This window comes from Salminus brasiliensis, chromosome 5 (genome assembly GCF_030463535.1).
Source record: "Salminus brasiliensis chromosome 5, fSalBra1.hap2, whole genome shotgun sequence".
In the NCBI taxonomy this organism is placed as follows: domain Eukaryota; kingdom Metazoa; phylum Chordata; class Actinopteri; order Characiformes; family Bryconidae; genus Salminus; species Salminus brasiliensis.
The window spans coordinates 18,799,410-18,943,588 of NC_132882.1; the positions used below are offsets into that span (position 1 = coordinate 18,799,410).

At 39.8% G+C, this 144,179-nt stretch overlaps 5 protein-coding genes across 9 annotated transcripts; 1 reads left to right on the top strand and 4 right to left on the bottom strand.

Moving 5' to 3' along the window:
- Nucleotides 1-20,614: 20,614 nt before the first annotated feature.
- On the bottom strand, nucleotides 20,615-40,542 carry hace1 (HECT domain and ankyrin repeat containing E3 ubiquitin protein ligase 1). 2 transcript variants are annotated; one of them, XM_072679728.1, is made up of 24 exons: nucleotides 40,226-40,542; nucleotides 39,718-39,772; nucleotides 39,536-39,625; nucleotides 39,195-39,299; nucleotides 38,866-38,941; nucleotides 38,209-38,340; nucleotides 35,983-36,065; nucleotides 35,085-35,181; nucleotides 34,898-34,999; nucleotides 34,669-34,775; nucleotides 34,445-34,595; nucleotides 33,316-33,707; nucleotides 30,866-30,934; nucleotides 30,657-30,744; nucleotides 29,807-29,918; nucleotides 29,588-29,685; nucleotides 29,287-29,374; nucleotides 28,301-28,450; nucleotides 27,504-27,700; nucleotides 26,956-27,087; nucleotides 23,523-23,621; nucleotides 22,405-22,475; nucleotides 22,027-22,140; nucleotides 20,615-21,673 (listed from the first exon to the last, which is right to left on the bottom strand). In XM_072679728.1, exons 1-24 carry the CDS (start codon nucleotides 40,311-40,313, stop codon nucleotides 21,571-21,573), a joined length of 2,799 nt encoding a protein of 932 aa, XP_072535829.1. In that variant the 5' UTR covers nucleotides 40,314-40,542; the 3' UTR covers nucleotides 20,615-21,570. The 2 variants fall into 2 exon arrangements, with proteins under 2 accessions (XP_072535829.1, XP_072535830.1); XM_072679729.1 differs by having other exon boundaries at nucleotides 33,316-33,632; nucleotides 40,226-40,541.
- A 546-nt stretch (nucleotides 40,543-41,088) lies between these two features.
- LOC140556148 (protein lin-28 homolog B-like) lies at nucleotides 41,089-60,868 on the top strand. Of its 2 annotated transcripts, none has more exons than XM_072679731.1 (4): nucleotides 41,089-41,516; nucleotides 48,634-48,818; nucleotides 54,874-55,061; nucleotides 57,553-60,868. In XM_072679731.1, exons 2-4 carry the CDS (start codon nucleotides 48,702-48,704, stop codon nucleotides 57,872-57,874), a joined length of 627 nt encoding a protein of 208 aa, XP_072535832.1. In that variant the 5' UTR covers nucleotides 41,089-41,516; nucleotides 48,634-48,701; the 3' UTR covers nucleotides 57,875-60,868. The 2 variants fall into 2 exon arrangements, with proteins under 2 accessions (XP_072535832.1, XP_072535831.1); XM_072679730.1 differs by lacking the exon at nucleotides 41,089-41,516 and adding an exon at nucleotides 48,103-48,174.
- A 498-nt stretch (nucleotides 60,869-61,366) lies between these two features.
- LOC140556149 (popeye domain-containing protein 1-like) lies at nucleotides 61,367-78,332 on the bottom strand. Of its 3 annotated transcripts, XM_072679735.1 has the most exons (10): nucleotides 77,691-78,332; nucleotides 77,287-77,395; nucleotides 76,897-77,166; nucleotides 71,182-71,329; nucleotides 69,775-69,899; nucleotides 67,814-68,001; nucleotides 67,390-67,498; nucleotides 67,028-67,195; nucleotides 64,827-64,965; nucleotides 61,367-61,924 (listed from the first exon to the last, which is right to left on the bottom strand). In XM_072679735.1, exons 1-10 carry the CDS (start codon nucleotides 78,185-78,187, stop codon nucleotides 61,797-61,799), a joined length of 1,881 nt encoding a protein of 626 aa, XP_072535836.1. In that variant the 5' UTR covers nucleotides 78,188-78,332; the 3' UTR covers nucleotides 61,367-61,796. The 3 variants fall into 3 exon arrangements, with proteins under 3 accessions (XP_072535836.1, XP_072535833.1, XP_072535835.1); XM_072679732.1 differs by lacking the exons at nucleotides 76,897-77,166; nucleotides 77,287-77,395; nucleotides 77,691-78,332 and adding an exon at nucleotides 75,106-75,250 and having other exon boundaries at nucleotides 71,182-71,429; XM_072679734.1 differs by lacking the exons at nucleotides 61,367-61,924; nucleotides 76,897-77,166; nucleotides 77,287-77,395; nucleotides 77,691-78,332 and adding exons at nucleotides 64,475-64,504; nucleotides 75,106-75,250 and having other exon boundaries at nucleotides 71,182-71,429.
- An 11,752-nt stretch (nucleotides 78,333-90,084) lies between these two features.
- Nucleotides 90,085-96,854, bottom strand: stx12l (syntaxin 12, like). Its single transcript, XM_072679736.1, has 10 exons — nucleotides 96,773-96,854; nucleotides 96,076-96,192; nucleotides 94,887-94,956; nucleotides 94,398-94,497; nucleotides 94,179-94,316; nucleotides 93,777-93,820; nucleotides 93,473-93,578; nucleotides 93,176-93,248; nucleotides 92,860-92,942; nucleotides 90,085-92,753 (listed from the first exon to the last, which is right to left on the bottom strand). The coding sequence occupies exons 2-10, from the start codon at nucleotides 96,155-96,157 to the stop codon at nucleotides 92,661-92,663; spliced, it is 789 nt and encodes a 262-aa protein (XP_072535837.1). The 5' UTR covers nucleotides 96,158-96,192; nucleotides 96,773-96,854; the 3' UTR covers nucleotides 90,085-92,660.
- A 925-nt stretch (nucleotides 96,855-97,779) lies between these two features.
- On the bottom strand, nucleotides 97,780-102,115 carry LOC140555544 (tRNA selenocysteine 1-associated protein 1-like). The gene is made up of 7 exons (XM_072678808.1): nucleotides 102,035-102,115; nucleotides 101,360-101,457; nucleotides 101,093-101,192; nucleotides 100,868-100,920; nucleotides 99,775-99,922; nucleotides 99,614-99,653; nucleotides 97,780-99,500 (listed from the first exon to the last, which is right to left on the bottom strand). The coding sequence occupies exons 1-7, from the start codon at nucleotides 102,056-102,058 to the stop codon at nucleotides 99,376-99,378; spliced, it is 588 nt and encodes a 195-aa protein (XP_072534909.1). The 5' UTR covers nucleotides 102,059-102,115; the 3' UTR covers nucleotides 97,780-99,375.
- Between the last annotated feature and the right edge of the window lie 42,064 nt (nucleotides 102,116-144,179).

Sequence of the window (144,179 nt, forward strand, 5' to 3'; positions counted from 1 at the left end):
ACAATCCATCAGCTAGACAGTTGAAACTTGGACACAGTTATGTGTTCCAACAGGACAATGAACCCAAACACATATGAGAGGAGGTTGTGGAATGCAATTTTTTAAATCCTACCAGAATTCTGTGTTGGTTTCAGAAGACCCCAAAACCTGAGCACTACATTCTGTTCACAACTATATGTTGTACATTCATTCTGCCATAGCAAAAAGAACAGTTTAAGAAATCATTGCCCAGTATTGCCATGACATTAATGCCCATAATGAGTGTATGTAAACTTTTGACCACAAATGAAATTGACGTAACAATGAAATCTCCAAACAAACTTGATAGAAATAGTTTGCACATTCAAAGACAAAGTGGGTGACACTGTATTTGGAGTGGACCTTTGTATATGAAATAAACACACATCAGACTCTCAGTAATGTATCAACACTGTATCATTGATGTAGCAGCATCTGAACATTGTCTGAATTATCATGAGATTATCATGAGACTTTTACAGTTTGTCAATTTATTTGGAGAGTCCACGTTCAAGGTAAATGTTTACCTGACAGATCACTGACAGATCACTAATTATCTGACAGGTCTAATACAGACCATCTCAACATCCTCAACAAGCTGTTATAGACCTGCTGCTGACACCAGTCTGGAACTGGACTGTAACTGGATTAGGTTGAGATTAAGAGGACAGGGTGAAGGTTAGGATTAGGATTATGGGTTGAGGTTAAGGTTAGGATTAAGGCCAGGATTACGGTTAAGACTGGTTTTGGATTCAGGTTAGGATTAGGGTCAGAATTAGGGTTAGGATCAGGGTCAGGATTAGGGTTAGGACTGGTTTTGGATTGAGGTTAAGGTTAGGATTAGGGTCAGGATTAGGGTTAGGACTGGTTTTGGATTAAGGTTAAGGTTAGGATTATGGTCAAGATTAGGGTAAGGATTAGGGTCAGGATTAGGGTTAGGACTGGTTTTGGATTAAGGTTAAGGTTAGGATTAAGGCCAGGATTACGGTTAAGACTGGTTTTGGATTCAGGTTAGGATTAGGGTCAGAATTAGGGTTAGGATCAGGGTCAGGATTAGGGTTAGGACTGGTTTTGGATTGAGGTTAAGGTTAGGATTAGGGTCAGGATTAGGGTTAGGACTGGTTTTGGATTAAGGTTAAGGTTAGGATTATGGTCAAGATTAGGGTAAGGATTAGGGTCAGGATTAGGGTTAGGACTGGTTTTGGATTAAGGTTAAGGTTAGGATTAGGGTCAGGATTAGGGTTAGGACTGGTTTTGGATTGAGGTTAAGGTTCGGATTAGGGTCAGGATTAGGGTTAGGACTGGTTTTGGATTGAGGTTAAGGTTAGGATTAGGGTCAGGATTAGGGTTAGGACTAGGCACAAAATTCGAGTAAAGGATGTGTTTAGGTCAAGATTATGATTAGGACTAGGGTTAGGGTTATGTTTTGGGTAAAGGTTAGGAATATGGTCAAGGTTAAGTGCTATCAGTATGGCATGGAATTATGTGCTTTGGATCAAGAGCTGAATCCACTTTGGTGGGTAAAAAATTCAAGGAGTTTCAAAATCAATGTATTAAATTACATTTTTAGAACTCATGTGATGGCTGTAATTAATAGGCATCTATAGCAGGATGGAGATATATAGAAAATAAAGAAGTAAAGAAAAAGAAAAGAGTGCATACTTAATTCAGTCAGCCTTACTGGACAAACTAACTTAGACTTGTGAACTTGTGAACATCTTTTTCAATAACAGTAAAGACACCAAATATATAGAACAACACATATGGAATTTTGCATATTGTAGATATTAATATTATTATTATAACATTAAAAAATAAGATTTATTTTAATGAAAACAAGGACAAATAAATAACAAAATTATAAACAGAGGTACTCTAAAAAAGTGTCCCATATTAAAAATAAATCTTCAGACCACCAAAAGACACATGACTGAGCCTCTCAATATGCAATATATTTACATCTTCTGTGAGCCACATTTTAAATGTAAGCAGGGTTTCTGATTTCCATAACCATAAAATTATCTTCTTTTCATTTGTCATACCATATGTAACAGCAGGTCAAGCTGTTGAAATGACATTGATAATCTCAGCAAAGCTATTTCAGGGTCAGGAGATGATATTAGATTATATATCTAATATTAGATTGACGAAATATATCACTCCAGTAGTAATCAAGTTTAGGACACATTCAGAAAAGGTGAGTAAGGGAACCTTCTGCACTGAAGATACAAGTTTTTGACAAAACTGTCAATGATAACTGCTATTTGTGTGACTTTGCCCATCCAGGCTGCAAAATGGAAGCAACATGGAGGAGAACTCAGCATGTGAGCAACTCAAGCAGCTTATATAATTGTTCATTAATCGTAATCAAAGTAAAATGTTTAATTAACAGTGATATTAATTTGAGGTCATATCGCCCAGCACTTCAAACAGCATGATAAGGGACATGGCAGTGGTGGGGAACCGAGGACCTGAGTCCAGCACATTTTGTTGATTTTCCTTCTCCAGCACATCAACTAAACCTGACAATTAACAGGTGAGTTGAATCAGGTGTGTTTGGGCAGGAAAGCACAAAACTGTGCAGGAGTCTATCCCTCCAGGACTGGAGTTTCACAACCTTGGTGTAGGGTGAAGGGTTTTGGAAAGTCTTATGGTTGTAGCTTTAAAACTGTATGAAAAAGTTGCAAAGAAATGCAAAAGTGAGTTGGCTCTGTTAGCAAATAAACAGGACAATTCACACTTTGAAAGTGTTTATATTATTTCACACTAAATGGCTTCACACCTTCTATTGAATCACAAGTCTCATTCCAAAAATGTGAATGTCTTCTCTGTTTTTTTTATAATTACGTAATGATGGTATTGTGAGAGCTGAATCTCTTTGTATCTACATATCTGACTGCACATATTTCTTTGATCAAGTTTCATTTATTTAATATCAAAACCTTTCATTGTCAAAACAAATAGCCTAATTTGTTGGACATTTCAACCAATTTGACACTAAGACACTGAAAGGGACAGTCGCTAAAACTAATACATGAAATTGTGGTCAAAGAGAGGCGTTATGCAAATGAACTATTCTTCAGCTGTCTGATGTCCCACTATTTCCTGAGTTTAAATTAATTGCACCAGACATGCAAAACTAACAATCCCAATCCCATTTACTTAAAAGTACATGGTAGTAAAAGTACATTTACTTTAAATACATTCAGATTCATGTAGTAGAACTTTATCTGTAACGTTAATTCACTATTTGGGTGAACAAGCCATAGGTTCATGACTGTTTTGCAGATATAGTGAAGAGGGAGACATTTGAGATTCATATTTCGTAGCTGTCAGAAAAAAAATGTATCTCCAAAAAAAAACAAGTTACAGAAAGAAAAAACTTTACTTTGAATGCATGTTAATGTAAAGACTTTATTTCAAGTCATCTTTAAGCATTTCTATTGGTCCATTATTCATGAGATGTTGAAGAACATGAAATGTAAAACCGAACACCTGCCAGATTTACATTACGCCAAAAAAAAAAAAAAATGGAGATACCAGTTTTTTGTCCAAAAACAATGACTTTGGGTATAATTGCAATCAAATAAGTAGGCTAACTGCCCCTGTATCATGTCTTATTATGCAAAACACACACAGCCATCCCCAGTAAATGATTAAATGATAAATGATATTTTCAAAAGTATTACTGACCTGAGTGTCACTTGATGCATTGCCCATTTACAGAATACAGCTAGTTTAACACAGAAGAAAGGTAAGTGCATTCACCCCAGTAGCAAGGTTTCAGAGGTGATGGAATCACCTAGTTCATGTACCCTCCCTACTTCTACCTAACTTCTAAGGGAGATCCTGAATATTTGTGACAGAACTATAAAACATGGTTTTCCCATATCTACTTTTGTTAGGATTTTAGGGTTGTCTGACATTTTTATATGTAGTATTAAAAAACAAGTCTACTATTATGCTAAATTTCACTCTGAAATGGTAGAAGGCTGGTTTGCAAATCATAGACAAATGTAATTGAGACAAATATCATGGGGACATCACCATCCATGACCTGCCTGTTGTTTGTAAATTTGGCTTTTGTGAAGAAACTAAAAATCAACATGCACAAGAATTCAAGTAAGCTACAGATGTTGAAATTATTTTTTTTCCTAATCTCTCTCTCTCTTTCTCTTTCTCTCTCTCTCTTTCTCTCTCTCTCTCTCTCTCTCTATATATATATATATATATATATATATATATATATATATATCTCCTCTCTTCCTTTTGCCAGTCATCATAGTCTGAAACTAAAATCATGCCACCTTTATCTAGTGTGTGACGGAATGATGAAGGCATTGTAATTATCCAGCTGTGGCACACATCAATCATGCGTCTTGGAGACCTTGCAGAGCTGCTGAGATGCAGATGAGGGAAATCCGTTTGACCTGTCCGAGGCTGAATTAATTATCCAATTACTCCTCTCCAACTGACTGTGCTGCCCCGATAACTTCAGAGCTATTTACAACTGACTGCCTCCCCGAGATAACAAAAGGCCCATTTGCCGCATAATCACCTTGAAGAGTAAACGACTGGCGAAAACTCCACACACCAAGGCACTTTCATCAGCATTTTTTCCCGGCAGAAACACAAAGTAAATAAAGGACATAGAAAGTTTAAAGAGTGAGTTCATGCACCAACAACTTCTATCTTTTAAATGCCAGACTTTTATGTTAAATATTATTGAACATGTGCATGCGCACATTGATACGCTTATGCACGTCGCCTACAGCATGTATACAGGCAAAAAGATGAAGTCTGATCCGAGTGTTCACAATAATGCTTCGGGTTTGTGTCGCAGCCAGTTGTGCTGGCAGACAAGAACAAATTGAAGGTGTCTTACTTTAAACTTATGTTCTTGTTCACGTTTTCATGGGCTCCAGATTGTTCATTAACAAACAAACCTTCAACCCCCTTATTAAAGTATTTTCATTTAAACAACGTTTAGAAGAAAAATCTTCTAAAATCTACTTTGGTGACACTATGGCACCCCAAAACACAGTCACACTTCAGTCATTAAAAATATATTAACCATGCTTTTATGTGGGACATTAGAGATGGTGATGTGCTACAGTACAGAACTGGTTCACTGTCCATAAGTGTGTAGCCATAGCCTGTGCTCATCTTTAGGGTCATATGGACCACCACAGCACTCCAATGGTAGTGTCAAGTACACTGTGCTTTATTTATTTATCTATTTATTTATTTATTTATTACAATTTTGTTGTTTTTGTTGTTTATCAGTGGATAACATTGTATACAATTATGCGTTATACAAACAGAAAGACCACTGTTGGAGAGTGTTGCTAACATTCTATAATGCATCTTCTCAGAATGTTTTTATTGATTTTATTTATTTAACCTGCAATCTAAATAAAACACAAATGGCAGAAACATTCATGTTTTTATATGTATTTTTATTTATATGCAATACAGTTTTAGTTTTCTACTGAATGTCTGTATTTGTATTTTTAACCTATTGTCTTTACCTGAGTTTGAATCATTCTGCATCTGAATCTGGCATTCTTATTTGATGATGGGTGATGATAGTCTGCCTCGACTTCCTGTAATTGGTCCAATATTCCGAACCATCCATGTTTTAACACTGTAAGCTACAGATGTTGAAATATTCTTTTTTTCAAAAAGTGTTTTAACACTACAAATGAACCGGACCATTGTTAAGTTGATCTGGGCCGAGACCACCTTTTTTTGGTATAGTTCGGATTGTGGTTCATGGCACCTTTCACACATACTATTTGGTTCAGACAAAAAAATTCTGAAAGTCTGAACCATACAAAGTTGGTACCTTATATGAGTACCCTTAAAGAGAACATGTTCTCCACAGTTTGACAGTGAATAGTAGAGTTAGAACAGTCACATCCTCTCATATGATTTCCTTCCTTCACTATCTCTATCTCTCTCTCTCTCTCTCTCTCTCTCTCTCTCTCTGCTTAATCTTAATCAGCAGTCAGAGTTTTAACAGGAGCCAGACATACTAGCCATATTATAGCTGTTAAAAAGCCCTCATTGGCCCATTATATCTATACATTTCAGATTAGCACATATATTATGTTTAAATTGAGACTTATGACCATCTAGTGCAGACTTATAGAACAGATGGTTGAAGTGTCTATGTAAGTCTCCACAGGAGTAACACTGGCTGGCAGCTGCCCTACTTGTAAATAACCACCCTAGTTGCTGCCCAAGGTTTGACTCAGTCTTAGAATAAATAATAGTAAAACATCACATATTTTGGTCTGGTGTGTCTTCTAAAAGCAAAGCTATCTTGATTATACTGCTGTTCCTTTCAGACATTTGTGAGTTGATTTCTTTTAGAATTTTTTAAATCCTATTGTTTTTCATTTTCGCATAAAAGATTATAAGCTTTTCCTCAATATATAATATTTACTGTTTAATACAGACAGAAAACAGTATCATTAGTATGTTACAAACCCCATTCGTAATATCCATTTAGTCTGTCTGTTGCTTCTGTGTTCTAGTTTTGTGTGCGTCTATGTTGCAGAGTGCAGACCTGTAGTGGTCACCGGGTGATGCTATCACTATAAAAGAGCCTGAGAGCGCTTGACCCTACAATCTTAAAAATAAAGGTGCTTCAAATGGTTCTTTGAGCGATGCCATAGAAGAACTACTTTTGGTTCCATAAAGAACCATCTTTGTTATAGAGATGTGTGAGTGTAAAGAGAACCTTTAAAAGACCCCAAAAACTTTCTCTTGATGCAAAGATTCTTTTTCAATCTTAAGGTCACATCTTCATTACAGAAATTACTCTTTATGGATCCAAAAGTGGTTCTTCTATCACTCAAAGAACCTTTTGTAGCACGTTTATTTTTTAGAGTGTAGAATAAACGTTAAGGGCTGCTCCCCTTCGAAGACTTGGAAGAACATCCTGCTCAGACTGACCTGACACTTTCCACAGCTTTGTGACATGCTGACAAACTCATATCTTTGGGGAAAGTAGGGTTGGGTGCCTTTTTGTGCCTTTTCCCCCATGTTTTCTTTCTCTTCCCCATGCAGCCAGTTAAGGTAGTTTCGTGTCTTATGGTTTTGTGTCTTTTCTGTAGCTGGTTTGGTTTATTTTGGTGCACCCACACCCCTGTACATACTACATTACTGCCACTGAATAACAATAAACTCATGCTGGTTCATCTGGCATTTGGTCTAAGGAAAGAGCCCACTCTCATTTTCTGTTCCAGCCTCACCCTAGCCTAGCCTGGTAACATATTTAACATAGCTATTATTCCTCTTGGAGTGAACCACTGTATCAGCTAAACCTGGGTTCCAATACGTTGCATTAGTTACCTAACCAATTGTAGCCAATTCCTTCCTGACAGCAATGGTCAATACTGTTCAAGCTTCAAGTAACGCTCTGCTTGACTTGCTGTCCTTCAAACCGCATGAAAGAAAAGCATCTAGACTCATCTACTCTGTGTTCTGGCAGCATTGGTGGAAGGTCCAGGTGGTGGAATAAACTTCCCCTGGCTGTCTGAACATCAGATGTCCTTTGAGAAGTAGTTAAATGAACACCTTGCACCTGCACTTATTAGAATGTCTTGGGTTGCATTTAGGCCATGTCTTATTTCTGTGTTGTGTGCCTTTATATCGAACTGACTCTTGTCCTCAGTAGGATGTTAGCTCAAGGGTATTTTGGACTATTTATGCTAGCTAAGAATACATTCTCTGAGTGGACAACAAATCCAAGTAAGAATTCGTTTTTTTGAAACCTGGTCACACCACTGAGATGGGCACAAACATATACTTTCTTGCTAACCAGCGAAAGTTAGAAGTGGAAATTACCCTTTTGGAATATTGGTCAAGCATCATCAGTTACAAAACTTTAAAGGCAACTGAAGACACACCTTCACAAATTAGCTTTAGATAGACTGTTGTAAACTGTTGTCTTTTACAGTCATCTTATATAATATATATATATATATATATATATATATATATATATATAATATATCCTATATAAGATACCAGATACAAAAATGACCCCATTTGTAATATCACAATGGTTTGTTTTCCGGATGACAGTCAACAGAGTACAGTCTTGTGCAAATTATGCCATTAAAACATTGCTGGTAAAGGATCAGCATGACTACTTTATTTCTCCATCTCAAACAGCATAATCCAGTGCAGTTTGCAGAGTCAGTGAAATACCATGAAAAGTGCAACTGTTTTTTGCATATTATTAAAGAAATATATATTACTTATATACTATTATTATATCAACTGTTTAACCCTTTTTGCAGGTGCCTTTTCTGGCATTCTGTGACCATCTGCATAGGTGACTTCTTTTGACACAAGCAGAATAGGGGAGTTCTTGAAAGTGACCATTTCTTAGAAACTCAGCTGTATGTTGTCTGTAGAATAACATACAGTTGAGTGGGGAATCAACAAGCATTAACTGTTCAGACAAGATCAGATTATATATACTGTTTTGCCTGTTTTTATTAAGAAGTGACACTTCATGACTTAATAATAAGACTTAATTATAAGTATATTATTAAAAAAGTTTATAATGATCATGTTAAGGAATGCAAACATCACAGATTTTGCTGTGTTTGCCTTATCTCGCTGCATGAAGCTGATATTCCACTTTTAAACAGTGCCACAGATACATCCTGGCACCCATGGTTTCTGCACCATTTATACTGGAACACAAAATTCCAGTTAGAAGCTAGAGAATAACTCCAGCCTCATGTAAGCAGCTGTGTTTGTTTACAGTGTCAGAAATGTTCTACTGAGGTTATGTAAGGAGGCAAAGCGAAACCTTTCCATGCTGTTTCAAATAACTGGGGGGCAACACTCTGTGAGCGTACCTTGACCACGAAGATTAAACGAGCACACTGAATTTAACTAGCATTTCAGATCTTTGTTTTTATATGAGCACACAGAGCTTAAAACGAGAAAGTGTGTGACTGCTGTGACCAGCAAACTTACCTTGATCAGCTCAGGTGTTGCTGTGTTTCAGCAGTGTTGTAGAGACACGGTGCTGTGTGCTGGGGGAGGCAGGTTAGATGAACTAGTGGAACTGAAGCTGATTGTTACATCACAATCCAGCCTGAATGAACGTCCTTTGCCGAATGTTCCACTCTCACCAGTGGGGTCGTACCACACAGGGACCAGCCACAGCCACATACTTGCTAGAGGTTTAAATATACAGCATGTATATACATCATATACATCATATATCACCATTTTGCAGATTGAGATATGGGTTTTTTAATCATTTTTGCCCAGCCCTAGCTCCTTTCCTTCCACTGATTTGTGTAAAAAAAATCGTTGTGTTCCTTACGGCAATCCTGTAGGCCATAGCCATAGAGTATTGTTATATTTAGCTCTAAGTTCTAAAACATTATTACATTATATATCTCTCCCCCTCTCTCCCTGGATGTGAATAATCAAAGAGAGAAGGTTATACAAGAATTACAATGCACTATTACCAAAAAGAAACCAAAATTGGTGATAAAAAGAGGAGTTTGATATAATGTAAGACATTCTGACATTGAGTTGGTGGTATAGAGTGACCTGATCGATATGTCAGGCAGACTGCAAAGCCCTTTTAAGCAAAACTCCAAACACCAGTGAATAAAGAAGCTGTACTGCACGGCAGCAAGGGTGCCAAACACTCAGAACATCAGAGCCAATGTCAAACAGTGTTGCCAGGAATACAAACATACAAACACATTTAACGCTTTGACCCCCTGACCTATGGACTCTACAAAGCACTGATGTGTATTCATGAGTGATAGACACACTCAATCTCTCGCTCTCCTTCCCTCTACCCCTCTCTTGCTCTTTCTCACCTGATATCCCAATTCAGTTTTCTTTCAGTGCTATGAAAAATTCCTCCCCATATAAGATGGAATACACTTTAAATTAATAATAATTATACATTTCAATTCATTTATACAACACACTAACTCACACAAGCATGATTACATAAATATGTGCGGTACATATATTTAAGTATCTCTAGAATGTATTCATTCTTGATTTGTGCTGTATTGATTGTACCTAAACCTCTATGCACCTGCACAGCTACCCACTGACATCAGTCAGCATCTGCCAAGAAATTTATTTCTGGAGTCAGTTTGCATAAACAACCAGGATTAAGTTCCGTTTAGGAAAGAAAAGAAAACAATGTGTGGCATATCCAAAGACTCAACAGCAAAATCACATGTAAGATTCACTATGCTGTAGTATGGAATAACCTAGATGGCTGAGAAAACAGGTGCAGCTAAAATCAATCAATTATGCTAAAACCTTAACAGATATGCGTAAAACATCCAGGCCTATGTTTCGTGTACACTCAAAAATGTGCTACAGTAGTTCTTTAAGCCTTTAAAAGGTTCTTCATGATTAGAAGTGCTAATCCTAACGCAAAATTTAAAAGAAATACTCATAAATACAGACAATTCTAATGCAATAAGTATATGATCTATACACCAAACAGTATCATTTTTATAGACAAATGCATCAAATGTTAATGTTTTGGGTAAGGATAGGATTTGGTATTTAGAGAACACTGAGGACTATAATATAATAGCTATGACGCAAAGGCGTCCATCGTGGTTAGGGGTGGCTGGGAGACTTCAAGGTGGCCTAAGTTGTAGGACTGGGGCAGTGTGTACAGTGGGGAAAAAAAGTATTTAGTCAGTCACCAATTGTTCTCCCACTTAAAAAGATGAGACATTGACATCATAGGTAGACCTCAACTATGAGAAAAAAAAATCAGAAAATTACATTGTCTGATTTTTAAAGAATTTATTTGCAAATAATGGTGGAAAATAAGTATTTGGTCAATAACAAAAGTTCATCTCAATACTTTGTTATATATCCTTTGTTGGCAATGACAGAGGTCAAACATTTTCTGTAAGTCTTCACAAGGTTGGCACACACCGTTGCTGGTATTTTGGCCCATTCCTCCATGCAGATCTCCTCTAGAGCAGTGATGTTTTGGGGCTGTCGGCGGGCAACACGGACTTTCAACTCCCTCCAAAGGTTTTCTATGGGGTTGAGATCTGGAGACTGGCTAGGCCACTCCAGGACCTTGAAATGCTTCTTACGAAGACACTCCTTTGTTGCCCTGGCAGTGTGCTTGGGATCATTGTCATGCTAAAAGACCCAGCCACGTTTCATCTTCAATGCCCTTGCTGATGGAAGGAGGTTTGCACTCAAAATCTCACAATACATGGCCCCATTCATCCTTTTATGTACACGGACCAGTCGTCCTAGTCCCTTTGCAGAGAAACAGCCCCAAAGCATGATGTTGCCACCCCCATGCTTCACAGCTAGTATGGTGTTCTTTGGATGCAACTCAGCATTCAACGAGTTGTGTTTGTACCAAACAGTTCTACTTTGGTTTCATCTGACCATAAGACATTCTCCCAATACTCTTCTGGAACATCCAAATGCTCTCTAGCAAACTTCAGACACGCCCGGATATGTACTGGCTTAAGCAGAGGAACACGTCTGACACTGCAAGATCTGAGTCCCTGGCGGCGTAGTGTGTTACTGACGGTAGCCTTTGTAACGTTGGTCCCAGCTTTCTGCAGGTCATTCACCCCCGTGTGGTTCTGGGATTTTTGCTCACCGTTCTTGTGATCATTTTGACCCCACGGGCTGAGCTCTTGCGTGGAGCCCCTGATCGAGGGAGATTAGCAGTGGTCTTGGAGGTCTCCCTTTTTCTGATTATTGCTCCCACAGTAGATTTCTTCACACCAAGCTGCTTGCCTATTGCAGATTCAGTCTTCCCAGCCTGGTGCAGGTCTACAATTTTGTTTCTGGTGTCCTTCGACAGCTCTTTGGTCTTCACCATAGTGGAGTTTGGAGTGTGACTGTTTGAGGTTGTGGGCAGGTGTCTTTTATACTGTTAATGAGTTCAAACAGGTACCATTAATACAGGTAATGAGTGGAGGACAGAGAAGCCTCTTAAAGAAGAAGTTACAGGTCTGTGACAGCCAGAAATCTTGCTTATTTGTAGGTGACCAAATACTTATTTTCCACCATTATTTGCAAATAAATTCTTTAAAAATCTGACAATGTGATTTTCTGATTTTTTTTCTCATTTTGTCTCTCATAGTTGAGGTCTACCTATGATGTCAATTACAGACCTCTCTCATCTTTTTAAGTGGAAGAAATTGGGGCACCTGCACCTGCAACATTATTTAAAAAAAAAAAGAGTTTATCCTGCTTTTAGTATGAAGTATGTTGTGAGTGAGGTTAGGATATTAGAAGATCACCACCCCACCTCATTCCCAACTCCCAAACTCACCCCAAAAGTATTGGAGTGCCATCATTTCAGAGAATACACTTCCATACACAGCTTGTCTAGTCCCTGTATAGAAGTGTTACAAACAGAGTAGAACTATCTGGAGCAGATAAACATGAACCACATGAATGTGCAAGCTGAGGTTGTTTGAATGTGGAAACATGTCAGATATAGCAGCAAAACAAGCATGTCAGTCAAGGCAGGAGAAAATGTCTTGGTACCATTGGATGCAATGCAGACATTATCTATTATAAAAGAAGTAATGTGCAATGAGAGTGCTGAAGCTTAGCTTGCAGAGGACCAATGTAAAGAGACAGAGCCAGGAAGTGATGCATGGTATCAGACAATCAGGGTGAAAAGGTGGACGATTGAGATTGAAAGTGGGAGATGAAGACGAGTCCCAGAATAAGTTGTAAAGGGAAGTTGATGGATTGGTGTGCAGTTCATTTGGGTAGGTAGGAAGATCAAGTAACCAGAAGAGGCTGGCAGAAGAGATGTCCTTAATAGGTAGTATACGAAGATGACAAAAAAGAGGGGTCTGTCTCTCACCTGATTTGAAAGTAGTGACGTGCGTTGGGCTGGATGGGGTGAAAAAAGTGCTTAAGAGGCTGGAGGAAAAAGTGTAGATGAAAGGAGGAGCCGTAAGACTGGTAAGAACCTGTGGTTAGATGCTAATGTCAGCAGATTAAGAAGAAAAGCACTGTCTAGAAGGAAAAACAAATTAAAAGAGGGAATGGGATGGGACATGGGATGAAATGGGAAAGGGGTGGCATGAAAGTAGAGCAGGTGGAATGACGGAGGTAGAGATAGAAGGGAATGAGGAAAGATGAACTATCTAGAAGTTCTGTCTCATTTCCTTTAACCATCCGAAAGGGGGACGGAGAATTTTACTTATACATATATGGAATTAAAGTATTCACTATACACGTCTTAGGACATATCACACATAGCATATACATATTAAACATAGAGGGCTGTACATGCAGAACTGGGGGATGGTATCCCTTTGCATCAAATGAGTCCTGCTTGTAATACACTGAACCACATACTTTCATTCAGGGTCTTTTTAAAGAAATGCTAATATTTTAATAACACAATCCTTTAGCATAAAACCAAGTAAATTTAGAACAGTCGAGTAAGTGCTAAAATGCTAATTTCAGTACAATTCTAGCAGCACACAGCCGAGGCACAATCTCCGCCTGTAATGGTGAGCTCATGCTGTCTCAGTCAGCAAATCCTGCACTATCAAAGTGATGCAAAGCTGACAGAAGAAAAACTGTGTATGGTACAATGTGTGAACAGCACTGGTTATTGCTTTTTGTTCCCCTTTAAATGTGTTTTTTTTTATCAGGGAAGGAGAAGGAAAATGGGCATGTGTGGGTATGTGTGTGTGTGCGTGTGTATGTGAAGTTACCCTTGTTTAAATAACAGCATGACGCTGTGAATTCCTGGATGGCAGCAGAAGATGGTCTGGGCAAACATTCACAAAGCATGTCAAAAGCAATTCATACAAGAGGACGGACGGTGCATATTCAATGGCGCTGCAAACGATACAATCTGGCACCGTTCTTTCCCCTGTTTCCTCTGTCTGGCCCCCAGCACCCAGCCAGCCGGCAAGCAGGAGCGAGCGAGTGAATTAACGAGAGAAAGCAGCTCCTGTAACGAGGATGCCAGAGCACGTTAAGGCTGCTGTCCAATCATGGTAACCGTCTGTGAACGCCGCAGTCTGCCTCCACAAGGCATCGTAAGCAGGGAAGGTGAGAGGAGCCCCTGCATCTGCGGCCCCTCAGATCCTGCTCACCTGATAACGTTCATTAACGCATTCAAAACAATGTAAAGAGCAAGTGATTTATATTACTGGAAATCTGCTTTGGAGAGCTGAATTTAATCGCTTTATTACTGAATTGTCATTGCCTCGTGTTGCCAGAGAGGCTGCATTTCATCTGGATTGTTTTTGCACATGGCTAATTTTGTACTGTCCTCATGATTTGAATTGTGCCATCCTTGTAAGTCACCCCGCGTTAGGCCAGCTGCCAGATTACTACAAAGGGCAGTACACAATACAAATGGGATACACTGCCTCGTGTTGCCAACCACTGTAAGCGCTGCATCAGTCTAGCCAAAAGGCAATCTGGTACCTTATTTTCTGGCCTACTGATCCACGCATTTGTTTTTTTAGTCAATGGTGACGGTATTGTGAGAACTGACCCTGAAACAGAGATTAAGGACAATGAATGGCGAGGAGCTGAGTGGTCAAAGATATGACATTGAGCTACGTTCAGAGTGGAGACCCAGAATGCTAACCTTAAAGGAACATTTCATCCAGATTCTAACAGAGAAATCAAGTGGGAGATGAGAGCTAGCTAGAAACCTAGAAGTTATGCATAATTCCAGTTTAGGGAAACTAGCTTTCACTTCGTATTAGCCATGTTAGCATGCATGGTAAATTTGATTTTGGTCAAACTAGAAATGCTTAGTAAGCTCCAAAGTATCTCCATACGCCCTTCAGACTTTCACCCCTAATTTGATCAAATGGACTACAGGGACAAGGTGAAGCTTAATAGGAATTTATCCTCCCCAGTGAGAATTGTGCTGGCTGCAGCAATAATTAAGGGGGGCAGAGGAAGTATGATGGTGACAGCTCACCATGAAGTCAGTAAACAGCATTTCTGTACATATCTGTGACACTGCAGGTCATTATACAACTCTTAGTAGTGCTCAGATGCTTAGATTGTTTTGTTGTTGGAATGAAATATCTATAGGTGTGTGGCTGTAAATGAGAATGGTTAAGGATCACACTGTTTTAATACATGTGCTTGATTTGTTGTATTAAACTCTATACATTTTGAACCATGGAGTTTGTGTTTTGTCTTAAACACTTGTACTGTTGTTTGATTTTGATGGAAAACAATGTATGTAAGTATGTTAAATGGAGCTGGAGTTGTTTTTATGGAGAGAAAATGCGAATGGAAGAACCATCAATCTAACAGAATGTAAAAAACATTTTCCTCTATCTTTCCACCCTTCAGCTGCTTGTTATCCAAGCCTCAATATCCTATGCCTGTCTCTGGTAGGAAGAGAAAAATTCTGACATGGCCTCAAGTCATTTACCTGGACCCAGGCTTACACATTTCAGCATAGATAACACACAGCAAGAAGTGTATGCACAACACAATAACATGCAATACAGAATCAGCTGCACTTGTTTATGCAAGTGTTTTACACACTATGATATATAGTGACTATAAAACATTTTCACCCCCTTGGATGTTTAAAAAAAAATCTTTGTCAAAGTGAAAACGGATTTCTTTAATGTCATAAAGTAAACAATAAATAAATAAATAAATAAATAAAAATACAATGCAAAAAAAGTGATATTTGCATAAATATACATCTTTTAAAGTGACTGATTTAATTCAACAGGCAATTGGTGCTAGTAGTTTCAACATTAGTGAAATGAAGAATACAGTGAGTGTGTCTCAAGTGATTGCAGTGTAAAGACATCTGTCTGAAAGGTCCAGTCACTGGTTAATCAGTAGTCCTGGCTATAAACACACCATGAAGACACCATGAAGGAACACTCCTCAACTCTGAGAGACTTATTGAGTCTATAAGTCAAGAGATGGATACATCCCCTGGAGTTCAGTACAATCCATCAAAGGGAGGAATATGGCACATGTGTAAATCTGCCTAGAGCAGGCTATTCTCATAAACTGGGTGACTGTGCAAGAAGGAGACTAGTGAGGGAGCCCACCTATTTACACCTTTTTAACTACTCTTAAGGAGATAAAAGCTTCACCCAAAGGCAAGGTCAACTGGAAGAAGGTTCTTCGTTCTGATGAGACCAAGATTGAGCTATCACTGGATGCTGTGTTTGGCTGACGTCATACACTGCACATCTCCATAAACACACCACCCCCACCATAAAGCAGCATTAATTGAACTACTTCACAAAAAGACCCAAGACCAGTGTCTAATTTGGGGTCTTTTCTTAAGCTCTCACACTGTGCAAAGAAATTGCATGCTAATGAATGGCCAGTACTTCTGCTTCTTCTGCATGATGAGGTCAAATTGGGCCATATCACTGCCTGTTGAGAAGACAGTGGTGCTGGTTCTGGACTGATCAATCACTGCCAGGCTCAGTACAGTGCATGTAGGTTAGACTTTGTGTCTGGTTTCTGTCAGCAATGACATGCACTTACTGAGAATTTCATTAGCAACACGTACACCTGTACGCATTCATGCAGTTACTTTAAAGCCAACCATGTGACATCAGTGCAATCCATAAAATCAGGCAGATACAGGCCAGTAGCTTCAGTTCATCACATCAACCATTAAAAAGATGAGAATGTGATCTCAGAGATGGGCCAGTTGGAGTATTTCTATATCTCCTGGGATTTTCCTGCAGAACAGTGTGTTGAGATTATGCATAATAGTGCAATGAAGAAAAGCATGCAGTAAGCAGCAGTTCTGCAGATAGAAATCCCTTGTTGAAGAGAGATGTCAACAGAGAATGGCTAGACTCGTTTGAGCTGACAAAAACGCTACAGTAACTCAGATAACCTCTTTGTAGAATTGTAAATGGGAAAGAGTCTCAAATGAGGCGAAAGAGATACAACAGCAGAGGACCATGTCCGGTTCCATTTCTGTCTGCCAAGAACAGAAAGCTGAGGCTGCAGTGGGCACAGGCTCATCAAAACTGGACAGTTGATAACTGGGAAAATGTAGCAGTGCAGTTTCTTTCCACCCACCTGCACAAGCCGAGAGACAGTTTGGTGATGACTCCACATTATCCATGGTGAGAAAACACAGGTGTATACTGAATGCTACTGCTAAGCACATTCAGAGCAGAACTGGTTCCCCTTTTAAATCTTGAGCAGCGTTCGAAATCCAATACCTATAATACATTGCAAAATGTACCGTACATGATGTAAAGGTGCAAGTATCTGTCATTGTACTATGTACAGAGAAATGCGTCATCCGCATTTGACCCATCTGTAGTAGTGAACACACACACGCTAGTAAACTAGGGGGAGTGAGCACCCACACACCCAGAGTAGTGGGAAGCCAACTTTAGCGCCCGTGGTGCAGAGAAGGTGAAGGGCCTTGCTCAAGGGCCCAACAGTGGCAGCTTGCCGAGCCCGGATATTGAATCTACGACCCTGTCATCAATAGCTTGGAGCTCTAACTGCTGAGCCACCACTGTCCCATTGCATACTGTTGTATGCTAGAATGTTCAATGTACACAATAATGCAATGTGGTACTATGTTAAATAGCAAATGCTATATAGTGAATGGGTTAACAAATGAACCATTCTGAATGAAGCATTGGTTCCTTTCAAGGTTTCTTCCTTTTGATCCGAACGACTTTTGTCTGGCCATTGTTATCATTGTCTTGCTCAAAAAAGGCTGGGACCCAGATCTCTTCGAAGCTGCTGTGTAAAAAAGTGGCATCTTATTTAAATTCATTGATACTAGCCAGAATACAATGACTGGACAATCACAAACAAACCTGAACACTGTAATGTTTGTCATTATCCCTGGATCTATGTCTAGAAAAAGAAATGACAGATCAAATGAACCAAAGCCTTCCAACAATCACATACAGATATGGGGCACCAACCAAACGTTTGTGTATGTCCTATAAGTGTACTCTAGGCCTTAACAGGATGCTTAAGATGAGGTTTAGGCTTCCACTGGGGCGTCACTGCATGGTTTAAAACTTCATAGGATGTGCTTGCGGAGATGATTACTTTTGGGAACTTTTTGAGCAAGACGTTTTGAGAAACACACGTCTAAATGCTAATTTATTGTGAGCTGTGGTTCAAATAAAGGATTTTAGTGGTCTAACTGCAAGCAGTTGACAAGACAACCATATTTACCATTCACCATATTGTCACTGTCCTTGTTACTTTTTTGGCCATTTTTTTTTTTTGACATAATGTGAATCTGGAAATTGCTCTTTACATTGTCTCAAAATGATGAATGGACCAGTAGAAATGCTCCAAAATAACTCAAAATGAAATCTGTTTACACTGACTTCTATTGAAAGTTACAACATTTTTTCCTTCTCCTGTAAAGTTGCCGTTTAGTGATAGTATATGCAATAGTAAACAGAAAAGGACAACAGAGGTCTTGACTCTTACAGAAAAGTCTTCAACCATTCAATCCATTAAAACTATGTGAATTTTGTAGAGCGAGGGACTGAGTGAGTGAACGAAAAAGAGGATGACTAATAGTATTTGACTCGCTGTCATTCAACTATTCTATCTATGTAGGTTGTGATTATCTGACTCTCTATCAATCTCTATCTCTCTCTCTCTCTCTCTCTCACACACACACACACACAAACACACACACACACAGGAAGCAATCAGTGCATCCTGATAGAGAGATAATAACTGCATGAGGTAGAGTAGAAAGGTGTATTCATGTCTGTCAGGTTGGCAGTCATGGCAGTCATTCGCAATCACATAGTTCTTAGCCAGCTGATGGCGAATTAAGAGTCAAAGCTCATTCATGGCAATCTCCAGCATGGGGTGGATAGGGCAGTGGCCAATATAAATTCTTCAGATGTTACGGATATTAGCTTGGTGAAAACAAAGGAACCGTGTGTGTGTGCTTGTGCAATGTTCTGACCTCTAGTGACCATAAGAAACGAGACATGCTTGATTATTACACAAACCTAAACAGAGAGAGCAACAAGATATCTCAATCCTTGGCGAGTCAGAAAGGGGAGAGTGGATGAATGATTGTGCTCGGGGTCCGGGAGATACCCCCAATCTTTCCGATTTCATGGGCTGGGACTTCAGTTGAACTGGAACAGATAGAAATGGAATTGGATGCAAGAGTTAAATCCGCCTGTGTGGATGGGGTGGGGACAGAGCGGAAAGCCCCAACAAGCCACAATGACACACACACACATACACCCCTACAACCAGCTCTGATCTGCTCCCAGTATCCATCCCAACGCACACGTCTGCCCCCAAACACACACATACCCACACACACACACACACACACACACACTCTCTCTCTCTCTCTCTCTCTCTCTCTCTCTCTCTCTCTCTCTCTCTCGTGCTTAGTGCTCTCTTTCCATCTCTCTCCCTCCTTGTCTTGCCCATTGTCCCTTTCCTTTCTGTTTCTTGGCTGTCATCATGACATATGTTGAGCTCACACGGCTCCCCCAGCCCAGGGCCAGCTCCATGCTGAATGGGTTTTGGATGCCGTGTTGCCATGGAGAGCCAGCTGTAATTTCAATAGCGTTGCCATAGTGAGCAGGTAATATCAAGAAAAGTGCTTTCTCAATACTGAGAGCCAGAACACAATATTGCAGTCGTGTACAAAACCTAATAAAGTATACGGATTTGCATGGCACTTGAAACTTACTTTTTTGTTTTTCACCCATCTTTCACCACTTTTGGTTCTTTAAAAAAAAAAACTTATGAGAAATTCTCTGGATTTCTTTTGACCCCAGTACAAGTGATGTATATATTAAAAATATCTTTTAAATTTAGCTGAACTTTCTTACTATAACCTGAACACTATTAATTCCCAACTGAGTTTCACCAAATAGCTGAACTCAGGAGAGGCCTAAAAGAAAGCATGACTGGGAATTCTTCATTTAAAATAAAATGTTTCTCTTTTTTTTTTCTTTTTAAAAAGTAAAACTAAACAGACTTGAAGAAAGAATGCTCACATATATTATATATAAAAATATATAAAGAAAGAATATTTGCTCCTTTTTATAAATTAATTCCATTTGTATGTTTTTTGTTTTTTACTGTCAGCCTTGGGAGACAACACCTGCCTATAGAATAAACACTCATTTTTAAAACCTTTATTTTAATTTCAGTTTCAATCTTCAGTTAATCCTAAACTCTTAATTTATTAACTGAATTCTATTGTTCCACTTTCGGCAATAACAACAGCCAGCTTTGGGAAATTTTATCTGCCCATCTGAAAGAATGTTCATTTTTTCCATCAGTAGTTTCAGACCAGATTTCTAGATATCAATCAGCTTGAATCTTTCTTAAACTCTTAATTTATTCATTCTATTTTTGTGTTGAACGAAGTAGACCATCTACCAGCGCTGCCTTGCTGTGCATGAAGGGCTTGGCTATCGGCAGCTCAAGTGCAGTTTTGTGCATGCTGCCTTATAAACAGCCCCAAATGTATGTGTGTGTGTGTGTGTGCGTGCCATACTGCACGTTTTAGTCAAAAGTGCTCATACAGTCAATGAACTGAAACTCAGTATATAGTAAAATACATCCTTCAATATTTGAAATCAGGTAATTAAAGATTATGTATACAACAAGCAAGTCTGTTTACAAATGAGAAAAAAATACAACCAAATTAAAGTGATCAGTTTTAAGAAATATATAACCTGTGTCCACATTTACGTATGACCGGACTCAGTTAACCTGTGTCCTACACAGGATTCCTACATTCATAAAATGATATGACGTTGTCCCTTTTTCCAAAACAAACAATTGGTAGGCTTGCATTCGCTAGGAATTTTTGGCACCATAGATCCAATCTGCTTTCTTATGATAATTAAGAGGGAGACAATACTACACATTACAGGATTTTAAACAAAGACTATGAACAACAAAAAATAATAATAAAAAATGACAGTACAAAGACCACAGCACAGCAGACATGACACAAGTAGGGAGGTTCTAGATTACTTTTCAAGCATGACTCGCTACCAGCGCACTGAAAGAGAAGGTACATGTGCATACGGGACACCAGCACTGTCATGCTACCTGACAAACCCTTTGTTCTACATTATTTCCAGCCATGTTTTAGATTTTCCTATTTCCGTAATGCAAACTTTTCACACTGTAACACACCTTGCAGGTGTAACACAGCAGGGCACAGTAAACAGCATGTATAAATAAAACATATCCCTTAATACACAATTTAAAGTCATTTTGGACACATAACACTGGCAGTAGAGATTGGAGTCACTGGCACGGAAGTGTTTAAATATTAAGTACTGATTCATCATTTCATCTTTGCCCTGGTCTGTTGGATTCCCATATCTAAAATAATGCCATATAGTCAAACAAAGGCTTTTCAGGAAGTTTTCAGAGGACTGTGAGGATATCCCTGAAGATAGTATACAAACACACACACACTCATGCATGCATGTGCATGTGTGTGTCTATGGCGCAGGCATTGCAGCAAAAAACACAGATGGGCCAGCATCATGCCATGGTGTAGCCATAACTCCCACAATGCAGTGCAACTAGCAGTCGGTCGCGCAGGACGTCCTTGCTGGGGTATTCGGGGAGTTTCAGCATGTTGATACTGCAAAAGCCGGAGAGACAGAGATGGACAGACGGGTCAGAGGGACTGAGCTGTGGATTGAGCAAGCAAGTCAGTGCTGCATATGCTTGACTCCCACCCAGACATAAAAACTGCCCTTGTAAGCATGGGGTGTCATGCCTCTTTTTCTTCTCTGCCTGTTTCTTTTGCCAGTCTATGTGATCATGTCTCTAATATTCTTTATCATGCTATGGAGTCCCTGTTGTTCAGTTACATGGCCTGAGTAGTAAGTTCTCAAAGAGCCACACTGCCCTCTGCTGCTCCTTGATGCTAAAACACCAATGCCAACACATAAATGAATTGTGTGTGTGTGTGTGTGTGTTTGTCCCGCTTACCAGGTACTAGAGGTAGGCAATAAGTTGGAAGTGTAGGGCACAGCAGCGATGGTAAATTTCTGCAAGCCGCTGCCCCCCATAATAAAGGCAAATCCACCATGTGGAACACGGGAGCTGGGAAGGGAAAAAGAGTACAAAGAGATACAAAGTGAGCGACAGAAAACTTAGTGATTTATTCGCCCCTCCTTTAACTTCCACATTATTTTCAATGATTGTCAAATAATTTATAGCAGGTATTGAATAATAAGCATTAAGATGTTTTGTTACCAGTTATTTATGACCTTTTTGTTACCAGATTATTTATCACATATAAACAAGACAACAAAAGACATGGAAAAAAGGTATGTGTAATGTGATGTAATGTAATGTAATTCTCACCTTCCAGTGACAAACTGTAAGAGAAGAACCCTCTCTTCTTGAGTGAGGCTCTCTACAACGTCCCAAAACCACTGCAAAACAAGCATAAATTTATGAGTATGCGTCAGCCAATCAGACAGTCAATGCCCCACATTCCAGAGGTGATGAGATTCAAATTAATGGACACTAGAAAAGTGTCCAGACTTTCAGACAAATAATTTTCTGTATCAAGAATCCAACTCGCACTCACACATATAAAGTGGGTTTATTAGAAGGGTTTTTTGGCAGAGTCAGTAGTTCTATATAAAACCAGGACAACTCAAAAACTATTACTTAAAGCGTACCCTCATTACCTGAGGTCTCCCGTCCTCTCAGCACATCTGAAAACAACACGTTAGGGGGTTGATAACAAGAGTGCGGAGGCAGGGTATATTAAGGAATGGGCAGGGTAGAAAGCGGAACTGTGCTTTCCACCTCTAGGGGGCGCACAAGCCAGGTTTAGAACAGCAAAAGTGGAATTTATCAGCACTAAATGGTTATTATTGGACAAATCAATTGCTTTACCAAACTTCTACAAGATGTATGTATGTGAAAATGTTTGTAGGGAAAAAAGCTGTGAAAAAGTCGCTGTGGCAACCAGTGGACGTGTCAATATTCAAAAGGCTGTTGCCCACCACTTCGTACTAGAGGGGAAAATCTTCACTATTTCACTATAAATCGAGGCGGAGTTACAGCCACCGCAGAACTGAATTTTTAACTCCGTGGGGGTGCACTAGCCAGGTTTGGAACAGCAAAAGGGTCATTTATCAGCACAACATGGTTACTGTTGGACCAAACCAAACAAGTTTGTAGAAGTAGAGAGGTATGTTTGTGAAAATGCTATTGGAGTTTACACTCAATTTAAAATGGTTTCAATCCTGGTTTAAGGCTTCTTCAGATTAGTGGAAAACTTTTCAATGTGGTTGTTTATAGAACAGTCATGTGTATTGCACAATTAGCTTCATGCACAGGTACATGCAGGTCTGTACCTTTTTTTATAGCACACGTACACACTCTCTCTCTTTGTCTTAAATGATTAGAAACGGCTCAATAATTTAGGTCAGTGAAAGTGATGTTCATGAGGCAGAGTAGCTGTTAACCTGGATGACGGGCTCCTCTGTATCATAGCCACTGGTGTACTCTGTGTTTCTCTTCCAGTCCATAACATCAATCTCCGGCATGCCAGACAGCAGCAGCTCCTGCACACACATATGTTGAACACACACACACACACACAAACACGCTTAAAACCAGGAGAACAGCACAGAGCTACGCAGCTCATAACAGCAGATCTAATCAATAACTCATCCAGCTCAGGCTGACTCATAACACGGCCACGGTTTTGCTCCCAAAGTGTTCGACATTTCCCATGAACTCCTTCATAAAGGACATGAGCGCAAAGTACAGCACAGAGTAGGCCTATGAGAATCACCCTTAATCACTGAACACGCACTCGGCGTAAAGGGTTTCGCCGGTTTGCTCGCTGTCCCGATTAGACAAGTGAGGGACAGATAATAAAGACACAGAGAGCATGGGACTAAAAGCACTTTAAAACACAGACCCTCATTATTTGGCTCTTCTGGGGCCTGTCAGTGGGCTCACTGAAGCTGTGTGACCGCAGGAATGGCCCCACACATATATGTGCACAGGAGGCCCGCCGTGCGGTAATGGCCCTGGGAGAGCATCGATCTGGGCCAGAGCAGGGGGTGAAAGAAAGAGAATGAGAGAGAGAATGAGAGAGAGAATGAGAGAGAGAATGAGAGAGAGAATGAGAGAGAGAATGAGAGAGAGAGAGAGAGAGAGAGAGAGAGAGAGAGGGAGAGAGAGAGAGAGAGAGGGAGAGGGAGAGGGAGAGGGAGAGGGAGAGGGAGAGGGAGAGAGGGAGGGAGGGAGAAAGAGAGAAAATAAAGGGTCTGAGAGAATGAGAAAGAGGGAGCGCACCTGCGTTCTGGAACATACACAGAAATAGAGGCGTGAAATGGAATGAGCGGAAGAGCCCTCAAGGTGAAGTCTGACGCCTGAGCGAGCCCCAGTTTGTGTGTGTGTGTTTGAGAGAGAGAGAGAGAGAGAGAGAGAGAGACGGTCTGATATCCGTCAGACAGAAAAAAGAATGTCTGATACTTCTGTCTTTATTAACTCTGGAAAGTCATTTGTTGTCAGGTAGATGTTCCACTGTATCCAAATGTACTAAAAGTTCCTCCAGAAAACAGCATTCCTAAAGAAGCTCTATAAAGTTTGGACACATTAATTCCACTTCATTACCTTCCATTGGCTACCTAATCATTCTTATCACACTCATCATAATCCTGCACTCAGGATTCAATCAAAAGGTGCAGGCTTTGGCAATTAGCATAGAGATAAAAAGGGCAGGTGGAAGGGCTTTTTTCTCTCCACTCTGGAACAGCTTTCCTGCTTACTCATATCTAGACGCAAATAGACTCTCCAATGTGTATCTTCTTGCATATTATATATATATATATATATATATATATATATATATATATATATATATATATATATATATATATATATGCATACATACACATATATACACACACATACATACATACATACATACACACACGCTACAACATATGTAGGACTACAAGATTGGCAGGTTTTCTCAACATGGACTAGACAAGCTGTGTGTGTGCGCATTTGAACACACACACACACACACACACACACACACACACACACACACACACACATTTCTTTTATTCTACTATAAAGTTGGCCTTTTGGAGATAAAAGGTTTGGATCTGAAAGTGACAAGAAACTCTTATAAAACAAGGCTAACAATATGGTCAGATACGTTTAATTTAAGTTTTTCTGGGCTTTGATCAGTTGAAACAGAGAGCACAGGCATGCCGTGAGACTTGAGAAAACAACCAAACCAAAAAACAAAAACGCTTCTCTCACAAAAACACTAGCCAGTGACTCATGGCAGGAATTCATGTACAGTAAATGTGTCTGAAGAATAGTCCAAACAGAGCAAGTAAGACCTGATTTCACCCAGTATTTCACAGGGCAACATCTGAGTCTTTCTACAGTCTAGAAAAAGGCCCTGGCAGACACAACGCACCGGAAGAGCAATGTCGTATTTAAAAGAAAGCTATGGATACAAAGCTTTGCATATCCAAATTTTCACTGCACGTCATGACGTCTAATTAAACAGGTCCAATTAAGCCCTCACAGACTCCAAGCATAATGAGGATTCAAACTACCGATCTCCCGTCAACAAGGCAAAACCTCTTGTAGACAGCTACAGCTCTTGTGTGCCCTTTTTAAATGTCTTTTTAATGAAGCATGAGGTTTTGCGTTCATAAAAAAAATGCCAATATCCACAGTATGCTCAGAATAGCTTATTACAGCATAATTTAGCATGACGACAGTATTGTATTGTCATATCACCCACCCCTAATTAAAGCCGTGAGGTGGACTGCTTAGGTTGCACAGTTACCCTCACATGCCATTTATACGCACCGACTCAAACAGTTTGACGTTAGAGATGCTGATGTCTCGCAAAGCCTGCAGACCTGAGTTGGCCTTCAGATCTTCTTTTTAATTAGGCCATCATCATTATGCTTATTCCTTTTAATTATTCTATCAGCCTTCTGGAATGGCTTAACATAAAGGTATGCTTGTTGGCCTATGTGCTCCCAACAGATGTAACGTGCTATTTTTTCCCCTCTTTCTTGTCTCTTCTCCCTCTGTCACCAATAGACGTATGTCATGAAGCAGCCAACAATACCTCAGTATTATCCACAGCCATCCGGCTTGTGTAATCATCTGCCCATACATTCCTAGTCCTGACCCACTGCACATGCCCCAGCATGCATCAAACCATAGATGTTCTTACCACACTCAACCATCTGTCACGGTTTTTCCCTATATCATTTCCTGCCTTAGCAGATTCATGACTAATGCATCTCATTTCTAATTCCTTTGCCATGCCCCAGGGTCATGAACATGAGGTTTAGATATACAACAGGGACAAAGGCTATTGAGATATCTTCATTTCATATCTATACTTACCCTGCTCAAATATGGCACAATATGACCAATAAGCCCCAGTACACATCTCCTAATATTTAAACTGCATCCTAAGTTCTGCTTCTCAATTTTGACTGACTGAATGTAATAAATCCAGCTGCTTCCAGCGTGAATCTCTGAATTGCACAATATTGGGATTCTCTCTGTAGTCATAGCCAGAGGAGAATGGATTCCTACTTCTGACTGCTGGTTCTAGTCAAAATTTCTTTCAAGCTCTGGGAGAAAAGATACTCTGTCATTTCTGTCCTTGGCATGCTTATAAAAGATTTCATGCCCTGTAAAAGAGTTGTTGTGATATTAAACAAAATGAAATCAAACTCATTAGTGTGAAAAAGAGACCGACAGAGAGAAAGCGAGAGCATGCATAACAATGAGACAGAAATGGGATACACAGTGTGGAAATGAGCTAGATGAAGAGCAAACAGGAATTGCACAAGGAAATCGGGGCACCATCAGAAGAACAAGGAAGCTACTGACCAGCTCATACTCATCAAAGAGCTGGATGAGCGAGGGAGGAATGAAGGTGTGGAAGCCCTGCAGGAAGGCATTGATCTGAGGTTGAATGGCTCGAGTCATCCTCAGCTCTGTAACCAGCTGCACGTACTCTGCCTGTGTGAGTAAGAGTAAGAGAGGGGGAAACAGGGACTGAGACAAAGCCTGACAGAGTCGTCACTTTTCCTGGAGAACAGCAAGTACTGCAACATCATCTGGTTAATACTGCCCTCTATTGATCTCTATAGTCAATTACAGCTTTATACAACAACCACACGTGCTGACATTTTGCCTCAGAGGGAATACTGAGTCAACCTTCACATCGAAATGTTTCTGCGAACTCAGCTACTGTGCATGCTCTAATTTCATACATAAATGCTGTGCATGCAAATACATTTACATTAAAGAACTGCAGCCAATTCAAAGATATGGCCTAACAGTGGGATGTCAATACATTAACTGCCTACGTTTTTAGTTTTTATTGCTTACCAGAGTTGGCGAAGTAGCTGAAGCACCTCTGTTTAAAGCCTCACCTTGTTTTCTTGGGTGACCTGAATGCTGGTTCCTCCTGGCTTTAGAGCAACTTCTTCCATGGCTCCAAACACATCTGTCTCCACAGAGAAGGTGAGCTCCAGGCCCAGGTCACTGATATCATTGTCCAGTATCCACTGCAGGTTCTTGGCGTACTCTGGATCTATGGAGGACACATCCTGGTAGTTTACCGGGATGCCTGCAACAGATATAAACATACAAGAATAATGTCATTGTCAAAAAACCAAACATTTTACAGGACGAAGAAAAAAAAAAACGTAACTTTCAAAAAACGTCAATGTGAAAAGATTCTTTCCTCACTTATACCTTTAACAGTGGTTGGTGTGGCGCAACAGATAACACCACCACCTACCATTGCGTTACAGCAACACCATGTGGGAGACCAGGGTTCAATTCCCGGTCTGGGTGACTATGCTGCGCTACACCAGTCTGGGCAAGACTCTTAACACTACATTGGCCCACCTCTGTAATACGAGTAACCTTGTAAGTCGTTGTAAGAGCGTCTGCTAAATGCCATAAATGTAAACGTAAATGTAACTTTTCTTTTTCTTACTAGGACTCCTCTCTATCACTTGCAATGTGTCTGAAATGTCTAAAAGGCCAACCTTGGTACACCTCGTCCCATTTTATACATTTTGTACAGGTTTTTATGCATCAGTAAATGAAGCAGCAGATACTGCATGTACATCATCTATAGGTATTGGCCCACAACTTTCAGAAATCGGTGCATCCCTAATATGAACATGTGTCATTGTGTATCTGTGTGTGCACACATTACCCAATATGTGCTTATAGAAAGAGCGAGTGAAGTAGATGTTGACTAGCTGACGATGGTACAGAGCCAGGCCAAGGATTTGACCAGCAAATCGGAAATAGTTCAGATGGTCTGGGTTGACAGAGGAGTTACTGTTGGGTTGAAATGTAGTGCCTGTAAAAGACACACACACAGCCAAATACATACACGTACACACACACACACACACACACACACACACACACACACACACACACACACACACACACACTAAATGAATAAGAACAAAGGACTGTAATCATACAGTGGTGTATTTCTCAACAACCACAGGAAAAGGCTTTGATCTGTAGCACTCATTCCCATTATATGTCATTATCTATTACTTCTACAGAGAGACAAAGACACAGAGGCTCAAAGTCACTGACACATAACCATCAGTGACCCTATAAACAAATGGCAAAGTCATAGCAGCAAGACTGACAAAGTTCACAACAGAGTTTATATTAAAGGAACAAGAAACAATTTCATAATATTAAAGCAGAATTTCTCAACATACAATATTACAATGTTCTTTATACATGTATAGTTTTTATGAGGTTTGTAGTTAAACAGAATTCCCCAGCAAAACCACAGCACAATTGTTTAAAAAGATACTCAGATAATCAATATACTGAGTGTAGAAAAAAGAAATGTAATATACTATATAATATAGTGTACTATACCACATATACTATGCTATATGGACAAAAGTATTGGGACACCTGTGCATTAACTGTTTCTTCTGAAATCAATAATAAAAAAAGTTTATCCTTGTTGGAGTAACTGTTAGAGTATACTGTTCAGGAAAGGCCTTCTACTAGATTTTGGAGCACTGCTGTGAGGATTTAATGGCATTCCGCAACACACATAAGAAATAATTAGAGAGACTGAATTAGAGTGAACATGGAGCTAAACAGAGGTCCATATAAGCAGTCAGCGTATTATACAGTTATGGTTAGAGCGTTGCTTACCATCTGCTGATTGTGTGAACAGAGCGTAGTCTGGATTGATGATCTCATTAGAGAGAATGTCAAACCACTCCCTAACCACCCCCTGACCCTGAGACAGAGAGGACAGTATGAGCACCATCTGCCAATGTCACCAGCAGAAGATCTGTTTCTGAAAGCTGCATCACAGCATGAACAGCAGGCTCTGATTATTCTGATTGTGCAAGCATTTTGATGCACACTGAAGTAGAAAATAGCTGAGGAACATAGTAAAGGTGTGTCTACTGATGACAAGGACACGATTATAGGCATATTTCAAACTGACCATTCCCTCTTCACCATGGAAGCGCACAGCGATGCTCTGCTTGAGCTTCTCGTTGGTGGACTTGGACACGACCTCGCAACTGCTGCGAAATATGGAGTCTGAGAGAGAGGACGACAAAGAGGGATGGATTAACGCCCTTGAGCTTTAGAGAGTGAGTATGTAAATGAGGTCTGCGAAAAGGCAGAAGCCTTCAAACTCAAAGGGAATAAATTCTGCTACCTCTATGAATCAGTAGGATGTCGTTCTCATTGACTGGCCGATGGACCATATCCGAGTCAGGCTGTCCTGCCAGGAGATGCTCGTAGAACCACTCACACCTGTCCTTAAAGGGCTGTGGAGGAGTTAAGAGGGAAAAAGGTAATTAAAACTTCTTCATATTGATTTGACTCTGAAGCCCTATACCTGGGCCTTTGCCTGGTCTATTAATCACCCACTCGTTACACTATAAACCACAGAAGCTGCCTCAGTAAAGGCAAGATGATGGGGGAAAAGAAATGCTTCAGCTACACGGTTTGGGGGTGGGGGTGGGGGGTGGGGGGGGGGGGTGGTGTGGTACTGCAATCCATTTGCATAATATTTGAATGGCTTTGTTCTTGATGCAAAGTGGGAGAAGTCTGCAAGTGGTAGAAATTAATCCAACTGAACGGAACTGTTTCCCCCAGGGGCACCAGGAGCACACGAAGAGGAAAATCAGGAGATGAAATCGTATTCGCCAGGTTCAAATCTGTAATTAAAACGACACCGTATTCCCTAGCGGACTATAATCTGGAGGTAACGAGGCTCAGAGTGCTAGCGCTCAAATATGAATACTGAAACCTCAGCGAACACTACACGGTGAAGCGACACTTAAAACTTACAAAGCTATATAACGGGACTTAAGACAAGTGTTATCTGCGGCATAATAACACAGTTAAATGATCCTGGCAGAGAGAGACAGGTGTTTGAAAGTCACTCCAGCACAAGCCCCAAGAGTGCTGCTGCACAGAAAGTCACTTCAGTGAAATGAGATGAAGAGTTACATAAGAAGCCAATCAGAGTGCTGGTTTAACCTGTCCATCATCCAGCATACCTGGCCTTTGATGATGTGCATGAAGCGAGACATGAGCTCAGGACACTCCAGCAGGAAATGGAAGTGGTTAAAGATGATCTTGGGGTTCCTGTAGAAAGTGAATGAGACAACAGGAGATGCAAAGATGAAACCAAAACAATTTAATTAGGTTAGGGCTGATGATTCAGATGTGGAGACTTCAGAGTTATCGAAAATCACTCCTCGCTTACCTGGTAACAAAACACTTCAGCACTTCATCATGTTTACAAACGAACTCGATGAACCGAGGGGACGTCATGCTAGGCAAGGAAAGATACACAAACCAAAAATAGATTTTCTCATAGTGACAAGGCAGCAGAGACGTAGGGTGCTAAAAAAACTCTTATCTGAGGCCTCTATCAACAAAATGGACCTCTAATTACACAGATACTTGGCGCAGTCTCATTGTGGCTATTGATTCTTCAACAAACACAATAAGCTGAATTATTTAAATATTGTTTTCTTAAGGGTGAACAATCATGAGTCCAGCCTCTAATGAAAAGTCCATTCTCCCACAAAATAACCCAACAGCCCTGCCTAAAGAGGGGAGACATCTCACTAGAAGTTGCCAATACAAACAATCAACAATTCAGTGCTAATGAAACATCTATTCAATGTTGTAATTGCATGCAGTTAAAGCTTTAGGGGCAACTTGTGGAGGCAGAAGTGAGGAGATACATCACTATTATTACATCACTATTATTACATCAGATTATTCACTCATTTATTTTAAAGATATTTTCACCAAAGGGGAGCTCTGATAAAAAGATTCATGTTGTTTACAAGGACATACATAACAGTTGAGGGAATCTGATTCATAGTTGTGTCCTTTTACTTTAAACCACAACAGCTTTACAATATAAAGTCGTACACAGTCGTACTCCTCTATTTTTGGGCTGGGCTATTAATTGGAACTGATATTTTCCATTTTACTGACCCAATTTTATCGGCAAAAAATAAATAAATAAATAAAAAAAAAAGGTTAAAAGGCTGTCTATGTGGAATACGCACATCTTTAAATGGGGGCATATAAAGACTCACTTTGTGGAATAAGACAACCCAGTCAGGCTTTTAGAAATAGAAAACATGAGATTCAACACACTGTTCAGATCTAACTCAGATTCTTACATCAAAAGCCGTCTCACTAGAATTAAACCCCACAGACTATCCGGGTATGTCTACTAATTGATTGAGACCAAGTACCTTAGCAAAGGTGCACCACTGTATTTCTCACAAAAGCTGGACCCAATAGCATTATGTGAAAGCTAAGAGCTAAGCACTGAAACTGCTCTGCTGTTGGCTGAACAGACTAGCACAAATTTCTACATGCCTCCCCCCAGCCTCAGAGAACAGCTGACTGGTTTAATTTTACTCTGCAGTGACAGCTACAGTCAGCAAAAACATGCATGTGTGTGCTAATATATTTTGTGTCGGACTGTGTTTCCAACCTGGGTCAGTAGAAGGCAGGATATAATAATAATAACAATAATAATAATAATAATAATAATAATAGGTAATAATAGGTAATAATAATAATAATTTAATAATATAATAACTAATATTTTTTGGGTCGTTTAAAAGCTGAGGTAATATTAGATGTAATTTAAGACAAGTTGCCGTTACTTGCTGAGGAATCCAAAACAACATTAACTGTATTTGCTAGTTGCTGGTAAGATTGATCTCATCAACACACATATAACATGAGAGTAAAAGGAGACAAAGGGTGTAGATCTCTCTGGAGTGGTTCCTGCTGAGTTTACAGAGATTCACAAGAAGTTAGGGGTAGTATTGTTAGCATATTAAGCTAGAAGAAAATCCATTGTCTGTGGCTGACTTATTTCCGTGGTTGGGCTGGGAGATTTTAAAGATATTTTCATATTATACAACATTTATCATGACACGCAGACAAAACACACTAGTAGTGGCACATTTTTAAAAAAGCTATCCATATATGATCCCAAACTTAACGCAATCTTTTTCATTTGATGCATTGCATCCTATTAAACAGGTACAGTACATTACACTTTTTGTTCCAATTAAATGCTGTATGTCAGGGTTTTTTGACGATTTTCATGACGCACGAAAAAGCATGTGTTGTGTATCACAATAAAAAACAATTACTCAATCATGATAAAACATTGTCATACTGCCCACGTCTAACTAACAGCACTGTTCTGGGGCCTTATCTAACACCCTGCGCAATGTGTGTAGTGAAACCAACCAATCTTGTTGAGATTATTATGATTATAGACAGGACACTCAGGAGAAAGTCTGTAATTCTTTGGTGTTTTTATCTACAACTACTACAAATTTCCGATCTACAACAGAACATTTCTCTAAATCTGTTGAGATAAGTGCATGAAATAACAGCCTCCTTTAATGGATCGAAGTGTGCATCAAATATTGCCTAATATAATCAGTATACTATATCATACTTTTGATGGACATTTCTATGTCATTTTAGAACATGAATGTGGACAACTATACAATTGTACACTGTGGACCATTACAATAATGATATGAAATCTAGTGCCACTTTTTAAATCCTGGACAATCCAAGCACTGCTGTTTGGTGTATATGGCTCTAAGGAATTATCTCTATAAAGGCTGAGGGTCAATGTGAGTAGTGAGTCTCTCTTACCCCTGAGGCATCTGACACGAGCAGCACATGTAGAAGGCCTGGATTACGGCACTCAAGCGATTGGCTGTCATGGAGATAACATCCTGGCCATCCACGTAAACCTCTGGGGTCTTCATGACGACCTCAGGGTCCAGCGAGGGGGGCAGCAGGGCAGGGGTTTCCGTGGAAACAGAGGGGTCAGCCTCCCGTTGCTTCAGAAGGAGCGAGGCAATGTCACTTCCCGGAGAAGACGAGGTCGTATCTCCACACTTCTTATCCAGCTCTGTGGAGATGAGCACCAGCCACTCATCCAGAGAGTGCCACAGCAGCTCCAGAGGCTGAACAACAGCACTGGCATATGAGAAGCAGGGCAGATCCATATCTCTCACATCTAAATTTAATCCCTTACCAAACTGGCAGAAAGGAAGAATAGGTCATTTAGTGTCGACAAGCAAATCTAAACATAGTTTTGAAGCTTTTTATGCTTTAACTTGATCAATGTGTGTAGAGCTATAGTTCAAGAATGGTGCCTCATCTGCCAAGAAAAATGTTTTACAATTCTGTGCTGTAACAGACAGCAATTAAAGCATTGGAAATTCAGCCCAGCTAAAAAAAACTATTCATCAAATGTACTTCCTCAGAGGAACCTAACAGTCAGCTTGGCAGAAGCTTTGTGTCTGAGCTATCTATTTCCTAGTTTTATTTCAGGCCATTGTATGTTTGATCATCACAAGTTTCACTTGTTTAAATTAATCTGCACCATCTGAAAATATTATATAACATATCAAAACATGGGTCAGTAAGAATACTGACGTTCATAAGAAGTGCTCAAAAACTTTTCCCCTCAGCACTGAGATGAGGGGGGGAAGCTGAAGAACAACATACAACCGTGCAGAACTTATCCCCAAATAGGATGTTTCATTTACTAAAGTTAAGCAGTTGGTATTAATTCGACCTAAGAATGTTTTACCTGGCTAGGGGGATTTAAGTGTGCTGGCAAACTGAGTGTGAATAAGGTCTACACTGGAGAATTCATGCAGCTAGCACCCTCTTCAGGGAAAATCACCCCACTACACCTCTGCCAGTCAAGAGGAGAATTAATGGTAATAGCTTCTGCTATAGTAAAGATAACAATGCGGCACATGCTGACCTTGAAGACCTGACTGCGTGGGGTTTTGTTCCCGTTGTAGCCCATGTCATTCCCATTGTTAGGAGATGATGGGCCAAGGCGGAACACGTGGCAGAAGATCCGCACGATTCGCAGCAGGCTCTTCATCTGGGCCTCATAATTACTAGACAAACTAAAAGAGAGAAAGGCATTACGCGTTTTATTTATGGTTAGGGGGAGATTCTGAGGATAAAGTTGATGCCTACCTGAGCAGTTTGTGTCCATTAGTAGTTGCCACCTCAGCCAGGCTGGTGAGGATTCTCTGATAATTAGAGTCAGTCTGCTGAGATACATGCTCAAGAACCTGCCTGAGCTGAACCATGTTCATGTACACACACACACACACACACACAAACACACACACACATTTGTATGCTGCTATGAGTTAAAAATATCCATATTATATAAAACAAAGGCAATGGAAAAATCACTCACCATGTTCTCCTTAATGTCATCGTTTTGTGTCATCTGAATGAGGGTCTGGAATAGCCTTCCATGATGCTGGATCAGAATCTCACATGTTTCCCCATAACCGCCCTTAATGGGGGAAGACAAATATGAGAATGTTTGCACACATATTGTACCTGTATCTGTGGAGAATGTATCTATTTAATTTACTCACCTGCACACAAAGGTCAAGGGGTGTGACCCCATTCTTGTCCGGCAAGTATTTGGCACCCCTGAGCAGCAGGATTTGTGCTGTGTCCCTCTGGCCATGGCTATGAGACACAGTGGCAGGTTTTTTTGTTAGCGTATAAAAATTTGATGCATAGTGAATCCCAGACACTGTCATAAGTGTTAATAGAGGCCTACTACTGTGTGGACACCAAATCAAATCAATATTAATTCTGCAAATGACTGTTTACTGTTGGGCTCTCCATCGCAGGTGCCACATGAAACATGGATTAGTTCCAGTGATTTCCAATTGGGGATCAAAATGAACTGTAGACAGTTGCCACCACCCAGAGCTGATAAAACAAATCATGAATGATGGTACCAAATATGAAAGAGAATGCAGGCGCTAAGCCTTTCAGAACCCCATTAACGAACATCGCCTTAATTACGTGTTTGAATTATCCATTAGAAAGGCTGCCTTCCTTGAACGTGTATAAGCACCTATATGCAGACAGATATCTACAGCTATTTGTAACTGAAACTAGAGAATGGAGGAGCGCTGTTGCTCGGCAACGCAGCTCATCCAAGTGTGTCAGGCAAGATACACAAGGAAAAACAAAAGCAGATTGGACATCTCGTCAGTTGCTGCATTCTCATCAAACGGCAGCCTCATTAGTCTACCCCTGTGGCAGAGATTGATAGGTTTCCTCCTGTTATTCTTAACTCACTACTTTAAACACACAGTCGGAACAGGCAGCAAAAGGGATTACAGCTGGATAGTAAGCATGAGGTCTTCAGGGTTGGAATCGAATTTGCCAACTTGAGGCATATCATTTCAAAGCGCACACTGCAGCAAAGCCTTCGCCGTTATTAATAATAAGGATAATGGGGATTATCCTACTGACCTGCAGGCAAAGTACAGAGGAGTTGCTCCAGAGACATTGGGCCTGTTAATGTCAGCTCCACTGTCCAGGAGGCACAGCACCGTCTGCAGAAACCACAAAAACACACAGCATAAATGTCTACAGTCAAGAGAGGACAAGTCAGCCACGGGTAATCTTCTCATTTGCAAAGCTTACACTAGGCTACTACATATACATAATAAAATGTAAGAATTCGGATTCCCCTAACCTGCTTTAATAACTAATCAGTCACTGATTACATTAATGAAAAATTAAATGAAGAAATGAAGCCCACCATTGCATGTCCAAATCTTTGTGGACACCCCTTCTGATGAATGCATTCAGCTACTTTTAAGTTGCACCCATTGCCACGGATGTGCAAATGCACACACATTGCTTGTCTAGTCCCTGCAGAATTTATTGCCAATAAAATGGGACTCTTAATAGCAGATATACATGAACCTATTGGTACACTGCTGCCTAATGCCAGGCTTAGACTATAGGTGTATAAAGCCTCCCAGCTTTGAAACTGTGTTCTCTGAAATAATGACTGTGCTCTATCCCATACGTATAGGAATGAGCTGGGGATAAGGTTGGATGGTGATCATCCAAAATTGTGACCTCCCCAACACGCTTGTCGCTGCATGCAATCAAATCGTCATAGCAGTGATCCAATATCTAGTATAAAGCCTTCCCTGAACAGTAGAGACAGTTACTCCATCAAAATAGAAACAAAAAATGGGCAGGTGCCCTGATACTTCTGTCCAAATAGTGTATGTTCACATCACAAGTTTCACCCATTTCAATAAAACTGCTCCATGTGAAAATAAACATATCAAAACAGGGGTCAGTATAAATACTGGCAGCTTCTCAAATCCTTCCACAGGAAGTTCACACAAAGTGCTCAAACCCTGCCCCTCCTGCATTCAGATGTTTGAGAGGGAAGCTGAAAGGCTTCACAGAGACATATAACAATAGTTCAGCGATAGATCAAATTTCATTTATAATGTGATTAACTAAAGCTCGTCCTCAATGCAGCCAACCAACACAGAACACGTGTAAATGTCACACACACAGCAGCACCTTCCTTGTTAGCCCACTGATTTGACTTCTCCCATGTGAGACTAAATACACTGCAGTATTCACTGTTGTAGTATTTAACACAGTGTTTTCCAGCCCAGGCCCCCCACACTATTATAGGGTTTTCCATCCACCTCTTTCATGTGAATATTGAAAAAATGCATAAAAACCCTAGATGGAAAAGTCAGAGGTATAAAAACATTTTTACACTTGGACAAGGTGGAAAAGTCAGTTTGTCGATAAAACAGAAACGTAGAAAACGTTGTAGTGTAGTAAGTGAGAACATAGCAGAATCAAAAGTCACATGTTCAACACTACTTGTTGTCAGACCTGTTTTTTTTGCACTGGCGTTTACAGGGGTTTGGTGGACAACAACGAATCATCTGCATTCCAAACCACACACTCTTCTACTTTATACTACTCTGGTGAATGTGCTCCTAATGGTGGTTCACTACATGTGAAATAATATTGTATTAATACAGTATAGGATTTGGGACATTACTTAGCCCTTATTCATGGCCTGTGCTGCCTGCGGTCTCTAAACTAGATGTACAGCTGAGAGAGGGCTGTCAAAAAAGTCCAGCTAAAAAAAATAAATAAATAAAAAAAAAAAGACAGCTTGGCAGAAGCTTTGTGTCTGAGCTATCTATTTCCTAGTCGTATTTCAGGCCATTGTACGTTAGATCATCACAAGTTTCACTTGTTTAAATTAATGTAATGTACAGTTTGAGTGTTCGGGCATCTTAAGGAATTTTACCAATGTTTTAGAAAATTTGTTTAAAAACTGCAAATTGTTTGAATGGAAAACCTGCCATTGTGTTTTATCCCCTCTAGTACACAGGATTTTACTGATGAGCAAGCCTCTCACATGCTGGGTCAAGTGTTCTGGAGTAGATGAAACAAAAAGGTGCAGTACGTCAGGTGCCCAGGCGGACTTCGGGTACCACTGGTTTAAAGAAATATCTTCAGGAGTCCTCTACAATCAGACTTCCTGATTAACTACTGTAGAACAAACTAACATATGTATCATCAACAACTCGCACTCCGCACAGTATGACAAAGCTCAACCTCTCACAGTCTAAAAGGTGAAAAAAATGGGTACTTGTGTTTCTCACAATTGGCTGATTTAGAAATCTGATATTTTCTTACAGTCTTATGTCCATTCTGACAGGCCACATGTAAGGCTGTCTGGCCCATGGCATCTTCCACATCTACATTGGACACATGTTGCACCAAGTCGTGAAGCAGCTCTGTCCTCCCATTCACTGCCAACCAGTGAATCTACAGGAAAACAGCAAAGACAAAGAGATAAAGAGATAACAGTAAGAAATGCAACAACAATCGACAGCTGCCTCTTTTGACTGGGGCTGGGCAATATATTGTAAATATTGATATATTCAAAATTAGTGATGACCATATTACTAATCCTGCACCTGCTTGGTTTCTAGAAGGATGACCCTCAACAGAGTAGTTATGCCGTATAAACATGGCAATTAAAGGAGCAGCGTGATGACTTTATTTCACCATCTCAAACAACATAATTCAGTGCAGTCTGCTTTATGGCATGCAACACCATAAAGAGTGCACTTGTATTTTGTTTATAATTATTTATTTATTTATTTTATTTCTTTTAACCATATCGACAGATGAGGTTTTTCAGTCATATCACTCAGCCCTAATAGTTTTATATTTCTGCCACAGTGCAGATAATGTCCTCTGACCCATGTTCGGACAGTCCAGTACCTAGTCTTGCTTACTATCAAGTTAATTCCTGACTATTATAAATATCACCATCAGCATACTTACAGCAGTTAAGCCTTCATTGTTGCAGATATTGACATCAGCATTGTACTCCAATAGTCTACCCATACACTTCTTCTGTCTGCCAAAGAATTGGTATGCATGTTAGTTCGGTTATTTCCAGAGGTAACATCATAAGAACTAAAGCAAAATCAAGTCAAGGGAACACTGTTAGCACTATTATTATTATGAACATTATAATCTGTTATTATTATTAGTATTATTATTATCTGTTGTCATAACTACTAGTAGTTATCAAAACACACAAGTATTGGTAACACCTATTGTTGTGACCACTAGATGGCACTGGTGTATCACTTTCAGAAGCACTCTACCCGTTTCTTGCTGCCAGGTGAAGTGGGGTGCAGCCAGAAATGTCCTGGTAGTTCGGGTTTGCTCCTCGCTTCAGTAAAAGAACCAGACACTCTACTGAACCACAACTGCAAGAAAAAAACACAACAGAAGAGAAACATATTGAACAGAGAGGCAGAACAGAGATGTAGTGAAGTCAGGCACAATCTGTCTATGCACATAACCTTATTCTCAACTGTTATTGCCTTTTCATCTCCTCTCTGTCTCTGTCAAATGATCTCATACGTGTCTGGTGTGATGCCTTATATTCTGTGTTGAAAAGCAAAACCACCACAAGTAACAAGACAGTCCCATAGCTCCTTACTTGGCAGCGATGTGAAGAAGACTTCTTTTTACACGTCCAAAAGCATAGTTGACGTCAAACTTGGAGTTTAGCAGCAATTCGGAGACTGATCTAGGAGTGTAAACACGCACGGTTTAGTGAAATAAAACATTTAAGTAGTTACCAGATTCATCAACCCAAGATCTGTTCCCATAGATCCCTACCTGTGTTGGTCAGCCATCACCATGGGCATGAGTGTGTAGACAGCTGTCTCATTGTCTAGAAGAAGTGTGAGAACAATGATTTCAGATCAAGTCTTGCAAGGTCAAATACGACCAAAACCAGGTCAGGTATTGCATTTCCCTTTAAAAATCACTACTAAATATAGTATTCAGGTGCGTATTTAGGTCTATAAAGAGTGTTGTTTATGAAATTGTATTATTTAGTGTGAGGTAAAGGGACGTGAACCTTTGGTTTATCATATGGCCACTGTAGTAGATCTGGCTGTTGTTGCTGATCTTCCATGTCGTCGTAAAGGGTTCATAATTACAAAGCCATAGAAGGAGCCTAGCCAGCTTGATTGTGGTCAGCACAGTATGCGTTACGCTGTGAAGGTGTGCGAGTCTGACTGGTAGTATAACCCACACGTCATGCCACACATTTCTATGGGATTTTTAATAATCAGATAAATCACATAACGAGCCTTGTGTGGAGGGGGGGGGCTGATCTTACCTTCGGGGAGCTCCACTGTCCTGGCGCGGCGCAGAGAGCGCGTCAGCCGGTTCAGCTGCACGTTGAGCTGCTCCATCGCCCTTTCCATCCTACGACAAGGAAATTCCTTGATGAAACGGATATAATCGAGCTTCTGGGGCGGGTATGCTGTCTACATTGGACTAACGAAACCCGTCATGTTATCCATTTGGTCAGACGGTCCGCTATCGCACCGTGGAACCGAAGAACCGCAGACATGTCGCTCCTCTCTGACTCATTTGACAATTATTTCCCTGTGAACGCTTTCTTCCTGTTTTCATTACTCCCGCTCGCGGTGCACGCCGGGAAGTGTAGTTCACCATTTCATAGCCCTTTATTCTTCTTTTAAAATATTCGCGTAAATTATTTGTCATTTGTAAGTTATGGTAATTTACCGTTTTATTGGTTTTAAACGACATCGTTCAATTTGAAGATTTGGGTATGCTTAAAATAATATTAATCTATCTAGCTATCCATCTATCTGTCAACAAACATTATTTTAATGTTGGGGGAAAAAGCCTTAAACAAAACAGTACATACAGAACCGTTACAACTTCTAACTAATTGATATTTAAACTACTACTATATTCCTCCAATTTTGACAAGCAGTGGATACAACATACGAGGTTTTGATTTCGTTATAAATTAGTTTCACATTAAACTCAGGAGTTTATCACAGCTCTCGAAGCTATCGTTTCTGACAAACTCCAGGATTTTCACATCAGCAGCTGCACCAAAGGAAGAGATGACCAGGGGCGCAGGTCCAACAGAGAGAAACAGCTCCTCGATAGAAATCACTGCTGTCTGCTCAGACATCAGCGCACTGTTATTAAGGGAACTAGCTATCTCTCTGGCACTGTGTTTTCCTGGACTTGTTTATTCTCCTCTCTTATGTCCACCCACCACTGTATGGGTTGTATTGGCAGAGGTATATGTTGTTTTGACTTGGTTATGCTCTGTGCACATCGAAGGGCCCATATTTTGATAAAAAAAAAGCCTCTGGATGCCAATTCTAATTTATCTACCGCTACTGGAAAAAGCCTGCAATTCTTCCTTCCTTCCTCGTTATCGTGTTGACCAGGTGATTTTACACTGAGGACTGAGCAGTGAGTGAGGACTATGAGTTATCGCAGCACACAGACTAACGCAGAGGCGAGCATCAGCCAAGAAACCGCACTCTACTACACTGAGGTCGCCTCCTCCTCCTCCTTCATGCCATCGTGAACGTCCACTGCTCACAGCCCTGTTTATTTACAACGACGATGGCGAACTGGTAAGAGCAGCTATTACAGCCTTGCCTTATTTCAGATACTACCAATCCCTATAAACAGATCCGCATGTGGAAGAAAAAATACGAAAATGATCGCTCTGAACCATCCCGAGTTCAGGGTTTACACAGGATAAACTTTAGCAAACAAAATTACAACGTTTATGATATTTCCAGTGAAGCTGTGTGGGCGCCTCTGCCTTCCGGGTTGCTACGTAACAGAGCGTGCGCGCTCATTGGCTAATGTCCAGCCGCCCCCCCCCCCCCAATAAATTAAATAAATAAATAAATAAATAAATATAAATATGTATGTAGAAATGAACTTAGCAAACTATCATGTAAATTTGACACTTTCCAGTAATATAAATTTCAACTCTTTCCAGCCCCAAGTCATTCAGCAGGAACGACTTTGCAGTCTGAGTGGAAGTTACTAAAGCTGGACACTAGGGGGCGTAAATCATGCTGAAATAATGTGAGGCAATAAATGAACAAATATTATTTGTAGTTAGCGTCTACAAAAAAGAAATAAATACAAAATGACATGATAGGCTACAGTTTCCACTGCAAAACACGTCTCCTGAGAAAAACACTTAATAAAAAATAAAATAAGTCTGTGCTCTTAAATATTTGTATAGATTTGCCTCTGTAAATCAGTACTGGTTGGTCTTTATCTGTCTTATTAAAAAAACTGTTACTTTTATCTAATGAGTTTTTGGGTGCAGACTTTTTAAGTTAAATAGTTTTTTTGTAAATTTTACTACTTGAATTAATCACATCTCATTTAACATTTTACTGCTTTATTTTTGTGTGTGCATATGCGTGTTCCAATACCTAAATATTGAATAATCTTTCTATAGTAGTACACAATGCAGCCTACTTTTAGTTTGCTGTCTGTACTGCCATCAAAATCAATGCATAAAGAAGGGAGAGGCACAAAAAGGGGATTGTGTTAGAACCAAATGCAGTACAGTACAAACATTTAGGCAGTCACAGATAATTTAATATGTTTTATGCAATCTGTGATTGTGTGTTTATTATGCATTAGAATAAATACAAATAAACATCAATTTGGTAAAAAGAAGAGTGTGTTATTGTGGTGTTGATTAGAAAAAAACAGAAGTTCACCTGATTTTCTGTAATGAAGTGCTGATTAGATGAACTAAGTCTTGGATGGTAATTGTAAATGAAATACATACTGGAGTGGTCTGAAAGTGGTTAAGCTAACATACAAACATCAATTCACAATATATTGTTTATTCCTATTTATTCTAATGCCAGTGTTTGTAACAAATAAATTCCTACTACTCAGATAAGTAACTCAACATCTAATTTACATGGTCTATACATACCTACATTTGTTTAGCCTAGCACTGTACTAATTAAATTCAATTTCCCAAAATAACAGTGTTGAGATAATAGATGATATTTAAGCATTACTAAAGTTAATGAACTTATTATTTCTGAATACTAATATTTAATGTTAGATGAATTAGCTTGATTTGATTGGACTGTTTTGTTCTGTTCTACTTTTATTCTAATTACACCAAATTAAACTTAGTATTGGACATGTTAACCAGACAGGAACCAGAGTACTAAGATTATGTGTTTCAACGTGTTGTTATACATACAGTTGTGTATACAAATTTTATATTCACTATTATGTTTGTAAGTACGCAGTCTTGGAGGTTCCTTGTGTTTAAAAAACAAAAACAAAAAAGTTAAAAGTACACCTATTGGTTATAAGCAGGATGCTATTTAGTGCAAATCTGGATTGCTGACCATGACGAAGATTCAGTGAATTCTGGGATGGTCTTTGGACTAGGGAAAAAGAAGGCATCCGCCACAAACCCGATGAAGAATGTGTTCCATATATAGACATACTGTATATGTTGATGTTACATAACCTGCTCTGGTTCGTTTGATGCCATTTTTACTTCAAACTTATATTCAAAATAAGAATGCTTTTCCCTCCTCCTGTTAAGTTATTTGTGTATTGTGTGCGTATATATATATATATATATATATATCATCTCTTGATCAAAAACCTTGTATCTCCAAAATGACAACTTAATGTAAATAAAAAAACTACTTAACTTATAATGGAAGAAATGTCAAAAAATAATTTATTCACTTGAGGCATTTCTATTGGTCCATTCATCATGGATATGTGACAGAATGTAAAGAACTGCCAGCTTCAAATTATGTGAAAAAAGGGAAAGATTCTCTGGAGCAGACAAACATAATGTCTGTGTTGGGTTAGAGGGGTATAAAGTCCCTCAGCATTGAGCTGTGGAGCAGTGGAACTGGCATGATGGACCTATTCTGGAATGATGGTGCTAATGATCCCTTATTTTTTAAGTTTGTTGGGATCAGGTGGAGGTGTGGTCATCCAACATCCTAATCCCACTAAGGCTTTTGTCCCTGGATGCAAGCAAATTCTCACAGCAATTCTCCAAAATTTAGTAGAAAGAAAACCGGACAAAAGCAGGATAAACTCTTTTTTTAATACCATTGATTTGGAAAAAAGCAATGAGTGGAGAAATATACATTACAACTTTACTTTCAAACATTTACTTACATTAAAACATTTACTTTAAAACATATTTAGGCCCTGTGGCTAAAATCCGTTTGAATAAGACAAAAGACACAATCTTTCTAACAGAACTCCAAATGTCCTGTGCAGAGATACGAGAACCTGTTGGATGCACAACCATCTTTGCAGCACTCCATAAAGCAGAGTGGCAAGACAAAATCTAGTGTTGAAAAAGAGGCACATGACAGCCCTCTTGGAGTTTGCAACATGTGGAAAAAAGATTCTCTACTGTAATGAGGCAAACGTTTAACTCTTTGGGCAGACCAGGGCGAACTTGTCTAGCACTATCCCTATAAGAAAACACTGTGGTGATGGATGCTATGGGGGTTACATTTGACAGATGAAAAAATAAAGACAAATACAAGAACACCTTTAAATAACATTTTAAACTTAGACTGGGGTGTCCGGAGTTCCCCATTCAACACAATGATCCTGAAGCATACAGCCAACCATGTTGGAGTGGCTTCGGGGCAAATCTCTGAATGTCCATTAGTGGACCACCCAAAGCTCTGCCTTAAACTACATAAGACCTGACGATGTCAGTTTATAGATGCTTGCTATCAAATCTGACCGAACAATAGGATAAACTGCCCAAATCCAGGTGTGTAGTGCTTAAGAAGATATATCCAAGAGCACCTGCAGCTTTACTTGCTGCCAAATAAATGAATACTTGTACTTGTAATAATAATACAGAATACTTTTGTGAATAGGAGATTTCACTTTTTGATTTTGAATATTTTTATTTAACTATCTAAAAACATTTACTTCTGTATAATGGCTAATTAAGTGTAAATTGATGGGTAAAATGTCAAATACATTCAATACAATCCACAACACATTAAAGTGTCCACTGTACACTCTTAAAAATGTGTTTGGTAATTTAAGTCTTAGAAAGAACCATTACATTACATTAAGAACCATGTTTGTAAAAGTGTGTAAGTTTGTAAATGTGTAAGTTTGAAGAATCTTTTATAAGAGATCTAATAGATCTCTTTTACAAACATGAATCTTGATGGCATTTTTCAAAGAACCTTTAAAGCGCCTTTATTTCTCAGAGTTTATGGACACTTTTCAGGCAAGGAAATCTATACTGTTATTAATATAGTAAAGAAATCTCTTTTTTTTCTTGTAGTTTTTTGAGAAGACTATGAGCTCTCCAGAATCTGCCTCCGTGGCTTCAGGTGGGTGGTGTTCAGCTCTGTTCCACATCCTACAGATCTGAGTTGCTTGAAAATAAAGATTAAATCTGATGTCTCACTTGGAATGGGTCAGTTTTGTTGAACCCATTCATGTTCAGCATCTAAACCAGTTCTGATTGACCTAAAGAGATGAGAAAGTTATGTAAGTTGGACCTCATGACTCTGTCTGTCTGTGTCTGTGAGTGAAAAAGTATAACAAGTTATTTTTTATGTTTTTTAAAAATACAGTAAACCTATAAATTCTAGATTTAATATGATTAAATAAGTGATTCATCGTTGTAAACTTGATCAGATTTGTGGTCGAGTAAGCTCTGAGAATATACAGTATGAACTAAAGGAAATGTAGTTTGTTTTTGTTTGTTTTGTTTTTTTAGAATGGACATTTATGGGTTAAATGATGTGTGTAAAAATATTGCCACATATTTTATAAAGAAAGGGGGAAACAATGGAAGATCTGTTTGTGGTGTTCTTGCTCTCTGCTGTGTACATTGAAGCTATAGAGGATTTCATTTTTGACGGTGTGTTTCACATGTTGATCTCCCCTAACCCCCCTACCCCCCTACCCCCCATTCACACATTGTCCCACACGGTCCCTGCGACCTATCGACGCCTGAAGCACTTTAGCATAGTCGCCTGTGAGCCCTTCATTTTTACACAGTGCTGTGAATTAGAACTGAACCTATTAGTGTATCACTGCAGCGTCTTTATGATTAAATGAAAAGCATTTGAATTGCGGATGCTGGGACTTTGCACGGTTGCTCATACGCCGTGTTTCTTCCCTATGCTCGCGTATGCAAAACCCCCCACGGCTCTATTTCACCTTTAAAAAGCCTAGAGCTTTTGGGGGAGGCTGAGTAACAGAATCAGTGGAAAGACGAATCTACATAAGTGAAGTGAAGCAGTCTCAAGACAAAAAGCTCATGTCTCATTACTTAGTTTTTTCAGGATTTATATATATGTGTGTGTGAGAGAGAGAGAGAGAGAGAGAGAGAGAGAGAGAGAGAGAGAGAGAGGGAGAGGGAGAGAGAGGAGACAGGAGACAGGGAGAGAGAGAGAGGTTCCTCTGAGACTCATACCCACACTTTAACAACCCCCCACATGCAGCTGACAGTCAGTGCGTGACACGTTTCCTTCACACACCCAGTCTGCAGATAACCAACAAAACCCAGCCAGTGCGAAATAGTCCATGTCAGAAAAGTGGAGTCAGGGAAACGGGTTATTAATGTTCATTTGTTTTTAACTAGCATATAAAAGTAGATCGGTTTCATCAGAGATGAAGTGGGCTGTAAAACCTTCTCTGATTGTCTATAATTAATTACAGCTCCTAATTAGACTACACAGGAGAAATGTTGAGGTTATTTCTGGGATATCAGATAACTCGAGGTTAACTGTCCTCTACACCAATGTCTGTGTGATGTGTGCTCACACAGTTTAAGTGTGTTTTAATGTGAAATGTTTTAATAACCTGTAGGCTACGGGCTAATGCACAGAGCACAGAGACATTTTAAATATGCTTTACTGCACGCGGGGAAAATGATGAAAATGAAAAATGATTAATTCTTCGAAATTAATTTAAGCTGTAACCCAGTCTAATTATGGTGCTAAATTATTTTAGATCATGCCCGAATCCGTTTTTACTAATAAACAATCGGTCTTTCCTCGGCAAAAGGAGAAACGTGTCTGTGGTGTTTTGCATGTTTTTGGTCTTGGTTTGGTTCACTGCAACTCCTGTCTTTTAGTGAGTCAGCAGGTATGATGAGCAAAACCGTTTCCAGAAGGTTTTCTCTGCAACAAGCTGGGTTTTCTAACAAAGACTGGGTGATTAGTTCGCGTTTTGGAGCTGTTAAAATTATCTACCGAATATTTACGGCGGGAAAAGAAAAAATAGTGTAGCCCTTCCACTATTTTTACACTGTCTGTGGTGGACTTTTAACATGTGTGCAAGTCGCTTCCTTACTGCTTAGACTGGGTGGTTTTAATGCATTTTTTTTTTTTTCGTCGAAATGTATGTTTTCACTGAAGCATTGAAGCAAGCTTTTTGTTTTACCTTGACTGTAACTTACTTTACCATGTGTCTGAGGCGAGCTACAGAAAACTGGACACAATGCCATGTAAAATGGGCTGTGGCATGTTTTGAAGCATATAGCAGATCACATACTGCAATAAATGTGATGCAGGACCTGTGCAGAACTGGACGATGAAGTGTACATTTTAAACAGTCTTTCAATCCAGGAGTTGGCGTTTTGGCTCTACTTACCAAAGCGTTACGACCAACAGATAAAGACTCGTACCTTTAAACTGCTTATTTACTCGACTTTTACATGCGGCTAATTATCATCCGAGTTTCCTTTTGTTTACGAGCTGGCCATAAATGTACAGGCTAAATACACCATTAATTGATTGCACCGTCTCTCTCTCTGTCGGACTATCCGCTGGTAAACAAAAAGACATGTACGCTTATTCTGTGTGTATCAGGAGAAGTTAACGTGTTCAGGCTCCGTGAATGTTTCTCAACGACGATTGGCTGCCCCGAGGCCAAGGCTGGCCAGGCCCCTCCTCCAAAACACTCACTCGTAGAGAAATGAGATGCAAGTCATTGGCATAGGCACATGGGAAAGTGGACGGTGGGCGGAGAGAGCGAGAAGGAGTGAAAGGAGGGAGTGCACTAGAGTAAAAAAAAAAAAAAAAAAAAAAAAAAAAAAAAAAAAAAAAAAGACCGTCTGTTGTACTGCGCACGCTAGATCATGCCCGCTACATTATGGTTTGTTTAAAGCATTGTATTCAATTTCTGAAGAGGATCAAACGCTTTCAAAGAAGGATTTACACTGTGAGAAGTTTGGAAGAAGGGAGCCAAGGGAAAACATGGCCGAAGGTATCCTATATGGTTGTAGCGACCGTCCCCTCCACTGCTCTAGTGCTCCGCTCTCGCTGGTGTTGTAGCTAAGTCCTCTGGTGTGGCGCCTTGGGTTTGAAATGCACGGCTTTGCCTCTGTTCCTCTCTAAGGAGATAGATAACCAGGCAGGCTACGTTTGCTCGCCTGCTACCTCGGGCTGCCGTTTTAAGACGCAAGGCAACACCTGTTTTGTTCCGCTGGACTGCACTAAGCTCGTAGTTTTGTGCCTAATTTCGGTTTAGGCTACACATTCATTTCAGGCTTACTGATAAGTAGCCTAGCCTGTAACAAAATACACTGAACTGAAGTTCGGAAGCTCGTCAAATACGCCGAACAGAAATGAGCAGTGGAAACCTCTTCCTTCAGTGTTGGCAAAGACTGCTTTATTAATAATGTAGCCCTGATGTGCTAAGCGTGTCTCTTCTTTCTGCCCTCAGGAGGTGCGGGGAAAGGTCGAGGGAGCCGGACGTCTGCCGAGTCTGAGGAGGGAACTGACCCCTTGCCCATGTACGGCTCAGGCCACTGTAAGTGGTTTAATGTACGAATGGGCTTTGGATTCATATCGATGACTAGTCGCGGAGGAAATCCTATTGATCCTCCATTGGATGTGTTTGTTCACCAAGTAAGTTTACCCTCAAGTTTACCGCCGAAAAGTAAAATAAAAAAAAAAACCTCAGGGCAGCAGATAACGTTGGCTCTTCTACTCCCAGGCCTCTTCTTGTTTAACTCCCCTAGGCCTGAGCTGACTGAGCACCTCAGAAGCCACACTTACGCACACGCTATCCCTCTGTATACCACTTTCTATCCATCTTGTTGCATCTTGTTAGCGTAGTTTTGCTCACAAGCTAATGTATCAAAACTAACCTTGTTGACGTAATATGGCGAAGATCTTCGCCGTCGACACCACAGCCATGTCTTTCGTCATACTAGCAAATGTACAACGCCAGAGTTTAGTGTTGACATGAGGGTGTTTTTGCACGTTGGACACGTTGTGGACGTCGCCATTTGCACCGATCAGAGCTGACCATTTGCTCAACAGGACTGGCCACGGCAGCCAACCGTGTTTTCCCTGTCTTCAGTGGATAGGTACAACATTTAGACTCTCAGACACTTTTAAAACCTTTGTTTGTCTCTTTTAAAGTGCTGCTACAGCCCCCTCCTGTGTTTCTCCATCTTTCCTATTCCTTGTTGTATCACTTGCTATATCACTCAGAAGAATGTATGATTTCTAACTGCACAGAAAATCAGATTAAGAAGTGGTTGAGCTGGTGGAGATTACCTAATTATTGTTCTGGCCAAGTGGCAATACTCTCCGCTTGGCTTTGTCCTGTGCTGTTTTGTACAAGAGTGACCTTACTTGTATACTAACCATATCTAGCTTCATCCTGGTGGACACACTCATGCACACATTGTCTGCTTATGCTATGTTCTGCATCTTGCTATGTGTCCTGTTTTAGTGGGTTACACCGTAATGCAACACACAATAAGTCTGTTGACATATTGTGCTATTTTTTTCACCCCCCCCCCTCCTTCCCCTATATGTTCAACTACAAATCTTCTTGTCATCTTGTCAAATATATGCTGGCGAACTTGGCATGAACATGCAGACATAATGTGAGCAGCATTTGGAACAAAAGAGGCCTGACCATGCAGTCATTGAGATGTAGGCTGAGGCATAAAATAGGATCAGTGATCTAGGTCTGTTTATTCATTAATTGAATACTTATCACTTTGAGCATGTTTTATGATGTAGTACTGGGGATGATTGATCATGTGGGTTCTCCAGTAGCATAACAGTAATGCTCTTGTGATGAATGTGTATGGCCTAATTAACTGCAGTGATTCATGTGTTTGCTATCCAAATGCTGGGCGACCAGCTTCTTTAGGACTGTTTGGTTTAGCAACTGCGAACTGAATGTGATGTATTTTTTTGTATTGTCTGCTTTCTTGCTTGGACGCTGTTCTGACATTGTCTGAGGCCACAGTGTCTACAGATATTTGTCCCACTATGTATCACATCATTGAATTAGGTTCCCTTCTTTGAAAAATGCTTGTTTGTGATGCAAGATGGAAACAGATACACACTGAGTACTTAAACATGTAGAAACATCTCATCAAAAAGTCAGCTCTGATGCTTGTTTGCATGTTGCACACATGCATTTGAGTGGAGACTGCTTCTGTGACCAGCATTCCTGTATCAAAATTAAATGTACTTTTTTATTTTTATTTTTTCCATTGAAGGCAGCAATTCTAAACAGAACAATGGCAGCGTAACAAATCATTTGAATGCAAAAATATGGCTTTGTATGGTTAAATGGTTCTTCATATGCAAGGACAATGTACATGATGCTTTATATAACCTTTTAAAACATGTCTCGGTATAGCACCGCAAAGGATTTCACTATTGTTCCAAGTTAAAGAACCATTTTTCAGTACCATGTAGAACTCTTTTCGCAATGACATTGTGTGTTACATTGCAATCACTGTGTTGATTCATTTACTTATTTTTGTGAATAGTTGATGCATTTCATAGAATAAAATTATTATTATTATTATTCTAGTCATATGTCACATGAAAGTAATATACAGCATACAAACATTGTTGATTTTTTTTTTTTTACTTTTTTTTCTTTTTCTTTTAAACTGAACAAACTATATTTGGAATATGATGCTCTCCCACATATACCTATTGTCATGAGAAGATCATGCTTGTCAGGATAATATCTGAAATATATGACTGGTTTGATAAGAGAAAGAAACCGTTCTAAACGGAAAACTATTTCTAGGGGCCCTCTGGAACATGTCTGGTTCTTGTGCTCACTTCTGGTATATGAACGTGGGGGAAGGGTTCCTTTTGATCCATTTTCTCTGAGGTGAAACTATGAAAGAAAGAAAAAACAAGAATGAAACTTATGATTTTCAGCTCCCCACAAATTCTTATTTTGCAGATATTGCCTCGAAGTACACCGGAAAATTGACTACACAGCCGATTAGACTACTTTCTCTTAGGTTTGTGTCGTCCGTTCAGAAGGTTAGATTTTGTTAGTGCACTGGGAGGACCACGTGGGCCCCTGGTAAGATTAACTAGCAGCCCATTTCACCGTTTGGCATGCAGGCCCCACCCTTCTCAGCTAATACCAGGCTTTGTTTCTCTTGCTCATGGGCTTTTTTCTCTCTTTTTCTTCAAAAAAGAAGAAAGGATGAAAAAAGCCACCTTCTGTTCACGTGACTTCCTCTTGTGAGTCATCCATAGATGCTTGATCTCTATTGGGAGGAGCAGAAATGCCTCTGAGTGAGTGGCCTCTCATGGTTGCAAGAAACAGTTTGTAATTGCTTGTTGTCATTATTCTGTTCTGTACTGAAAATACTGACGCAGTCTGACCTTTATGGTTAGTTTTCAAACATTGCCATCAGGATCTGTTAGTGAATTTGTTTACTGTATTTGTATCATTTGAATTTCTAATTCTAATCTGTGTATTTGTCTTTGTGCCTGAGAGATTTATTGTCTCCTCATGGCACATTTGGATAAATGTTTCTGTAATGGAATAATTTATGTAGCATTGTGCACAAGTCTGAGGCAGCTATGAACATTATTTAAAGTAATTTATCTTAGCAGAAAGTGTTTTTGCCAGTAGACAGTAGAAATAAAGGTTCGTTTGAACAGTTCCATAGAAGATACATTTTTAGTTTCATAAAATTAGATTTTTTGAAAGAGCTGTAAAGAATCTTTAAATTGTTAAATAACCTTTACATCATCTTAAGCATTTTAAATGTTTTTTTTGTTCTTTTTTTTATTGCATTGCACCTTTTTATAGCATCTTAATTATTAAAAGTGTAAATGTATGATAGAATATATAGAATGAATACAAAACAAACATCTTTTGTAAAAATAGGAAGAGAGAGAGAGAGACTGACTGATTAGATAAACCATGTATTGAATGGTAAAAAGAAAACAGTCAAATACTGGAACTTCATGAGAAAAGCTTTGAAAATGGTTTATTTAACAGTCCCACACTTTAAATCACAATGTATTATTTATTGGTTTTAATTCTAATGCAACTGTTTTAAAACAAATCAAATCTTAATGCCTGCATCACCAACTGTGGTGCACTCCAGATAAAAAGCTTTACATATATTGTACACATAATAGTTTTGTACATTTAGTGTGTGTGTGTGTGTGTGTGTGTGTGTGTGTGTGTGTGTGTGTGTGTGTGTGTGTGTGTGTGTATTATTTATATATATATATATATGTATGTGTGTGTAAGGACACTTTTTTTGTTTTCTCTCTAAGAAATGCAGGAACAAGATCAGGGCTCTGACAACACAGTTGCATTGATATTTGCTTTTTTAATAAGTGTTTTTAATTCATATGGTTTAGTCCTCATCTTCTGTTGCTGTATCAGTGTTTTCATAATAACTAAGAATGGCTGCTGCCTCTTTCAAGCCCACCCTCCTTTCTTACTAATCTTCTTCTCATCCATTCCTTAAACCAAAACAGCCAAGATGGCAGTACACAGCTAAGAACATTTCATAAGAGACAGACCAGGACTAAAAGGTTCCTACTAAATAGCACAAGTTCTCTATAAGTGCATATTTTTGTTATCATTATTCATGAGTTAAAAATAACAGACTGCAGGTTGTAAATGCTTTGTGTAATGGAAATTGTTGGTTCTCGTTGTTGAATGTGAAATGTAATAATGTGTGTTTTTTTTGTTTGTTTTTACAGATACAGTATATAGTTCTGAATTATCAAATTTATTTGTATAGAGCTTTTTACAGCTAGCGTGGTCACAAAGCAGCTTTACAGAATCAATGAGAGAACAAGAGATCAACAATATAAAAAAGACCTCAATGAGCAAGCCCAAAGCATTATTATTATCATTCTAATTATTATTTTTTCTATACACTTCTGCATAGTATTTTCTTTCCGTATGACTTGAAATTAATAAAATGGAAGGAAAACAATTAGTTTTTTGTCCATGTTAAGTGATATGTGCTTGATTCAGCTATGAATTATAATAATTGAAAATCTATTAAAAATAGATTCAGGTTATCAATTCAATTCAGTTGTTCAATACTCTGAATAATGTCATTTTATAATGACATATTTGTGACATGCCCATGTTTATTATTTAGATATTATTGACATTGTAATATTTATTTTAAATAATGTTTCTTCGGATCTGGTCAAATTAGCTTGATGTATGTAACAAAAATAAACCAGTAAAATCAGTAAAAGGAATTTCTAATATGTAATGTTGTTTTGCATAACATTTTCTGTACAATAAGATGTCAATGCCTGAATTGTGAACATGAAAATGGTTGTTTTTAAAAATTAAAGTAACTATACAATTTTATAATGTAGTTTTATAGTACAATATTTTATTTAGAAAATTATAATGCATGATTTATGCAATATTAATATACAAAAGTATTTTAGAAATATATATTATTAAAAATATATAGTATTATTAAATAAATGTTTCACAAAATGCAATTTCTTTTGTTTGTACATGTTTTTTTTTTCCCTGACGAACCATGTTTTTTAAGTTGGTGTCTTATTGTAATGTGATTGGAAACATTTTTATAAATAAATTATTAATGGCGATTGGTGTTTATTGATTGGTCTTTGAAGGCTGTTGTTATACTTGTTTTAAAATGGTATTTTTTGACTGTTTAAGTCTCCTTAGTGTTTTTTTGGTTTGTTTGTTTGTTTGCTTTTTTAAATGATTGATAATGCATTGCAATTTGTGGTATAGTTTAGTGTGATGTTTGTCCTTCGGTGGCAGTGGGTTTTTTGTTGTCTACCCCCCTCCCCCTTTTTGCATAAATACTTTTGTGCATAATTGTGAGAAAAATCAAAGTGAATGTTGATTCATGTCTTTTCATATGCTAACCAGTTTAGCCTTTTCCGTTCAAAGTTCAAACATACCATTTCTACTTTCTTAACCACATGATGAGTCAAATTAGAAGGCTTTGTGTGATGAGAAATTGTCATCTCATTCAACAAGCAAAAAGGATGTTGCAAAAATAAAGACACTGTTGGATATTATGAACAATAGAAAAAGAAATCTAGGTTTGGTCTACCATAACTAATGTCTGTTGCATCCAACATTGTCCATATCCACATAACTAACCATATCTTTCTTTGTCGTTGAATATTTAGTTAGGGATTTACTTATTTATTTCATTATTTACATGTGTATTTATTTGTGCTCTAAAATTGTATGGGAAGAGTGTAACAATAGACAACTTTGATGTACATTATGATGTAAATTGTGATTTTGCACCATCATACATTACCATTTTCAATACAGAAGCTTTTTAGTACTTTGGATCACGGTTCAATTACTCAGACAAGGATATGACATCTGATGAAAGAATGGTTAATGCAAACAGATTTTTATTAGAAAATAAAGTTAAATACACAACTGAATAAATAGAATGTTGGAAACCATTGCTGTTCCTCTCTGTGTGTCAATATTTATAGCGTAACCGCATTAGATTGTACGTTGTCTTTTAGTCACCTTTTCAGGAAAAATCAAATAATGAATCATTCAACATTCCAATATTTATATAAATCATAAGTAAATGTTTTATTAGATTGTTTGCTTGGCTTCTAACCTTGTAGTTGTTTGATCTTATGGCTTCTGATTCTCCATTCTGGTTTGTTTCAGAGTAAGCTGCACATGGAGGGTTTTAGGAGTCTGAGGGAAGGGGAGGCTGTGGAGTTCACCTTCAAGAAGTCTTGCAAGGGCCTGGAGTGTGTGCGAGTAACCGGTCCTGGAGGAGCCCACTGTGTGGGCAGTGAAAGGAGGCCCAAAGGGAAGAGTATGCAGCAGAAACGAAAGCCAAAGGGAGACCGGTGAGTAGGCAACAGTGCCTTCTAGCTCTTTATGCAGGTGGCCTAGTCAAGGTTTTTTTATCGAGGCCCATGTGATCAGGATTCTTCAGTAGGTTAGGACTGGTTGGTGTTGAGTGAGTTGTTGCAGGTTTTTTTTTTTATTTATTTTTTTTTTTTTAAATAAGCCAAGATTCTTGGAAGCAGTAGTGGTTTAGGAATTGATAAGTCACTATGCTGTATGTGAGATGTGGTAAGTAGCCAGTAGTATGTCTACTGTATGGTTCATGTTATTTTGAGCAGTGATTGGTGGTCCTTTAGAATCCTTTTTGAGAGAGGCTGCCCTGCCTCTCAGGCTGTTGCTCTGTGGGTCTGTGCCTGTTGCCATGGTTTTATCGCAATAGTGTGTGAGAGCTTTTTTCCCAGCTAAATTGCTGCTATTTTTGCTGAGGTTTGGGTGAAGGCACGAGTTGTTACAGCATCGTGATTTTTAGGTTGATAAATGTGCAGTGCAGCAAAGCCAACATTTGCTTAAGATTTTACCTAGCTAGAATAAGATTATACCAAGGCCTAACAGCCATGAATTACTATTAGATCACACCAGGGTTAAAATGGCTTAGTCTGTAGTTAACCTCCAAGCAGTTCTTTCAGGGTTTGACTCTGCTGGAGCAAATGAAATATAGTATTTCACACTCTACAAAGAATTTATTACATAATTCTGTAATAATAATGTAATGGAAGCCCTTATTTTTCCTGATCATAATTTGACATTTGACACCACATGACCGGCAACTTGGTGATTGTGAGCTGGATTCATTTTTAAGTTAAAGACATTGGATAGGAATACACTGGGCAATATGTCAACATGCCATTGTAATGCTTGATGGTGCCACCTCCAACCAGTATTACTAGTTACTGTACATAACCTTTAAATTAGCAAAGAAACCTTTCATTATGTGAAGGAGCTTTGAACTTGGAAAAAGACTCTTTACACTCACATATGTGTTAAGAACATGGTTCTTCATAGCTCATAGTCAGTTTCTTATATGGCATTCCTCAAAGTACCCTTTGAAGCACCTTTATTTTTAAGAGCAAAGAACAAGTTCTGCCTCAGGTTCTGGGACATATGCATCACATTTGTCCAGCAGAATCTCATATTTTCAAAAGTAAAAGCCTGGGTGTTAGGAAATTCAAACACATGAACATTTGTGGGATGCAGGCTTAGAAAGGATCAAGGGATGATATGTAGGCTACAGGGCAAGGATGAATCCCAAATTCCACTGCCCTTCCCCCTTCCTGTTCACACTCTATTTGAAGATGCCACCATGCAGGACCCCCCAACCCCCCCAAGCCTCATGCTTAACCAAGTTTTCTTTAAATCAGCTGGTAAATGCAGTAAGTATTCCAGCTTTCTTATTAAGTTAAACAAAATGTGATGTTCATACTTTTGTTATGTTCGTATGCAGTTACATAGAGTAAAATGTTGCAAAATGATCCAGACTTGAGGCTCAGGAACTTGAAGCTGATGTGTTTGTCGTGTTGAAAGACAAATGGGAGAGAAAAATGTGGAAACTGTGGGAAGAGCAATCCCCTAGTTGCCTTTTAGTGCCATTCTCCTGCATGCTTGTTGCTGCTTAAGAGTGCAGGTTATTTGATTGAGTGTATGGAGGCCAAACAAAAACCATAGGCTTGTAGTTAGATCTGGTTCCTTATGACTTTTTGTATGAATTTGAAATATTTGAAAATGTTTAAGTTCTTCCTAAATTACTAATGTCAGCAAATAAGTCATCTGTTTAAATAACTGCACATTAACTATTTGTATTTTGTAAATGTAAATATGTTTTTAAGTAAATATAACCATTTAGGAGCAATTTGTAGTTCTATAATTAGACTGTAGTCCATCTGTTCCTCATCGCCTCCTCTCACCCTGTTCTTCAATGGTCAGGACCATAAATGACCACCACAGAGCAGGTATTATTTGGGTGGTGGGTCATTCTCAGCACTGCAGTGACACTGACATGGTGGTGGTGTGTGAGCCTGTGTTGTGCTGGTACAAGTGGATCAGACACAGCACCATATCTGTGTCACTGCAGTGCTGAGAATGACCCACAACCCAAATAATACCTGTCTCTGTGGTGGTCATATAGGGTCCTGACCATTGAAGAACAGGGTGAGAGAAGGCTATGAGGAACAGATGGACTACAGTCTGTAATTACAGAAATACAAAGTGCTCCTATATATGTGTGTGTGTGTAGAAATAAGGAGGTTGTGTTAAAGTGGTTGGTAAGTGAATACTGTACTGTGCAAAAGTGTTGATTTTTAAGGCTAAGTCACACTTGTATTGTGATCTTGTTTGATTTCAGAAATGAAATCTGGTGAGCTGCCAACCCTGTATTTTTGCAACATAGCAACAACTTTACTGAAAACAACACAGTACTTTTTACCATTTTTGTGACGACAGAAGATTTTCCTTGGTTCGTGCCAGACTTCTGATCTAGACTTTCTCTTCTGTCAGGTGTTATAACTGTGGTGGTCTGGACCATCATGCCAAAGAGTGTGGCCTCCCTCCTCAACCCAAGAAGTGCCACTACTGCCAGAGTGCCACCCACATGGTGGCGCACTGTCCACACAAAATGTCCTCAGCCGCTCAGGGAAGGTATGGCTCAGAACCCCTTGCCTCCAGCTCAGGCCAAACCCCAAGTCCTCACAGTTCAGACACGGGCCAAAGAGCCTCCTACTCATCTCAGGATTGTTCCACCTTCAGCAAACCCTCCAGCTCCCCTGAAGACCCCACACCAAAAGCTGCCTCATCACAGAGAAAAAAGAGGAAAAAATGAGAGGGAATGGGAGAGAGCCTCTCGCGGTACAAGTTTTAAATTTCTCAGGCCACCTCGTCTTAACCAGGTCACCATCATAAGCATCCTGCTGCATCCACCCTACCTCAGTCTGATAAGTAAGGCCCAGACTGACCTCTCTGGACCTCTTCAGCCTCATGCAAAGGAGGAAACACTTGCTGCTGTTTTTATTGATAATCAACTAAACTGTGAACAGGATTCGGAAAGCCAATAGTGGTTTTTCAAGGCTTTTATAAAAACTGATACCTCATGCACAGTATACATCTATTGAGTTGCTCAGTTTGCTCATTTTCCATAGCCTTTTATTCATGTATCCTAATGTGAAAGTGGTCTGAAAGGTTTTAAGAAGCTATAGTGGTCTTAGCCTCTGATTTTTGTATATATATATTTCTTTCCCCTGATTTTAGAAATCAGAGATGGTGCCTGACTAACTTAGTGTGAAATGTCAGATAGAAACTATGGAACTGCACTTCAGGCTTAAACAGAGTATTTTTGTTTACATCCTTACCATCATGTTCTACATTTGACCCATCATAGTATTTTCCTGTATAAATTGTTCAGGTTTTGAAGTTTTGGATCAGGCGTGTAGTTATAATGTACTGTTGCCTCCTGAGACTGCTACCAATGATTCTACATCTATGATTTAAATATTGTTGACCTTTCACAGGTTCATTTAGGCTAATGTGTTCTTTTGCACCAATTTTAAGGTGTGGTAGCATGTTAGACTATATGATAATATCCACAAATAACAAAATGCAATTTAAGTCAATGGTTTACCAGTTATGCTAAACCAAGCACATCAGTCAGACACCTGAGCACTCATGGAAGTCGAAAGGAAGAAGTAAAGTCATTTTTATTAGTGACCCAATGTCACATTAAAGCTGTGATCAGTTCTTATGCTTAAATATGGGAAATGTTATGTGGGTGTGAACATCAACAAATATACTCACAAATAACAAAGTGGCATTGACACACTTTTTTCCCCCTCATTTATTTCCCAGCTACCTAATGGGAGCTATTTGTAAGATTAAATAATATGATAGTATCATTTATTATTATTATTATTATTATTATTATTGTTTTGTAGTTATTATTTGTATTTGGTTCGCATGAGCAAACATTTAAGATCTTTAACATTTAATATCATGAGCAGATATTTAAGCATATGTAACTGGTCTTTTTTTCTTACAGTGTTTAAAAACATATTTATCTCATACTGAAGATGTTTTATTAGTCCGAAAGGTGATTTATAACAACTAGACAAACCATTTAAATCGTCAGTTTATGGCACTTATTTAAACACGTGATTACAAAATCTGGGATCATAGCCCCTTTAAAAAAGTTATTAATCATGTTTTTTGGTTGCTTTTTTAGTTTTTTTGTGCTAAACTTTTCTTTTTGTTTTTTTCTTAGCCACACCTATTGAATACTAATGTGTGCATATGTTCGCATTCATGCTTCTGCATGTGTGTGAATTCATATTCAAGAATAAGCCGAGCTGAATCCCTGACTGTTATTAAGCTGTATACACATGACTGAACAAAAGCTTCTTAGTGGGAAGATTTTCTCTCAGGGACATGTTTACCAAAAAATAAAATGTTAGCCTTTAATTTGCTGTTAGACAAACTTTTATTTCTGTGCAGCTTTCTTGTAACTGTTAAAGAACATATCTGTGTAGATGTAGACTTTCTAGCAATGTTTTTTAAATCTGCAACAAAAAACAGAACCTAATAGTAGCAGTGGACCTGCAATTTGGAAAGTTTAGTGCCTCTTAGTGGTCATGAGGGGCGTTCTGATGTACTCTTTTTCAGTTTACAGTAAATCCTACCTCACTTGTTTTTCTTGGTCATAAAGAAATCTGATTACTGCTCAATTAAGCAGTAGGTTTATGAGAATACTGATTTGTTGACTTACTCTGACGTTTTAACTGTAAATGAATCTGCAATAGGATGTAATGACAGTAAGCCATGCACATATTGTGATATGTGATTGCAGATTGAATGTCCAGTTTTTATATTGTTTTTATTTTAAAGTTCCAGTCTGGCTCTAGCGCTGCAAAAATTGTAGTACATCTTTAGTGAGTGTATTCATATTTGTATTGACCTCTATCTGTTCATACTAAAGACTGACCAAGTTGATTCCTTACTGGAACTTGACTTATTGAATGCTACACAATACTGATGTAAAGAGACAAACTCTTTGCTCCATTTTTACTTGTTTTCCCACTCAGATTTATGTTGACTCTTGCCTGTCTTCCTCTGTGGGACAGCTGTTGGACCTGAAATCCACTTTTCGCATCCTGACATTTTATGATAACCAGGCCAAAATGGTCATCTCTAAAGACTGTCTTAGACAAGGGAGGTTTTCTTCTACCAGCAATTATATAAATAATCTGAACTACTGATGTGATTTATTTTTCAGTATCCATGTTCTCATCAGTAAATTAACCCTTGTTAAACGACTCAAGAAATCAGAGGCCGAACCCTGAAAGAAAGTAAAAATAGTACTTGTATAATATATAGTTTTTTTATGTACCAAAGAATTCAACAGCTATTTTAGTTGTGGCATTTCTGTGTGTTTAGTTAAATGTTAATGAAGCACTGGTTTTACTTTGGTCATTTGTTGTCAGCAATTCATATGTTTGTTCATTTATAGTTTCTTATGAGGACCAAGATTTTCAAAAGCTTTGATGGACTGTGTCAGTAATGTTCTGCATTTACTGTTTTGAGTGTAATTATGTTGTGTTTTTTTTTTTTTTTTTTTTTTTTTTACCTCTGTACCATTACGTTTCTCTGTGGATGAATGTGTTTGATGGTTATGAGATTCATTGGAAGCACTGAAAGACCTCAGGAGCTGTTTGATAATGCAAAGTCTTTTCTTCGACTAGGAATATGCATTTGATGAAATTAAGCCCGCCTTAAAGAGCGTTCTGCAACTTGCATTTTGCAAAATAAATCTGATTTGGATTTTTTTCCAGCCATGTTGCCACAGTGCCTGACTTTTTAAATCTAAAAAATGTGTTTTATGTGCAGCCATCACAAAACTTATCATGCAATCTCAGTGTGAGATATATATATATATATATATATATATATAGATATAGATATTATAATAATAATAAATAATATAATTATTTTATAATACAAAAATAAGTAAATACAAATAAATACAATTTTACTAATTTACATTTTTGCAGAATAGTCTATGACTCTGAAACCATTTTCTTTAAAACACTTTTTATTGTTTTATTTTTCAGTTATATCCTAAACATATTTTAACTCACCCAAAATTGTGTATTGTACTAGTTCAATACATATACAACTTTATTTTCTCCTCAAATGTTTACCCCCTCTTAACACAGAGCTTTAAAAGCTGAAGTCCTTATTGAGCATAATGAAACTATACATGACCACTATATTTAGTCAATCTGGTAGTCTATTTACCATCTAACTCTCAAAATGACAGACATGCATATGCAAATAATCTTTTAATGAAAACAAGTGTGCCACCTACAGGTAACATAACAAAACAAACCATTAACACGTTTAAAAGCTTTTACCTTCAAATATGCAAGCAGAGGAGATACTGGGCATATATCTACACAAGTGCAATTAACCAAAGTACTAATTTCAAATATGTTTGACCAAGCAATATATTAATATTTTTAGAAAATCATCTTAAAAAGCAAAAACAAGGCCCACAATCCATCGGTTGAACTTGAGTGAAAACAGGCCATGAAGAAATGCAGTCATAATGTTGTGACCTACATCTCTGCTGGGATCTGATGAATACTGTTCATATTCCATTTCCAGAGCAGACAGTGTGGTGTTTTAGAGAAAAACTAGCAGTCTATATCATCTTCACATACTAGTCCACCAGATGTTGCTCAAGGCAAGGTGTGATTCTACACCTCCTCTCGGGGTGTGGGGCTCAGCTGGGAGGCAGTAGGTAAATCGCTTTCAAAAACATCATCTTCCATTGCTTCTTCAATCGGCTTCATGGTTGTGGAGGTTTTGCCGATTGGATTTTTTTCTGAAAAATAGTGGTTTGCAGTGAAAAAGAGCGATGCATTCATAATGTGTATGCTTTTCAGAAATATCAAAGATGTGTGTTATGTCAAACGCATGCTGTCACATGAATCAATCAAATTTACAGTTGTTCTACTGAGTACCACAAGAAGTGCCTTGTCTGAGAAACACTAGCAGTGAGATACTTTGGGGTGGTTGTCTTCATGAATAACAGAATTGCTACATGCTACAGAATTAAGGTATAAAGTTTGTTTTAATGTAATTTTATTTGTTTATTTTTATAAAGGGTCCGCATTATGGAAGCCTTAATTCTCCCCACTTTTGTAAAATAAAAACAGTTTGATGTCGTATGTCATTTCAAAATATAATTTACTGCCCAGTACATAAATGGAAGGATTCAAAAACAAATTTTGTGTCCTTCCAGTTTTGAATGAACTGATGGCACAGAATGCAGGCTATTATTCTAAATAGTAGTGCTTAAAATAGCTCTCTTGGAATTGAATAAGAGACTTTAGCTCCAAACCTAATCAACCCCAACTTCTCTAATTACTGCCCTCAGAGGTCTTTGGCTGCGTCCAGAAAGTTTGGCTGCTGCTCCTGCACCCCACCTCCCCCCTTTTCTACAGCTCCCCTTCTACCCCAGAAGAATAGGGGAAGATGAGGAGAGGAGAGAGGCAGGAGGAACGGAGAAAACAAGCAGCAATTTGGGAAATGTGGCAATTGATCCACTTCAGTGGCATCAGATTGACGTTAATTACTGTTGAACTCAGCCAATCACAACGTTCACTTAAAAGAACGCCCCTACACTGCTGGTAGCCAATTATAATGGCTGGTCCAGGTCCAGCCTATTTATATCTCTGTGGACTTTTCTTTGGTTTTTTTATTTTATTTTACAAGATTGGATCCGAGAAAGGCTGTCTATCTCCTTGCTGTCCATCCTCTTAAAAAAAACTCCAAAAAGTCTTCCTGGGTTGGGTGAACTAATGCACCCTGTGCTGTTTGAAGGCACTTCTCTCGCCTCCTCTGAACAGCCAAAAAGATGCCAACACAAAATCATCAGTAGTTTAGATCAAGTCTCCGACTGATAGAGGAAAGAGGATTATTGGTAAGAAATAGCAGTAACTTCTAGAGTTTCTGGATGCGGACCTTGATTAGTTGAATAAGGTGTGTTAGACTTGATGTGGTAGGGAGATCTGCAGGAGGATGGTTAGTGACCACAAATTTATCTCAGTAAATGGTAGGGTGTTATTATTACTAATCATTACCATAGTATTGACCTCATAGATGAAGCTTGTGTTTTGTGAACATTTTTACCAATCAAGAAATTGGATGGTTATTGGAATTCAATACTTTTACAGTACCAACCAAATTACGTCAATACTAGCAGGCTTCCTTCAAGTAGACAGTCTTATCAGGCTCATCATTTGCTTGTTACAAAATAGTATAATTGTATAATGTATAATAGTTTATACTGCCGCTGTACCAAAAAACATGTATGTTCAAAATAGCGGCTTTACAGTAGAAGGAATAAACCTTTTTAACGTTTAATGAAAGTAAATGTAAAAATAATTTATTCTTAGTCATTTTGAAGCATTTCTATTGGTCCACTCACAATAAAATTATGACACAAGTATACAACAACTGCCAGATAAAAATTATGTCAAAAAGTGAAATAATTGCAAAAATAGGGATACAAAGTTTTTTGCAAAGTAATATGTGTTGCATTTAAGAGAAGGTATCAAAAAATATATATTCAGGAATTGACATTGGGTCCGACATGGGTTCTGATAACTAAATACTTAAAATTAACTATCTGGACAAAGGTATTTGGACACCTGCTAATTCATTGTTTCTTTTGAAATCTAGGGTATTCAAAGAGTTTATCCTTTTTCTTGGAGCTTTCTATTAGATTCTGGAGCATTGCTGTGAGGATCCGATTGCATTCAGCGACAAGAGCATTAGTGAGGTCAGGATGTTGGATGATCATCACCCCACCTTATCCCCAACTCATCCCAAAGGTATTGGATGGAACATCCTCATCATTCCAGAGAACACAGTTCAACTTCTCTATAGTTTAAAATGCTAGGGGGCTTAATACCCCTCTAGCCCAAGCCTGGCATTAGGCATGATGCCAAAAGTTTCTTGTTTACCTGCTCCAGAGAGTCCTATTCTATTGGCAGTACCTCTCTACAGGGATTATACTGAATGCACTTATTAGAAGAGGTCTCCACAAACATTTGGACATATATAATGTATATGTATGTATAAAAAGCCGTCTTGAACTGTTTATTTAAACATTCATGGAAACATGTTCATGACATGTTGTGTTATGGGTTTCTGGCTTGTGATGCAGAATGCCTGGCAAACCGTGCCATTTTGATGTTAATGGTGATCTCCATAACAGGTCAGGTTATGAGTGGAGTCTTGCTTTCAGAACACAGAAAGAGAGTTAGGAATTAATAGGAGACGTCATTCTGTGATTTGGTTATATTTGAGCTGATAATTGGGAGGTTGGGGAATAAGGAGGATGGTGAGAGAAAATAAGACATCTTACACCCCCATCAGGCACGATCTGAGGTCACAGCTAGAGTTGGGACAGGAGGAAATAATATCAGAGACACACTGACACAATAACATGAGCTCATATGGAAGGAGGACAGCAGCAGACATTTAGTTTATGATAATAGATCCAACTGGAAGAGATGATCGGTAGGGTGGAAATGAGGAGGCTATATGAAATGGACTGTAGAGGTAAAAGTAGATAATATGACACCAGGCTTTGAACTGGGCTTAATGTAATGCCAGAGAACACACTCAGGCACCGTAAGTAAGTTGTAGTTATTGTTAGTGGTAGTGCTAAGCGCTCATTAGCATCAGCATTAAAAGGGGACGTCAGTGAGACTTACGCAGTGATGAGCCTCCTGATCCTCTCAGAATCTGATTGAGTACGTCATCAGTGTCACTGGTGCTAGCCATGCTGTTCCTCATCTGCATCATGGACAGCTGGGAGCATAAGCTGGGCTGCCTCTCCATCTTCTTTACTGCCTGAGATTCAATCATCATCATTGTAGTTAGAACCACAGCCACCATTTACATTCATGTCATGCACATGAACAACATCATAATTATCATAGTCAGTTTCATGAACTTCAGTTCCATTCAAAATGAAGGAATATATTACAAACAGTGGGGTGCAGAATGGTGTGCATTGGTGGATATCTTTAGCTACCCCATGTATCTTAGAGATCATAGACAAAATGTGTGTTACGACATTACAATTTGGTTGATTTCATCATTCATCAATCACAGATTCTTTTTCAGTGGAAAGCAGACACTGATGAGAGTAAGCCAGTACCAAAAACATTTGTATTGAGTAGAGTTAATGTATGATTGAAAAATAGATGTACATTTTGAGGGAATCCATATTTATTAGCTACAAAATCATTCATTACCATAGCATTGCTTTAGGTTTACAGTTATGTAATTTATAGGAGGTGACAGAGATAAATTAAGTAATTTATTAAAGTCTAAGGAGAGGTGGCACCTTAGTTTGCATGTGGGTGTTATAGTGTTGCTTAGGTTTACTGCAGTTCTACTAAAGCCCAGTCCTTAATGGCACACTCCGGTAGTCCTCATGTGCATGTGTCTGCAAGGACCATAAGGCTGTAGAGTGTCCCATTTGTCATTCTGTCGACCTAAAGGGTGTTCAGAAGCACCCTCTATGTACCTTTATTAACAAGGACTGCTATAAAGCGGACTCAGCAGCACCTTATTACCCACAATTCCTTTTTAACAGCAGCTGTGACTGATCGAAGCATGTAGGTTCTTTCTGAGCTGTGTGAGAATCATGGTAGAGAACAAAATATTCACTGTGTGTTTTAAACAATATTTTGGATATAACTTACTAAAAATCATAAAAAATGACACTGCTAGTTCCACTCCAACAAACATTTTATAGGGACTAGGGGTAATGATCTCTATGATGAAAAAACCTACTGTACAGTACATGGTTCTTTAACAACCTTCTCGAAGTGATTTTACATAACATCAAGAATTGTTCCACTAGTTAAAGACCCCTGTTCAGTACTCTACATAGCTCTCTTTTGCATGTGTAATTTCAAATGAACGTGTGTTAGTTTGTTGTTGGCTACATTGCAAACACCATGTATACACTATTTCCATATTGATGAACCATTTACATATTACTCTACCTTGTATGGGTATGGCTTAATTTATACTATATTGTAAAATTTTACCTAGTATTTCAATATTTGAGTAATTCTTAATAATATTAATAGTTGAACAGCATTCCAACCCACAAGTGGTAACAAACATTTAATAGAGATATTGCATGTGAAAACACACTTACATTATGTTAGACTTACTTTACAATATAATTAGCTGCCATCTGTAATTTATTACCATTTTCTGTTATATTCTGTTTGTCATGTTGCAGTCAAAAACAAAATCTCCAGTGTATTTCTGTTGTGTCGGTGTTGTTTTGCACACACATTTGACTATCTGACTACTTAAATAGCAGTAGAGTGATTTATTGCTCCAAAACAACCAAACAAAAAGACCAGTAGCAGGTTTATGAGATTACGTAAAGTTGGGAAGCAAACTGAAGTCGACAAGTGGTCTAAACTGTTTCGGTACAGCAGCAGACTGAACCGCATTTATTAACTCAAATACCGCACCTGTCTGACTGAATTATCACATTCCTTATGTGTAGGTGTTTGACGTGATGGAAACGCTCCCAACATACAGAATGTCATTCACTAAATGCTATTAATCCAAACCAAAAAAATAAATAATAAAAATAACACAAAAACATTTAAACCCAAAACTACAATCCATCCATTACCTAAAATGATAAATATGAAAAAAAAATCTATTTTTCATTTAAACAGCTATAACATTCCCATTTCCCTACATCATTTCATCAGAGCAGCTGATCTTTACAATATTTTCTGTTCATATGGTCTAAACTTTCTACATTTACATTACTTACATTAAAAGTCATACAAATATTTTGGAAGTTAATAAATGCATAAATGTGTTTGTTTTGGGTTTTGTTTTTTATTTTTACTTCAACAACATGGGTTACCTTGTCACTGAGAGTGGGGTCATTCAGAGAGTAAAGCTTGTTGGTGATGTCTTTGCCAATGAGGTATCTGAACACCTCGTTCAGAAACGAGTCAGACTCCAGGAAGTAAGTCAGTCTCTCTCTAGACCAGCACAGGAACTTGCAATTTTCCTCAGCAGTGATTGTCACCTGTAGATAAAGTGTTCCACATCACCAACACACTTCCACATCTTCTAATGCAGCACCCCTGCCGATATGACGAACAGCTGCACTGTATGTTCTCATACAAGTTATAATGCTCTTAATGGTACAGCATATAGACACCACCAGTGTCTACATCAGCACAATAACAGTGATTACATCTTCCATTTTGATGAATTTACCTGGAATTTCTCTCCTCTATTCATCTGTGTTGATCTGAACTCCGGAGAATCAATGAAGGCATTGGTGTAAATGTTGTGAAGAAAATGGCCGCGATATGACACCTTCATCCTACAACAAACCCACAGACTTGGTCAAGAGGTGTAAAGATGCTGCAGAAAAGTCTCTAGTGTGCAGGTGTAAGAACATCATCAGTGCAAAAATGAAACCTCAGAACCTGCAGTCATCTTAAATGCAGGAAATCTGGCCTATTTCTATGTTTTACCTTTTTTTTTAATTTTATTATTATTATTATTATTATGTTATTTTAAGAAAATGACAGTTAAATGTCATTTTTGAAATGTAACAAACTCATGTTTATGTCTGTAAGAAGGGGAAGATAACTGTACATGCAATGTGCTTGGTCTGAAAAGGCAACCCACATACTTTCCCTTCAGGAGAATGCTGAGGCGCTCGTCCACTGAGGTCTTATCCTCGGCAGCATACACTTGGCCTTTCTTAAGGGTCTGGATGGTGCAAAACTGCCCAGTCAGCCTCTGAAACAGAGCTTCCCGCACATGCAGCGGCTCAAACATCCGCTTGTACACTGACCTCAACTCCCGGTCAATCTTAATCTGATGTTAAACAAAAAAGACTGTATCAACATTGATTTCAGTACAAAGTGATGAATAAAAGACATCATTTATATTATATTATTTATAAATATCTGTATCCAGAGAGCTGCAAAGTATGAAAGGCACAAAATGCCAAGCCTGAAATGTCCCAGTGGCCTGTCCTGTCCTGTTCTGTCCTGGTTTTACAAAACCAAAGTGCTAGAGTGCAGGATTGGCCTTAGGTTTCAGGTGACTGTTTAACATCTTTCTTTCTTTGTTAAGCCATCAAATCTGCAAATCCATTTTGTGTTGTAGCATATCACATCTTCACAGACCTCTGTCACTGTTGAATCTAGAACTTGGCTATCAAGTTTTGTATCAATAATCCAGTGCTGTTTCAATACTAACACCACGGAAAACAATTCCATACTCTCCCAATGTTTTTTTTTTTGTTGTTTATATATATATATATATATATATATATATATATATATATATATATATATATAGGCTAACATAAAAGTTTGGAGATTTGCAACAATGATCTACAACATTCTGGTTCAACAGTTAAGTGTGCAGACACAAGCTTCCTCCTAGTTCCTAGTTTCTTCCAACATTTCCCCATGTTTTGCTGCAGCCTTTTCCCTTTCGAGAAGGCTTTTCACTAACAGCTTGAACATGCTGTGACAATTTGACTGTTTTCAGCCACAAGAGCATTTTTTAGGTCAGGTAATGATTTTGGATCAAAAATGTTAATTAGCTGATTCCCAACTAATCCCAAACATATTGGGATGGATCTCTATGACACAACTTCAGAGAACACAGTTTCACTGCTTCACAGTCCAATGCTCAAAGCTCTATACCACTCTAGCCTACACTTGGTATTCAACATAGTGACCTTAGGCTCATGTATGGCTTCTCCTGAGCCACTCATTATATTAACAAAGCTTTTCTGTGGAAGTATGCGTGGCTGTGTGCAATCGGACACCTTAAAGTAGCTGAATTTATCAATTAAAAGGGCTGTCTGAATATGTTTATACATTAATATGTATCAATAGGTTAGGTTCAGGTCAATAAACACTGGGTATTGAGGTTCTCTGCTTTTTATATTGTTTTGTTCTGTGAGCACTGTGATACTACACCTAATGTTCACAGAAAATTCTGTTATTGTTTTTCCAATACTGTGTTTATGGACACTAGCAACCAGATTTATCTCTGCACACTTACGTGCTAAAATTTTCACTAGTTGAAAACATCCATCCCTACAGAGCTCAAGACTGCTAGAATTAGCAGAGCGTCAGGCTGCATGGTGGCCCAAAGGCTTCAGATTTGAGGCTCTATGGAGCTAATAGAGATGCGGTGGTCTCATTCTGTCAGCTGGTGAAGCTAAAGCTTGGCCTAAGCTATAACCTTGGGCTCCCTGAAGAATGACAAAATGGCTCTTCTGTGCATCTGCTTTGAAAATGTTTCCTTCCACCAACACAATCTTACGAATTTGTTCTCGTCAGTTTTAAGCCCTGTGCTATTTTTATGAGGTAGCTCTTTTTAGAGTCTCACAAATCCCAAAAAAACCTTTCTTACTCCATAATGAATGATAAGTGTGAAGAACGTCACTCCATCTGTAAGTCATGTGTTTAGCCACTACCAACACTTGTAGCTCCAGCTCAGTCTGTTAATATGAGGGTAAAATGTACTTCCAACCACTTCTTACAGTAAAATAGCAAGGAAAGGTCACATGTGCTCTTGCTGTTTTAAAATCACAGCACAGAGAGTACCTGGACTGTCAGTACTTACAGGTCTACGCTTGTACAGCAAGAAGAAGAAATGCATGAAGTTGACTAGAAGGAAGACCGCGTTCCATACCAACACATCCAAGGCACACCTGTACAGAGTAGCCCAGGTTATAAACAGACAGCAACCTGTAGAAACAAGAAGTCATGATATCTTGTTGAAAAACGTCAAGCTCAGCTCGTTTTTCAGTCTTAAAGGAAAGGTTCACCAAAAACAGTTATTTTCTTACTCCAAATGTAGTCGATCACCCGAAGTATGTTCAGTGTCCAGAGCTTTCTTTTTTAACTTGTACTGTCGCTATCATTTTGTTATATTGTACAAGTTTGAGTTATCCAAAAAGAATGTGGACGTTAGCCACATTAGCATTACACTGCTAAAATAAAGATGCTTTAAAAGGTTATTTGAGCAGTGCCATAGAAGAACCATTTATTGTGCCGTGTGTATAAAGAACCTCTAAATTGGTGAAGAACCTTTACATTGATTTCTGTAAACCTTCCAAAGGTTCACACATGCAGCTGTTTCATGAAAAAGGTTCTTTATGGAACCAAAAATGGTTATTTTATGGCATCACTTAAAGAACCCTTCGTAGAACCTTTATTTTTAAGAGTGTACAACACCAGTGCAAACCTAAAGAGGTATCCACACCAAACATGTCCTGGTTGATTGACAATGTTTGGAGTAAGAGGTGAAACTGTGTAAATTAGATTTTTCTGTGAACCATTTCAAAGTTGCAGGTCAATAAACACTAAAACAATACGTTTTAGTTTTGTATTGGTACTGATATTGAGCACTGTGATACTACATCTAGTGTCAACAGAAAATTCTGTTATTGTGAGAATCCCCCTAATTTCCTTATGTTAATCATTTGCAAGTTATACAGAATGCTAATGCTAATGAGCAATATGTTCTAGTTCAGAGCTTATCATATTGGTCAGAACGCAGTCAGATTTTCATCGTTTTTTAACAGCTGTATGAATTTAGGCCTTAAGCAGGGCTTTTTGCATGTATACACTATATATTAACCATACAACCACAAGTGAGTTGTTTACAAACATAAGAAATATGTTTCAATTTCAAATCAAGGTTAGTGATCAACTGTAAAGTCAGTCAGTAAACATTCCTGTATTTGATATAATTATCTATTGCCAATTCTCTAAGTCAGTCTTGGGAATCCTGATACTTTGCACATTTTAGTTTTTCCTACTTGTTTAAACCTGACCGAGTCGAATTAAGTGTTGTAGATGAGGAAAAGCACAAGCATATGCATGATCTGAGGTCCCTAGGATTGGGATAGGAAACCCCTGCATTCCACTGACTAAATCTGAGAGATTGGTCCAATCTCATTTTAACAAATCATCACTCAGCTATAGTGTTTGTGTGTTGTGGCCAGCAGAGGGCGTTCTGTCCAACCTGTCATCAGCAGAAGTCTGAGAAGGATCATGTGAAGGCCTACTGTGGTAGGAATGAGCAGCCCCACAAGTAAACTCAGATTGCCGAGATGGAAGAGCAGATGATGGGCTTTCTCCCATTCCTGGCAGGTTGTAATATTTGATGCCATCTCAGAATGATCAGGTGGCACACTTGAGTCCAGTGGGGCCATGGTTGTGTAGAAAATGGTGTTTAGATCTGGCATGGCAGACATTTCCAGAGGCAGCTAGCTGGAAAGGAACCAATGACGAGAAAAAACATGAGCGAACAGCCTGTTGCTATCAAGTACAATCATATGGATTAGTGTAGGCATCCCTGTTCAAATGACATGTTTTCTGAATTTTTGTAGTAATAAGGTCAAAATACTTTACAGAGATCAAACTTTTGCACACTGTAGTGCACAATTATTGTTTATTGGCTTAACCTCTTGAACCTCTCGAAGCATTATTTTCAGTCCTAATTTTAAAACATACTATTTAGTAACTACTAATTATTCCATAACTACTGTCAATTATCCAGTAACTTCTATGAACCCAATAGGTAACTTAAATGTAACTACCTAAATACACTATATGAATAAAAGTATTGGGACACCTGCTCATTCATTTCTTTCCAAAATCCAGGGTATTAATAAAGAGTTTATGCTTAATTGTTAGAGTAACTGTTTCTACTGTCCAGGGAAAGCTTTCCAGGATTCTGTAACATTGCTGTGAAAATTTGATTGCATTCAGCGACAAGACAAGTTAGTGAGGTCAGTATGTTGGATGATCACCACCCCACTTTCTCCCCAACTCATCCCAAAAATATTGAATGGAGCGCCATCATTCCAGAGAACACAGTTCCACTGCTCCACAGCTCAGTACTGGGGGCTTTATACCCCTCTACCCAACACCTCACATTAGGCATACCCCTCTAGGTTTATCAGCTCCAAAGAATCTTATTCTATTGACAATACTTCTCTACAGAGACTAGACAAGCTGTGTGCGCGTTTGTCTGTGCATTTGCACATCTGTGTCAACAATGATCGCAACTTGAAGTAGCTGAATGCATTCATTGAATGGGGTGTCCATAAACATTTGGACATACGGTGTACATCACTGTTAAGAAACAGGTATGGGCTCACATAAAGATCTGCTTAGTCCAATATGAGATCATTTGGGGAAGCACATTTAGCATATACAATATAGCACAAGCCTACATTGAATTGTTTTCTTTATTTTTGATTTATTTGTGTATTTATTTTAAAATATGTTGAATTCAATATAAAATAAATAATACTTGTGCTCTAAAATGTGCAGAAAAATACCACTTTTATTCTTATACTGCACACACTATTACACTGCACACACTATTACACTGAACACACTCTTACACTGCACACACTATTACACTGAACACACTCTTACACTGAACACACTCTTACACTGCACACACTATTACACTGAACACACTATTACACTGCACACACTATTACACTGAACACACTCTTACACTGCACATACTCTTACACTGCACACACTATTACACTGCACATACTCTTACACTGCACACTCTATTACACTGCACACACTATTACACTGAACACACTCTTACACTGCACACACTGTTACACTGCACACTCTATTACATTGCACACACTATTACACTGAACACACTCTTACACTGCACACACTATTACACTGCACACACTATTACACTGAACACACTCTTACACTGCACACACTATTACACTGAACACACTCTTACACTGCACATACTCTTACACTGCACACTCTATTACACTGCACACACTCTTACACTGCACACACTCTTACACTGCACACACTATTACACTGAACACACTCTTACACTGCACACACTCTTACACTGCACACACTCTTACACTGCACACACTATTACACTGAACACACTCTTACACTGCACATACTCTTACACTGCACACACTATTACACTGCACACACTCTTACACTGCACATACTCTTACACTGCACACTCTATTACACTGCACACACTCTTACACTGCACACACTCTTACACTGCACACACTATTACACTGAACACACTCTTACACTGAACACACTCTTACACTGCACACACTATTACACTGAACACACTCTTACACTGCACATACTCTTACACTGCACACACTATTACACTGCACACACTCTTACACTGCACATACTCTTACACTGCACACTCTATTACACTGCACACACTATTAGACTGAACACACTCTTACACTGCACACACTCTTACACTGCACACACTATTACACTGAACAAACTCTTACACTGCACATACTCTTACACTGCACACACTATTACACTGAACACACTCTTACACTGCACACACTATTACACTGAACACACTCTTACACTGCACATACTCTTACACTGCACACACTATTACACTGCACACACTCTTACACTGCACATACTCTTACACTGCACACTCTATTACACTGCACACACTCTTACACTGCACACACTCTTACACTGCACACACTATTACACTGAACACACTCTTACACTGAACACACTCTTACACTGCACACACTATTACACTGAACACACTCTTACACTGCACACACTATTACACTGAACACACTCTTACACTGCACATACTCTTACACTGCACACACTATTACACTGCACACACTATTACACTGCACATACTCTTACACTGCACACTCTATTACACTGCACACACTATTACACTGAACACACTCTTACACTGTACACACTCTTACACTGCACACACTATTACACTGAACACACTCTTACACTGAACACACTCTTACACTGCACACACTATTACACTGAACACACTCTTACACTGCACATACTCTTACACTGCACACACTATTACACTGCACACACTCTTACACTGCACATACTCTTACACTGCACACTCTATTACACTGCACACACTATTAGACTGAACACACTCTTACACTGCACACACTCTTACACTGCACACACTATTACACTGAACAAACTCTTACACTGCACATACTCTTACACTGCACACACTATTACACTGCACACACTCTTACACTGCACATACTCTTACACTGCACACTCTATTACACTGCACACACTATTACACTGCACACACTATTACACTGCACACACTCTTACACTGCACACACTCTTACACTGAACACACTCTTACACTGAACACACTCTTACACTGCACATACTCTTACACTGCACACTCTATTACACTGCACACACTCTTACACTGAACACACTCTTACACTGCACACACTCTTACACTGAACACACTCTTACACTGCACACTCTATTACACTGCACACACTCTATTACACTGCACACACTCTTACACTGCACACACTCTTACACTGCACACACTATTACACTGCACATGCTGTTGGTGGCACTCATACACAACCCAAATCCTTGTGCCTTGTAAATGTGCACATAAGTGGTACAAATCTAGCCAGTTCTTCCTACATCATTTAGATCGCATCTTCCTCTATATCTAGAACACCTTAAAAAGAACCCCAGATCAACAGAAAGCCCCCACCCCCCCACCCCCCAGCAGCAAGACCGTCCACGCTGTCTAAAACAACAGACTCTAATGTGGCAGAACAGACAAATGAATACATTTTCAATGGAGCAAATTTCATCTATTATAAATATTTATATTTTATATTTTACACTGACATTTCCTACATCTACAAACAAAGCAACCCATCCAGCAGCTTGTAGTTATTGTATCGCATTTTTGCTCGAGGCTAAAATAAAAGTCGTGCAGGAAACCAACCCCCCCCCCCCTTGGGAACAGCGGTGAACTTTCCCTCATTTCAACTTTGCGCCTCGTCTTCGACATTAGAAGGCTAAAAAAACACAAACGCGACCAAAACAAACAAGACACACTTACCAGACTTTCTACTCCGCTGAAATACAGTGTGCGCAGGCCGCCGACTGGAGCAGGAGAGAGAAAAGAGTAAGAGACGTGACGTGAGGCTGTATGAGTGGGATCTATCTAGTGGGGGGCTGCACAGTGTGAGTAGCGCATTCCTGCGAGCTGACAGGCATCGACTAAAATGGGCAAGAAGCACAGCGACACTCATCAACAATCTCATGCAGTAACTCCACTCACCAGCAGGGGGCGGGAAACAATCGCTGTAGAGTAGCGGTTCCTAACCGTGGTCACCCTGGAGTACACACTGCACTCTGCAGCATATATTAGTGTTTTCCCTGCCCCCAATACACCTGATATAACTAAACAGCGAATTATCAAAGTCTTCCTGAGGTTAAATGGTTGTGAAAGAATGTGAATATGCAAAATGTGCAGGGCAGGGGGTCCTGCAGTGAAGAGCTGAAACGCTGTAGGGTCCCCAGGCCTGGCCGTGGACACCACTGCTGTAGATGGTCCTTGCAGAAGAGCTTAATATTCTTGAATGAACTGTCTCTCCGGGATCTCTTATTCAAATGTGAAAAAATAATAGTCAAAATTTAATTTTATAGCTAATATGGGTAATTTAACAACAGAGAAAAACGTCACATGGGTTGATGTGTTAGCTGATGTTTGAAATATTGTTTTACGACAGTTCTGAGATAATGTTTTGACCTCAGACATAATTCATTTCAAGAAGGGTTTATAAGCATATGAGTTGTAAAGCAAAACAGTATTCATATATTGGAATTATTCTCATTTTCCCATTATCAACCCCGGGCATACACTGATGAACCATAATATGAAAACCACCTGCCTAATATTGAGTAGGTCCTATTCTTGCCTCCAAAACAACTCTGACCTCCACATTGAGACCTCTGTGGTATCTGTTACCAGGGCTTTAGGAGCAGTAGACCCTTTAGGTCATGTAAGTCGCGAGGTAGAGCCTGCATGGGTCACGTCGATGAGCTTTGGGTGCTATCACAATCTGGCTCTTATCAAAATGCTTCAGATTCTTACGCTTGCCCTTTTACCTGCTTCCAACACATTAGCTTCAAGAACTGATTGTTCTCTTGCTGCCTAATACATCCCACCTCTTAACTGTGGGATCCAAGTCAAAGGAATTCCCCTTACGTTGTTGCTGAGTGGTGTTAGGGAATGTTCAAACACCACTAACAGTTGACAGCTGGGAGGGTATAGGTGTCACTTATTTTGGGTGGGAAGTGCATAAATGCAGAATCAGCACCACGGCCAGCGACATAACAATGCCAAAAGAACATGAAATGTGCGTGATCTCTGTAAAGAAGGGCATTACAGAGCTGCTGTAGAGGACATGACTATCACCAGAGGACTACAAAAGCATGTTTATTTGGTTTGTAACAGGTCTAGACATGCAGGTGAAAAATATCAACATTTTAACCAGACAATACGAATGTGAATGGTAACTTCAGACATTTTCATTGAACTCTGTAAACTCAGTATTTTGTGCACATGGAAAAGATACACGCAACGATAAAGAACACGTGAATGATCATTTAACACTTAACACTTTAAAATGACATGAACGTATGCAAGAAATATTAACGTAGTATAAAGTCAATGAGGACCAGTTCAAGTGCCATGAACACAAAAACAAAAAGAAAAGAAAATTAAAAGAAAATTAAAAGAAAAGAAAAGAAAATTAAAAGAAAAGAAAAGAAAAGAAAAGAAAAGGACGAACAAAATCAAAAATCTAACCCTGGTCTTTTAAGACTTGCTCTCCACGAGTTTGACGGCCTTTCTGTTCCTGCTCGGCCGTGGAGGGGGAACAACACCTGTCCTTTCTGCTTGTGGCCCGTGGCAGAAGCTGGGTAAGCGGAGATCGTATCTGAAGCCTCGCCCGTCCAGCGCCGCAGTGTTCAACGAGAAAAGCTTGTCCGCGATGTCGTTGCGCACCAGCAGCGCAAAAATCCGCGCGATGTAGCGATGCTGAGCGAAGAGCAGATACAGCTTCTTACGCCTCCACGTCACATATCTACAACGACTATCCGCTCTCAGCGTCACCTGTAGAAGAGACATTAGAGGACACATGACCATCCAGCATGGACAAACAAACGGACAGGACACACGGAATGAGAAAGGATTTAAAAGGGAGAATACTGGTAATACTGGTTGGCAGCAGACCTGAAACACTCCCTCTTCTGATGGTCTGAGGGAATCCCACTCTGGAGAGTCCAGGAACTGGAAGGGATGGATGTAGTGCAGAAACTCTCCATTTACTGAGACCCTCACTCTGCAGAAATTAAAACCACCTGGGCGTAAGTGCACACACACTGTCCTGGTTCCTGATTTCCCCATTAAAAGGACAATATATATATATATATATACACACACACATAGAGAGAGAGAGAGAGAGACTTAGGATATCCCCTTGCACCTCCCAACACCCCCCTTTAAAATCGATCCCTAGTCCTGGACTAGCTTGTCTTCATTCAACCTCCTGTGTAGTCCAGGACTAATCCCCCCCAAATCCCCCCCCCCCCCACCCCCCCGGCTTCATTAGTAGAATAGCAGTGGTCTGAGCTCACCTGCCTGAAAGCAGCACAGACAGCTTGTCGATGGGAGTTTTGCCCTCGATGGCGAAGAAGTGCTCTTTCTCCATGGTGTGGATCTGACCCTCGCAACACGCCACGATCTCTCCGTAGTGCGTGAGGGAGACCCCCAGCCTCCTAAAAAGGCGCGTGTACAGCTCCTGCAGCTCTCCGCCGAAAGCTACGCTGCGCGCGCGGTGAGCCACGTGCAGCGCCTGCGCCACGCACAGCACGGACAGCGCGCAGGGCCACGCGGACGCGTCCGGAGCGCACGGCTCCGTCCAGGCGTGCAGGCAGCAGCACAGAAAGCCCAGCGCCAGGAAAATGAACATGTAGAGCAGACCATAAAAGCCACTACCGCCCATGAAGCCCAGCACCAGCAGGATGTGCGCCAGGTGGAACACAGCGCCTTCGGGGGCTTCCTGCCACTCTGAGCACCCAGGGTGGTCGCTCAAAGACAAGTTGCTGCTTTCCGCGAAAGTCGGAGGATCCATAGTCAGAAAAAGTCTTTCTTTCACAAGTCAGATCCGAACTAGAGCAGAGGGTCAGAGCTGGAACCACATTCTGTTCATGGAGTCCGTTAAGTCCGAAGAAATCCGAAGGGCAGTGCTTGGGCAACTGCTCGTCTTGTGTCCGAAAATGTCACAGTCTGTTTCTGATCTGCAGCCTAAAATATGATCCGCGTGGTGGCAGCGACGTCTGCGAGGTCCTGCTGTCCGACAAGTAAGCAGTGAAGCTTTCTATGCTCCTTTATGGAGAACATTACACCACTGAAGCTTCTCAGTCCTCGTTTTGGATTTGAGATCACACTGTAAGGCAGCAGGGGGGCTTCATAAGAGTGCAACATTACACAGTACACATACAGTGCAAGCTCTTGAGTGGTTTCAAGCAACCATCCATTGAAAAATGTGGGCAGCACACCCACATAAGCCTTTCATGACAACTAATATAAAACCTACATAAACATTTGCAAAGGCTTGAAACAGCGCCAGCTCCTATAAATGCTGTCAATTCTGGTGTCATTTCACCTCTGGAAGTGTACAGCCACCTATGCTAGTTGGAATAAGCCAGTGAGAATGTCTACATAGGTTTGTGCCAGTTGTTCTAAACAGCTTAAATAGATGTGTGATGGACCGCTGCCCTGTCCAGGGGGTTTTCCTGCCCTGAGCCTGGTGATACCTGGCAGGCTCTGGAGCCACCATGACCCTGAATTCTCTTTATGAAACCAGAAGTTGTTCTTCTATAGTATCTTTTAAAATAACACCATTAGCTCTTTTAGCCTATTGTCAGTATGGGGAGCTCCGATCAGCAGTAAAATCATTATTTTATTTAATTCAACATATATTTGCAATTTTGCTGGCCAGAATAAACAAGAGCCTCTTTAAATCATTAAGTTGTCCCCTGTTACCTGAATCTTCTTTCCTCCAAAGATGGCGGTTCCAGGCGGGTATAGAAACTCTGTTGAATGAGGTACCGTATGCTGTGTGTCTGTGTGTGTGTGTGTATGCGCAGTAACACTGGTTCAGTCCTCTCTGGGAGATAAATCAGTGTCCTTGCCCTCTAGTAGACAGCAGTGCGCTTTCTGGTCTAAAATAGCTGCTGAGGTTCCTCCTGGGCTACCTGGCAGTAGAAGGTGACTTTGCGGTGCTCTGGGTTGGAAAGGAAAGCTCACCTGAGTGAGAGATTGAGGACATGCGTTTGCTTCAGGCCCAGCAGTGTGAAAATATGACCTACATTTCACAGAAAATACATCTTACCTCCCACAGCCTGCATCCTCAGCGGAGTAATGCCTGTTTTTCAATAGACACCAAAAGTCTGCCACAGTCCCTAAACTTTAGTTTGACATTGGAAACTGATAGGGGCTTCCTCCTCCTCCGTTCATGTATATATACCTGAAAGACTGAAAGGCTTTTTAGAGAACCAAACATGCTTCTTCTGTGCATTCACACAGCGTGTGTTTGGATGTAAAAACTTCTCTAGGTACAATTCTCCGCAGTGCAGACACTCTGCAGTTCTATTTACTGTTGAAAGGCTGTACTGACCAAAACACACATGAGCTGAGCTTAGAGAGCTAGCTGTACCCAGCCTCTTAATGGTGGATATCAGACACCCAACACATCTATATATAGAACCAGAATGCAGCTGTCTATTTGTATGTGTGTGTGTGTGTGTTCCAGAGAGAGAGGAAAGGAGGGAACAGTTGCCAAGTATACTATATTTGTTGAAGTATTTGTTGTATAAAATATGACATTGCAAAATGTGGCCTGTGTTGTCTGTTAACCCTTTAAAAAGCCTATGGACTGCCAGCAGGCCTGAGTGTAATTACAAATTTCTATCTCTATAGAGAAGCCAATTATAAGAGAGTTTCAAGTCAACAGGTTTTCTATTCTTTTTGCTAATTACAGAGAAAACTGTTGTAATTGTTGCTGTAATTACAGATGCTCCAAATGCTGGAGCATTTCTTGAAAAACTAGCAATTAAATCTTTTAGCATTTTTCTATGTATCTATGTTCTAAACTTCTATTACCAAAGAATAACCCACCTGTTTCTACAGAAGTCCATGTAGTTACTGAGTCATATACCTTAGTGTGTAATAAGCCTTGGAGTGTTAAGGGGTTAACACCTTAAACCTTGTGGGCTGGTTTCGTAGACAGAGAAAAAGCCCAATTGTAGACTATATTTAACATTTAGTATTCTCCACTCAAAATGATTGGCTTTTATCCATGTCCACAAAACCAGTCCTTAAGTTTCATATATGGGCCCACATATCAATTCTAATCCACATAACCTTAAGATTTTTTAAATGTAAGTTAATGCAAAGAGACTGTATTGTGAATCATTTGGACTATTTGCATGACTGTTCACACTGTGGAAAGGGTGACTGAAGCTTTTAAGGGATATCAAATGAAAAATGAGGTCCAAGGTTTTATTGGTTTATTCATATGATGTGGTGCAACAGATAACACCAATTTTTCACCATGGTCCAGTGATCACCATGGTCTGGATGACTATGATGTGCTACGCTAAAAAGAGTCATCGGGCAAGACTCCCAATACTAGACTGGCCCACCCCACCTAATACAATAACCTTGTAAATTGTTCTGTATAATAGCGTTGGTTAAATGCCATAAATAATGTATTGCAACATTACAGTAGTTACTTCTTAGAATACAATTTATTAAGCCTGAGTTTCAAGGGGTTTAATGAGAGTGTGATTCTTTTTAACTTATTATAATAGCTATTAGACACTGTTCAGCATCATGATTTCAACATGAGGACTAGAGCTCTGCTACTGAAAATGAATAAAACCATTATATTGCTGAGAAACAATAATAAACTAATAAGAAACATCAGCCAGGCCTTAGACAATTGTTGGAGTACAGATGTAAAACTGCAGAGTAGCTAAGCACTGTATACAGTATAGACACAGCAAAAGCTTTTTATGACGTAAATGATACCAGGCTGACATAGAGAGTAGTTTAAAGGGCTCTTATGCCAAAACAATGACATTTACCTCATCAAACATGCAAATACTGAGCTATTCATAAATAATCAAGCATTGCTTTTAAAGGACGTTATTCAATATGGATGCATGTGTCATGGAGTCCCTGTAGGTAGCCATCAATTAGTTTTTAGTTTTTCCTCTTTAACAACTATAAGTGAGCTGCACAACATCAGCTTCAGTAAAGCTTTGCTGAAGGCACCATGTTAAGATAGATACATGAGTTCATAGTCTCCATCTCCTACCTACATCTCCCTCATTCTGAACCACAATCATAAAGCAATGATTTGGAGGTGGTTAGGAAATCAAGCCAACCTTGCAGACCTTGGCTCTGTGGTCCACCAGAGTCACAAGGCTGACATTGCTAATAGGATGTGAAAGTCAAAAGCCCTTAAATAACATGATGCAATTAGCACGTCCAAAGCATCATTCAAGGACTTCAAATCTCATCTCATCATCCAGCAAATGAATCTAACCAAGACTGTCCTTGTTATACTATGCAGATGTGCACTGGAGAGCTTTACATAACTGAGCAGTATTTCATTGCATTTCCTTTATCCATTTTCAGCATCTTTAAGGAACACAGTTTTTAATATGCAAAATTGTCTCACTATATAATTAAGAGTTAATGAATGAAATCAGGTTCATGTACAAGAGATTTTTGAGATTGACAAGAGGAAGACTACAGACACTGAAATGCTGTTTTCTTTGCTCACTGGTCAAAACAACCTAAATGACTTAAGGGTAATTTCATACTTTGCAGATTCAGCAGACAATCGACTTCAATGCCTTGCTTAGTCAGACTTTTTCTGTTTAGCACAAAGCTTTCACCACATCAGCAGCTCATCTACAGACACTTTCAAAAATAAAGATGCAAAAACTCACAGTTATAGAGAAGCCAATTATAAGAGCGTTTCAAGTCAACAGGTTTTCTATTCTTTTTGCTAATTACAGAGAAAACTGTTGTAATTGTTGCTGTAATTACAAATGCTCCAAATGCTGGAGCATTTCTAGAAAAACTAGCAATTAAATCTTTTAACATTTTTCTATGTATTGCTCCAAAGAACCCAACTTCTTGTGGACTATAGCAATAGGATGTAATCTACCTGACTACATTTGGAATGTCTTCTGTCTGACCTCTCTTTAATAGATGGATACTTTTCACTTCCACTTTGACACTATGCCCACTATGGTTTCTAAGTTCTGGTCCTCAGGAACCTGCTTCACTGCACACTGTATTGTTTTCTCTGTTCAAACACATAGAAAACACACCTCAATTAGCCAGCGAACAAGCACTGAAGCATGAGCATGTTAGTAGTGCAGAGAGAACACTAAAAACATGCAAAGCAGGACTTTCTCAGCTACATGACTAAAAACATGTCCGAAAAATATGTCAGAATATGTGTGCGAGTTTCGTGTCCATAGCTTGACCATGAACAGCAATCTACTCAATATCTACTCTATTAGCTATTCTGCTAAAGTACATTTATGTGATTTAAGTAAGCCACAAGGGCAACCACAAGAATATGCTGTATTGATTGTTCTGTAGTTCTTGCTCTTTCTTATTCAATCATACTGCATTGTCAGGTAGGCAGAATAACTAGAATATCTAAAATCATCCAACATATGCTCCCATTTGATACATTTTTGGTCCTAATGGGAAAGATAAAGCCAAATTCCTCTTGTGCCGCCGGTAAGTTCACACTGGGTTGATGGTTGCTTGCATGCTGATTAGCTGAAGCTGTACCCAGTTGGAGTCCTTCTTTTATCAGCTCGAGATATGACAAGCCTGCCTGCCGAACCTTGTTAGTGGAGCAGGCGAAACACACACTCCAAGAGTGGTAGGTGAGGATAAGGAAACATTATGAATAGTGGTGGGTGGAGGGACCTGTTTAGTGTGACACATGTTCTGAGCTCTTGCAGAACTCAGAGAATAGGTACAGTTATGGTTGGACGTTACATGAACTCATCATGGACAGGAATGTCATGGCAGTATTAGGACTTCAGTGATTTTAATAATCTTTGTACAGAATGAGTGTACAACATACACCGATTAGCCATGACATTAGTACCATTGACAGGCGAGGTGGAAAAAAAAGTGATTATCTTCATCTACAGTGGCATCAGCCAAGGCATGGGATATGTTCTGAGCCCTACTGACAAGGGCCAAATTCTGATGGCAAGACAACTGGGTCAGAGCACCTTCAAAATCTCAGGCAGGCCTTGTGGGGTTTTTTTATATGTGGTGGAAATTGGTGCAAATGGTCAAGAACCACCCAAGGTGAGATTTGACATCACCATGGACTGAGAGGCTGCTGTCCATGAAAGAAGCCCCACCATCAAGCTTAATTTTTAAATTAAAGATAAAAAGCACAGACAAACAGCTACCAAAAGCGTCTGATCAAGGTACAGCTTCCTAAAGGAAATGATGTATAATTCTCATATATATATATATATATATATATATACAGTGCCCTCCATAATTATTGGCACCCCTGGTTAAGATGTGTTCTTTAGCTTCTAATAAATTACGTTTTTTTCTAAATAATATAGGACCACGATGGAAAAAAGAGTAAAATCCAACCTTTAACTCAAGTAAATTTATTTTGTAGGAAAAAAATCCCACATTAAGAAATAATTGTTTAACATCCAATCATGTGTGCCACAATTATTGGCACCCCTGATGTTAATACTTTGTACAACCCCCTTTTGCCAACAAAACAGCACCTAATCTTCTCTTATAATATTTCACAAGATGGGAGAATACAGATAGAGGGATCTTTGACCATTCCTCTTTGCACAATCTCTCTAAATCATCCAGCGACCTGGGTCCTCTCCTCTGCACTCTCCTCTTCAGCTCACCCCACAGGTTTTCAATGGGGTTGAGGTCTGGGGACTGAGATGGCCATGGGAGGAGCTTGATTCTGTGTGTGGTGAACCATTTCTGTGTAGATTTGGCCATATGTTTTGGGTCATTATCTTGCTGAAAGACCCAGTGACGACCCATCTTCAGCTTTTGGGCAGAAGCCACCAGATTTTGTTTTAAAATGTCCTGGTATTTCAAAGCATTCATGATGCCATGCACCCTAACAAGGTTCCCAGGGCCTTTGGAAGAGAAACAGGCCCACAGCATCACTGATCCTCCCCCATATTTCACAGTGGGCATGAGGTGCTTTTCTGCATACTGAGCTCTTGTGTTACTCCAGACCCACTTAGAGCATTTGTTGCCAAAAAGCTCTATCTTAGTTTCATCTGACCAAAGCACACGGTCCCAGTTGAAGTTCCAGTACTGCTTAGCAAACTCCAAACATTTGCGTTTATAATTGTGAGTGAGAAAAGGTTTTTTCCATGCATGCCTCCCAAACAGCTTGTTGGCATGCAGATAGCGCCTGATGGTTGTTTTGGAGACTTTGTGACCCCAAGAAGCTACCATTTGTTGCAATTCTGTAACAGTGAGCTTTGGAGACCTTTTTATTTCTCTTATCATCCTCCTCACTTGAATGGTATATTCCTTTGTCTTTCCCATGTTGAAGAGAAATGGCCTCTGTGTCATGTCATATTTATACCCCAGGGAAACAGGAAGTTGTGAATTACTAATTAAATGTTCCTACATACTCTGATCAACTTCATAAACGACTGTAGAATTGACAGAAATACTTTAATTACATTTATTTCCTAAGAAATGTTAGGGGTGCCAATAATTATGAAACAGGTGATTTTATGAAGAATAATTATTTCTTAGTCAGGGATTTTTTTTCCCCCTTAAAATTCACTTGAGTTAAAGGTTGGATTTTACTATTTTTTCCATCGTGGTCCTATATTATTTAGAAAAAAAACTCAATTTATTAGAAGCTAAAGAACACATCTTAACCAGGGGTGCCAATAATTATGGAGGGCACTGTATATATATATATATATATATATATATATATATATATATATATATATATATATATATATATATTTCATTTGTAAAAACTGCAACAGAGTCTTTTATGCATTTAGAGACAAAGATCTCATGATATTTGATTAATGGAAGGTCGATTGTTTTCTTTCAGACATAAACCAAGCAAGACCACCACATTTACACATGCACACACACACACACACACACACACACACACACACACACACACACACACACTATGTGCATCCTGCTCTCATTTCCTCTCCTCTCATGTATAACCATAGAGAAGCTAGCAGTCATTATCGCCAGTGAAGTGTCCATCACAGTTGGGAATCAGAGATGCCTTTCTGCAGGAGGAAATGAAAAGAGGGGCAAGAGAGGAAAAAGTCATCTCCGACAAAAGGGAATATGAAGAACAAACATCGCTCTTTTCATGTGGAACGCATAATAAGGGCCAAGCAGACGGATGAATTCTATCTGACCTTTTCTCTCTCTTGGCTCAGGAGACATTTGCACTCCTACTGATGTACAAAGGGCCTTTCCACCCTTTCCTTCCCTTTCTCCTTTCTTTCTTTATGTGAAGCAGGGTGAAGAAAAGCAGTGAACAAGCATGCTCCCTGCTGGCCATCGTTATCGCTGGTTTCAGAGCCATCCAGAGGGGTAGTGGCACTGTGAGAACATTATAAGACATGCACGTTTGACAAGCGACAGGGAAGGAATACATACTAGCATATGAAGAACTTTCCCATACTAATCCTCACTGTATCTCTGATTCACATTTATTTCATAATTGGACAAAGGATTTTAATTATGATATAATAATCCAACAAAGATAATGATGTAATTAATTAATTTATTATTTATTTATTTGTAAGAAAATAATTTTAATACACATAATATTCCAATGAATTGACATAGCTCTACAATTTCTGCACAGTTCAATAGTTAAGATATAAACAAAGTCACTCAGTGTGGTTAGATGTGAAATGGTTCATGGTACAGAAACTTACTGGCTCATATTCTTTTTTTACACTGGACCAGTCCTAATGTTTACAGCACAAATATAGCAATTTTATTTACTTTTGAAAATCAGAAGTTACAACACTGTACCCATCTGTCTTCTGCAAATTCATGTCTAAAGCTGATTAAAAAAGAGGTTTTGTGGAGACTATGTTGCATTAGAATCCAAAAGCTTACCTTAAAACTAGGGTACGACAGTGTCTCAGGCATCAGGCAGTGTATTCCTCAACATTTCATACAATGAGTTTCTCTGAAGGAGCATTTAGAACCCTTAAACACTTCAGGCACCTGTTTTCCTATCACCATCACTGTAAACCATTCTGAATCTGTACTATTAGTTATAGAGAAATATTTTCTAGAACTGAGTTTTTCACATCAGACCACTCTGAATGAATGTATTCACATTTTATACCTTAGTTGTGTACATTAAAAATATGAAGAATGTTTATTTAACCTAACCTATTTACATCAATGCTTTTTTAGCAAAACCAGATTTTATTCAATTAAACAAAAACTGGCCTTCACAAATCCCCGCCTCATTTCCAAGGCCAAACTCCATGTTTACTTTGGCCGTGTTGTTAAAACAGCAACCATGGACAGCTGATTAATCTTCTACTTTGTAATTGGAATGATTAACAATAATGACAAAGCTGTTTACAGAGATTAGACAGCAGAGTTAAGCTAGAACAATAAGTCAGGAAACACTTAAGAGCCACAGAGGGTCTCGTACATCATCCACAATTATACACATCGTCATTGCTGGTAACTTAAACTCTCCATCACCCAAGTTAGGAAAAATGACTTGGCGTGGCGTGATAGAAACTTGCAAGCTTCTTCCTCTGAGAGAATCTTCACTGCACATTGAGTGCACAGTTTTCTGTGGCGTAATCTCAGTGGACTCCGCTGTCCTGAACTGACTGCAACGTGCCATGGCATTAAAACATCAACCCTCTTGTTCTTACCTTCTAGCAGTACAAAGCACATATCTACTATATTTTTCATGCACCCAGAGACAAGCTAATGCACATCAATAACAGCCTCACATATTTATTATCACGTGCAATATCATCTCTCATCACATCAGTTCTATGCAGCTGAGTTTGTTTTGCATTGCTTGTATCATCTCCTACATTTTCAATTACATTGTTTTATGTACTGCATGTATGCTGACTGCTATAGCCTACCTCAGTTACCTTAGAAATGTTCTCCTCTAAAGCTGCAATTTAAGCAAAAGAGCCTCGTTAACTTGTAATGATAATAGAACCTTTTTGGTGCTATATCCAGAATCATTACCATAATCTATAAGTTCTCAAAAGATTCATCAACAGTTTGTGTAGGCTTACAGATACTTACTTCAGGACTTCTGGACAGAAGTTGCCTCAGAAAAAGAACCTTGGTTGGCATGATGATGGAAGTGCAAATCATACCTACCTGCCACCTTTCATTACAGAAGCAGCTTCAGGTAATCTAGATACTGTACAGTAAAAGTTTTGGGTAATCTAGATACTGTACAGTAACATCTTCAGGTAATCTAGATACTTCTATACTCCAGATAATGTACATTAAACATTTTTAATTTTCTAGATATGGTACAGTAACAGCTTTAGGCTATGTTCTCTGCCACTGCATCACAGAAGGCTGTTCCAAAGTAAAGGACCCTTCGTATACAGCCTAGAAATGCAGGCCAAGTTTGGGGCCATTTCGAGGACACAACCACAGTTCTCTGCCACATATAAAATAACCAAACAATAAATAAATTTAAAAAAAAGCAGGCCTACGAAAATGGTAGAAAATGAAACCTCTGAAGCAGAATAGTTAAGTTCCTCAGCCCCCTGTGGAGATCTGTGCATTATTGAGTTAAACACCACAAACTATTCATGAGGTTTTTGACAGATTTTATCAGTGATTTTAAATCAGGTTTTGAAAGAGTGATTTAGTCATTTTTTAGTCATTTTCACTCCTCATTCAAAGAGATCAGCCAGGTTTTGCGTGACTGGAAATATCTGCCCGCAGTGTCACAAAGATGGCCAATGAGTGAACAGACTTTGCTATGAGGACTGAGTGTTCACAACTGCACAAATGCTTATCCAATCTAGGATCACATATAAAGGTTTCTTAAATCTGATTTTAAAACAATCAACATTTGACATGTTAACACAGCCCTGAAAATAATCAGATCTGTTTTATTAAGGCAGAAGATCAGATTTAAGTCACTTCAGCCCGGTAATGTGAAAGTAGTCTTAGATAACACTTAGTTAACCAATTCAACTGACTGTAAACAATCTAGAATCTATATAATCTACATAATCAATAGAATGGGGTCCAGTATTATAGTGTGAAGAAGAGTAGAGGCTGTGCTCTAGAAGAAATGTTGTATTAACAGACATCAACAAACCTCTGGACACTCTGGACATTTATTTTTCACTGTATTCAAAGCATGTATGAAAAGTACAGCTAACTCAATACAGTTCGCAGTCAATGGGTATTGTTTTAGGGTAGGTATGACTTCAGAGGACATTTACTCCTCATGAGGCACTCCATAAAAAAAACAACCTGCACTATAGCAGAGGTGTTTCTAAGAAGGAGATCACTAATTTGTGTTCTGCTTCACCACAATGAGTGATGCATTCTCACCATACCCACACAGTCCATTCTCCAAACATAGCTTGGAGTGGTGAGCGCCTTGTTCACCTAGGGTTGGCTTAGAATTAATGAAGGGGGTTATCCAATTCAATCACGATTAAAGCCGACTCTTAATGGCTGTGGATAGAGGGGAAGACGTGCATGGCCAAGTGATGGGAGTCTTAGTCCTGCAAGCTGTGGAGGAGAGCGGGGGTGGACACTGGCTGATTGATACCACGCATGACGCACGAAAGTGAATAAGGACCACTCAACGGCACCTCGAGAATCACTCTAAACTCAGCAGCACACACTCAGGCTGTCTAAAGACACCCTCATGATTCTGGGAGACCCTCTCTATGCAAAGTGCGCGTTATTATCTACACAGTAGATAACTCGTTAAACAAGTTACAATACAAAAGTTTGTGTTTTCACAGGAGACATTTATTGTAGCTTATTCCTCATCATAAATGTCCAAAACTATCACTAAAATAAAATAATACGTACTGATTTATAGATACACGGAGAACAACATTCCCCTAGCAACAGGCATTCTTCTTTCACTTACAAGTGAAGTGAATACTGATTATCTTCATCTACAGTCTGTTAGGGGGGTAGGATATATTAGGCAGCAAGTGAACAGTCAGTTCTTGAAGGTGATGTGTTAAAGGCAGAACACATGAGCAAGCTTTGGCAAGAGCCAAAGTGTGATCTCTAGACGACTGGGTCAAAGAATCTCCAAAGGCAGGTCTCGCAGGGGTTTTCTGGTATGCAGTGGTCAGAGACATGCTCCAAGAAAGAACAACCCGTAAACTGCCAACAAGGTCATGGGCACCCAAGGCTCACTGATGCTCATAAAGGCCCCAGCTCAAATTGTACAGCACTTAAAGCATTTGCTGCTAACGTCTTGGTGCCAGATATCACAGGAGGTTTCGCGGAGTCCATACCTCGAATGGCCAGATCTGTTGTGGTGGAACAAAGGTGACCTTCGCAATAATAGACAGATGGTTTTAATGTTATGGCTGATAGGTGTAAGCTATTACAAGGGCAAGATGGCAGGTGTGTAAGTACTGATCCTTCACTGTTTAGTGCATGCAGTCCCTCTGAGAATACATGAAGCGTTCAACAAGCATTGATAAACTGTTGGATTTGCATGGTATTGTGGGAATTGTAGTGCGTTTACAAGTATGACTATAGTGTAACACGCGTGTTTTTTAAACCTGTTAGGTCCAAAGCACAGCCGTTTGTGTCTTATTAAACCCATAGAAATGAATGCAGCATAATAACTAAAATGCAAGTGTCAAAGTAGGACATCCATCAGAAATCATGCAGATAACACTGGGAGACGTCTTCCCCTTTAATGGAGTAGAAATGGTTGAAAACAAATCAAATTACTTCAAATATAACATAAAATACAAAGGACAGTGGCATTTTCCATGTGTGAAATCCCAATCAATCAGATAACAATCTGCTTAAGGCAACACTGAGATTCTACCAGATCCAGACATCCTTCTACTTACAGAAACTGGAAAAGAGGAAGGATGTTGCTTAACAACAACTACATTATTTTCATATTTTATTCCTCAAAATGATTATATTATGCATTCAAGGAACAGATATATGGTTAAGTCAGCCTCTATACACTATTATTATCGTCAGACAATATGCAAATTTAATGTCACATTAAGTTTTAAATCATATTGAGTACACTCTTTAGGAGGCGTAATGGGCTCAGTACTCAGGGGAGATGTCTGTGGCAGTTTGTCTTCTGCCGCTTTCAGGACATTTTGGGGGCTTCAATGAAAAATGAATTATGGTCCTTGTTATCTGATAAGCGTACACAAAACTAGGCAATGCAAGTACAATCATATCTTAAGAACATTGATAATAAAAATAATGAACAAAAAACAATCAAACAGAATTAGAAGTTTTGAGGCATTTTTTGGTTCACGTTAAACTTGACTATGACCAAGGATCCAAATTAATACAAAGCTCTATGGGAATTGTGTGAATCGTTGCCATACAAAGTCAAGGACATCTATAAGAATAAAATATCTTCAATGGAGAAATATGCTAAATATATGACCCAATGAGTCCCAGTGTCCCAGACCAAAACACAATTCATTTTAGCCAAGGTCATTAATGCCTGTGGTTGATACCTTGAGTATATCTGTGCTTATTTACATGTTATGTAAATATCAGACTAATAAAGAAAGCTCTCATTTTATTTCTGTACACCAAGTGCCACCCAGTGGTTAAAATAAAAACAGTAAACCTTCCCCAGCAACATGTTCTTCAATTACAGCAACCATCAGGATGTATGCTACAAATAACATTCATTGTTAAGTAGGCTTTTACTTAACACCTTTAACATACAGAATTAATGATCCTGACACATGTACCAACTATCCTGAACTTCAAATGTATTTTAGGCATTTAGGAAATATGTTCAAACATAAGGTCAAAACCTTTAAGTGATAAATAAAGGCTCATGTTAATGAAACTGCATTACTAAAAGCAATAAAGTTAAACAAAGTAAGCATTAATGTAACAACTCTAAAGCCTCATTCATAAATAGGTTGCTAAAATAAATATAATTTGTGCAGTGGACACACTACTCTTGTTTATAGGACATACAGAGAGCAATAGTATAGTCTGTTAACTCATCAAGTATCACTTTAAAATCACATGTACCAAATCCGATGTTCATATTAAACATTTAATTCCCCCTGACTGCTGAGTACCAATGACTGTTTAGAATCTCACAATGCTACAGTGAAAGCACATGGGTCAAATTCATGTACTTGCATTAGATGAACAGCAGCAGGCTTGGAGTGATTCTTTCATTAAGGACACCATACCACTTAAAAAAGACATTGTGCCACAGCAGAAAACACTATATATAAATACAGTAATCGTTATTGTAATTACAGGGAAAAACAGTGAGTATTAGTAAGTACATGTACAATATGTGCATTACCTCCATTAGTGCAATTAACATCTATATTAACAAGTTTATTTGTTGTTGTTTTGGCTTTGTGCTCTATCACACTGGATCTAGCATAAGAATGGACTGAAAATGAAATCAGGACTATGAGGTTAAGTAGCAGAATATCACAATCACACCAGCATATAGAGTCAATATAGGGATCACGTTTTTATTTATTTATTTTTACAGAAAGCCCTCTTATTTCAGCTTACTATGAGCAATTGGACATGTTTTGGTAACCCTACTTCGTGCCTGCAACCCATAGATACCTCGATGGACCCTAGATGTTCAGTATCTGTAGGTAACAACTCACAACAAGCCAAAAACTGAGCAGTCAATTGTCCAATTACTTATGGTCCCATGAAATAAAGTTCTATGCATAATAAGAGTTTTGATTCCAGTATTACTAAGCCAGTACTGACATAATTAGCCTTGAATCTGAGATTCTGTTCTTCAACCTTGATGTTTTATTTCAAATCAAATGACCAGGAGTACAAAGCCAAAACTACAAGAACTGTGTCACTGTCCAGTTACGTACAGATTGTATTGCATACACATGCACATTTGTGCACACTCACCCATACATATAAATAAACAAATTAATTAGTCTCTTACTGTTATGTTGCCTAAAATCTGGGAACTAGACAAATTGTGACTTTAGCATTATCATGATGGTAACCTTTAGAAAGGACTGCTGGCCATGCAAGATGCTTTGAAGGTTCAGTTCTGTTTTTCTGTTGCACATTGATGGTTTAACCAGACGTGTTCTAGGTAATAAGAGGAACTTCTCACTCTTTGATAAACAGTAGTTTTAGCACACATACACACATGCACACTCGCACATCAAAGAAGACGCTCACCAGCCAGCTAATCTCACTCCACTCGCCACTGTAGGTCGTAAAGTGCACCAAATCAAACATGTGGCATCACCTCACTTAATAGCCTGCCAGATAATTATGGCAAAAATGGTCACCACCAAGGACAGCACTAGAGCCAAGATACACATCCTCTTGCGTGATTTTCTCTGCAGAAGACAAAAGTACAACACAAAAAATCATTTTAAAAGGATTTCTGCTACAATCAAGTGACCTTAAGTCATGTGAAAATGATGGGCACTGTCGTTGCTGTACCTGATAGTAGGCAGCACGCTGGAGTTGTTCAGCTCCACGCTCCACATGCACCTCGGCACTCTCCACATTAGCCTCTATGCTGTCTGTGGGGCACATGAATAGCAAATATTACGCCCAACTGCAACTTGCTTTTGCTCAAGTGTTACACAACTGTCAAATATATGCACATGAATGAATATAGTTAAATTACTGAGGTTTACCAGTGGCAGGAGAATAACTCTTGAATCTGTTAATATGTAACTGGCAGAGCATCAATATGCATTGTATCGTAAGGAGATTGTGGAAAGAGTTAAAATAAGAAAGTTAAAATACTCACCTATCATATCTCCCTGATCATGAATCATCACTGCTAAGTCCTTAAAGATCTGGTTCACGTCCATGATATCTGACTGCAAAGAGCAGGCATGACATTGACATTTTCTCTTCGACTACGCTGAATTCAATCAGCAGTTTGTTTCTGTGTACATGCATCCGTTAATGAGGTTGAATTAAACTCAGCTGGGACCGGATATGCAGGTGCATTGTTTAGTTTAGCATACTACATTTATTATTATTTCAACCAAGCTGATATTACTTTGCAGGGCTACACATTCTGCTGACAGGGGGACTTCACCTCCAGCTGCCTGATGTTGGTTTCTCTCTCCTTGATCAGTTCCAGGTCATCTTCTGTGATGGGCTCCTCTTCTGCCAGACTCTGCGTCTGCCTCAAGTCCTCATTCCTAAACAAACAGTACATTTTTAATTGCCATCTAAAGTTTTCATCCATTTACTTAATTATAGATGTAGAAAAATATGTATTCTGATCCTATTAAGGTGTATTTTCCAGCAAGAAGTCAAAAGTTGTCTTTGGAAAAGCTATGCTTATTCAGGGCTTACTCTGATGAGTATTTTTTAACTTAATTATGAGTTCACCTAACTTTTCAAATGTCACAAGTTGCTCTTCCTGACTGCCATCTTCAACCTACAAAAAGGAGGAATTATAGATGATGGTTGATAAAAAAATTTGATTATCAAATTACTGTTAAAATAGTCATACATCATTGTAATGCATCACTGCTGTCATTTACAGGAAACGGGGAAAAAATGTTTAATGGAGGTCAATGTAAAATTCAAGCAATTTTGGAGCATTTCTATTGGTCAATTCATCAAGGAAATTTGACACTCTAAAAAAAAAAAACGTACATTTAAAATATGTTGAAAAGAAAGGGAAAATGTGAGATAAAAGGTTTATGCGTGACTTCAACGGTATACAGAGAGAGTGAAGTAGAAAGAGTGAGAAAGAGAGGTAGAGTGTGGAGGTGAAGTCCACTATTATGTACCAGTAGGCGCCCCCCTGCCCGGGCCCGGGCCACTGACTCTCTCTCCCTCTCTGCTGCTCGACGCTGGACCACCTGGAAGTTATTGAGGGCTGCTGAGAAGTCATTCATGAGCCGGTCCTTCTGGATCCTCTGCTGCCGCTGTGTGGAGAATCTACATGTGTTTAGCTGCTCTTGCCTTAGTAGGCATAGCCCCGGGGTTAACTAGAGAAATTAGCTCACCTGCTCGGACGGAGACTGAGGTGGAGGTAGAGAACCCAGTTCTTTCAAGTGCTTGTTGGTTTCTTTGGCTAACTGGTTTGTGTAATGCTGCATCTGCTGACTGAGCACCACACAGATAGAGATACTGACAAGTTACAAATGCTCAAGGCAGACTTGTAATTAATGGTGCAGTGATTGAGAAGACACACACAGGTCTACACAAAGTCATTATGTTGTTCATATCATTTTCTAGAACCGAAGCACATGTATGGAATATAAATTAGAGAATTATCACAAACACTTTTTAGTCAGAGTACATATGTCTCTTGGGGAAATTAGACCCATTGTCCCTGTTTCATTCTTTATTTGAAACCATAACTGGGACACACTCTCACAAAATTATCCTGTACAGACTGTGTATTGTCAGGGGGACAGGCTGAGCATTCCAATTGGCTCTAGATGAACTGAAGATGGATGAATGTTCTAGCAGTAAAGACAGGTTTGACTCACAGTCTGTCCTGAAGTTCAGGTGTGTCTGGTCTGCTGCCAAGCTGGAACAGCATGGTTTTGATTTGGCCAGCTGAGCACACAAGACAAGGGAAAATGTTACAATTAAGATTCATCACTAACATTGCTATGAGGTTTTCCCAAGTGTTCCTAAAGGTGGCATAGTCTATACCTTTTCTACAAGCTAAAACAGATCCCTGGGATCTTAATGCAATGTCTGTTAGATGCTTTTAGACCCAAATATGGTCAAGTACCAACAGCACTCTTTTTATAGCCTAAACAGCCTTAGTGATTGGTCAATTGCAATTACTGTAATCATTAAAGTAACTATACCACTAATAACAAATGTCTAGGTATGTCTGTGCTGTTCCTCTGGATAGTTACACCAGATGCTTCCTACTGAATTTTTAATGCTGAACATCACTATTGGATTATTTAAACCGCTTTTAGTGGTTGCTAGACGTGGATCCTGATCCCATTCAAGCATAAATGCAATGCATTTCTAAATTTGCAGGCAACTACATTAGCAGAACTGCATCCGCCCAGTGCTGACCACTAGATTAGGCGTTGCAGCATGGAGGTAATGTGATTCTAGTGTTTCTTCTGATATTTAGCAGAGTATAACACATCACAGTAAGTTATTGAATCTAGAAAAGGACCAAAGTGAAATCAGATCTCATCTTCTGACACTACAGACACATTTTAAAGAAAAATGTAAATGGAATAAAGTCAAAGTATTTACAGTTAAGATTCAGATATTAGACACGTGTTAATGCAAAAAGTAACACAGCTTAAATCAACATTGTGTTCTAACTCTGGCTTCAGTCTACATTCACATTTCCAGGATATGCACTGTTGTTATTTCATAGCCTCTCTTGTTACAGTCCGAAAAACAGCGCCTTGCAGGGATTAATGACTGAGGAATTTAATCCTGATCCTGACCCTGATCCTGATCAGATGGTAATGCAGCAGAATACTTATCATATTTTGTGGATTTCTTGAAAAATCTGCTAAGTAAATTTGGTGATGGATAACGTACTGAATAATAATCTAACAGTAGGCGTATTTTACCATGATGGGGTTTAAGACATGTTTCTGTATTTAAAGGCACTCATCCCTCGCTCCCCTACTGGTGGACTTTCTGGTGGACTGCATTGCTGTGTGCATGGATGTCACTGCATGGTTCACTTACTGTTCTGTGTTATTTTCTGAATGTTGGAGCTGCATGTCTGAATGAGGTTGCTGAAGTCTCGTGGCTGGGTGCGGTAAGACATGGTGACTCCTGTAGTAGCAGCAGCACAATACAGGCCTACAAAACAACACCATCACAAAACACATGTAAAATGCACTGAAAATGAAGGTGGCTGCAGCAAAGTCAAAGTACAGAAGGATTAAAGGCATGTCATGTGTCGTAAACGCTCCAGGCCTTTTTTATCTAAGGTACAAGCTACTGTTCACCTTCAGTATACAGTATAACAAGAGTTCCTGCACCTGCGCCAGTCCGGGTGGCCCGTTTTCTGTACTAGGCCTGTGACTAAGGCTGATAACCCACATTTGACGCGATTACACTCGGTATTTCTCCAGCCATATAAACCACCGATCAGTACAACCAAAACTGGGAATTACGTGATCTGCAATGTCCTAATTCGTCGGTAATGGGGGATTTGTTGTTGTGCGCATTAGAATGGGTTAAAGCAGCCTGAGCCTAGCCTGTTCAGCCCTAAGCGAGCTCTGAGCGCAGAGGCTTACTGATGTTTACAGTCCGTTCATAGACTACAGTCAACTGACAGCCATTTCTGGGCGCTCCTGACCAATAACACATCGCATATCGACGCACATGTAGGCAAAATAACGGCTTTAAATCGAGTAACTGAGAAGAAATGGCTTACTTTATGCTGTGGTGACGAAGCCGAGCGCTGCTCTCTGCCGCTGAAGCTCCGCCCCCTCCCTGCTGCTCACACTAAACACGGCGCGCTCCACAAATCAGAGAGAGGAGCAGCGCCCACTACCGACCCTGCTCTCTCTACGCAACTGCACTCTCCACAGTTTCCCTTATATTCTTTATATTCTCAAATATTTTCGGACAGAGACTGAGGAATAACACCTCGATGCGTGTCTCAGTAAGCAATGATAAAGTCTATATTGTGTATTTCCACCCTGAAGAAGTACAAGGGCTCGCTTGTCCACTAGTCTACTTCTTGCAGCCTGTGTGTAGAAACGCCAGCATCGTGCCTGTCCCATGACTTTCACAGGACTCCAATAGGAGAAACACAGAGTTTCCCCTCACATGACCCAGTGCCCAAACAGGGAATGCAGAGTGTAGGGAATGCTATGAAAAGTTATGAAAAGCTATGAAATCGCACAGACTACATTATTTGCTTCGCTTCATAAGAAAAAAAACAATGCCCTACTTTTTGTTATTGAGCTTGAGGTAGTATGAAACACTGTGCACAAGTAGAAACAGTCAATGAACTAAATGTCCTTACACTTTTACATGAATTCAAACTCCAAAATTAGTTTTTACATGAACTGATATCGGAAGTTAAGTATACTGTCCTTCTGCTATAGAGATAGCATTTTTAAGATACAAGGTTTTGTTTGGACTGATTGCATATCTCTGCTGTCCACCCATGCATCTCCATTCTTGTCCGTTTTTAGTTTTCTCCATTATTTACACTGTGTGAATAAATGGGCCAATAGAAATGCTCTAAATTACTTGTAATAAACTCATTTTACATTGACTTCCATTGGAGATGGAGATACATGTTTTTCACTAAACAGCAACGTGGCATAATACAGGGTCTGAACAGAGGTCGTTTACACATATCAGTCATTAAGGCACAGTAACATTTTATTTTTTTTACCATAAAGGATAAAGAAGGTAAAATATGAGCATATAAAAACTAAAGTATGAAGGTTTTGTAAATAGCAGATATGGGCCCTTTTGAATGTGATGGAGCAAGCTTTTATTTTGTCCCTTCTTTCCCCCTGCTTAGTTTTTTCCTGCATGGTGCTATTCTTTCCCTCTGCACCTGCTCTGCCGATTAGTAAAATGGTGTCGTCTATGTTCTCACTGGCTTAAGGCCTGCTAATGAGCCTCCTATTGCTTTTTTAAAAAGCAATTCACAGTTGGTCCTGTGAGGTTTCCTTCTAGCAGCTGCCTGGTGGTTTCAGTCATTGTGGCTAAAGGTGATTGTCCTCCTCTTTTGGTTGAAGAGTCCCTCATCTGGGTAAACGTCATACTTTTTTTTTGATTGACTTCTAACTGGGATCATGGGTGGCATTTCTAGAAAGGGAATGTGCCTACAGTTCTAAATGATGTGCATGCAGTGTTTATATTGTGTGGTAGTTTCTAACACATTGTATAGTTTCTTGCAGGTGTGAGACCACAGGTTTTGTGTGTATTGGAAATGTTCTTTTTTCCTCTCCCTCCCTTTCTCTTTCCTCCAGGCTCCATTCCCTGAGAGCGAGTGGCTGCTTTGTCCTTGCCACTGAAGATATTGTGCTTGTCTTTACTCAAAACTGACTTGGTTAATACACTGTAATGAAATGCAGAACTAATGGAATATGGCCTTTTTTCAAATTTCTTAATAAATGTTGATTTGAAAACTTCAGTGTGTCTCTTAGGTCAGAATCGAATATTGGTGTTACGGTGGAGTTTGCTTGCGTTATAATTATGAAGCTAAAGGCAACCTGTTACATAAGTTGTCCTTAACTGGTAGAGCGGAATATACCACTTCATAATATCAAGACAGTCTATATACATACATATATAAATCATCTACCAAAGTATCATTTTTTATAAATATATGTATACATTATTTTTGTCCTTTTATATAGTTGACTATTTATGGTACTAAAAGGTTATCTGGTAAAAATACATCTTTCCATGTAGTATCCTTTAATGATGAATCCACTGAATGTAAAGACATTTAAATAGGCACAGTGCTAATTGGTGCACTGACCTTTCACTTTCATCTAAAAACAGCCTTTTTTGTTTGCTGGTAGCTTGGCATAACCAACCAAACACAACAAGGCAGAGCAGCATTACTAACTAAAATGAGCCTCTGAAAGTGAGAGGCCAGCCACACTAATTAGTTTACACACGTTGCACACAAGGCTCTGTTCTCTCTGTAAACAGCATTTAAACAGCATGTGGAATAGCAAAGTTAGTTCATTATCAGGTCAAAAAGATGATGATGATAATAATGAAATACAGTAAACAAAAATCTTATAACCTATAATAAAAAATATATAGTGCCTTCATCACTTTAAGTGCATACTTACACTGCTTGGTACATGAACTTTAATTGTGATTTTTTTCTTGGCAAGAGGAATAGCTCATGAAGAAAATCGCACAAGGGCCTTTTCTATTGGTCTGATTTGTGCAATCAATGTCTCAAGGGAAACTGCTATTATTTTCCCACCACCATACGTGTTTTCAGAATAGTTTCAGCTCATTAGTCCTCACTAACGTCGGAGGAATACCAGTCTATTCAGGAGGGTGAGGAAAGTTCAAAGCAGGCCAATGACAATCTATGAGGGCATCGTAGAGCTCTTCACTGTCTTCTATAAACTGTCTGTTTACTGCCACCACATCAATGTTGACAGAGGGTTCTAGAGAAGAGTCAGAAGTCAGATTTTAATCATTGGCAAAATGCAACAATGGCACATGTTTTATAATAATTTTGAGGCAATGGGTAATTTGGCACCACTGATGATGTGCTTACCTTCAAGTCCACCATCTTCATTTGTATCTCTATAAGACTCCTAAAATGTTGGAAATCACCAAATATTTACACACAAATAAATAAATAAAATAGTGTCTACTCATTTAAATAAATGTTTAATTAAACAAAGCAATTTGGTGATGTTAGAGGACAGAACATACCTGGTGACAGTAGTCATATGAATTGTAGTCGTAGCCACTATAGATGCCTACATTCTGATCGTATCCCCAGCTTGAGAAGTAGTTAGGGTACTGCTGATAGTAAAGGTTCTGGTCATATGGGTAGGGCTGAAAGTATCCACTTTTGTTTCTGGGACAACAAGAGACATTAATTTAACCAACCCATGTACACTTCAGGTAAAATGATGAGCAGATTCCAAACTTAAAAGTAAATCAATAATTAATGATCTGTATGATACTCAGAAAACAATGTAAAAATTTATGCAATGCACTGAAATCTCAGAAAACATTTCAGAATATGGACAACATACTACATTGCTGCTTTATTGGCTGCAATATCTTTTTAAAACATTAAGCAGCATTAAATCTTAAACATTATTTGTTGGATCACCTCAGTGACTTGGTTTATAAAAACACTCTGACAAACACTCATCTATGATTGACTCAAGATGATCACAGAGTGCAATGAACACTCATTTGCATATTGCCATGTTTTCTGGTATGAATATTGTGCAGGCCACAATGTGATAGCAATATTGACACAATATATAAGACATAATTCATCTAAACAGTGGTGCCTCAATACTTTTGGGATGAAGTGGGGTGGTGATCATCTAACATCCTGACCTCACTAACACTCTTTTCACCGAATGCAATCAAATCCTTACAGCAATGCCCCAAAATCTAGTAGAAAGCATCCCTGGGCAGTAGAAAAAGTTAATTCAACAAAAGCAGGATAAACTCTTTTTAATACCCCTGATTTTGGAAAAAAAACAATGAATGAACAGGTGTCTCAATACTTGTGTCCATATATTGTAGGACATGTGCTTGACTGCGTAGTAAGCATATAGAAGGCAATATCTTTCTTTTTCCACCACCAAGGAGATCATTTTAAAGCAACAACCACCAAGTATTTGATAGTGTTAAGAGCTGTTAAATCAAGCAAAGGTTCTTTAGACCTTTCAAAGGTTGTTTACACATCTCTCTTACAAAAGTGGTTTGTCTATGGTATCGCTTAAGGAACCTTTTTTTTTTATATAGGGTTGGGCAATGAAAGTATGAGAAGACTGCTTACCTGTTATCTCCTTGCTTGCTGTGAGTTGCTTTATTAAGTTTAAATCTTTTGGGCTGAGAAAGAAATACAAACAGTATCAAACACTTGTACAGTGATGGGACTCCAGGACAAATTACGTTAAACAGGACTAGTAAAGAGCGATGGCGATCATTTTAGGTCAGGAAGCAAGGTGTAGATTAGTACTGATCATGTTGGTTTGGGGTGAAGTGGAAGCAGATAAACTACCGGCATGGCTCCTGGGATGAGTTTCCCATTCACTTTTCTTAGGCATCTCTCTGCTGCAACTTCATCTGCCAGTTCCACAAAGCAATAACCGGTAGCACTCCTGCAATACAGTCACCAGAAAACATACAGCTATGTTCACTTGTTCAATGTTCACTTGTTCAATGGACAAAATATAACATAAATCTTTTAAAGAAACGTTAAAGTATCTACCAAAGAGCCAAAATATGCTCCTCCAGCATTTTTAACTTGTGTAGGATGGAAACTTACAAGTTGATTTTGTGACGAATAATTCTTACAGACACCACCAGCTCTCCCATGGTGGCAAAGGCACGCAAGACAAATTGTTCATCCATGTAAGGCTCGAGCTTTGAACAGAAAAAAAGAATAAAAGTAAATAATAATAAGATAATATTAATACACTAATATTATAATAATAAGATTTATTGAAATAATTATTGACAATTTTCTGTTGTCAGGGATTTTATGAGTGCGGAAATGGTGGAACTGACTACACAAGACCCATAGATGGAGAGGGGTCCTCAAGGGGCCTGGACTAAATAGAAGATGCTCTGGTGTACAGTTTCGGGAGGGGGGTCCTGAGAGACTGCATTTGTACATAGGTCAGAAATGTGTGGAACGCCCAGTTTGCCGATCCCAAAATAGCCAGGAAAACTCACTTCAGCTTTAGATAACCAACTTAGTCAGAAACTTTGCAAAATTCTACCCTAAAACTGCCCTTCAACGAAGACCATGGAAACTGTCCAGCTGGCTAATGTAGATAAACATGGTGACAGCTATCGTACAGGAACTTGCTGGGCTGCGATAAATGACTTGTCAACCTGTGCGTAGTGTTACTGCAGGTCGTGCAAAAGAAAAACTACTCTGGGATCATTTTAGTCAGTTAATGTGGTTTATTGTCCCTCACGCACACAGAACACTTACATTTCCCATCCACAAGCAACTCATGATTGAGGGCGACCCGTTTACATCCGTCAGGTATTTTGAAAGCTGTAAAAGCGCTTCTTCTGTGTGATGTCTCCAGGTCGCTCAGAGCGGTGCCTAGTGCCACCTGCTGGATTAGACGAGGAACAATGCTACAATACTACTACTACTACTACTAATAATAATAATAATAATAACAATAATAATAACAACAATAATAATAACAATAATAATAATACCACTATCAAGCTAATTATTATTGTGTTAACATTTTCTATGAATAAATCTGTTCATCTTTATCTGAACTGATAACCCTATAAACTCACAGTGCATGATGGCATCATTGCCTCCTCCAAAACCTGCTCATCTTCATTTACTGCAGTTGTTGACTGGTACACATATGTTTGCCATGTTTTATATGTTTGCATACTGACTTTAGAATGTCTCTGCCATTTACATGCTGTAAGGAAAACTGGATGAGTAACCAGGCAGATAAACCAGGCAGATAAACCAGGCAGATAAACCAGGATACTTATACACAGTATAAAACTAGTGTACAATAGCACATTAAAATGCAAAAAAAAAGCACATTATATATAGTATATAGATGAGAGTCCCTTCTGATATTCCTATTAAATAACTGGAGTGTGGCCCTTTGGACTTTATAAATCTTTGTTATACCCAGTATGTATTATGGTGTTTAACAGAGACTACATGGATAGGAAAGCCTTCCAATGCTTTAGTGCAATCAGTTATTTTGGTAATAATGTTGACTCATATTGTTTTATATTTTAGTAATCCGGTTATTCCAAAGTGATAGTCTTCAGGAAACAACCGCCAGCAGGTGGCGCCAGTTCTGCTTCTCGCCAGTTCTTTCACTGGGAAACTTTTCTTTCAGTTCTCAGCGGGTTTCTCTGCTTTCCAGCTGCTTTATGGCTTTGTCGTCTTCGCATGTGTGGAATCACGGCTTACTTTTCTTTATACAGCCTATATAAGAACCAGGGTCTGAAGTCGTGTGGGTAAATCGTGTGGGTTTGGTGCAGATGCAGCGATAACTGATGCTGTATGCCTTTAGTAATCAATGCAGGCAACCCCACCCATCTACAGTACATCTAGGATGTTCGGATGAGACGTTAAGCTTGGCCTAGAGCAGTTTACGGAGAGTCTGAGAACAGCCTTTTGCCTGTAGTTTTAGCTCTTAGCAAGTCTCCATCGTATCATTTCTCTTTCCGCAGGCAGCTCGATGTGGAGTGCAGTCCCACAGTGAAAGGGGTTAATTGCTGCCGCCTACTCGCCTGATTTGAGCTACTTCACGCCTGTCGAGGCCCATCGCATCAAGCAGGCCACAGTCCAGCAGGAGTCACTCAGTGTCATTAGCAGGCAACACACACACACACACACACACACACACATACACACGCTAGAAGGCACACACACAGACACACTGCAAGTCCAATGAGATTATTCCTGAATTCACGGCTTTCAGAATGTAAACCTGTGCCTCTTATAGGGACTCAAAGCAAGAAATAAGAGAAAGACTACGCAGCGCAGTATTAAGGGACGGACGGTAATAGCTGCTGTGTGAGAGATCTGTACTGCAGCAGGGGTCAGTGTTGCTTTCTTTTTCAGGCTACTCATGCAGTAGGTTTTTGTACATTTCATGCACGCTGAAGTGATGCTGCCATGAAAACATTAGAGATCAGAATCTACTCAAGCCTCAATGAATAAACCAATAAATAAGATGTACCCCCACTGGGACTATAACTACCTGTGAGTACCCTCATCTTTTTAGTGTTACTGCGTATGCTTTAGTGAGCACCCTTCAATTTAGTCCAGTCTTGTGTATATAGTGCAATCTACAAGTAACTGGACAGTGATTGATGTCATGGCTCTGTACACCAGCACACTGGACTTGAAATGAAACAGTGAGATTAACTGTAATGCACAGCTTTATTCTGAGGGTGTGAACATAGGCACACTGGATGAATCAGACAGAAATCATAGATCTTCTTAGATATAGCCCCCCCCCATCTCAGGAAACTTAAGTAATTGACAGTTGGCGGCCCAGTCTTGGCCAGCTGTATGTTGTTGCATGATTAGTTTATGCATAAGAGAGCTAAGAAAAGACTTGACTAGACGTGGAATATGCATGGTGCTTCTTTCTCCCAGTATGAGGACCAAGGATGGGGTCAAACACAGTGAGCTGAGCAGCAGCAGATAACAGAAGAACACACACACCATATAGAGAAGATGTCGACCGTTTGGTACCGATAGTACAGGTACAAAGTCTTACGGATAGGTAAAATTAAGCCTTTACCAGAGTGAGGGCGGCTCCAGCGAGGCGCTTAGGGGTGTTGTACCTGTTTAATTTTTTATGTTTAATGTGTGAATACCATAATAAGTTATCGTAAAAAAATAAATAAATGCCTTGAAAACCCAACTGATTATTTTAGGGTAAAAAACTTTTTTGTAACTTAGCATTAGAGATATTATAATAGATCATTTTTTACCTCTTAAATGTCCATAGCGGCATAGAGATGTAATCAAAAGGAAACCAGTGAACCTAATAGGGCTACGGGTGTGTACTCAATCACAACAACAGATGCATTGCTTTGTTATGAAGATGTCTAGTGCATGATTATTTTGTTGCTTAATATAATAAAGGTAATGCATTTGGCAGTTAAGGCACACATTCTCATTCCTTATACTTATCTCTAGGTGTTGGTATCTGGATGTGTGGTAACTGTAAGAGCACCTAGGTCGCTATTTGGTCTATAAAGCAAATTATATGATCAGATGCAAATGAAGCACAACTCAGCAAATGAGGCATCACCTTGTGGCAGGACAGGCAACTGAAACATACAATCAAACTGTGCAGTGCATTTGCTATGAGTTAGAGAGTTTAAAAGTCTTGACTGAGTAAATCACCCATATTGAACCTCATTGAGCATGCATTTCAAATACTGAAGATGAAGGAAAAGCAAAAGGCCTGTAAATCAAGCAGGAACTACAGGTCTGATAGAAGAGCAGATTAGATATCCAATGTCTGTTGATCTGTACAACGTCATACTTATCAGTTAGTCTCTGCTAGTCAGTCTGATGTGTCATAGTTATTAAGTCATAAAGGCTCATGTCACATGGACACCTTGATTAGCCCCAAGCCTTTCCATAACTGATGGAAGCATGAATTCTGCTCTCTATCAGAAAATGCTGTGGGAAAATAAATCCATCATCTGAAGCTCAAGTGTATTTGGGTTATGCAAGGTTATGTAATAAGACAACAATCCGAACAAAGTTCAAAAGAAACAGCATTAGGAATTTGCAGTGGTCTATTCATAGCTTCAAATCCATTGAGGTTACAGGACCTTAAACGGGGAGTCTATGCCCAAATGTTCTCTGGAGTGATTGAAATAAAGTGGTTGGCAAGGCAGAGCAGGCCAAAAGTCTCTAGTTATAGTAAGAATTTTAATAGTTACCAGTCTATGGGGTGTCTGGATTCTTTTGAACATATAGTATATTCATGATACACGATATTCACTTGTTAAGTTACACAAGGGCTCATGGCATGGGGTTTATATACAGCATGTACCAAGTTCTGTATGGTTCACTTAATATAAATGAAAATTCTGTCATGTATGCATTTCACATATTGTGGACTAGCTGTAGTGCAGCACTAAAACTGGTCAAATACAGACTCCACTCTAGGTCCTCCACTCTGCTGGAACAAATCATAGGTCCTTTTTGAAGAAAAGCTTGAGTTTTTATGGCTTCCGTCCCCACTGGTACACTAGAGTTCCATTTAAGTCATCATGCAGATGCTTAAGTCTAAATGTGATCTAATTGTTGTGAGAGCACATGGACCTCAGTGCTTTTCTCTCTGATGCACTCTGCGAGGCCCCACAGCCCTCTGCTAGCCAGCCAGATTTACGTCACGAGCGAAAAAAGAAGAGAGAGGGAGAGAGTATGTATGTGCTTGTGTGTGTGTGTGTGTGTGTGTGTGTGTATTGGTTTGTGAGTGCTTGCTTCTTTTGGGGCGGTGGGGGTGATGGGGGATTTTTCATGCATGTTGTCTTACAAGCTGCTATGGCATGGTGTAGAAAGAGGCATTTTTTTGACCAGTGTATTAATCCTTTTAGGCAATGTTCCCTATTCAGAAATGCAAATTGAATCAATCTGAGGCTGACTTTTAAGACTTTTCAAGTGGGATTTAATTAGAAGCCAGAGCCTGCAGTTTTTAATGAGAGAGGGGGTGGAGAGAGAGAGGGATGGGGGGTGAAGGGGGGTGGGCATGGTTTTGATCTGGGGTCCTGCTGGAGAGGCGCAACACACATACGCACACACTCACACACACACAGGCACGCACACACTCAGACACACATAGACATGCTCGCACACACACAAACACACACTAGACTTTCTTGTATAACTGTGCTTGTAAAGTCAGTGACCTAAATGTAAATGTAAATAATGCTAATTCTAAATCCTAACCCTAATATGACCCCAAGCCCTAACCTTACTGATACTCTGACCTCCAAACCTGACCCTAATCATAACCTTATCCACACCTTAAAGCAACATGATGGAGTTATATAGTTATACCCTAATCCTGTTGATACTCCATTGGATCTGTAATATGGAGAATAGCGCCTCTTTTTGCTCATTTTGTGGCTAATTTTGTTGTCAGTATGTGGGCTCGACAGGCCTGATACTGCACCATGCATTTTTGGTAAAGCAGGCAGGACAACACCTGTGAACCCTTAGTAACCCGAGTCATATTTGTGTAAAATCCTGCAATATTACTCTACTGCCTCAGTCCATGTAATTAGTTTCTGTATCTCTCTGCATATCCAGAAATGCATGTGTAAAGTGTGTCTTTTAGTGGTGACTAAATGGCAAATTACACTTCCCGACTGTACCCAGCCAACATGCTCATGTGGGACTACACATGGGTGGAATGTAACCTAGAAGATATTTAGGTGGGAATAGTCTGAGTGGGTTTGTACATATGTTGTTACTGGGACCCAGTTGGGCTTCCCAAATGGGCCCCATTATTACAGGCCACCTTAATCTTACATGGGTCCCATCTAGATCCCATGTGTAATCCCTCCTGGTCCCATCACTGACCCTGGTAGGCATCCATATGTGGGACCAAAATGGACAAAACCTTCTTCTTTCCAGGAGCAAGAAATACCAAAGCTTGCGTAATGCTGCTTTAACTGCAGCTTTGGATGCAAACGGAATAATAAAAATTCTGTTAAAACTACTATACTGTTAAAAGGCATTTGTGTATGAATACACACACACAGAGACTCTCCCCCTCTCTCTCTCTCATTATAAGTATACTCTAGTGCGTGGCTTCACACACAGACCGAAACAATGGAATGCACATTAATGCTTGTAAAGAGTTAGACTGTAATAAAGATAAATATAAGAAGGTGCAGATAATTTTTAATGAAGCATTACTGTACCACTATCTCTCCCTGGGTGCCAAAATACGTTGTATGTGTATGTGTGTGTGTGTGTGTGTGTGTAAAAGAGAGAAAGAAAGAAAGAGAGAGAGAGAGAGAGAGAGAGAGAGAGAGAGAGAGAGAGAGAGAGCCCTGCGTGTGATGGAGTGTGTGAGGTCCAGTCTATCACTGTTATTAATAACACTGCTGGACCCTGCAGCCTCGCTCCAATAAATAAACCCAGCATGCCCCCCAACAGCCGCCATATTCCTCCTGCCCCACACTCCTCCATCTATCAGCCAGCCACTTCACCCTGTGCTTGATAAAGCTGCAGAAATATAGACCCAGGGAGAGAGGGGGTGAGAGACAGACAGACAGAAAGAAAGTGAGAGAGAGAAAGAGAGATACAGAGACAGGGAGGGACAGAAAAGGTGAGAGCTGTCTTTTTTTATAGCAAAGTTGCCTAAAAGGGAGGTAAATGTTGCCTGACTCTTTACAGGCTCGGTCTGCCATCTAAAAGGACCATATACTATATACTGTACATGCTGGATATATTTCCAGAGAAAATCCCTGCATTTACTTTCTGACATAATCAAAAAGTTAATCTGGCAGCTGTTTTTTTTACATTGTGACATTTTTCATTGGCTCTATAGAAATGCTTTAAAACTACTTATAATAAAGCTTTTTTCTTCTCTTGTAAAGTTGCTATTTTGGATTTTTTTTGTATGACAGCAACAATATATATATATTAACTTAACCCAGTCAAAATTACAATTTCACTAGCCCAGCACCTCTAGAGCCAATGTGATTGGATTATTACTTATTAATATTTGGGCATGGCAGTTTATTATTCACAGTTTAATGGAGCACCAGAGCAGACATGCTGAGAATAGGCATTTCATATGGCTGTTAATCACAGAAGATGTTTGAAAGAAAGTGATTTTTAAGGGATTTTCTTTTTTGCTCAATATGCACATTATACCCAACAACTGTAAACGTCTCTTGCTCAAGATTCATCATGCACGATCAATATGATCATTTAACAGCATCTGAATAATGATCCAGCACTTTGTGTTATAAGAAAACTACTGCAGTCATTTTTTTCAGTCAAATGCAATTACTGGGCCCCCACGTGCCTGGAAGCATTAATAGGATAGTGAGAAAGATGATTGTTTTAAAGAACTCAAACTCCAATTCATTTTGGTCGACCGGGAAAGCCCAGCCAGTCAAGACACAGACACACAGACAAAGACAGACCCAGAGACAGATGGACAGAGAGCCAGGTTCTTCATCACATGACATTGCATTTCCAGATCCAGTACCCCTTTAGCAAGAGAGTTCTGTCTGTCTGTAACTGTAATCTGCCCACAAGCACAGCTGCAGTTTGAGAATGTGACCATTACACAGCTTTGGCTCTAAGTCTAAGTGTGAGGATTTAACAGCTATACAGGCAGATGATATAAGATCAGGGATCCTCTGGTACTTTTTTTTTGTTGTTTGTTATTATTAAGTATTTTTGCATGTTTTATTAAAGTGGCAAGAGTTCAGATTCTTGTATTTGCTGAACTCAACTGACACAAAGTGTTTTAAAATAACAAAGATATAAATAAAATGGAAAGTTAACGGTTTGATAACCACACAGCATGGAGCTAAAGTTCCACCTTAAAATGATGCCAGAGTGACATTCTGCCAGCTGTAATGTCTGCGCTGTTTAAGGTGGAATGGAAATTTTTCATTAGGAAGTTGTTGAAAAACAGCCTTGTAGTTGCAGCCATGTTTGTTTATAATGCCATAAATCACAGCATTCCAGATTTTATGGCATACTGAGACTATGTGATGAGATGACCATAATTTTTTTTGAGATGACCATTTTTTTTTTGTTGTTTTTTTGTGAGTAGCGAGCCATCAGAGATGTGTGTTTTTCGACTATGATTCCTTAAACACGGAGCATAAACAAGCAGCGCAGCCACATATGGCTGGTATGAAATGCAGATTCTTATCAATAAACGCATCCATTGTCACAATGTTTAGGCTGTTAGGACCTGTGACAAATCATCAGCAACACTTTCAAAGCTGAACATTCTGCACCAAATGTGACTGTACTGACCAGGGACCAGCCATGGTGTGGCCGTAGCTGCAGAATTTGATATCACTCAAATGTGGGCTAAATACAACAAAAATTTAATCAGCCAACCTAAATCGCCCTCTCTAGGTGTGGTATTCTGCAATGGACTGGGGCCCTGTCCAGGGGGTACTCCTGCTTTGTGCCCAATGATTATTTGTAGGCTGCAGATCCACCGATACCTTGACTAGGAAGAATTGGATTAAGATTAGATGGATGGATGAAATATGCTTTGACGGGACTGCTAGATGCATGCCTTTAGAAGCTGTAGACTGCAGATGAGGCGTTTCACTCTCCACAGCCTCCATTGCAGAGGCATTGCAGAGAAACAACTGGATTAAGAGGGGAGATCCATAGGAGGCTACGTGGGCACAGGCCAAGGTCACCTTAGTCAGAGTGTCTGATAGTTTAAAAACCCGAAACACCTAGTAAACCCCAGGTACCAGCACTGATGATGTGGCCAAGATGTATATGTTCAACACACTCGAAGGGTGTTGGTGTGCTTTCACCCAAATACGAGTCCGCACCCATTCTCACCCATCTCATTGGAGAAGGTGTTTGGCCATGCAAGCAATAAGTCTTGGACTCAAGCTTTCACATGACAAAGTTAAAATCACGCAACCCCACATGTGGAGCTGGGAGAAGCCAGAGTTCAACAGAAGCGAACCCCAGATCACCGATTTCAGGAGGACCAGAGATCAGCGCTCTGGGCTGCTCCCAGGCTCAAAAATTGCTTGACCAAATGTACCAAACCTTCGAAGCAAGCAGACCTTATAGTGGGAAAACACCCTAAGTGTTGGTGATATTCATCCCAAATGAATAGAAAACGAGTTTCTCCTTTCTCTTGCAAATAAATGTTCTCATTAGGCTGAATGTTCTGCTTTCTGTAAAGCCTCTTCAACCTCCCAACAGCTTGGACAGGTCAGCTGCTGAGAGAGTCTCCAACTCTCCAGTCAATCTCTCAAACAGCTCCTTCATTACCTATGGTACACACTGTGTGATTAGCTCAAATTAGAGAATGTGAAGAAGGAATGGGAAGAATCAGTAAAGGAATGCACTTTTGGGAAGTGTGTGATGCAACGAAATGGACACAAACATCCAGAAACAAACACACACACATATACACACACAAGATAAGGAGAGAATATCTGAGTAGATGGTCGAGATGGTCTGTGCTGACCCACACTGATGTGCACCACATGCATGCTGTGAAGATATTAGTGAATGCATACTGTATATGTGTCTGTGGGTGTGTGTCTGAGTGTGTGTGTTTGGGGGGAGGGGCATCCTCTCTAGTGAGCCTCCTTAACATCAAACAGCTGGAAGTAATAAAATATTTAGGATGCACTGGGAGTCTGTGAATATTAATACTCCTTTTCTCTCTCTCTCTCTCTCTCTCTCTCTCTCTCTCTCTCTCTCTCTCTCTCTCTCTCCTTCTCTTGCACGCTCTCTCTCTCCAGTTGCTTGACCTCCCGTCTCCCTGTGCCCTTGTTCGTGGAGAGGACATTACAGACTGCTAATAAGGGCCAAAGCCCCGTCGGGCTTTTGTTTCACCCCAAGCAGGACACGTGGTAAAGGCGGCTAGAGAGGACCTGAACTAGCCAGCGGTTGCGCTCCAAACCATGTCTTATGACACGTCATGCCACAGCACACTTTCTCTCTCCCACACACATACACACACAGACAAGAACACGTCCCATCATCCCTGTCACCTGTGCAGGCAGCATGGGGGCAAATAGGAAGCTACTTGAGATTCAAAGGGAAGACAGGAAGAGAAGAGAGAGAGAAAGGCAGAAAGAGAGGGAGAGCGAGAGGGGTAGAGAGACAGAAAGAGAGAGAGACAGCATGGTAGAACGAGAGGAGCCATTCAGTTTGTGAAATAAACATAACACGGGGGAGAAAACAGGCTGATGATTTATTAATCCTCCCCACTGCCTTTGATAATTCATTCCAGGAGACAGGATCCAATCTGAGCTAAGCAAAAAGCACCCCCTAACCATCACCGAATAATAGGTAGAGCTGTCAGGTGCCAACTCCGATGCCTCCCTGGCTCGGCTAAAGAAAGGCGAGCTCCTCTGCAGCTTCAGCTGCAGCAAACCTGGCTAATTCATCATTTTGTTCAGACCTTTGAACAGCAGTTATTACAAGTGGAGCTCAGACAGCGTATCATTAAAGAGAGTGCAGATGTTTATCTTCAAAGGAACGTCTCTTCGTGAAAAAAAGAAAAAAATAGCGACGAGGAGATGATATTAGTGAAGCTGTTAGATTTGTCATGCATCGATTAAAACTGGGAGTCGAGAAGTTTTTTTTTTATTATTATTATTCCAGAGATGGAAGCGTGAACCCGAGCTTTTTTTTTATTCACCATCAATAACACCCAGCCATGCTGGTGCATTCAGAAACCTGACTGAGACGTGCCTAACGTTGCAGTGCACGGATCTCGGGTGTGCATTAACCGCATCGTATGCAGCATATGTATGAACCTCGGCCTTATTCGATGATTAATTGCTCACAGGGCTGATGGCGCTATCTGTATCAAATCAGCTATGCTGACTCGCCCTCTGAGAGCCAAAGCCGCAGTTCTTATGTAAGTCTAAATGTGGGATTGAAAGACAGATTGACAAGGAAGGATGGAGGGAGGGAGAGATGGAGGGCGAGGGATGGAGGGAGAAGGACAGGAGGAGGCAGTGAGAGGATTTATGAGCTGCTTGACGCTTCGCTCTGCTCCGTCTCGTTGCGGTCCACGCCTCTGTAATCCACCATTCTCCTCCGGCTCCCGTGTGTCTGAGTGAGAGGGAGAGAGAGAGGGAGAGAGAGAGAGGCCCTGGCCTTCCTGCCTCTCACTCCCTCTCTCCAGCTCGGCACAACTCCTCCACTCCCTCTCTCCAGCTCGGCACCCTCCCAGGATCCACTGGGCAATTACACTTCTCACAGGGCATCAGGAAACCAACCCAGTCATCCCTAACTGCCTGCACACCCCGAAACTCACATACACACCAGCTTACTGTGGCACCCAGAGAGAGAGAGAGATACAGCAGTTAAAGAACCATTTATGCATTCAAATTGTTCTACTACCATACTTGAGCTTTTAATCTCCTGTCTCTTTACAAGCAGGCAATTAGACAGTTGCGCCACTCTACAGCTGTGAACCCATGAACAGTTCTGTGCACAAGAAGGAATGGGAAAGTATGCAAGAATAGCTCTAGCAGGGTGCAGCGGTCAAACTGCCTAGCCATCAAATGTAATGAGATCAGGGGCTCAGCGGTCCAATGTGCTGCCACTATGGCCTTGGGGTTGCGCGTTCAAATTCCAAGCTTTAAGAGCTTAAGAATGGCATTTAGCATCAGCAACTGGAGTCTGGGAGAGTACAACTGGTAGTTCTCTCTTTGAGTGGCCATATGGAGCTCTATCAGCTCATCGCACTTAAAACGATGTTGGTCGATACAGGGGTGTTGACATTTCGACTGACAGTTCGAAAAGAGGGGGTGGCTGGCTCTGCATGTACTGGACAAGCTGTGTGTTAGGTCCTTATCAAACAGGTAGGTTAATTGTCAGAGAAAAGGTGAAAATACTGCAAATAATTTTCATAAAAAACAGATAGTAGGGCTCAGTGCTTTATTGTCAAAATCCTCAAAGTCTGAGAACATGATGGGCAGTAACAGTAAACAAATTGACGGGACTTAATGTGAGTTAGGAGAACTTCTGACTAAACTAAGTTAAGTTAACTCAAACAAAACAGTCTGTAATCAGTTACTTTATCATTTTAAGTTAACTTGACTTATTTATTTTTTATCATCTCTGATGGCCCTATATATATATATATATATATATAGGGATCACAATTTGTACTAGAGGGCAGGTCCATGTAATGTCCGGTACAACTGATTCGGACAGCTCCTCTGGGTAATGTCCGGAAAAGTTCTGGGTTACCATGCATGTCTGAAAGGAGCTTCTGACTTACATAATTATTGCCACTACTTATGACCTCATAATTGTATGTAGCACAAAATCCAGGCTTTAGCGTGGGTGATTAATGCCATTCAGAAAATTGTGCTTATTCAGATACAACACTAAAAGAAAGTGGCTCTTTAAAATAATATGAGCTTAAATGTGTGTAAATTCAAACTTAAATGAAGCCATAGATAAAATTGCAGGATGATCTCCTGTCATCCTTGGGTATCTGTCAGTCTTAAACATATCATCATGTCTGGTAAAAAAGGTCAGGGAAGGTGTAAGTGAGTAAGTATGAGGACCTTAAAGTCATAGCGAAAAAGGGCATGTGCAGGACATGGCCATGTTTTATTCAGAAGCTGCCTGCTTCCCAGATGACCCCTCTCTTCTTTTCCCAGCCACTCTCACCTTGAGAGTCAGAGAAAAAGAGAGAGAGCCAGTACAACAACACAGACAGACAGATCGACAGAGAGTAGTTCATGTAAAGACTGTGCTCTTAAAAATGCTACAAAAGGGTCTTAGAGCGATGCCATAGAAGAGCCACTTTTGGTTGCTTGTGGAACCATGTTTATAATAGAACCTTTATAGTGGTGAAGTCCAATGGACTAAGGCACTGCTGCTAGGATCCGAAGATTGCTGGCTCGAATCCTCGGTCATGCAGCCAGTGTAAGAGAGAGCACAGTTGTCCTAGCTCTCTCAGGGGTGGGTTGATGGAACTTTCTCCCCACATCACAGCTGTCTGTTAGCTGTTCTATCAGAGCTGCTCTTTCCTCAGAGTAAGTCTGCAACAGTTCCAAAAGAGGTACTAGCTGACTTCACATGTGTTGGAAGACTCCTAGTGTCTGGGCATTGCTTGACATGAGTGGGACAATGAATGATATTATAAATGGGTGAAGAACCTGTACATCAAGACGTTCTTCACGTGCATTCACCTCTTTTATAAAATGTTATGGAACCAAAAGTATTTCTTCGCTTGAATTCCGGGTAATGTTGCCAGCCATCAGGAGCCAGTGCCTGAGAGAGAACCATTGGCCTTGTTCTCTCCAGGTGGGTTGATGTCTCTCGCCACCTTACTTCAGTGTGAGGCTGAACGGCTTGGACGTCTGCTGGCTGATGAATCTACTTTCCTCTAAGTGTGTTGGTTGCCCAGTGATGCTGCATCAGCGACAGTTCAAAAAGAGGTAGCTGCAGGTTAAACGTGTTGGACGAGGCGTGTGTCAGTCCTCACCCTCCCAGTGTCGGGGGCATTCGTTTGATATGGGGAGAGTACTAACGAGTGGTGTGGGTCATTTAAAATTGGGAAGGAAAACTAGGGAAAAATACAAAAAAAAAATACAATACAAAAAAAATCTTCTATTGCATCATTCAAAGAACCCTTTGAAGTATCTTTATTTTTAGGAGTATAGTCAGTATTATTATTTCTGTGAAGTAAAAGATGAGAAGAAGGATGTGAAAAAAAGGACCTGTGAAGACGTGGAAGTCCTTGGAAATGGAGAGTTCTAGAATATTCTCTCTTGTTCTAGAAGGTGGAACGGGGATGAGGAGAAAGGAAGAGGACGGGGGGAAAAGAGAGTGAAAGGAGACGATAGAAGAGTGCTGGCTGTGTGTAAAGGGGCTTCATGTTTTGGAACTCTTCAGACCAGACGCTTCACCGTCTCCGACGAGACGGCACTTCAAAAGCCCACATCCCCGCCAAGCCCCTCACCAGCTCCACTCCCCTTCTGTAAGAGAGCAGGACAGCCCCGAGACCAGAGAGAGAGAGAGAGAGAAAGAGAGAGACACAAAAAGGGAAAGAAGCGGAGTGGTGACTTTCGTCGACTTTGCGCTTCCTGCCATGTACAAACAGCATGGCGAAAGAGGAAGTGCTCACTGGCTAGCTGTGTCGCCGCTGTGGGGACCAACAACTTTTTTAAAGAGTTCAGGCACTTCCAAGCAGGTTGTGTCAGATAGACTCAGAGTCCCAGAGAGAGAGAGAGGGGGAGAGGGAGAGGGAGAGAGAGAGAGAGAGAGAGAGAGTATAGCATATTACATGTTCAAACAGTTGGGTCCGACTGATCCAGCCCTGAAAGAGTTTCTCTGCCTCTCTGCCTCTTTGAGCTCCCTCCCCACCCCTCGCCCCCCAACCGCAACTTGTGGATGTTTTTAATGAGCATCTCCAATGATCAGTATGTCTGTCTCTCTCGCTCTTTTTTCTATCCCACACTCTCGCTCTCTTACACACACAGACACACGCACACACAGATCCTCCAGAAAAAAAACCCAGAGTGCTGCTGTAATGGTTTACACGTGTCCCGATTAAGAATCTGGCATGTGGACAGGCATTCTCTCTCTCTCTCTCTCTCTCTCTGTCTCTCTTCATCTGCCCTTTTTCTGACGGTTTGTTGTTGCGTTTTTGGACATGTGCATGCCAGTTTATGGTGATAATGAACATCACCTATGGTTGGACAAAAAGCAGACACACAGCCATCACTTAAACATCAGTCACAAGACATTGCAATACCCCCCAAGGGTGAAGAACTGAGAGAAACACAGAGAGAGAGAGAAAGACTGTACGGCATTAACACATACCAAGCATGCCACTGCCTGAGAGACAGTGAGTAACAAACTCCACTGACCCATTTCACATAGTAATATTTTATATTTTAAAATAGTAATATTTTATTTTATAGTAATAAAATAAATAATAATTAATAAAATAAAAATAAGTGTGTTTATTACTATCTTAAACTATATAAATATAGAGAGGGGGAGAGAAAGACAGAGAAAACAAAAAGAGAGGGGGACAGAGAGAGGGAGGGATAAAGAGAGACAAAGAAAGAGAGGGCAGAGAGAGTGACGGATAGAGAAAGAAAGACAAAGAGGGAGGGATAAAAAATGACAGAAAGAAAAAGAGGGAGGGCTAGAGAGAGAAAGACAGAAAGTAAGGGAGGGGGCAGAGAGAAAACGACAGAGAGAGTGAGGCATAGAGAATGACAGAAAGAAAGAGGGGGACAGTGAGAGGGAGAAATAGAATAGAATGACAGAGGGAGGGATGGAGAATGACAGAAAGTAGGAGGGGGACAAAGAGAGGGAGGGTTAGAGAAAGAAAGACAGAAAGAAAGGGAGGGGACAGAGAGCGAGGGGGACAGAGCGAGAGAGATATAGAGACAGAATGGCAGAAAGCAAGAAAGAGAGAGGGACAGAGAGAAGAAGGTATAGAGACAGAAATAAAGAGAGGGGACAGAGAGAAGAAGAGAAAGACAGAAAAAAGAGAGGGGACAGAGAGAGGGAGAGATAGAGAAAAGAAAGAAAGAGGGGGACAGAGAGAAGGAGTGATAGCGAGAGAGAAAAGGAGGGATAGAAAGAGATAAAGTAAGGGAGGGATAAAGAGACTGAAAGAGAAAGAGATTGAGAAAGAGAGAGAGAATGACAGAAAGTAAAAGGGGGACAGAGAGAGGGAGACATTGCGAGAGAAAAACAAAAAGATGGAACAGAGAGAGGGAGGGATAGAAACAGAAAGACAAAGAAAGAGAGGGGGACAGAGAGAAGGAGGTATCGAGACAGAAAGAAAGAGACAAGGACAGAGAGACGGAGTGATAGAGAGAGAGAAAGGGAGGGATAGAATAGATAGGTAAAGTGAGGGAGGGATAAAGAGACAAAAGGAGAAAGCGATTGAGAGAGAGAGAGAGAGAGAGAGACAGACACCACAGAAATCGCGGCATGGGTGTTATTTCGTACATTCACCCAGCCGTTAATCCATGAGCCTCCACCTCTGTTTATGTATGGTGTGTGAACAGACCGCGCCGGCTGGACCAGTAGGTTTTAGAGAGAGAGCGAGAGAGAGAGACAGACAGAGAGTGAGCCTGGCGTGGCAGACTGAGGCTGCCCTGCGGTGTGGTAAAAAGCCCAGGCATAAAATAGTCCCAAACCTATAAAAGATCCCACTGGTGCATGTGTGAAGCTAATGAGGAGAAACCCCCACCCTAACCCACACCAACCTCTCTCTCTCTCTCTCTCCTCTCTGTCTGTCTCCTTGTGTCTGATGGGCAGAGGGGTCGGGTAAGGCCAGTGGTGGGTGTGCCCTAACAGAGGGCAGGAAGAGAGGGTGAAGAAAGGGGGGCAGAGAGAGTGTGAGCGTGGGTGAGAGTGCGTGCGAATGAAATGGGTGAGGGAGACGGTGGTAGAGGGAGGGTCCTCCACCCTGTCTCACTGCCATAACACATTACACAATATTCAACAACTGCTGCTTAAAGAGAGAAAGGGAGCTAGAGAGAAAAAAAAGGTGGGGGTCAACTTTTAAAAGACTTTAATTAAACATCAGGATGGAAAAAAACACATACACACCAGTGCCCACCCTGTCCATTAGGTCACGGATGTGTAATAGGCATATTCCAACGAGTCAATTTGACACCAACCCCCTTACCATCAAAACAGGATCATTTCCCCTGATTCCTTAATCCTGGTCTTCCTGAAGCATTAATTTTACTACCTCATACAAAACATTTAAAATTAATATTTTATTATAAATTATATTTATTTTGAAGAGAACCAAACAGAAGAGAAAACATGAGAAAACAGAACAGAGACAAAAAGAAGAGAGGAAACAAAAGTAGGTGAAAACATTAGAGAAAAGAATAGAAACAAACAAAAACATAGAACAGAAGAGAAATAAAGAGATTAAAAAAGAGAAGAGTAGAGAAGAAAAGAAAAGAGAAATTTAGAGAAGAAAATAAAAGAAAAGAGAAGAGAAATTTAGAGAAGAGAAATTTAGAGAAGAGAAGAGAGGTAGAAAAGAGAAATAAGAGAAGCGAGGAGAAAGGTAGAGAATAGAAGAAAAGAGAAGAGAAGAGAGAGACAGAGAAGAGAAAAAAGAGAAGCGAGGAGAAAGGTAGAGAATAGAAGAGAAGAGAAGAGAAGAGAGAGATAGAGAAGAGAAAAAAGAGAAGCAGGAGAAAGGTAGAGAATAGAAGAAAAGAGAAGAGAAGAGAGAGGTAGAGAAGAGAAAAAAGAGAAGAGAGGAAAAATTTAGAGACGAGAGGTAGAGAAGAGAAAAAAGAGAAGAGAGGAGAAAAGGTAGAGAATAGAAGAAAAAAGAAGAGAACAGAAATTTAGAGAAGAGAAGAGGAAATAAAGGATAGAAGAATGTTTTTCATTGGACAGCAGTGATATAAGGATGAAGAGATAAGAAGAAAAGAGAACTGATAACTAAACGATAACTAAACAGAACAGAGAACAAGAGGAGAAAACTCTGAGAAAGAGGAGAAAACTCAGAGAAAGAGGAGAAAACTCTGAGAAAGAAGAGAGAGATGAAGAAAACAAAGGTCAAAAGTAACAATGGCACAGGTGAAGAGATGCACAGTTGTGAAGAGCAAGGTGTGCAATTTATTAAACACACACACACACACACCCTTCCCCCTCAGTCTCTCATCACTTTCAGGCTTGGCAGTGTCGGAGCAGAGTGAGCCCAAGGGAGGCAGTGAGGACGCCAGCTGTGTGCCAACTGCGCCCAGAGCCTGCCCTCACGCCTCTTTCTAAGAGAACGCACACACACTCTCTCTCTCACACACACAAGCCTAGGATTAGTTATACACTGAACTGCTCTGGGTAATAAATGCTAATGTCACATAGGATAGCAATGAACGTGTAGACACATAGCACACACATGAACATGTTCATACAAACACGCTGTATTAGAAAAGTTCATAGGAAAGGAAAAACAAGGTTATGTAGCAGTTTGATCTTAAAATAGCCTTTGATCTTAAAGGATGGTTCTCCTTTTGAGTTTTGGTTTCTCTTAAGGTTTCTTCCTTTCCTTCAGAGAGAGTTTTCCTGCCACTGTTGCCATTGATTTGATCAAAAGAGGCTTAAATTGAGAAGTGGAGCTAGCACAAGATCTTGGGTCAACGCTGTGTGACCCAAGTAACTCATATTTGTGTATAGTCCTGTCATATTACTCTACCTTGTTAGTCCTCATGCCTCTTTTATCTCTGATACAGGTTCTGTATTTCTCCGCTTGTCAACAAATGCATGTGTAAAGCTCTTTGCGTGATTTGTATTTACAGCAGTGGTGTAAAAGTGGCTTACAACAGTAGCCAAAAATACAGATTTTCAAAAATATTGCTTTAACTTTACAATAAACCCCCAAAACTTTATTTATTTATTAAACATTCTGTTGGTGAGATGACATGTTGGCTATAAAGGTGTATAAAAAAACCTCTTTTTCTGAAACGTCCTCTTTTTCATACCCGTAGATGTTCAACCCATCGGTGGCGTGACTTGCATATGTGTGTGTGTGTGTGTATGCGTGCTGTTGAAAGAGAATGACAGAGTGACATTCTCTTTTGTCTCGCTCAGTCCCTGTCTGCTATGTCATTTCTCTTAATATGCACCTTGGCGTCACACACCCCTCTGAGAGAGCTGACACTAATTGCAGTGTTCTCCTCTCCGCCTCGTCACCGCGCTCACCGGCCGGCCTCCACACACACACACACAGACATGCAAACATGTATGCTCTCACTGTCCACTGTTAGAGCCACTGCTCTTGTATCAGGTCCTGTCACACTATATATTCAAGCCCACAGCGCTGCTTCAGAACCCAGCGCTGTTCTGAGCACAGCCTTTATCCAATAACACACACCACTTACCCAAAGCGGGCGACTGCTGAGCGGGACAAAATGAGTCATTCACTCTACTTATGCACACCATTACAGGCCTGCATTCAGGTGCTTTTATGAATATATACACATACACACGCTCCCACACATATGCACAGAGTGTACACACAGATCTGACTGAATTGGGCCTGGCTTGTGTGTGCTCATGAAGGAAAAAAAAAAGAAAAGAAATTAGCCCATTACACGTGAATGCCTTATGCAACAGAAGATGCCACCCATCAGCATTCGAATGCAACTCTGGCGAGCTGGTGGTGGGAAAGGAGCGAAAACAAACAGAGACAGACGCTCCCCATTTGTTCGCAGGGCCTCTGCCTGAGACGCAGCTTGCTCGTCTCGTCTGCCTTGCTTTATTTTTAATGTGCGCCATTGAGTGTGTGATGCTGGGGACAGATAAAGCGCTAAGTCTGCCCACTGGAGCACGTAATGGCCAGGGCAGAGGAACGTGCGAGTGCAGGCGGCTGGAAGGAAGAGGCATCATCAGCATCATCAGCATCACTAGGGCCTGCGGCTGCAGCTCCTGCTCACTGCCACTGCTCCGCTCCTTTTAAACACACACACACATATATACATACACAGACTTTGACATATTCCTTCTTCTCTACAAAAGTTGCATAGTAGTTCGGAGCAAGGCACTGGGTATCTAGGTTAGAAAATTACATTGCAACCATTTATGCTGGAACAGAAAATTCTAGTTAGAGTTAGAGAATAACTCCAGCCTCATGAAAGCAGCTGTGTTTGTTTACAGTGTCAAAAATCTCAAAATGTTCTAGTGAGGTTATGTGATCAGAAGTGTAGTAAAACCTTTCCTTGCATTTTAGCGAATAACAAGGAAAACACATCACTTAGGTGTATCTTGAGTTTAAAAGAGAACTTAACTAGCATTTCTTTGTCTTTTAGACAAGCACAAAGAGCTTAAAAAACGATGAAGTGTGTGACTGCTATGACTGGCAAACTTACCTTGATCAGCTCAGGTGTTGCTGTGTTTCAGCAGTGTTGCAGAGACACGGTGCTGTGTGCTGGGGAGGCAGGTTAGATGAACTAGTGGAACTGAAGCTGATTGTTGCTTCTCATTCGAAGCTGAACATTTCTTTTCATAAATCATGAACTAGTTCATCCGGCCCACATACCATCATGGAATAACAGAAATGACTTTAAGTTTCTAAGTGCAGAAACACAACTACAGGCTACAGTTGTGTCCCTTTGGCCCAAAATAGAAATTATGTACAAACACATGGTAAAAATGTGGCTGCTACAGCTGAGCTGGTTTTGGCCCACAATGCATTTCCCATTGCCTACGGACCCAAAGGTGATTTAACTGGACAGTCTTTTCCACCCTTGCACATTACACTTGCTACACTTACAACTGCTCAAAAGAAGAAGAGGTTCAAAAGTTCCATACAGAAACTAAACTGTCTGTCTGCCTGCCTGTCTACCTCTCTGTCTATCTTACTATGCGTCTATATGTGTATGCATCTGTCTATTTCTCAATTATGACTAACTCCCACTTTCTGTCTCTTTCTCACTCTGTGCTCTCTGTCCATCTATTAGTCTCTATCTGTCTATTACCACTATATGGACAAAAGTATTGGGACACCTGCTCATTTATTGTTGCTTCTTAATCAAGGTTATTAAAAAGAGCTTATTCCGCTTTTGTTGGAATAACAATCTCTACTGTCCAGGGAGTTTTCCTTACAGACTTCTGCATTACTGTAAGGATTTGATTTGATCAAGCGTTAGTGAGGTCAGGATTTTGAATGATCTCCACCCCATTACATCCCCAACTCCCCACAACTCCCCAACTTATCCCAAATGTATTAGATGGAGCACCATCCATCATTCCAGAGATCACAGTTCCACTGGGGGGCTTTATACCCTTCTAGCTCGTACCTGTCATATTAGGCAATAGGTTCATGTTTATCTGCTCCAGAGAGTTCTATTCTGTTGGCAATACTTCTCTACATGGACTTGAAAATCTGTGTGTGTGTCTATTTGCACATCTCTCTCTCAGCAGTGGTGCAGCTTGAAGTATTTAAATGCATTTATTAGAAGGAGTGTCTGCAAACATTTGGATATATACTTTATCTATCCATCTGTGTCTGTCTATCTATGTATCAGTATGTCTGTCAATCTGTCAGTGTGTGACTGGCACACTACTGTACAGAAAGTGCTTCAGGTTATACCCAGAAACCTTTTGAAACAGATGCTGCAAAAGAATATGGTCCAAACCAAGAGACAACAGGGAATTCCTATCCTCTTACCTTTCAGTGAAAGAACTGTTTGAGCCCTGGTAAGACAGTAAATACAAATGAATGCCTCAACTATGTATTTTGTATACAGGCAATTCCATCTAAATAACTCTTTGCTGGCAGACACCTGCTGTCATCCCACTGTAGCATTCACACACAGCAACAAGTTCAGGGGAGACAGCGAGGACATGCTTTCGATATTTTTATATAATAATTCTGGAGGTTGTAGGATTGTTGTCAAAAATGTACACATAACATAAATTATTGATAATACATGTTTGAGAGTTATTTTCCATTAACTTTCCAACTAGTGACATTACATTGACACTGCTACTTAAACAAAGTGGCTCTGTGACTGTGTTATGCACATACACACTAAGCTGTAACCAAAAAAGAGTGAATGGCAGAATGTGGTACTCAACCAAACAGCCCAATAGGGCTTTGTCAGAAAAAAAAACTTTGTCAGTTGTCATTGGTATCTATAATATGTGACTATTGTCTATCCATCTGTTTCATCCATCTGAAAAACACCAGAGATTGCCTGTCTATAGCTGAACGTGGAACATTCACTTTTGCCCTGTCAAACACAATATTTTCAATAGGATGCGTGGTGCAGATGTGGATTTCTGCTGCTCAGAGCTCAGCGACAAACTATTGCGCCCAACCAACAAGCACCGTGCCTACCGCAAGTGGTGTGGACAGCGGCTTGCACGGACATAAGTGGCAAGCGCAGTGCATGCCACATTCAGTGTGAAGCTTCTTTCCGTTAAGCATCTTATTTACATTTACATTTACATTTATGGCATTTTAGCAGACGCTCTTATCCAGAGCGACTTACAAGGTTACTCGTATTACAGAGGTGGGTCAGTGTAGTGTTAGGAGTCTTTCCCAGGGACTCTTATTAGTGTAGCGCAGCATAGTCACCCGACCCGGGAATCGAACCCCAGTCTCCCACATGGTGTGGTAGCTCAGTGGCAGGTAGTGGTGTTATCTGTTGCGCCACACCAACCAACTTATAAAATATAGACATTCTGAATTCAGAAGATGAGTTCCTGTCAGATGTTTGTAACTATTATCAATACTTCCATACCATTTAGAACTAGAGTAGTTACAGTCTGTAATGGCATGTTTTGTGTCCTCAAGTTCAACACTATTAAATGATCTATTAAATACTATTAAACACTATTAAATACCTGCTTCAGATATTACAAGTGCAATTTTCAACATTCACTCACTTAATTGGCAGTTATTAATAGACTTTCCTTTTTTCACCTAATTATCTCCTAATTAATCTTTCCTGAGGTATTTTGCAAAGAACTAAGAGCCAGTGGGAAACAAATGCTGCCATTGTAATAAAAGGAAATCTAAATGTGGAATATGTATCAAAATACATGCCATCATTAGTCCAATTAACACCGTTAATATTCATATGGAAGAATTAGATATACAGCAACTCTATTAGTAGGTTTGCTTTGTTCACATAGTTTAACCTTTAAAGTACTGTAAAGTATAATCCCCATCCCACTCACTTGTCAGACCAAATTTACACCTGTTTTGACGCGGTTTTGACTGTGCACTAGTCAGTCGACATTATACTGGTTTTTAATGAAAGACTTTAAAATTAGAAACTACATTCCTTAAGTAAAATCAAGTAACATATCATACTTAATTTTAACATTAATTATATAATTAAACTAATAAAACAAAATACATCCCCACATGTATTACTAGTTATGCATGAACTCAGGTGCAGCACATCAGCTGCAGACATTTATTTTGGCCTGGGTCAAGTCTAAAGTCTCTGAGGTTTAAGTCTGAATCAAGTCTCAAGTTTCTGAGGTCCATGTCTGAGTCAATTCTCAAGTTTCTGAGGTCCATGTCTGAGTCAGTTCTCAAGTTTCTGAGGTACATGTCTAAGTCAAGTCTCAAGTCTTTACGTGGTAATGTCTGAGTCAAGTCTAAGTCACTGAGGTGCATGTCTGAGTCAAGTCTCTGAGATCCATGTCAGGGTCAAGTCTCTGAGATCCATGTCTGAGTCAAGTCTCACGTCTCTGAGATCCATGTCTGAGTCAAGTCTAAAGTTTTTAGAGTCCATGTCTGAGTCAATCTCAAGTTTCTGAAGTCCATGTCTGAGTCAAGAAATTTTTGAGGTGGATGTCTGAGTCAAGTCTCAAGTTTCTAAAATCCGTGTCTGAGTTAAGTCTCACGTCTCTGAGATCCATGTCTGAGTCAAGTCTCAAGTCTCTGAAGTGCATGTCTGAGTTACATCTCAAGTCTCTGAAGTCCATGGCTAATGCCAGACTTACACCAAAAGACTTCTTGTCATATGCACTTTCTTTGTTTCCCATTTACAGACCCAGGGCTCAGTACTGGAGCGCTAGCAAACCATGAGGAAACATTCACTGAATTTTAGAAAAAATGTGTTTGGATGGAAATCGAATACAATAAAACTTGCAATGTAATGAAATGAGAGCACAGCAAAGTGCATGTACAGATTACAGAGTACAGCCTTGTACTATGGACCAGTTATAGTCAAGTTGCCAGTCAGTCAACACGCCTTGAGTCCATGCCCGACTCATGTCCCCGGATCAAAACAAGTCTCTGTTAGAAACAAACAGGAAAAAGTCAGAAGTGCAGACTTAGTGTAATCCACTGACAAGTATTAATTAACTGATTATGTAAATAAATATGGAACTGCATAATTACATTTTAAAAGTATAACAAGAAATAAAGCCTTATACAAGAGAGGGGTCAAAGATCTCTGTTGTCTTATTATAGTAAAGAAATAATATTCTCCTCCTGTGTCTCTCTCAAGTACTCTTTTCAGTTCATTGACCACTTTGATAAATATTGAAATTAGACTGTACATATTTCAAAATAATTCTGGAAAAAGCCTCAGGGGAATACCAACTGCTGTGCTTTGTGACTAAAGCAGTTGTTAGCAGCACTGGTACACTGGCTATACCACAGAGCTACGTGGCTATGGAGCTGTAATCAAGACTAAATAAAACCTTGGCCCTCCTCTAAACCCAGCTGCAGGCCCAGAGTGTTCGTGGCTGTCCGTTATTAGTTCAGAACATCACCGCAGCACCCTATTAAAGGCACAGAGCACTACGGGTGGGAATACTACCAAGGTTTGGGTGAGAATTAACTCCATATGCTTCCTGCCCTAGTCTGGGTGGCCAGTGAACTTATACTGTGGTAAGAGAGCGTGTGTGTTAGCGGGAGGTGGGACGTGTGTATGTGTAAGACAGGTGTATTCTGAGGTGTCACTTACTCCATCTTTTCTCACTGTTTCAATAGCCTTCCACACATTATATATCTCTCCTCCCCCCTTGTCTTCTCTCCTCTCCACCTTCTGCTACTCTCCTCCCACAACAACATGCTGTCCAGATGCTCTATACACCTGTGAGTCAGGCTTTAACAAAGCTAAGTGACCCCCACCCTTGCACAAGCACACACACACATGCACACTGAAAATAAGTGATTGACTGAATTCATTCAAATGTGTACAACATTGATGCATTACGTCCATATTTCTGCCAATAACTCTCATAATATATGTGACATATCATTGTTGTTGTAACAAGCCTCAGATATATTTGGATATTTTTTATTTGGATGATGTGTAGATACTTAAACTTCAACTAACAAAGATTACAAAAATAGCGAAAACTTATAACCCTAAAGTTAATCTAAACCTAAATGCCTAAATGTAACCCTAAACCTGGTCCTAGACCTAGTTCTGATCCATATGCTAAACAATCTAGATATCTGTACATATTTTATTTTTAATATACAGAGGTTTTTAGGCACCCAAGCACATTATTTAAAAGCATTTATATCAGCATTCAAATCAGATTACATTAAAACAGATGCAAGTAAACAAATACAGGGAAAAGTAAGAAGAATTTCTTATTTTGAGGAAAGTAGATCTTGTGAGCTAGTTTAAACAATGATGATATAAACAATACTAATGTTTTAATGATCACAGTGACATAAAACCACTACTTTTGTATGAATTTGATTTGTATATTCTAATATTAGTGTTTTACTAAGCAAATGAACACTTACTGCCTAAATATTGAGCTTTGTAATTCTAATTTCACAGGTGCCTAAAACAGAGTACTGTATATTTAAAGATTTTATTCCAAGTAATGCTATGTGGTGACTAGCGTGAAACTGTTTTTGCTAAGTGGCTGATATGGCGTTGCTCCCGGTTAACAGGCGTACGCTTGCTTACCTGCTGTTTGCTAGCTCTCTTGTTGCTCATTAATCCTAGTCATTTTTTTCTTTCCTTTAATATTAGCTTTGGCTCATTTATCTTAGCCAGTTGTTGTAATCCTTATGCTATCTGCTATGTGTGTTACTTTACGTTACATTTTCTTACTAACCGTCGTTTGCATCTTGGTCTCTGAGTTTACTCACATGGAACATGGCGACCATGGAAGAACGAGCTCTCCAGGCACTTTCTCCACTCCTGCACCAGGAAGGGCCTGGGACCGTCAGCATGTTCTGGGAAAACCAAAGTCCCCTCCACCACCACAGACAGTTTTTTTTTACCTCTCCTAACCAGTTTGAGATCCTCAGTTTACCGCCTTCATCTTCATTCACATTATTGGAGATTCTCTGGTATTCACTTAAAAGTATTAGGCCCAAAGGGTAATTCCCCAGGTGCCATTCCTTGGCGTTACGGAAGTGTGACGCCTGTAGCACCAACGCTCTCCATGTGAGGACGAACGATATCTCTGCCTGACACAGAAAGGTCCTGGATGAAGAAAGTTGCTGTTGTGAGGTTTTGATATAACAGCAGTAATATTTGATTAATGAAAGACGTCTATTCAATGTAGTATTCTTAAATACATTAAAATACAAAAAATATATATATTTTTTTTTAAATACAATATACTTAATTTAGCATTGAGTATATGAAGCTTGCAGGTTATTGGCTTGAGAAACTCTGGGTACAGGTAGTGTGCTATGAAGGCCTACAGCCAGTGAACATCTTCTCAGATCATCGTACTTATTCCCACTCTACAGATTCCTGAAACTTCTAGATTCTATAGAACATAGAAACTTTGTGTCTGCTGCTTGCTCTTGAACAGTATTCAATCCTGGTAGCATATTGTTGAAGCTCATGGCTGCTTTCCCACACTCAAAATGCTGCCAATTAGCTTGACTGATAAGACCAATTGGATACTTAAAATGGGCAGTGGGTGTTTGCACAAAGGATCAAAGGGTGACTTTATCAAGATTTCATCTTCTCTTCTCATTGCCACATTTGTCTGAGGAGGGGGCACTGTGTGTGTGTGTGGTAAAGAAAGAAGAGAGACTGGTCATTTTCTTAAACATCCAATTCTTTTCCTCTTCACACATTCCTGACAGGGAGCATATTGAGCTGATGAACAGCTTCAACTACAATGGCTGGTTTGTGGTTGCTGCTGCTGCCCCCCCCTCAAACACACACACACATACATCACTCTGTGCCAAATGAGCCTCAACTGGAATGTGGAGAAGAAGGGAGATGAGAGAACATTTTTAAAAGATCTTGCTGTCTCTCAGAACCATCATAGTACCAATAGTAAGACTCAGAGACAACTGTCTGCTCCGGGACCAAAGAGAGTATCGTCACTGTCATTCAACAAAAAACACATCTCTCCAAGATGATAACTTTATAGTCATTTTGGAGCATTTCTATTGGACCATTTATCATGACTAGTCACACAACATAAAGAAAAACGGATGTAAATTCGACATCAGAAAGATGTTGGACTCAGGATGTTAGACAGATGTTCAATTTGAGTTGAAAATGAAAATCATAATGATTTAAAAAACCAACACTGGTTTCCACTGGTTACCATTCCTTACAAATAAAAGTCAATATTCTGTGTGGTTATGATGCTGGAATTAAATGCTTGGAATGAGATGGTTGGATTTTGCATAACACCATGACCTAAAATCAACAGCATATCAACGTCTAAATATGTTAGAATTTCATGTGTGCATGATGACATTAAGAAGTTTAGCAGATATTGAGTTTTTGTCACCACGTCTTAATTTCTAAATGTCATTATTCTGTATGTAATTATGACGTGGACCTGAGATGTTTGAAAGACGTTGGATTTAAGTCACCCAATGACACAACCTACACTACATGTCCAAATATTTGCGGCTACTCTAAGCGAAGTTGCAATTTAATGCTGACACAGTTGTGCAAACACACACACACACAAACATACAGCATCTGTAGAAAAATACTGGCAATAAAATAATATTTTTTTTGTGCAGGGCACAAAAACTAAAACACTGTGTACTGCGTTGAGAGATCATGTACCAGGCTTCAGTTGACTACAGGTAAATGTAACGTTAAAAGGAGTTTTATATTTTCTTATTCTTACATGGCACACAGTTTTTTCATTACAGTATCAAACCATTTACATTTACAGCATTTAGCAGACGCTCTTATCCAGAGCGACTTACAAAAGTATTTACTCAAGAATAACCTCAGGTAGTTTGAATAGACTAAAATAAAAAGATACCTCTAAGCTTAGACACTACTAAACACAAGTCAATATTGAGACCATAATACTCTACTCTTCACCCAAGTACTCTTGGACGAAATGGGTCTCCAGTCTGCCCTAATAAACCCTAAATAAGTAAGTTTTCTAATCATCCCAAAAAGAAGTTCTTTGTATAAAATAAGCCAGTGCGTTCCCTAATGGAACACAGTTGAGCAACTTTCTATTAAAACCATGCCAGGTGTCTGTATTACTGTAAAGCACTGTCTATATTATTGTAAGATGTTGCCTGTTTTACTGTAAGATGCTGGCAGGACACTCAAAATGGAAAATAGATGACAAACTCAAGTTCCACCCCCCCCCCCCTACACTTCTCTGTCTGTAGATCCACCCATGGCCAGACAGCAGTGGCGGAAGGAGACAGCTCCGTCTAGCTCGCAGCAGTGGCGGCGGTGCCGCAGTGAAAGGTTAAAGAGCCCATCTTTCATCTCCACTGCATCATCCCCACATCTGCATAATTCATGGGCCTGTTACTGTAATCAAAAATTCTTATTTATTTGGGAAGAGGCTGAGGAGAAGACTGCTCTCCCCAGACTAACACTCTCTGGTGGCTGGCTTTCATTTCGCGGCACCGCAATACTGCAGCGTCTGTGGACGAGAGGGGTTGGAGGCTTAAACATGCACACGAACACACACACACACACACACACACACACACACACACACACACACACATACACACACACATAAACTTGGCGCTCTCAAAACATTCTCACAGACTAACACACTTATTTTCCATTTCTCTCTTTTTCCCCAAGTATGTCTCACACCGTCCCATCTACGCTCACTTTACGTAGTGTGGGTCAGGTCTGGGCCGGGACGTCCCGCCTTGAAGGGTCACGCTAGTCCCTCGGTGGGCGAGCCGGCTCTGTAAGCAGCTGTGTGGGCGTCGCGGCAACAGCTCAGCCTCCCATGAGTCTTAGCGGGGTATTCACACCTCCAGGCAGAGTCTGTCAGAGCATACGAACACCAGAGAAAGAGAGAGAGCGCGAGAGAGTGCGAGAGAGCGAGACAGAGAGAGAGAGATATTGCATTAGAAGCATGAAGCTAAGAGCTGAAGCAGAAAAGGCCAAATCCACTTAGAACTGCAGCAAGATACAAAAAGTTACAGACAGAATATAATCTAGAGAAAGAGACACAGAAGGAGTGAGATATCACGTGAGGGACCTCCAGGGAAGATCATTAAGGGACTAATGAAGATAACGAACTTAGAAGCACAGTTTAACTGATCGGCGTGGGGGGTGGGGGGATTAGAGTGAAAAAGAGAAAGATGAGTGAGAGCAATTATTCAGAAAGCCTAATTCATAATCACTCTTCTGTATCTGCAGGACCATGAGCCAACTCTGCCACTCTCTCTCTCCTTTTTTGCACACACCTCTCTGTAATTCTGTCTCTCTCCTGCTCACACACATACATACAAACACACACACATTAGCCAGTGCTTACGCACACATGCGCACGCACCCATACACACAGGCTGTCTTGTTGTGTTTATTTCTCTCGCCACTCTCTCTAATCTTAAGAGGCGCTGCCATTTGCATGCAAATCAACCATTACATAGCGGCATGGAGACACTGTGGCGCTCTATAATCAAGGGCAAGTAAAGAGGACAAAGAAAAGGACGGAAGAAAAAAGGAAGAAAGAAAGAAAGAACGAAAGAAAGAAAATATGAATTATAAAGGAGGCAAACAGATTGAGATTGAGAGGCAAGAAAAAATAATCTGATGCTGAGGAACAAACCTTTTTCTAGACAATGCTCTCACTCACTCACACACTCACTCACTTCACATTCAATAGCCAGAGCACCGTTCTAAGACAAACACCAACAAACCAAACCGCACAAAGCATATACTAGAATATCCATTGCTAGAAAAATGGGCAAAGATGTTTTAGAGACAATTCTTCTATTGTTAACAGGAGCCGTGTATTGTCTTCAAAGATGAAGGGAATGCAAGAGAAGCATTTGGCACAAGTAGTTAGTAGCTATTAGTAGCTATAGAAGACAACACAGGGGGTCTTACAATTTTTTTCCAAATGTAGCTTTGAAAAACTCCGAAAACAGAACCACTCCTGTTTTGCTGTTAGTTTGGCACAATCACTCCCAGAACATGGTGTTCGGGTATGTCTTCTTTAGGTACAAATCGGATTCCAAAAAAGTTGAGACACTAAACAAATTGTGAATAAAAACTGAATGCAATGATGTGGAGATGGCAAATGTCAATATTTTATTTGTAATAGAACATAGATGACAGATCAAAAGTTTAATCTGAGTAAATGTAACATTTTAAAGGAGAAATATGTTGATTCAAAATTTCATGGCGTCAACAAATCCCAAAAAAGTTGGGACAAGGCCATTTTTACCACTGTGTGGCATCCCCCCTTCTTCTTACAACACTCAACAGACGTCTGGGTACAGAGGAGACCAGTTTCTCAAGTTTAGAAATAGGAATGCTCTCCCATTCATGTCTAATACAAGCCTCTAACTGTTCAATCGTCTTGGGCCTTCTTTGTCGCACTTTCCTCTTTATGATGCGCCAAATGTTCTCTATAGGTGAAAGATCTGGACTGCAGGCTGGCCATTTCAGTACCCGGATCCTTCTCCTACGTAGCCATGATGTTGTGATTGCTGCAGAATGTGGTCTGGCATTATCTTGTTGAAAAATGCAGGGTCTTCCCTGAAAGAGATGACATCTAGATGGGAGCATATGTTGCTCTAGAACCTGAACATAGTTCTCTGCATTAATGGTGCCTTTCCAGACATGCAAGCTGCCCATGCCACAAGCACTCATGCAACCCCATACCATCAGTGATGCAGGCTTCTGAACGGAGCGTTGATAACAACTTGGGTTATCCTTGTCCTCTCTGGTCCGGATGACATGGCGTCCCAGTGTTCCATAAAGAACTTCAAATCGTGACTCATCTGACCACAGAACAGTCTTCCATTTTGCCACACTCCATTTTAAAAGACCCCTGGCCCAGTGCAAATGTCTGAGCTTGTGGAGCTTGCTTAGAAATGGCTTCCTCTTTGCACTGTAGAGTTTCAGCTGGCAACGGCGGATGGCACGGTGGATTGTGTTCACAATGATTTCTGGAAGTATTCCTGAGCCCATTCTGTTATTTCCTTGACAGTGGCATTCCTGTTTGAGGTGCAGTGACGTTTAAGGGCCCGGAGATCACGAGCATCCAGTAGAGTTTTACGGCCTTGACCCTTACGCACAGCGATTGTTCCAGATTCTCTGAATCTTTTGATGATGTTAAGCACGGTTGATGATGATAACTTAAAAGTTGCTGCACTCATCTTTCTGCGCAACAATGGTGGAATTGGTGATCCTCTTACCTCTTATCCTCTTACTTTAGATCAATTGACCTAATTAGTGTTAATTGGTCTTCCAGCTGTTCGGTATATGCTCAATTTCCTTTTTACAGCCACTTATTGCTACTTGTCCCAACTTTTTTGGGATTTGTTGACGCCATGAAATTTTGAATCAACATATTTCTCCTTTAAAATGTTACATTTACTCAGATTAAACTTTTGATCTGTCATCTATGTTCTATTACGAATAAAATATTGACATTTTCCATATCCACATCATTGCATTCAGTTTTTATTCACAATTTGTTTAGTGTCCCAACTTTTTTGGAATCCGGTTTGTAAATCGCCCTGAGTATTCCCATTTTCTTCCCTATATCAGCATCTATTAACAGAAAACAGTAAAAGGTTACATTCTTAAGCAATCTAGCAGTTTTGATGGGAAAACAAGAAGCAACATAACATTATTTATAATGATTTTTAAAATATGATTATGCTAAGATAATAAGTTAAGAATCACACGGAACAGAAAACACAGGCAGGATATGGGTAAAAGCAGTCACAGAGAGATGCAAGTGTTCTCTCAGTCTGAGATTATTTAATAAATATGGGCTGAAACCGCTAGCAAAATTACTGCCTCCTTATCTAACCTATCCATAGTGCTTTCACTGGGCTGTACTGTACTGCACTGCTTTGCACTGTGCTGAGAACACCAATGAGAGGAGGAAGGTGTGGCTGAATACAAAGCATTTTCTTTGGTCTGAGATGCTGGCATTCTACTGCAACATCTAGTGAAAGAAAATGATTACTTAGGGCTCCTTTAAACTTTTAACTTCTATCACTGCTACTTCGAGCCCAGCACACTGCTAACTGCACTAACTGTAGAGTAGTGCACAGGACACCGCTTCTGAGAACTTTGTAACATTGTGTAACCTGAGTCATGATCATGTAAAATCATTTACTTTATGGTGAGCATCTGTCCACATGCTTCTTTCACTTTTAATAATGACTGTGTATCTCTCAGCTTGTCCAGAAATGCATGTGCAAAGCATGTTCTAGGGAGAGCCCAGGAGCTAGACATACCACTCTCACATAATTCTACTTTAACTAACTTCCAGTGCACGAAGACTGGACAAACATCAAGGTTTGTAGGACAGTTGGTGAAAGGTTGGTGTGCTCTACCTGTGTTTGATTGTTGGGAATCTAGACTTCTTCTTTTCTTCTAGTCTTCTTCTGTGAAAAGGGGAGAGAACATTCTAGAACTGTGTGAATAAGTGGAGAACATTCCAGAACTTTACAAATGAGTGAAGAACATTCTAGAACTGTTAAAAGGGGAGAACATTCTAGAACTGTTAAAAGGTGGGGGGGGGGGGGCATTCTAGACCTGTATGAACGAAAGAACATTCTAGACCCATGTGCACGAGTGGAGAACATTCTGGAAATGTATGAAAAAGTGGAGAACATTGTAGAACTGTTGTAATGAGTGGAAAACATTCTAGAACTGCGAAGGGGGGGGGGGGCATTCTAGACCTGTATGAATGAAAGAAAAATTTAGAATTGTGGGAATGCGTGGAGAACATGCTTCTGTGTAAATGAGGTGTCTAGCACGTCATCCCAATGTCTGAGTTGGAGAAAAGCTGGTCGTTGGGCTCTGGGTGATGATCACCATATGCAAAGTGACCATTAAATCGTAATGAGTGTCCACGATTTGTTACTAACACAAAGTGTTCTGTCGCAGGATGTTTGCCTCAGCTCCGTGATAGCATAAACAAGCCAGTTAAGAAATGAAATGAAAGTTCACAGAAACATGTCTAGAAGATCCCAGCCGGGCCCGATTCTGGGGGCCAAACCAGTGGAGCCCCTCTCGCTGTGAGCGAACGGAGATGCTGAAGAACGAAGCGCAGCAGCACTTATCAGCTGCACATTTATCATGCTGCTTGTTTCCTTTCTGCCTCCTCTCTGATTCCTGTTCGTTTGAAGTTGCAGCTCCGCTCTACAAGCGCTCCATCTCTCTTTCTGTCTCTCTCTCTCTCTCTCTCTCTCTCTCTCTCTCTCTCTCTCGTGATGACTTGTTTGAAGTTACAGAGGAGCTGGATAGGTTATTTTCACTCTGCGCTGAAGAACATGGAGGGAGCTCTCTGTAAGGCTGTTGATTGTGAGCCTTTTGAAGTCCTAAACGCGCCACGCTAAGATTCGCTCTCCGCCGCCGTCGCCAAAGCCTTTTGAAGCTGCTCTTGAGCGACACACACATTTTATACGTTACACTTCTCCAAAACGGGCAATTATTTTTCTCCCCCTTCTTTTAGTATAGCCGAGAATGTGCTGAACGCTCAGACGAAGGAGAAGCTAACTGCACCCACACACATCATGTCATACGGAGAATGTGTGAGAGTGTGTGTGTGACAGTGCTGAGAGCTTCTGCATTGCACTCGTCACTCACACACTCTCACCCATGACTTCATATGTCTTCATGAAGAACAACAAAAAAAAAATTGTTTCTGGAGGCGTCCTGAAGAGCACACCTAAATAAGGCTTCCTCAATGGTTCTCAGACTGGACATGTAGTTCTAGAGGAAAACTTTAATTAGTACTTGTCCATTATGTGAAGGCTCTTTAACCTCTTAAATTCCATGGAACCGCCAATGTTTTCCAGACAGACTTCAGAATTCCTTACTCTTAGAACTTGGACTAAGATGAATAATGTTTCCCATTTAATTACTGTATAATTATCCTAAAGATGCATCAGCCTATATGAACATGACGTGCTGACGTACTTTCGGTAAAGTCTCAGCCAGCTCAGTTTCTCCTCTGCCCCCCTTTTTCAACAGGCGACAATGTCTCCACTTGGCAATAGCGTTACAGCTGTACATTGCTGTGCCTTTGTGTCAAGCCTCCAATAAGTACAACAAAGTGCTTAGTTTTCATACAATTCTATCCAGGCAAAAATGGATTGTTGCTATCCAGAGGGAGAGCTTTACAGTCAGCCTGTATATCTGCGTCTGAAAAAGAGGGCGTTCATGACCCAGGGTCCCAGACAGGATGATGACTGTTAAAAAAGAGAGCACTTCCACTTTCAAGACTGGAGGTTTGGGAGATGAGAAAGTGACCGGAAAATAGCTACTCTGTGGCACACTAACGACAGAAGTGAAACGTCTGGAACACCGAGGAGAGTGTGCATAAAGTCTGCTACAGTCTCAACAGATGAAGAACAAATGCAGTTACATTTTTCATTTATTCATTTACAGAAATGAACCATCCATTACAATCTATGGAAACCATAGATTGTAAGCAGTTCTCTAAGAGATATGAAAAACATTAATTAATTAAAACATTAAAAGTATTAATAAGGAAGAACTGGAACTGATCTAGAACTGAACTGTGTAATTGAGGGGACACTTTCTAGAACTGTATGAATGAGGAAAAGCATTCTAGAACTGTATGAATGAGAAAGAGCATTCTAGAACTGTATGAATGAGGAAGCGCGTTCTAGAACTGTATGAATGAGGAAGAGCATTCTAGAACTGTATGGATGAGTAAAAGCATTCTATAACTGTATGAATGAGGATAAGCATTCTAGAACTGTATGGATGAGGGCAAATACTCTGTAACTGAATGGATAAAAAGGGAGAACATTTCAGAACTGTATGAATAAGGGGAGAATATTCTAGAACTGTAATAACAGTAGGTAACATTCTAGAACTGTATGAATGAGGAAAATATACTCTAGAACTGTGGGAATAAAAGGAGATAACATTCAAGAACTGCAAAGGAGAACGTTTTAGAACTGTATGAATAAGGGGAGAATATTCTAGAACTGTGAAAAAAAGTACATAAATATTCTAAAACTGTATGAATAAAAGGAGAAAGGAGAACATTCTGTCTGTAGCCAGCATTAAAAAAGAGGATATTCATGACCCAGGGTCTGAGACTGTTAGAGAAGGGAGCGCTCACATTCTAAAACTTTTAGAAAATAGGAAAACAGAAAAAATAAAAGGAAATGGCAGTTTAGATCTGTATGAATTAGGGCAGAGAACAATTTAGAACTGTGTAAAGGTGTGGAGAACTTTCTAGAATGGTGTGGGGGTGTGATGATGGGTCCAGTAATGATTGTTTAGTCAAGAGTGAACTACTGTGATCATTAGTGTCCTATAATACACTGTAAAAATGTGCAGACAGGCCAACTTAAAATGATAAAGTAACTGATTACAGGGTTAGCTGAGACTCACTCCTGAGACTTTCACACCTTGTTTTTTGTCTGTTTAATTATCTTACATGTAAACATTATTTTGTAAGCAAAACTTGATGACTGCTGGCCAGAGGGTGCAGTCTAGGTCGTGTTTCTCTGATGATAGCATAGATTGGGTGCACTTTCCCCTCAGTGAGGATGACAGAGACAGCGGAGCTACGGCAGAGCACAGGGAGAGTGAAAAGTAGTGCCAGAAACAGTTCCATGGTTGTTGATTTGGAGGAACAGAGAGCAAGGCTTCAATTACCTCTGAGAGTGATGTGAAATACACTGAAATGGTTGAGAGAAGGAGGGGTCGGCTGGGTGGGGGAAAGAGAAAGTGGGAAGACAGAGTGTGTGTGTGTGAGAGAGAGAGAGCAAGAGAGGAGGAAAGAAAGCATGAGTATGTGTTCACAGAAGAGATCCAGAGTTTTACAGATTGCCTGTCTACTCTTTGTGAGCTGTAATCATAAGTTACAACACACTGTCTTTCCCTCACACACACACATCCCTCTCAAATAGAGCACAGAATGATAGACTCCAGGTTGCAGCCTCTGCTCTGGAGAAAATGTTCTGCCTTCTAGTTGATAGAACCCCTCCTTTATGCTCAAGCAGTGAGCAGTCTCCCCTTGGGCTGGCCACTTATGGATCTTGCTATAAGGGAACAGCCAGAAATAACTAATAATGACTATTCATGCTCCGCCCACAAATGCCTTCTTTCCTAGCAACTGTTTCCACTAGTACCCAGCTGCAGACTATGGCCCAGACAAGGCAAGACCTCAGCTTAGGGTAGGGATGTCACAGTATTAGGATTGTGGTAGTCGGTACAAATACCACTGAAATTCTATTCTATGATATGATTTCTATGATTTCTGCAACAAAAAAGCAATTAAATACATGCGTTTCAACATGAATTCATACTGGAAACGATTCCACATGTTTTTCTTTCCAGCAAAAAGAGTGGGATGGAGCCTTAGGTTAAAAAAATCTTCTTCTCAAGTAATGTAAAAAAAAAAAAACTGTTATTTTCAACAAAACAACTTATTGTGATACAGAATTTCTATTGCGATGGCCAGCTGCCTAAAATATGGAAAAAATAATGTTGTTTCAAATAAACAATACAGTGTTAAGAAACTCCCTCAGCCTGACATAGCACAGCATGTCAACAGTGGTACCCAGCCTGTACATTAAAACCAAACAGGTAAACCTGTTGATTAGAACAAGAAGACCACTGGCCATTATCATTGACTGATCATTATATGTCAGCGACAGCTTCCTATTTTACTCACTGAACTGAACTGAACTGAACCGAAGTGCTCCATAAGTAGGTGAAATGAACACGATGCTTCTAGTCAGTAGTGGAGTAGTAGTAGAGTGGTCAGATGACCAGAGCTCAGCACTTCTAGGTATAAGTAAGTTAGGTCGGACGGATGCTGTGTTTTTAGTGTTAAGAAAATGTACAGAGGTTGCTGCACATAGCTAATATATCTGGTTATGAGCCACTCATGCTCATCTTCAGTTCTGTGTCCAGATCTATATGTTTGCCTTTGAGGTGCTTAGATAAGTTTGAGATGCTTTCTTCTTATGTTCCGAATGCTGAGACAACATCTGCAGACTGATACCTGACTCAAATCCCATCCCATTGCCAATCCGTGACCCGGAAACTGATTTTGTGGCTCCATCTTGCCGCCTGTCCAAATACCGGAGGAGACGCTTAAAATTTCCCCAAAGTGGCTTCCAGCAGAGGATACATGAGAGTTTCCTACCCAGGAAGTATTTTAAAGATTTTGGAGCGACATCACTGCGTGCACGCCCAGAGACCACGGAAAAATGGAGAAGACAACACACAAATGCCATTACACAAGTCATATGTTATAGAAGTTGTTATTATTATATTTTATATTTTATATAATTAGATTTAGATTATGCTATTTACTGTATCTCTGCAACAAGCTTTAATTCACAATTAACACTGTTAAATGGACAGAATTGTTGTATATGTGCTGCTCCATGCAACAGCTGTGATTGGCTGGGCAGTACTAGAGGTGTGGTGAAAGCGAGTGTTGTGATTGGCTCAGTTCATCAGTAGTCAACAACATATCTAATAGGGATCAGCTGTCCCATTCTCCCAATTACTGCTTCTTCTCTTCATCATCTGCTTCTCGTCCTGCAGTAGGAAAGGAGGAAAAGGAGAGGATGAGTAGCAGAAGTTTCTAGATGCAGCCCATTTGTTGTTATGGTTACCTTCCTTTTTCTTTGTCCCCCCTATATGTATAGGCTTATTATGCTGCCCCCGTCAGTTCTGGAGAAATCACAATCTTTTGTATCTATGACAGCTGCAGTAATTTCGTTTGCTTTCGGGACCATAGAAAACTAGTACCATCACATTTTTTTTATTTTTGGTATCAACTAGCACTGATGGCTCAGTGGTTAGAGCACTTAGCAGTTTGCTAAGCTGCCACTGTTAAGTCTCTGAGCAAGGACCTTATCCCTCTCTGCTGTACCAATGCACTGCAGGAAAGCTTCTGGGCACATTGTGTGTGTGTATGTGTGCGTTCACTGCACGGATAGGTTAAAGGTGGAAGAAAAATGTAATCTGTGTCCAACACAGAAGTATCAGTTGTCATGACATCCTTAACTTACGGTGGTATAAGGTTGTAGATGTTAGCGAGCCAGCTTGTGAGGTATTTCAGGTAAATAAAAGGTTAAAGGCATATAAATGAAGCAATGTTATCTTTCCTTAAGCCCCTAATCCCTTACACTGCCCACTGGACACTGGAACCCCCCAGCAAATGTAAAAAGGACACAATGTTGAAATAGCACACTTTGGAACAGTCACACAAGAGGCTAAAGTCTAATCACAAGCATTGGCTAGAAGTTTAAAAAGCAATCCAGCAATGGGATTTTGATTTCTGGATTGAGGGATCCAATCCAATGCCTTTCGGATGAGTTGCTCCTAATGTTCAAATCCGTATCTTAAAGTTTTACTAATCATATTTCCACCGGGTTGAAGATTTGTCCACAGATGACAAATGAGAGTTATACATCCCATGCATCCCACAAAGTAAAAAATAAGGCTGATGACCTCAGAAAATCTCTACGCAACAAAAATTATACATTATCAACAAAAGTATTGTGACACCTGTTCATTCACGGTTTCTTCCAAAATCAGCGGTATTAAAAAAATGCTGAAGTCTGAACTGTCTCTACAGGCCAGGAAAGGCTTTCTACTAGAGCACTTTGGAGCAGTGCTGTGAAAATTTGATTGAATTCATTGACAAGAGCATTAGTGAGGTCAGGATGTTGGATGATCACCATCCACCCCACCCCACCTCACCCCCAACTCCCCAACTCATCCTAAAAGTATTGGATGGAGCACAATCATTCCAGAAAACACAGTTCCACTGGCTCCACAGCTCTAATGCTGGTGGGGATTTATAACCCTCTAGCCCATGCCTGGCATTAGGTTCATGCCAATATGTTAATGTTTATCTGAAGTCCTATTTTATTGGCAATATTTCTCTACAGAAACTAGACAAGCTGTATGAGTGCATATGCACATTGGTGTCAGCAATGGTTGCAACTTAAAGTAGCTGAATGCATTCATTAGAAGGGGTGTTCACAAACATATATATATTGCCAGTAGATAAATAGCCAACTAGCTAACAAACTATCAAAGTTAGCTATCGAGGTGAGGATCTTGCAACATTATCCCAATCCCTGATTTCACACACTCTAGAATTACTGCAATAGTAATAATAACAACAAATCATATAGTAGCAAATAATAACTGCAATAGAAATACAAATGCAGTTAATTAATAGTCATAGAAACACAAAGAATCAACAGATGTCCCAATACTTTTTTCACATAGTGTATCATTACATAAATACAGAAGCTTAGATTGAGAACTTGATTTCTAAATTAATGAAAATCTGCGCTGTCTGTCTGTCATCATACACTGCTACAAGACAGGGAATGGAAAAGGGAGCTAGGCTTTTATATGCTGTCTGCCACTGGAGCCTGGACTGCTATCATGGCCAATATTTTTATGTGAAAATCAATATGCACATGGATATGCGTAATCTCTCTCTCTCTCTCTCTCTCTCTCTCTCTCTCTCTCTCTCTCTCTTTCTCTCTCTCTCTCTCTCCCTCTCATAGACACACATATAAATACACTCACACATACACATGCTGGGGCAAGTGTTGCTCTGAGTCTGGCCGCAGTCAGAACAGCACTCATTTTTTATAACCCTCCTTTATGGTTTATTTAAAAAGTTACAGTCCTTTTATAGCTCATTAAAAGAGAAATAAAAGCCTGTGTACTGCCCTCATACTGAATGAAGATGGGGTGTTGAGAGTAGATATCTGCCATTAGTTAGTCTTCACAGTAGAATGGTTATGACATGCATACACTCACAAAGGTGGGCAATATGATTTGAGAAATTAAGTTATTGTGATAAACAATGTGCTTTTCTGATCATGTTGTGGATATTCAGTACTTATAGAACACATACCAGCTGTATATTTCATGATACATAGCATTATCATCCCTGTATAATTGTAATACTGTATAATTGGATTCAGTGCAGTATATTTGGAAAAATATTGTGACAATAGTTCTGGGACTACAGCTGCTTTTTGTCTGATGTCAAAATATTATGATACATATATTACAAAAACGTCTGTCAGGCCAAACTCTTCTGTTGTGCTGCAATATTTTTACCATATTTCCACCCCTACAAGATCACATGCATATTTTCTCACTAAACTTATGTCACACCAATACAGTGAAATATCATGCATACATGTTTTTCTCGCACATAATTGTCTAAAGTAACTGATTTAATTAGATTAGCACTCTTTAGAAGATGATCAAAGGCCTCAGGAAATTTCACATTTCACCACATTTTGATTTGATTAATTATATTCTATACTTCAGAATGTTTTTTTTTATCCTAAAATCTAAATGTAATAAAGTATAAACAATAAAATAACTGTACAAATGTTTAGAATGACTGAAAGTGGTCAAATGTAGGTTAAATTGGAGTTACTTTATAAAAGAGGCATTTTTCAAGATATAAGAAATATGACCCCCAGTGGTTAAGAAACAGTTACACCAGAACACTGGAATGATATTTCCCTTTAGATCTGTCATCCATTTACAGTCATTATCAACACCTGTGTCTGAGGAGGTTGTGATGATGTTAGCATTTACCCTGAAACGGGGGTGTGTGCCCACTACAGCATTTAGCTTCTTAAAAGTGAAATGATTAACACTTAGAATTCGGCTCATAGCGACTTTCTGCTGTGAGAGTAGTCGAGTGTATTCACTGTCCATTGTTTCTTTGTAATGAACTCCCATTAGTTTATCAGTCACTACCTGTGTTAGTAGGTTAACATCATTAGCTTCAGTTAACCAGTATTACATTTCTATGAAGCAGGTTCATCCAAAGCTTTACTTACCTCACCTGCTGAAAAGATCTGCATTTCCTAGAGTGAGAACATGTCTGACTCAGAAAATCTTCGGCTGTACGTTACAAGTGTGTGCTGCCTGTGTCCGGCTGTATGCTACAAGAGTAACTCCAGAGAATGTCCGGACCTGATTCATGTGTAATAATGGCTTAAATAATAGAGCTTTATCTAGTGGATTTGTTACTTAAACAGCTTGGTGCATTATTCAGATTTACAGTATTTACATACCTGTAATATCACCACTAATTCTGCTTCCAACTTCGTCCTATTCACATGTAATAATTATCTCTGTTCTGGAAAAGCATGTCCAAAGTTTTTTGCCCACAGCGATGCAAGGCGCTGACTGACTTCCGCAATGTTGTTTAACCGAACAGGCAGAGATTAGGGTAGAGTAATGGAGTGTCTCATACAAACGTACAGGAAATCAGTGTTAATACAGACAAGTTCTAGGCCAAGGTGCTGTTTAGCTTTTCACAGGCATCTAATACCTTAAGTCCTTATTGGCAGGTCTGTTCACTTGGTAGCCATATTTGTAATGCACTGGGCAGTTATTTCCAGTCATTCAAGACCATGCTCCATCTCTATGAATGGAAAGAGACCGAAATATTGGAAAGGGTCAAATTACTATTTCTAAACAAGACATATTTTTAATCACTGATTAAATCTGCCATGAACTTCATGAATACGTAGCATTTGGCTCAATAATGTACAAAAAATGTGATTTGGTGGGTTTTTGGTGTGTTCGGGCTAATACCCCTTGTGTTGAAGGGTGGGACTTTATCTGTAAACAGACGCCATGTTGAGCATAACGTGGACTCCCATTTATATATCAACCAGTGGCAGGTCTCCTTATTTATCATGTCTCTGCTAATACTTATGGGTTGATTTCATTGCTATCATATGTTTTTTATTATGTTTAACAGTTTTATGCTCCTTAAAGTTTTATGTTAATTTAAGTTATATAATACTGAATTGAATAATATTCTAAACCACTAGAACTTATTCTAAAATTCCAAAATCAATGCTGTTGAATCACCATGTTTTCAGATCGATGCATCACGATTATGTACCCCTAATGGTCACGCATTCACTGTTTATTGATTTTGATTGCAGCGACACTACATTGTGCAACCATGTGGCAACATCCATGTGTTTCATTTGGATACTGAGGATTACCTATTGATTAGCAAATAGGGATAATCAACAGAGGAAAGAGAGAGAGAGAGAGAGAGAAAGAGAGTAAGACTCATCTAGAGTGTGTTTCCAGCTCCAGAAAGTAGCATGTAGAATTGGGTCATGATTGTATGCATGAGACTTGTGAATAAGAGCTCATCCTCTGTGACTATTAGCATGTCTTAGTGCTAAATATAGCATATGTGTCTAAAGTGCTTCTGCCAGTGTGAGCTGTGTTTTTATGTGTGTGTGTAGAAGGGGGGTCTGTCGAGCAGAAGGTTGCAGGGAGTGAGAGCGTGGCCTCTCGCAGTCTTATTAGCGTTAATGAGGGAGTTCGACTCGGCCAATTTCCAGCAGTAATCTGATATTAGCTTCAGTCACCGAGGCCGAGAGGACACCAGCGCCTCCATGCACACACACAGCCCTGCTAACACACTCACACAGACAGATAAAACCCCTATTAACACACTCCCACACATATACAACCCCTACTGACACACTCCCACACATGCACTAAAACACCACTACTTTAAAACTTCTAAATTAAGCTAAATAATGTCAGTTTTGCTTTACACAGGGGGTAAATGGTGTGTTTCCACTGTGTTTGTCAAAAGCTGGAGCAAACAAAGCTGTAACAGAAACCTTTCTTCTATCTTCTTTCTGGTTGTTGGAGTGTTAAATAGTGCCTGCTTCTTGTTTCCACTCTTATTGGTTAGTGTCTAATTAAGAAAAAAGAAACAGAGCTAGCTAGTTTTATTTGTGTGTATGTGTGTGTGTGTGTGTACTGATGGAGGGAGCCTTCTCTCTGTGACGGTGCCCAGAATATGCTTTTCTGCTTCTTGAGCAGTGAGACTTACGTAAGCTTGTGGTGAAACTGTAGTAACACACACACATACAGTGCAGTCTCCACCTCATTGAACCAGCCTCATTAAAAAGCCCAAATACTCTGAACTGTGAACCTCAGTT

Bases quoted from the DNA above. Each gene is read 5' to 3' on its own strand.
- LOC140556149 (XM_072679735.1), bottom strand. From the start codon at position 78,187: ATGGATCCTCCGACTTTCGCGGAAAGCAGCAACTTGTCTTTGAGCGAC. The intron at 68,002-69,774 runs GTAAGTACTGAC...GTTTAACATCAG, and splicing joins TGCTGTACAAGCGTAGACCT to ATTAAGATTGACCGGGAGTT. The intron at 67,499-67,813 runs GTATGTGGGTTG...GGTTTGTTGTAG, and splicing joins AGCATTCTCCTGAAGGGAAA to GATGAAGGTGTCATATCGCG.
- LOC140556148 (XM_072679730.1), top strand. The intron at 48,819-54,873 runs GTAAGTTTACCC...GGTTTGTTTCAG, and splicing joins TGGATGTGTTTGTTCACCAA to AGTAAGCTGCACATGGAGGG. The intron at 55,062-57,552 runs GTGAGTAGGCAA...CTCTTCTGTCAG, and splicing joins CGAAAGCCAAAGGGAGACCG to GTGTTATAACTGTGGTGGTC.
- stx12l (XM_072679736.1), bottom strand. From the start codon at position 96,157: ATGTCTTACCGCACCCAGCCACGAGACTTCAGCAACCTCATTCAGACA. The intron at 93,821-94,178 runs GTACATAATAGT...TCCTTTTTGTAG, and splicing joins GGGCAGGGGGGCGCCTACTG to GTTGAAGATGGCAGTCAGGA. The intron at 93,579-93,776 runs GTTAGGTGAACT...CTGTTTGTTTAG, and splicing joins CAACTTGTGACATTTGAAAA to GAATGAGGACTTGAGGCAGA.
- hace1 (XM_072679728.1), bottom strand. From the start codon at position 40,313: ATGGAAAGGGCGATGGAGCAGCTCAACGTGCAGCTGAACCGGCTGACG. The intron at 30,745-30,865 runs GTAAGCGAGGAG...CACTTTCTACAG, and splicing joins CTGAAGTGTTTTGTTACCAG to GAACCCCAAGATCATCTTTA. The intron at 29,919-30,656 runs GTATGCTGGATG...ACTCCTCCACAG, and splicing joins TGCACATCATCAAAGGCCAG to CCCTTTAAGGACAGGTGTGA.
- LOC140555544 (XM_072678808.1), bottom strand. From the start codon at position 102,058: ATGAGTTGCTTGTGGATGGGAAAT. The intron at 101,193-101,359 runs GTAAGTTTCCAT...ACTGTATTGCAG, and splicing joins ATTCGTCACAAAATCAACTT to GAGTGCTACCGGTTATTGCT. The intron at 100,921-101,092 runs GTAGTTTATCTG...TTTCTTTCTCAG, and splicing joins TCATCCCAGGAGCCATGCCG to CCCAAAAGATTTAAACTTAA.